Source organism: Phascolarctos cinereus, unplaced genomic scaffold (genome assembly GCF_003287225.1).
Source record: "Phascolarctos cinereus isolate Bilbo 61053 unplaced genomic scaffold, phaCin_HiC Scaffold_1;HRSCAF=81, whole genome shotgun sequence".
Lineage (NCBI taxonomy): Eukaryota > Metazoa > Chordata > Mammalia > Diprotodontia > Phascolarctidae > Phascolarctos > Phascolarctos cinereus.
This window is the reverse complement of record NW_027555514.1, coordinates 54,902,828-55,047,006: the sequence shown is the minus strand read 5'-3', so window position 1 is coordinate 55,047,006 and position 144,179 is coordinate 54,902,828. Positions and strand designations below refer to the sequence as shown.

The 144,179-nt window shown below is 38.9% G+C and overlaps 1 protein-coding gene across 1 annotated transcript; it reads left to right on the top strand.

The window, feature by feature from the left end:
- The first annotated feature begins 24,695 nt into the window (after window positions 1–24,695).
- ST8SIA6 (ST8 alpha-N-acetyl-neuraminide alpha-2,8-sialyltransferase 6) lies at window positions 24,696–142,704 on the top strand. Its single transcript, XM_020966908.2, has 9 exons — window positions 24,696–24,970; window positions 25,367–25,465; window positions 71,804–71,896; window positions 90,701–90,787; window positions 117,854–117,995; window positions 119,997–120,109; window positions 129,494–129,586; window positions 132,527–133,000; window positions 142,197–142,704. Exons 1-8 carry the CDS (start codon window positions 24,741–24,743, stop codon window positions 132,993–132,995), a joined length of 1,326 nt encoding a protein of 441 aa, XP_020822567.1. The 5' UTR covers window positions 24,696–24,740; the 3' UTR covers window positions 132,996–133,000; window positions 142,197–142,704.
- Window positions 142,705–144,179: the final 1,475 nt, after the last annotated feature.

Below are 144,179 nucleotides of genomic sequence, written 5' to 3'. Positions count from 1 at the left end.
AATATACTTGGTGTCTTCTCAGAGCTGGGGGTCTGGCCACAGCTGTATTTCTACCATACTTTTCACCATCCTCCCCTGTGCCCACCTTTGTATTAAAATAAACGGTTGTTAAAGTGGATCTTGATTTGGCTCAGAGGATCTCGTCCATTTTTGGAATTTCTCCACATTTTTGCTCCCCCTGCAGCATGGCTTGGTCTGTAAGATGCTATTATTATGCTTCTTGCTAATAGTCATCATGAACAAGGCAAGATGAGATGACCAAGTGTCCCAGGAGGTGAGGCACACAGCAATACCAAAGGTTTTGCCAATGTCTTTATTTGCCTTTCTGTTGAGAACCTCAGAGCCCTCCTTCTATTTGGCAGCAGCATCATTTTGTATTCCAGTCTCATGTAGCCAAGCCCACTGATGCTGACTAGTTCTTAGTATCATGGGATCACAGACTTGGAGTTGGAAGCAGCATCAGAGACTAGATAACCCAGGCAAGGCACAAAGAGGTTATGGGATTTATCCATGCTCACACAGACAGTAAGTAGGAAGCTGGGATTCAAGCCTAGGTCCGCTAACTGCAAACCTAGCCTTTTACCCATTATTCCATGCCTTCACATGGAAACATTCTCCCCCTCCCATTTTTTTCAGTTCTCTTTTATGCATTGTCTTCCCCCATTAGACTGTAAGCTCCTTGAAGGCAGGAACTTCATGCCTGTATTTGTATTCCCATTAGGTAGCACAGTGTCTGGGACACAGTAAGTGCTTAATCAATGCTTGTTGCCCGCCTTTCTGCTTTCTCCCAATACCTTGTTGATTCACTAGCAACTGGACAAAGGCTTTTCACTTAGAGTACCAACGTTTAAGTTAATGGACACAGACTATTTAAAAACTGTGTGATTCTCAGCACCTCTATTCTCCCTTTCCACTTCTCCACTGCAATTGCTGAGGAAATAGAATGCTTAAAGACCATATTTTGTTTTTCTTTGCTTCATAGCTTATCATGGCCAAAGAATTTACCACCTAGTGGCCAACCTACTGATGAGAACTCTTTCTGTAATTACCTGTTTTGGTCCTCAGACAGCAGACTCAGTCTGTTCTAGATAACTTGAAAGTCTTTTCAACATGATAGAACCTGTGAGAGTTTGTGTTCTACTGCTCTTTGAGAACATAGGTTCACCTCCATGACCTGATGAGACACTGAAGGAGGGCCCTGCAGAAGCACACCAATCTTAAACTGGTAGAAACAGAGCTGGGGGGTGGGGTGGGGGGCAGTGCAGAGAAATGTTAAAAGTGACTAAATTTAATTATGAGTCAAGGAAGCATCTTGGTGAAAATATCTTTCACTGTAATTCAACACTTTTGGCCTTATGTTTTTCCTTTTAAAATATTAAAACAAATAGATTTCATACATTTCTACAACATATTCTCCCTTCTATGGTTGGGGTGAGGTAGAGAGGGGAAAGGAAGCTTGTTTGGCAAGGTTCCAAAAAGACACTTGGAAAAAGCTGATGCAAATTTGGAGGAGTGGATTATAATTCACAAGCAGTAGCCTAGGCTATTCATCCTTTTTGACTTAGGACACAACTGTCAGGCAAAGGAAGTTATAAATTCCCCTTTACATTAACAGCCACTTTTAATTAATACTGATGGGCCACACCAGCCATATGGGTAGCTGATATGGTTCAGATTTGGGTCTTAGAGATGGATCATAAAGGTTACAAATGAAGGACAGCTTCAAGACAGAGTAGCCAACATTTGAGATTGGCTTGGTAGTTGGTGATTTATAGCATCTGCTCAATAGTTTTGGCTTCAGGTTTTTGATACCACTACTACAACTAGTATTTCTTCTTCTTCTTCTTCTTCTTCTTCTTCTTCTTCTTCTTCTTCTTCTTCTTCTTCTTCTTCTTCTTCTTCTTCTTCTTCTTCTTCCTCTTCTTCCTCTTCTTCCTCTTCTTCCTCTTCTTCCTCTTCTTCTTCTTCTCTTCTTCTTCTTCTTCTTCTTCTTCTTCTTCTTCTTCCACCACCACCTAGCTAGCTAGCTAACTCTAAGGTTTTCAAAGCACTTCACATATATCATCTCATTTGATCATTAGAACAACCCTAGAAACTGAGGATAACGGAGGGTAAGTGACTTGTCAAGGCTCACACCACTAATTAGTGTTGGAGATAAGATTTTAACTCAGGTCTTTTTTTTTTTAGTCAATTGGGGTTCAGTGACTTGCTCAGGGTCACACAGCTAGTAAGTGTCAAGTGTTTAGTCTGAGGCCAGATTTGAACTCAGGTCCTCCTGACTTCAGGGCTGATGTTCTGTCCACTGTACCACCTAGCTCAGGTCTTTTCAATTCAAACATTCTGTCCACTGTGCCACTTAGTGGCCTCAAGCTAGGCCTCTCTACACTCCCTCCCCCTCAAAAAAAAAGGTCAACTTCAGAGAGCAGAAGCCTAAATTTAAATAAACTTGCCAAATTTCCCATAAAGAATTTTAGCGCATATATTCCCCTTCCTGACAACCATAAGATTTACCTTTGGCCACTGGGATATGTTTATGTGTAGAGAATGAGATTTTTTAAATGGCCCTGGAGGTCAGTCAAAATACTGGGCAACCCTGTGTCATGCAACATTTTTTAGTCCCCTGTGAATGGTCTCACCAAACAGAATTAATCCAAATGGCAAGAATATTTTAACTAAAAATGACCTTAATTCAGAGCCATAATTATATTGGGACATGCATAGCTGTTGCTCACTTGGGGAAAGCAGGCTCCAACTAAAACTATGATTCCCCCAATCCACTCATATATGTATATATATATATATATATATATATATATATATATATGTATATATATATACATATATATATACATATATATATATATATATATATATATATATATAATATATATATATATATTTGGAAAAAAGTAATGCTTTGTTATGTTACTCCCAGGGGATGCCAAAATATGAGTCCACCATATTTGAGAATATCAGTCTGAATGGAATGTGATTTCTTCTAGGCCTTGTCCCATTGAGTCAGACTGCAGTATGGTGGATATGGTAGTACAACAAGGTCCTACCTGCATTAAATACCTTTCTTCCTACATTTCCTGAACCTCCTACTGTTAGAACCTTTATTCAGAGTTAAACAAAGGTGAAACACCTGGTTGCCGGAACACCAATGCTAAAGCACATCTTACCCAGAAGGATGGACAGCTCTCTTCCTCCAATTTCTGTTGAAGTCCCTACCTTCCTTCTAGGTCCTCCTAAGGTACTTCTACCTCTCCCTCCTCCAATTTCTCATACAATTTGGCCTGGACGACTCCTTTGCTCTCATCTGACTCACTCTCATGTCATCGTCATCTGTGTACATAACTTTCAAAACCCTTGTTGGATTGTAAACTTCATGAAACTCCAGACACAAGCTTCTCATGTTTTCTCTATCTTTGCATTCCCCAATGCCTTGCATCTAACAGACATTTAATAGATGTTTGTTGAATTTAGTTGAACTGAATAGAAAGGTAGGCCTTTTTAAATTAGAACATTATTGTGGGTTATTTTATCAGACTAGTTGTCACTTTGGAAGTCACAGAAAGCCTGTTCTCTGGCAGGAGGAGATATAGGATGGCTCATTTCCAGTGCATGAGACACTGACTAAGAAAGCTAGGATATTGGGGAAGTGGGGAATAGAGAGGGGTGATGGCCAGGTCAGGGGAAGGGGAACCACAAATAGGGAATAGCATAAAAAAGGGAGAAGGCCCAGGACAGAGCATTGAAGGTGAGCTGCTTTCTACAACTCAGAAGTATGGTCTTTATCTTTTTTTTTTTATAAGAAAAACCAAAGGAGCAAAGACATAGAGTTTTCTCTCAATAAAATTGAAGTGCCTAAATTAGAATGCATGGTGGGAAAGTTGAGCTTTGCCTCTTACTGTGGGGTTTCTGCCTCTACAGTTAATTGGCTGCACCTGAAATTGCCCACCGTTTTAATTTGTCTCCAGAAGGGGCCAACTTCTTGAATAGTGAAACAACTGCATGAAGGTGCAATTGAGAGAAGAAAACAGAGGAAGAAAAGATTCAGCAAAATATTTTAAAGCCAGCAATGAACACTGGACAAGAACTGTGCCTGTGATTTCACTAGCAACTGGAACTCCCAGATGAGAACATTCCCCTCACAAACGCACCTTCTTTGAAATTTATTGCCTAGAGCACCAAGAGATTAAACGATTTAAGATTAAGTGACTTGCCCAGGGTCCTACAATCAGTATGGGTCAGAGATAGGCTTTGAACTCAGGTCATCCTGGTTCTAAGGCCAGCTATCTATCTTACATTAAAAGTTGCATATGGCTATTACAAATAGCCATAGCTCTCCTCCACTGACCTTCCTACTCAATAATGGCCTTCCCCCTCAGACTTTATCTACCACTTTATTTTAACTCTCTAATGCATATGTTATGCAATATTGTGCATTATAGTTATTTCTACTTGTGTCCCATTCTCCTAAAAGACTATAAGCTTAATGAAGGCAAGAACTTATCTAAACTTTTAAAAGTAGTTTGTATACTATAGATAAGTAATAAACATTTCTTAACTGATCGGTGTTACACTGCATTTATTTTCCCCCCAGAATCACTTTATAGTTTAATATTCCTGAAAATAGTTACATGCATTTAACTTAAAAGGACCATACTTTAGGCAAAGCAGCTGTGTCCACTTGCTTTCTTTATAAAATTATGTCCCTGGTTATGGATTTGCTACAGGGAATATGTATGAACTCAGAGTGTTTATTGAAAATAAATGAAATAAAAGTGTTTTAATAAAAGTCCTTTTCAGCATGGCTGCAGCAGGAAAAGCCAATTTAACATCTTGGCAGCAAAAGGTACCTTCTAAAGAAGCTTGGAAAGTATTTCCGAGTACGTGGTTTAATCTATTCATTACCTCGAAGCAGATCTGTTGTTGTTTGGCCTTCGTGTTCAAAGAGGACCAATGATATCACAATGTTGTGGTCAAGGTATAGTGGGTTCTCCTGCGGCTGATGACTCCAATAGGAGCTTGGAAGGCTCTGCCATAGGTCGGGCACAAATAGTCCATTTGAACATCTGGAGTGTAGATGTCACTAGATTTGTGCATCTCACACATTCTTTGTGCTACTGACAAGGCAGCGCTGGACACATATTGTTAGCCTGAATTTAGAGACAGGATCTGACTTTCCAGATCAATTAAAGGTGGACACAGTTTGGGGGGGTGGGGGGTGGGGAGCACAGGCTAGGATCTAGATCCAAAGTTTATTTCACTGCTCTAATCACTATATCAGATGTATCAAAAATATAACCAAAATACCACAGACACACACACACACACACACACACACACACACACTCAAACACATGAGACATAGAATAACAAATGTAACCTGCAAAGGGATCCTGCTTGGTCGGTGCTCTAGGAGGCATTATGGTTCATAAGATCATTGAATTTACAGATTGGAGATCACAAAATTGTACCTCTTTCATTTTGTTGTTGTTGTTCAGTCACATCCGACTCTGTGTGACCCCATAGACTTTGTCCATGGGGTTTTTCTTGGCAAAGACACTGGAAGGGCTCCTTCTCCAGTGTGTCCCCATTTTGCAAACAACTAAGAGTTAAGTGATTTGCCTAGCGTCATACAACTAGTAAGTTTCTGAGGTCGGATTTGAACTCAGATCTTTCTGACTCCATTTCATGTTCTATACCAGCAAACCGAGACCCAGAGAGGTGTGGGTACATAAGTGGTAAGGAGGGGTGGCATTTGAGTTCAAGTCTTGCTGCTCTAGAAGCAGCTAGGTAGTACAGTGGGTAAAGTGGTAGATGTGGAGTCAGGAAGACCTGAATTCAAATCCTGCCTCAGATACTAGTTAAGCAATTCACTTAATTTTTTTTAAGCCTCACTTTCCTCATCTGCAAAATAGAGATAATGATAATAGCTCTTACTTCCCAGGTTTCTTGTGAAAAACAAATAAAATAATATACGTAAAGTATCTAGCAAACCTCAAATAAATGCCAGCTATTATTGTTGTTGTTGCTATTGTCATACTTTATTGTATCGCTCTCTATTGCAATTAGAGACCCCTAAAGAAACCTGCTTTGGTATGAGAAGCATTGTGCACCTGCTAAGTTTTATTCACACATACCTAAAAGGCTGCTTAATATCAGGGTAAAAGGCAGATAGTTCCTATTTGGGGAGCTGAATCTCATCTCTGTCACTTTCCACCTGTGGACTCTTGGGCAAGTCAGGTAACCCCTCTGGGCCTCAGTTTCCTTGTGTGTAAAATGAGAGGGGTTGGACTATGTGATCCGGAAAGACCCTTGACTTTCTGATGACTAGGCTCCTGTGACCCTAGTTATATAATTGCATGCTCTCATCTAGCTGTTCCAGATGTTGAGACATCACTCCCAGCATTCTATCCTCAATGTCATTCCTGCCCTATTTCCTTATGCCTGGCTTGAAGTCTGAATGCCAACCTGTACCTGTGACTCTGCTTCTGCCCATATCCTCTTATTCAGGTGGGACCTTCTCTTCATATTCTCTAAATATGCTTCCAAATTTGCCTTCCTACCTAGCTTAGGCATCTCCCAATCATTATCTCCTAGTTAGTATATTCCAATTATTAGAATAGGGCTGTAGTGGATAGAATGTAGCAGACGTGGAAGAGACTCACGTATGAGATGGACCCAGCAGGGCAGGTCTCAGCAACAAGCATTAAAAGGAAGCCTAAGTCCATAGTCAGGTCAAGATCAGAAGAGGACATAGATCACTGTCTCTGTGGGTGGCTACATGTTGCCTCCGGAGAAATGATATGGTACAGGTGGGGCAATGTTAAATAGAATGGCCATGTGGTTATTTCCAATAACCAAAACTTCTTGGATAAAATCCAAGCCGATGACCATTCTTCTAGATTGTATGCTATTCAGTGAGGCTATTGTTTAAATACAACCTTTCTAATTCTGCAGATACCTGACATCTCCCCTAAAAATGAATTCTTACTTTAAAAAAAAAGCAAACGAAAACAGCACAAAAAATTTCTCTTCCTGTAGGCTGCTATCAAGAACTATGCTCCGTTTCATACTGGAGGAGTCCTTGTTAGCTGTGTCTGATAATATTCTTTCCATTTCAGATCTGCTTAATTAGATTTGATGGTTGGCTTGATAAAAAAAAAAAGTTCTTTCTCAAAATGGCAACTCATTTTCTGACTATAACTTTAGACTTCATAATAATGTTAAATTTCAGTCTTCAGAACATCCCTGCTATTAGTCAAATGTCTAAAAAAAATTTCTCTTAAGCAAGACCTATTCCTCTCTCATGGTTCCAATTTTTACTCATTTGGGAAGAGGAAAGAAAGTGCCCCAAATACAGGACCAAAAAACTATTTATCTTTATGGGCCCGGCACCTGGCATGCACTTGATTATTGTTAGTTGAATTGAATTGAAAATGGGAAATTAATTGAAAATGTGAACCTTGGTAGTAGTTATAATATTAATATGCGTATTTGAATGCTTTCATGCAACAAACTCCCTCCCCCCATGCCCTGCTCCAAATTATATAGTAGGAAATACAGCAACTCCTAGGCAGAAGGTAATAATCATTTGGTGACAGCAACAGCATGCAGCTGTTTTTAGGAAGAGAAAGGGGGAAAAAAATAACCTCTTCGGCCAACTCTGTGGAAACCATGGGGAAGTATTTGATGGGTTCCTATGGAGACAGGCAAGATTCCTGGGTCCTCAACTGCTAATAACCTACTTTGGGACCATGGAAAAATCCTTTCACCTCCCACTGGCCAAGACCTCACAGCTAGAGAGTAGAGTATACTTAAGGAGTTGTTTGGATAAGACAGACAGAAAACTCTGGCTCTGCCTGAGTTATTCCAATAATTCCAGTCTAACTTCCATGATTTTTGGCTTGAATTATTGGAGCAATTACAGAATTATAGTAGATTGGAGCTGGGAACTTAAAGAATAACTAGTCTAAGCCTCTCATAAAAGGAAATCAAGCTCCTGAAAAGTAAAATGACTTACCCTAGAGTACACAGCTAGTGAGTGTCAGGAAGAGCTGGATCTCAAACTCAGATCTTCAGACTCCAAGTCCTTATTATACAACGCATTTTTCCCTACCAGGAAAAACAACAACAAACAAAAAACAGCAGAAAGAAAGTCAGTTGAGGAAGTGCTAGACATCGACATTCATGAAATCAGATGGTTTAACTGGTATTTAATCAGAGTCCAAAGCTGAAGGACTCTGCTAGAGCTCGAGGAGCCCAAAATCAGGGAATGCTACCAAGGGAAAAGCTGCTTCCTGGAAGTTTTAGTCTTTTTATTCCAGAGAAATGTGTACCCTCTCTCCATGATGCTCTGCTCCTGGGCCAGAACCTACATCCTAATGACCACCATGCTATGGCTCTTCCAAAGAACAGTCATGTCATGAATCCTTGCTGAAGGTTTCACCAGCTCTGGTCTTAGAAATTATAATTCACTTGCCCTATATTCCTTTCTCTTGTGGTTGGTTTTCATGAAATAAATTCATTAGCCATTTATTACAACTGGTGCTGCCCTTTAGGGGAGGTTCAGCTTCTCCATTTTTGTTCTGGACTGGCCTCTGAAGAGTAACCATGGAGGTCCTAGGTTGCTATTCTCCTTGAGCCTGAGTCTCCCATGCTGCTCTCTGCAGATCCAATTCTTCTGTCTTGTTTAAAAGCCTTGCCTCCTGTTGGGCTTTTTGCTAGGTTTCTGATTCTAGGTCACAGTTGGCAGAATTAAGATCATAATAATAGCTCAGATGTAGATAGAGCACTTTTAGGTTTGCAAAGCACTTTACAGGCATCTCATTTTATCATTACAATCATCCTATGAAGGAGATGCTATTATTTACCTTTGTTTTATAGATGAGGAAACTGAGGCTAAGATGTTAAGTGACTTGCCCAGGGTCACAATGCTAGTGTCTAAGGAAGGATTCAGGTCTCCCTGACTGTAATTCCAGTATTTTCTGTGTTATACCATGATGCCCCAGGGTCCTTTATCTATCATTTCTTGGCTCATCCTGGTGGGAAGAGGTGACCCCTTCTAGAATACAAGTTTGAAACAGAGAAATAATACATGAAGAAAGAATGAAAGAGAGGTCATTCTTCCCTGCCCAAAACGGAATCACAAAGACTTAGAGTGGGAAATAATAGGTGAGGTAACACTCTCATAGAAACCATAAGGATAATGATGGGTAAAACTGAACTTAAAAAATTTAATGACAATTTTCTTCGTGCTAAATACTACTGAATCTCTAAAGCATTTGATTTTTGTTTGGAAGCTACAAACGGATAACATCAAAATTTTTGAGTAAAGTAGATTGAGTAAGGACATGTAAGTAGTGTAGTGCACTACATTACAAACATTACACTCCAAAGTATTAAAACGAAGTAAACAGTATACATTATCTTTTTTAAAATAATTTTTAATTTAACTTTTAAATAAGTTTTAAATAAGTTTAAATAATGCCTTCCATTTCTTACATTGTCAGAGTTACCCTGTGTCCCTCTCCCTCCCAGAGAACTATCTCATAAAACAAATAATATTTAGAAGAGAGGAAAAAAAAGTGCCACTGATCGATACATTGAAAAAGTCCTAAAACATATGCAATTTGTAACACCTGTGAACCTCCCACCCCCAGGAAGGAGTTCCTTGGGGGTGTCTGCTCATATCTTTTCATTTGAATTCTGCTTGATCTTTATAATTATGTTACATTAACTTTTGATTTTTTTTGCAGGTAGTTCTTTCTATTTACATTGTTGCAGTTACTGTGCAGGGGCAGCAAGGTGGCACAGTGGATAGACTGCTGGGTTTGGAGTCAGGAGAACCTGAATCTAAATGTGGCCTCAGACTCTTCCTAGCTGTGTGACCCTGGGCAAGTCACTTCACCCTGTTTGCCTCAGTTTCCTCATCTGTAAAATGAGCCGGAGAAGGAAATAGCCTTTGCCAAGAAAAACCCATATGGGGTTACGAAGAGTGGGACATGACTGAACAACAAGAGTTATTGTGTATATCGATTTCTTGGATCTGCTTTCTTTACTTGGCATCAATTTATGCAGAATATCAGAAGATGTTAAACAGTATACTTGCTCTAAGATAAATTTTCGGTTCAATAGAACCAGTTGCTATTGAATACAGGTGGAATAAGGGCATTATTCAATAGTGCCAATCCTCATTCATCAAACTGTGTATCCTAGAGAAAACTAATTAAGATATGTAAACATGTGGTTATCTCATGGTGTAAAAGAGAAATCACTCTTTGCATATCATGCAGACATGGAGAGAATTATAACTTTCTTGCTACTGGTATAAGCAAATTGGAACATTGCTTTGATCAATGAGTCTGCTAAGATGCCCTGCTAAGTAAGTGAGTAGAGGTAACACTTATAAATGCTCTCTTCAAGAGTATGTAGAATCAGAGCTCAAATCCCAAATAGTCAATCCTCAATAGCTCTCCAGAAAAAGTATTATTTCTATGCCCTTATAATAAGAAATGGGGGAGGAACCCTGCTACTAGATAAGGGGCCTAAAATTAAGTGCCTTATTAGTCACTAAGGTTCTTTCCCCCCTATTATCAGAACCAATACAGACAATAAATGAATTTTCGATGTTCATCTGACAGTTGAATTTATTCTGACACTCTTGATCTGAATGAAAATCTTTAAGTCTCTGGTCTCAAAACTCTGTAAAAGTTTGGAGAGCTGGCAGCCTTCTGTTTTCCTATTAGTCCCCCAGGACATTACAGTGAGTTGAAAAATCTACTTTTTGTATCCTTCTCTTCCATTGGGGTTCAACTTCTTATCCCTGAAGTGGTTACTTTCTCCGCTTCCATCCTGCGTCTTATTTTCCCTTGTTTGGCTTCAGACATAATTGGGATCCTCATGGGGATATTTGGTTATTCTGAAGTGTGTTTTGGTGGGACCTCAGAGCTGCATTCTTGAAGCTTTGTTAAAGATCCAAGAAGCCTATTTCTTTTTTCACCTGTGTCAGGAAACCAGTGAAATAGAGTGGACACTGAATAATTTACGATATCTTTTTAAGGAAAAAACTAAGTAAATATTTCATGCCCTGTAAATAATACATATCTATATTTAGAAGAGTACAATAAATACTTGATAGACTCTTGGGCCATTGGAATATCTATCTATCTATACACACATACACATATATATTACACTTGAATATTTCAAGATCTCTGATTTCATTGGATGGAGGCTCCCTCTGGTGACCCACATCTCAACATGTACCCCATGGCTTGGAATATGAATGGTGTTCACAAGCTTCCATGGCCTCCAAATTTGTCATATCCTTGTGTATGTTTTATTCTAGTTTAAAGCATTTTAAAACAACTGATTGCAACCTAATGCCTTCTACTACATTGTGAGTTCTTCCTTGAGAAAGGGCAGGTGGACCAGTGTCCTGGAACTGATTTGGAGACTGGGTTTGTAAATGAGCCTCTCAGGAATAAGTGTGGAGGATTACATTACTGACTGCCAGTGGGTCATGGAAAATGGGATAAAGAAACTGCCACAGGTAGAGATTAGAGCAGCTTGAACTGGCATCTCGGTATGCCCATAATCGAACATCTCTGAGTGATTTCACTGTTTCCTTTGACTTCTTCACACCCATTAAAAATGAAATTGACATGATCATACGCTAGGATTAAGAATCTGCCTCTCTACTGAAAGTTCTTTCTTCTTGAAGGCTGGAACAGCTATTGCAGGCAAAGTCAGATATAATTATGCCAGTTCAATTTGTAGCAAGTCACATACACATGTTTTGTACATTGTGACCAATGTTTCTACTTACATGATATACATGACACACTATGGACTAGAGTGAATGCTTAGCATACAATCAATCAATCAAGAGAAGCATTTTATGAATCAGAATGCTGCTATTGGGGACATCAAGGCTGTAGATAAAATTGTTCGGGTGCCTTCTCACCGTTTTTTCTAAGACTGTCCTTCTTGTCATAGAATCACAGAAATTCAGAAGTGGAAGGGATTTAAGGGACCAGGCAGACAAACAAGATGTACCTGAGCACAAATCATGTCTATAGCAACTTCAGTTACTGGTCCTCTAGCCTTTGTTTGAAGACAAGGGAAAAAAAAGAGGACACATTGCCTTCAAAAGCATCACGTTTCAATGAACTTTCATCTGTCTCTCTATAATTCTCACCTATTTTCCCCAGTTCTAACTTCTGTGATCAAATTTAATTTCTCTTCCACCTGAAAGCCCTTCAAATGTTGGAAACTAGCTTTCATGTCTAACCTAATTCTTCTCTTCTTCTTCAAGCTGAATGTCCCCAGTTTCTTCAGTCTATTCTTATTTGATATTTGCCCAATGCTCTCACCATCTTAGTTGTCTTTCTCTGGATGTACTCTAGTTTATCACTGTCATTCCTAAAATGTGGTGCTCAGAACTGGACATTTATACCGTAGATGTGGTCTGACTAGGGCACTGTAGAAGGGCACAGTCTTTTCCCTCATTCTGGACACCAGGTCTCTTGGAATGCAAACTATGGCTGCATTAGCATTATGCCCTGCGTACTGCACCACTGATTCATTCTGAATTTGGAGTAAGAAAGAACCCCCTGACCTTTTTCGTGAAAATGATTGTTTAGCCACTCACCTTTATCTCCATCAAATACTTGTGATTTTTTTTTTCATTCAAATTTGGGGCTTCACATTTATTACTATTAAAATTTGTCTTATTAGAATCAATCTATTGTTCTATCCAGTCAAGATCTTTTTAGACCCTGATTCTGTTACTCAGCATGTTTTCTGTCCTCAATTTTCTGTTATCTGCCAATTGTTAAGCATGCCATTTATTCTTCTATTGATAAAAATGTTAAAAAGCACAGGTCCAACTAGAGAACCATGGAGCACTCCACTAGAGGAAACTCAGGAAAACAGAGGGTTAGTTAAATGATTTGCACAGGGTCACACAATTAGTGAGTGTCTGAGGCCAGATTTGAACTCAGAAAGATAAGTCTTCTTGATCCCAGGCTCAGCACTCTATCCACTGTGCCACCTAGCTGCCCCTCCAAGTTAACTAGATGTTAGGAAATCTGATGATCAGAATTATGATGATCTGATTCTGAGGAACTGATGGACTTAACTTTCTCAGGATCATTTGTATTTTTTTTAAAGGGGTTTATTAACAAAACTGAATCTTGATTTTTAAATATATTGGAGGAAGAGAATGGTCTATAGCAACCTTTTCTCAACATCACACCATGTCCCTCACTCTTTAAAAAAAGGACAATGGGTCCAGAAAAACTCTGTAAAGACAATAAGATGCCATTTTTCCCCAAAGAGAGCAACTGCTTTCATGGAACAGGGTTGCCCCAAGCCAAAACATTTCAAAATAGAAAAACTTTGTTTTTTCTACCTTTCACCTCCCTTGCTGAGCCTCTGTTTAGGACCACATGCAAGAATGTTGCTCTGTTGAGCCCTCAGAAGTAGTTACAAGCACCTATAAAAATGTAAATAGTACAGGGAGGGAGAAAGAGTAGTACTTCCAGATGGGTGCCAGATATTTTCCTCTGCCTCAGTGTGGTTATAGTTGTACCCCTCTCTCACTATCACCCCCTTTTATTCTTTGAGCAGAAAGGAATACTTGTTATATCTGTGTTCCTCGGATCCGTATACAAAGCATGAAGGTTTTCATGTGACCAAATATAATCAAGTAGATAAATGGCAAAACCTTTCTGGACCCTTAAATGTCAAAAAGCAAAGCAATTTTTAAGTGACTATAGTTTTTAGATTGATAATAGCTGATCAGAAAGTTTGAATGACAATTTATGCTTTTCTTACAGGTTGTTACTTATATTAACTCTTTCCATTAAAAATAACAGGTGATGAATGAGAGCTCTGAATAGGAAAGTATGGTGATTACTAACAAAAGCCTATTGTCTCCCGGATCTAATACAAGCTTCTTTGTTTAGCTTTTTTTTTTAAGGCCATTCACAGCCTGACCCCCAACCTGTATTTCTGACCTCCATAAACATCCCCCTGCACTTTATGATGAGGCCACGCTGGCCATCTCTGTTCCTCGTATACCATATTCCATCTCCCATCTCCATGCCTGGAATGCACTCTCTCCTTACCTTGTTCGACCAAATCCTTCCATTTTTTCAAGACCCAGCTCAAACACCCTTAATAGGTGGTCTTTCCTGATCCCCAAAGTACTAGTGCCCTCCTTTCAAACTGGCTTACATTTAACTCTCTTTCATTTGTTCACCTTATATTTAGTCTACATATGCTTATACAGGGCAGCTAGGTGGCACAGTGGCTAGAGCATTGGGCTTAGAATCAGAAAGACCTATCTTTATGAGTTCAAATACAGCCTCAGACACTTACTAGTTATGTGATCCTGGGCAAGTCACTTGACTATTGACCTCAGTTTCCTCAGCTTTCAAATGAGCTGGAGAAGGAAATAGTGAACCACTCTAGAATCTTTGCCAAGAAAACCCCGAGTGGGTTCACCAAGAATCAGACAAGACTGACCAACAAATACTTACATAGGTACTCATGTCTCCCATTAGAACTAAAGTGCCTAGAGAATAGGAATTGTTTCATTTTCTGTCTTTATATTCCCAGTGCCTGGCACTGTGTCTGGCATGTAGAAGACACTTAATAACCATATCAAGAGATTATAGATTATAGATCTAAGGAAGGAACCTTAGAAACTATTTTCTTTCCTTTTTTTTTTTTTGGTGAGGCAATTGGGGTTAAGTGACTTGCCCAGGGTCACACAGCTAGTAAGTGTCAAGTGTCTGAGTCTGGATTTGAACTCAGGTCCTAGGGACTCCAAAGCCAGAGCTCTATCCACTGCGCCACCTAGCTGCCCCAAAGCCATTTTATTTTCAAATGAGGAAACTGAAGCAAGAGAGATTAAAAGACTAAATTAAAGTCACATAGGTAATAGATGGCAGAGCCAGGATCCAAACTCCGGTTCTCTGGCTCCAAATCCATTAAACTTTCCACAGTACCATACAACTAGATAAGCCATAAAAATATTGGTTCAACATATGAATATGCAGCGTTTTCTGTTTTCAATTAAATTAAATTAAAATTTAAGAATGTGGAGGGAATGCTATGGACAAGGAGCTCTATATGCATTCAATTTTTTTACTTCTTCCTTTTACTGTGCTTTCTCCTACTGACTTTAGTGATAGAAGTTTCCATTCACATCTAGACTATAATAAGCAGCCTTTATGATGGCCATTGGCTTTTTTCAGATAAAAATAAGTAGTTCTATTATTTACAAGAAAAAATACATGTTTGGCCCTATACTGCAAATAGTATAGAGCAGTTGCCTCAAAATAAAATTTCATGTTTCTTTTAAGTTTATATTTCTAATCAATTTGTGCTAGTAGTTGATTTTTTTTGTCTTTACAAAGACCTACTAATTCTATTCATATTAGTTTAAACAGGTCAAGAAGTTGTGTGATATAACTTAAGGGCAGAGCTGCCAATAGCCCATAGCTGCCTGGCTCCTCTTGTCCTCCACTTCCACCCCTGGGTTAATATGTGTGAGCAGTGGGGAAAATATTATTTGTGAACATAGTTGGCAAAATATCTTTTAAATGATTTTCCTTAACCTTGGAGTATAAGATCATAGTGTAGAGTTACCAGCAGGAGAAATGTACTAAAAAACAATGTAGTGTAATGACTAGTATTTACACAGGAAACTAGGTGGCTTGATGGATAAAGCACTAGACCTAGAGTCAGGACAACCTAAGTTCAAATCTGCCCATAGACACTTACTAGCTGTGTGACCCTGGGCAAGTCACTTAACCCTGGTTGCCTCAGTTTCCTCATCTGGAAATGGCAAACCATTCCAGTATCTCTGCCAAGAAAACCCCAAATGGAGTCACAAAGAGTCAGACATTACTGAACAACAACAAAAGTATTTATATAGTGCTTTAGAATTATCTTATCTAATCCTCATAGTAAAACTCAGAAGTAGTTACCATTATTAGCCCCATTTTACCAATACGGAAACTGAGGCTAAGATATATTATGGAGAGAGCTTCGAATTCTGAATCATAAGACTTTGGTTAGAATCCCAGCTCTGACATTTACAACCTATTCCTCATTTTCCTCATTTGTTAAATCAGGACTTTGGGTTAGGTCATTTCTGAAGTTCCATTCAGCTCTGGCATCCTATGACCATATTAATTCTGAATTGATGGAGAGAAAATATTTTGCCTTGAATACTGTTTTTGTTAAGCCAGTATGGACACAAGCCTGCCACTAATTCTGAAACATACCCATCTTAGTGGACATATGAGTGAGTAGGAAAGAATAGTGTTTTAGCTGAGTTCATTACTTTGAGCTATAGAAATCTGACTCTCCCTGTTTCTTTTCAGCCATAATAGGAATACTAATGTTGAGCTGTAAAAATTCAGGATATGCAGGAGCTCAAGACTGCTAATTATAACCAGTCCATAAACTATAGATGAAAGTTTTAAGTATTTTGATATTTTTCCACTCTGGTTCACCGTTTGGTCATTTTTGGAAATCTATTTTTATATGAAGTTGCAAGAACCACGTAGTTTATTAACAGACCCACACTGCCTAACGAGTCTAGAATTGCAGACCTAGGATCATTCTGCGTGCTATGACTGAGATTTCTATGTGACCTGGGGAATGTCTCACAGGCTTTCACTGCCACGGTTACTACTCTTCTAAACTCAGGGTAGTCATAACCTGTCATTTGATGGTAAAAGAAGATTAAATTGAAATGTTTGTAAAATGCTTTGAGCCCTTTGACCATGGGGTCAGGAGTTTCAGATTTTTATACTAAGGGCACCTAGGTGGTGCAGAAGATAAAGTACCAGACCTGGAGTCAGGAAGATGAATGAGTCTTCCTGCGTTCAAATCTGTCCTCAGATGATTGCTACCTGTGTGACCCCGGGCAAGTCACTTAACCCTGTTTGCCTCAGTTTCCTCATCTGTAAAATGAAATAGAGAAGGATATGGCAAACCACTCTAGTAACTTTGCTAAGAACACCACAAATGGGGTCACAGAGAGTCAGATACAACTGAACAACAGCTACAACAACATAGCAAGAATAGTTTATAACACTGTCCCTAGTTCTGGTGACTTTCGAAACTGTTTTATGATATACTTAGTTATAGATGTATAACTTTAGATTTATATTTCAAATGATTCCTTATATTGATCATAAGGTCTCAAAATGGAGAATCCTCATCGCGGACTTTTATATATGTATATGTGCGTATGTATATAAGTGTACATGTCTACATATGTGCATACACACAAAACACGCATGTACACAACCCATAATACATTGTCCTAGATATCTTAGTACAATTTCAAGCTTTTAATATCAGAAAATTACACTATGATTGTGAGTCACCCTGTATGTGCACATATGTGTATATGAGCTCAAATCTATACACAATTGAGCCAGTTAAAATAATATATCTGGGGGCAGCTAGGTGGCACAGTGAATAGAGGTCTGGCCTTGGAGTCAGGAGGATCTGAGTTCAAATCTGGCCTTAGACACGTGACACTTACTAGCTGTGTAACCCTGGGCAAGTCACTTAACCCCAATCGCCTTACCAAAAAAAAGGAAAGAAAAAAAATAATATTTCTGACAACTTTTCTTTTTTTATAACAAAAGCTAATACATACAAAACTTTAAGATTTAGAAAGCATTTTACATATATAATCTCGTTTGAGCTTCATAATAACCCTGTGAAGTCGGTGCTCATTATATACACATTTAATAGATGAGGAAATTGAGGCTCAGATTGACTTGCCCAGTCATGAAGCTAATAAATATCTTAGGCAAGATTCAAACTCTGCTCTTCTTGACTGTACACTTATCAATTTATTCACTATGCCAATAAAATTCCTTTTAAGAGTACATGTTTCCTCACTATATTATTTTCTCATTCTTTAATTTTCTAGAAAAAAAATTTTCATATGTCACACTGGCAGCTAGGTGACGCAGTGGATAGGGCTCTGGACCAGGAGTCAGGAAAACTCATCTTTCTGAGTTCAAATCTGGCCTCAGACACTTTCTAGCTGTGTGATCCTGGGCAAGTCGCTTAACCCTGTTTGCCTCAGATTCCTCATCTGTCAAATGAGCTGGGGACGGAAATGGCAAACCACTCCTGTATCTTTACCAAGAAAACCCCAGATAGGGTCAAGAAGAGAATGACATGACGAAAATCACTGAACAACAAAAACACCTGCAAAAGTCTATTTTACAGCAAAAAGTTAAAAAAAATTTTTTTTAATATATTTTTTTTAAAGTAGTGAGAAATTTGGAGTTCAGCAGGGGTGGTGGAGGCAGTTCAGTTTCACAGAAAAAATATTTTACCCTCAGCTGCTAGGGCCATCCTCTCAAAGGTTACCATCCACCTATTCTGTATTTATTGTGTATGTTCTGATTTATATCTGTTGCCTCCTCCTTGAGAATGTAAGCTCCTTGAGAGCAGGATCTGTTTTTGCATCTCCAAGACTTAGCACAGTGCTTAGCATATAGTAAGAGCTTAAAAAATGCTTGTTGATTGATGGATTGATTAACTAGGACACAGAAGTACTAGTGTGGGGAGTAGAGGGGCTATCCCATGAAGTATATGTAGGGATAGATTTGTCCTCTGGCCCCTTTCCAAAGGACATGCAACGAGTGTGGACCTGCCACTGTATAACTATGGGCAAATTATTTAACTCCCCCTGAATTTAAATTGCTTAATCCATTAAATAAGATTATCTGATTATAGCAGATGGCCCCTTTCAACTGTCAATCAACAAGCAGCATTTATTAAGCCTTTACTGTGTCAGGTGCCATGTTAAGTGCTAAGGACACAAAGAAAGGCAGTTTCTGCCCTTAATAAGGGTAGACCACTGAAAAATAGCTCAGTACATCCAAGATATAAACAGTATCAATAGAGAAGGCACTGGAGGAAAGGGAGAGATGAAGAGCTCACGAGAAAGACCTCTGCAGAAGGTAGGCTTTGAGATAAGTCTTGGAGGAGAGCAGGGAAGACAGGGCTGGGACAAGCTCTATAAATCTTTCATTCATTTCTTTTTATGCAATATTTGTATCCCTGAATAAGTGCATGTATGTCAAATTTTTATGCAGTAATTTGTTTCTAAAGAGTTCCATGCAGATTAAATCACATTTTGAATATAGCAGGGAACATGCCCATTTAAAGGAAACCTACAAGGAATCATTTTGTAAGGTGAAAAAAAATCTTCTACACAATAATTTGGGGGGAGTCTGGATGTGTTATTTCTTTGGTTTTAGGAGCTCCTAGTGGGAGCACTCTGTCTTTCCATGCAGAACAACAACCATTCTGCTATTTATATAGCCTGCCTGGGTAAGTGAGAGGTTAAGTAACTTGCCTCAGGTCACACAGCCAGAGTCAGGACTTGAACCCAGGTTTTCCTCAATTAGAGGCCAGCTATTTAAGTATTCTACCACAATGTCTTTTAGATTACTACTCTGAACTGATTTATTTTTTAATTTATATTTTAGAAAATTCCCCTGAAGTAAGATATAACTTCAGGAAATAGAGAAAATCCTAAATCTGTTTATTGTCCTATGTATTCTAAATTCTTATTTCAATTCAAGGTAGACACTCAATTCTTCTAAACTGAAATATTTAAGTCAAAATCATGAAAAATATTTTAGAGTTGTTGACTCATTTCAGTCACATCTGACTGACACCACTTGGGGTTTTCATGGCAAAGATACTGGAGTGGTTTGTCATTTCCTTGTCAACAGGGTTAAGTGACTTGCCCAGGGTCACACAGCTAAATGTGTAAGGCCAAATTTGAACTGAGAAAGACCTTTTAATTCAAATCCTTAATTTTGCAAATATTCTTACTCCCAAAGTTACTAACTGTGTGTATCCTATGACTCCAAGATACAGCTACTATTCCTATAGCCTAAAGAGATCAAGAAAGAGAAAAAGACCCCCATGTATAACAATATTTATAGCACCTCTTTTTTGTGGTGCCAAAGCACTAGAAATTAAAGGGGTGCATGTCACCTGGGAAATGGCTGAACAAATTCTGGCATACGCATGTAATGGAATATTATCGTGTAGTAAGAAATGATGAAAAGGACATTTTTAGAGAATCCTGAGTAGACTTGTATAACTGATGCAGAACTAGGAGACCAATTTCTACAGTAATTTCATCATTTTAAAGACTCAACTTTGAAAGACTTAAGAACTCTGATCAATGTAATGATCAACCACAATTCCAGATGACCTGTTATGAAACATGCTATTGACCTCTTGACTGAGACGTGATAGACTCGGGGTGAAAATGTGACATTATTTTTTAGACATGGCCAATCTGGGAATTTGTTTTGCTTGACTGTGTATTTCTCACAAAAGTTTTTCTTCCTTTCTTTTTAATGGGAGAGTTAAGAGGGAGAGAAATTTTTTTAATTGGAAAAAAAATTAAACTAAATTTTAGCACATGTAAGGTTACAGAACTGGAACCAGAACCCAGTCTCCCAGCTTAGCCCTTATTGTATTACACCAGGCTGTTCTCCAAAATGGCATGTTTGATTAACAATGAAGGAAAAGAAAGAAGTCAGCACTGAAACCTGCTTGACACAGACTATGATGACATTTTCCAATACAGCATTGTTGGCTTCCTAAAACTGCAGCATCCCTTATGTTTGAAAGTACAGCTATCTTGGTTGTATTGTCTTCATGAATTCAAAGATCTGCCGTGTTTTTCACTAGATAATAGGATCACAGAGATAGCAAGGACCTCTGAAGCCTACCTAACCCAGCCCATTCATTTCACACACAAGGAAATTGAGGCTTAGGAGGCTGAATGACTTGCCCATGGTTACACAGGTAAATAATTATCAGAGGTGAGCTTTCCCTCTAGATCCTCAGACTTCAAAGATTGCTCTTTTCACTGTGTTATGCTGTCTCCCTAACTCTCCACAACTGAGTAATTTAACATTGTGAATGTGCAATTCTTCTGCTAGCTAAAGATGTCTGATACTGCAGATTCTTATACCAAACCAAATAACTTGGAAATCACCAGAGATCATCTTTTCTTCTTGGGGAGATGAGGATCCTGTCTATATATAGAAAAGGATTGTTTTTCCTATTAACCCAATGGTCATCAGATAGCATATTCCTATATACACCACTTGGCATCTCACTTGGTGACTACGACAGAAGATGAATGACAGCGAGTATTTAAAGAATTGTATTTAGGTGTCAGGGACTTGTGTCCAGTCAGGGCTATGTGAAACAATTCCTAATGTTTCAAGTCATTGGTAATTTTAAAGGCTAAGGCTCAAGGGCAAATTTTAACAGTGAGTTCAGAATTCCCATCGAATGTTTATAATCAACTTTTCAATTACAATGGGCTTTTAAAAGTCTCCTGCTATTAGGCATTGGCTTAATAAAAATGAGACTTCATTTGCAGCAAAGTCTGCTGTTGTCTTGCATCTAGCCAGGCCAACGGTGTAAACTTTGGCAAATCAGCTAAAATTGAAGCCTTCTGTCTTGAACAATAATGCAATGTTTTTCTGGTTGCAACCATCTTTGGCATGAAATGTCTAAGCAATTCTGCTCATAGCAGAAATAAAACTGCCAAAATATGTCCCTATTTCAGCCTGCCTTTCCATGGCATAGATAACAACATTATAAGCGACATAACAGAACATAACCTTTCAAATATGTAAGAGAAATTGGATTGGGTATGCTTGCTTATAAGAATTCCAAAACTATCTGGTGGTATGAGAATACTGAATAAGGACCTGGATTTGACTCAGTAACTGTGTGACCTTGGACAAGTCACGTAACTTCTCTTGGCATTATTTTATTTGTTGGTAAAATGAGAGTATGGCAGCTAGATTGTCTAGATAGAGCCCCAGGCCCAGAAATTAGGAAGACTCAGCTTCCTAAGTTCAAATCTGGCCTCAGAGACTTCCTAGCTGTAGGACCTTGGGCAAGTCACTTAATCATGTTTGCCTCAGTTTCCTCATCTGTCAAATGAGCTGGAGAAGGAAATGGCAAACGACTCTAGTATCTTTGTCAAGAGAACCCCAAATGGAGTCACAAAGACTCCTATGGTGACTGAAGTAACCAGTGAAGTACAAAACGAGGGTATTGGATGAGATGACCTCAAAGGTCCCTTCCAGCTCTGGTTCTATGTTCCCATGAGCACCATCTCCATCTGGATAACTAAATATGTCAACTTTACACAAAAATAGCATCTATTCTTTGACTGATTACTGCATAGCGTGTGTGTATGGTTATATATACCAGCATGTGGCTTTTTAAATATTTAATGATTTCTGCTCTTTGGTTCAGGGGGAGGGGGGTTTCTTTCTTTTAAGTACAGAATTACCTTTGACATGTCTTTCAACCAAACATCCCTAAACGAAATGAATGTAGGATCAAAAGAAAGGGAATAGTTATGTTTGTATGCATTGGTGGGTTTATATGTGGTCTGATAATTCCATTATTACCTATCTATGTTCTTAATTTTAATTAAACCGGGAACAGCTTCCAAGAAAGATAGCGTTTAGTGGTTCCCAGGGCTATCTGTTCCAAAGTACACGAAGTATATTCCCCCATTAAAGTCATTCCTTAAATGAGACAGTGAAGTCCTTGAGCACTGGGACTGGTTTTTGCCTTTCTTTATCTCTCCAGCCCTTAGCCTACTACCTGGCACCTTGCTGTTGTTCAGTCCTGTCCAAGACTCTTCACCTGACCCCATTTGGGGTCTTCTTGGCAAAGATACTGAAGTGGTTTGCCATTTCCCTCTCCAACTCATTTTACAGATGAGGAAACTGAGGCAAACAGGGTGAAGTGACTTGCCCAAGGTCCCGCAGCTAGGAAATGTCTGAGGCTGCATTTGAACCCAAAGAAAGGAGCCTTCCTGACTCCAGGCTCAGCCCTCTATGCACTATGGCACCCCCTAGTTGCCTTCACTTCATTTTTACAAATAAGTTAAAACAGAAGCCTAAGAAGGTCTAGTAACTTACTCAAGGTCCCTCAAGTAGCAAGTGGTAGAGGTGGGTTTTGAAGCCAATCCAGAGGGGATGCCTTTCCACCATACAAGTGATATCCATTGTGATAGTTAGCTGATCTAGATCTGGCCACTGAACCCAGATGGTTTCACAGGAGAAAAGTGAGGCTAGTGACCACGCACAGCCTTGCCTTGCTTAAATCCAATTCATGCGCATGTCATGACATCACCTCCTTGATGTGGTGGTCCTCTTCCAAAATGAAGGACAAACAACAAGTTTGCAGTGGCCATCTCCCCTACAATCATTATGACTTTCTTAGGAGGAGACCCTTGCTTCAATTGCCTCATCCTGTGACAAGTGGTCTACCTCCCAAACTCATCCACTCTGGAAGTGCCTTCCCAGCCAGCCTGCTTCTTAAGCTGGCAGAACCCTCCATGATGGCTCTTCCCAGAGCCTCCATGTTGAGGAAGACGCCTGGCCTCCTTTCTCTACCATGAGCCTGTTCCTGACATCTCTCTCCTCGCCCCCACCTTTTCCACTCTATTTTAAGGGTTGGCGTGTGTAAGTAAGTGTGTAAGGAAGATTTTGTTATTCTTTTTAGATAATAGTTCCAGGATCCTAGGTAATACTGCCCATGAATTATGGTTGAAAACAACTTCTATTATGCATTCACAGTAGAGATATAGGGATAACGTTATGTATGCCTGCACTGTGCAAGGTCATGGCAATATTGATAAAGTTAAGTTGTGAGGGTATTATTGGCAATATTCTTTCTTTGTCTATTGCCCTATAAAGCAAGTGGGCACTGGTCAGTAAGTGGGGAACCCAGTTTACGATTTGGGTAATGCATAGAGAAATGCATGTACCTGCCTTGATCTGCCCCCATCAAGGTTTAGGGGAGATCTGTGTTTACCTCAACCGGCCCCTTGAGGCTTAGGGGACCAGTAAGAAGCCGTAGCTCCTATCATTCTCTCTAGCCCCCGTGAGAAGAGTGGTTAGGAAACGCTGGAGGAGTTGGAGCTCCCATCATCAGCAAACTCCCTTTGAGAAGACTAGACTAGAATAAAGTAAGCTTATTTAACCGGTCCGAAGCTGTCTTTCTGTTCTTCTCTCTGCCCAGTTCAAGAGTGAAGCTGTTAGAGGCAGAGGCCAAAGACTCCACTTCCTCCTCCTGTGCTCTTACCTGTCCTACAGCTTATCCCATTAGAATGTAAACTCCTTGAGGTCAGGGACTATTTTTCTGCTTTCTCCAGCGCTTAGCAGTATATGGCGCAGAGTAAGCGCTTAAAACAGATACTTCTCGGTTTGACTGGAACCTTGGACCTTCTTGAAGACCTAACTCGAGAATAGGGGTAGGGGAGAGCTGCAGGGAGGGGGTGACCACTCAGGAGAAGTTCGCTCGCCCCCAGCCCCTTCTCTTTGGCCACCCCACCGCCCTAGGCTGAGAGGGTGGGCTGGCCACAGGCAGCGAGGACAGAGAGAAGGTTGGGTGGCAGCCCCTGGCCCCTCCCTGCAGCTCGGATTGCCCAGCGCGCTCGGGCCAGGGCTGGGGCCAGGCGCGCCAGCGGGCTCCGCGCCCCGGAGAGCGGGAGGGCGGGCGAGCGCCCCATAGGGGGCGGCTGGGGGGCGGCGGCGCTCGCTCGCTGGCTGGCTCTCCGGGCGCTCGGGAGCCGTCGCCGCCGCCACTGTCGCCGCCCCTCGATGTCGCCGCCGCCTTTAAATGCTCGGGCTTGGCGTCGCCGCTGGTGCGGTGGCGGAGGCAGCGGCAGCGGCGGCGGGCTGGGCAGGGCTTCGGCTCCTCGGCGCTGGCGGCAACGGCGGCGGCTGCTGCTCAGGATGAGGGCTGCCGTCGCTCTGCTCACCATGCTCGCCAGCCTGCTCCTCTTCCTGTACCTCCTGTGGCTCACAGCCGACGGGCCCCTGAGCTCCAGGTAGAGGGGGGCGCCGTGAGTCCCCCTGCCTCGCCGCCCTCCAGGCGCTCCTCTTCGCTGTCCCCGTCCTCGGGACGCGGACCTTCGGAGCCTGGGAGCAGGAGGCGGCGGAATCGAGACAAACCCCGGGGACGGCTAACACCTGGGGAGGGGCGGACGCCAGCGGGTCCAGGGGAACGGAGGGGCGACCACCAGGATGGGGAGGCTCCAGAAGAGCTGCGAGGGCGGGAGGGGACCCTCCATCTCCCCAGCTCTGCACTGTGGCGCTGCCCTCCGCAAACCCTCCGGGCGCCCCAGTCCAGGCTGGCTCTGAGTGCAGCGTCCGCGGATGCTCGGCCGGAGCCGAGCTCCTCCTGACCTCAGTGTTTGACAACTTAGTTTCCTTCCCTTCCCCAGGGACTGGAAAGGCGAAGCCAAGAAAGCCGTCAACTTTAGCCCCGAAATGCCCAGGAAGCTCAGTGTGCCTTTTGCACCGTCCGCCCTCTCCGCAAACAGGTACGGGCAGCAGAGGAGGGGAGGCTGCGGGAGGGCAGGGGCTGTAGGTCGGCTCGTGGCTCCGGGGCAGGGTCTCTCCTCCGGTGCCCAGAGAATGCACCTCGGGGTGTCCCGGCAGAGGTCGGGAGCCGGTACGTGCGTCTGGGGCATCTCGGTTCTAAACTGGGACCGGTCAGGACCACGCTCTCACCCTGGTCAGAGGCTCTTCTCGTTCAGGGACAGAATAAAACAGAGCACATACCACCCTGAATGCCCTGATTCCCTAAAATCAGTGATAGTGTTGGTGGACAGTGAAAAAAACAAACCAGTTTAGTATCTCGTGATGGGTTTTGTTTATTTTTTTCTTTGTCTTCCATAACTAAAGATGTGGCTGCTTTGGGTATAGATGTAATGGTGGAGTAAAAATTAATTTGTATTTAACATTTGTGTTCTGACAAAGTAGAAATTGGGTTTTAAAATGCCCCGTCGTGTGTGTGTGTGTGTGTGTGTGTGTGTGTGTGTGTCTGTGTGTATCCATCCACATGCAATGTGTCTTAGGGATTCTTTTTATTATTGTTATTATTATAAATGTTCACATTGGTGTCATGTAGCTCCAAGCTTCAGAATAACTCAAGGTGAGTGTGGTCTTCTGCTTTTTAAAATGGGTGTCTGGTTAGATGTGAAAATCCAGCTACAGTTGGATGGTGTTGGGGCTACCGTCCCCTTTTCCCTCACCCACCCACACACACACACATACACAGAGAAGAGGATCACCAACCTTTTTTTTTTTTTTAAAGGAATGTAACCTGTATAACTTTTTGAATATTTGCTTTTCTGCTTTCATTATCCATCTAGAACTAATAAGATCACAGAAATCTCAATTTTTCTGTGTTTGGAACACTTTAAAGGCACCTTGAAAGCCTGGTTTCTAGAATCACCTGAAATTACACTTAAATTCTTGTTGTCTGTCTTTCTCTTCTTCCTTCATCTTCTTCCTAAGGCGCCTTAATCTTTCCCCCTTATGTATTTTGCCCACCCCTCTACGCACCCCCCTCCCTCACCCTTAGCCAATTTGCTTTATTGCTTCCCCTGTTCAGGACAGCGTTCTGGGCCCTTTCATTACTGCTTGTCTCAGGTTTGTGGTTTTCATCTTTCTTCCCCCGGCTCTCCTATGATATGTTTGTCTAGCTACTATGATCTGTGGGAAAGCTGCAGGAAAAAAAAATTGACTAGAAGTGTTGGCACAGAGCACTTCAGAGAGTGGGGCTGTGGAGTCAGTTCCAGTCTGCTATCAGCACATTTACAATTGAACAGAGAAGCAGAGGTGAACTGTGTGGGGGGGGGGGGAACAGGGGGAAAAGAACTGTATCTGTGCCCTTGCAATTTTGGGGTGAAGAGGAAAAGGGGAGAAGGAATCTATGAAGAAATCCTGCCCCTATTGTCCATCTGCTGTAACTGAGGTCGAAAAGGGAGCTGTGTTTCCTTAAACACTCATCTAATACCGATAATGATTTCTGAAGTTGGCACAGTGCTTTCCTTTATACAGAGAGGCCACTATCTCTCTCTCTCTCTCTTTTTTATTTGAAATGTATGTTAAGCGGACAATACAGTTCATAAAAGCAGCAGATGTGAATGAAGATGGCTAAATCCTTGAGAATCAAGGTTATTTGGGGGTTGTCTGGGCTTATATCTTGTGTGCTGCTCTCTCCATTAATGGTTTCTCTGAATGAGAAGGGATATGAAGAAAGAAAGGATGATTGCCTGGTGGGTGGGAAGGAGGAAATTGTCTCAGGGTTTATTGGCAGCAGAAAACATTCAAAGATAAGGGACAGTACAAAGAGGAATGATGAGGAAAAGAGGCTAGGACATGGAGCAGACGGGGTATGGAGAGGAGAAAAGGAAGGAGATAAATATATCTCCTGAATTGCCAGATGTAACATTTCTTTTCAGAGTTAGGAGAGTTTAGCTGCTATAATACAAGAGTTCAAAGATTATATAGACATCTCAGTTGAGGGCAAGAAGGAAGGAATTTTAAAGAAGTCACTGATGGTTTATATAAACTTTAGGAAAAATGTCTCAAGTCTCTCACGCCCAACATATGTTTTAAAGTACATTTGTCTCCACATATTTATGTTATTAATCTATCTATTTACTCTACCAGAATCACAGAATTTTAGAGTTTCTTAGAAGGGACCTCAGCAGTCATCTAGTTCAACCTCTCCTGGACAAAGAATGAGTGTCTACTGTAACATACCTAACAGGTGATTAGTCAATCTCTTGAAGATATCCAATGAGGGGGAAAGGCAACCCATTCAACTTCTAGGTAGTTCCAAGGGTGGACTGGTAAATGTTTAACAATCATCTCTCCAAAAAAAACCCAAAAAGTTTAATCTGCATTATTGCTAAGAGTTTCTATTTATTTTCTTATCTAGACAATTAAATAAAAAAAACCCAATAAATCCAGGCTTGCTTTGTAGAATTTGCTGATTTCCAAAGGTTAAGTGCTCACACTGAAAATTTAATGGTCTGCTACAGCTAGTTAGAGCTGGCTCTAGCACACCTCTGGATAATTCTAACCATTAGGTTTTTCCTGGCAGAAAGCCTAAATTTCCAACTTTGCAACTTCTAATCATTGCTCCTCTTTCTGTCTTTTGGGGATAGAATAGAATAAGACCAATAGTTTCTATAGGAAGCCCTTCAGATAACTTAGAAATTGCTTTCAGTTTACTCCCATGCCCCATCCCCTGGCCAAGTCTTTTCCTCTATGAGTTAACAATCCTGAATTCCTTCAAGCAATCCATATATGACATAGGCTCCAAGCCCTTATAATCCTGGTTGCCTTCCTTTGGACAACCTCCAGTTTATCTATATTCTTGCTATATGGTAGTGACCAGAAACTCCTCCAATACTTATCCTTGACACCAGAGCAGAATATGATATGACTATCATATCATTACTCCTGGAAGCTATATCTCTCTTAATGCAGCCAAGATCCCATTAGCTTTTTTGGCTGCCACATGAGTCAATCAATCAATTAATCAAAAAGCATTTATTAAGGTCTTGCCAGATAGTGTTAAGTGCTGGGGACACAAAAAGGAAATGAAACAGTCCCTTTCCTTCCCCTCATATCATTGTTCATATTGACTCTGCCATTCATTAAAAACTTAAGATCTTTTTTTCCTAAACTCTTGCCTAAAAATTTCTCTCTCATCCTGTATTTGTGATTTTTTGAGCCCAGTCATAAGGCTTTACATTTACACCTTTTAAATCTCAACTAAATAGATTCAGCCCAGTGGTCTAGCCTGCAGGATGTTTTTGGATTCTGATTCTATTGACAAATGGGTTACTGCTAGCTTTGTGTCATCTTCAAATCTAATAAATATGCCATCTGTGCCTTTCTCTAAGCCATTGATAAAAATGTCAAACATGGCATTCCTAACCAATGTTAGCAGATCCCTGAGGCACTCCCCTGGAGACCTCCCGCTAAAGTGATCATTAGTGGCTATTCTGAATCTGCCCATTCAACTAGTTTGGGGCTCATCCAGTTTCGCTGTGGTCTAGTTCCCATTTCTTCATCTTATCCACAAAAATACAAGTGATACTTTATCAAACACATTGCTGAAATCTAGGTAAACTGTACCCTAATTTGCCCGCTTAGTAACCCTTCCAAAAGGGTAGGGGATAGGGTTAGTTTGTCATTAATTGTTCTTGATGAAACTATGTTGACTCTTTGTGAGCAAGCTTTGTTGCCTCCTTTTCATCTTTAGTAATTCCTTCTAGAATTTTTGCCAGAAATGAAAGTAAACTAACTTGGCCTAGTGTCTTTGTTCTCTTCTCATTTTTTTGAAAATTGGTACATTTGCCCTTCTCCAGTAAGTAGTACTTAATCCATCCCCCAAGATCTTTTAAATATGGCTGATATTGTGGAGTCATTTCAGTCATGTCCAACTCTTCATGACCATTTGGAGTTTTCTTGGCTGGAGTGGTTTGCCATTTCCTCCTCCAGCTCATTTGACAGATGAAGAAACAGAAGCAAACAGGGTTAAGTGACTTGCCCAGAGTCACACAGCTTAGTAAGTGTCTGAGGCTGGATTTGAACGCATGTCTTCCTAACGCCAGGTATTGTGTTCTATCTGCTGCACCACCTAGCAGACCTCCCAGATATGGCTGATAAGGACCCAGTAATCAGCACTGACAATTCTTTCAGTACCTGAAAATGTAGTGAGCTGGGTGAGTTGAATTCAACAGGGCTATGTAGGTATTTTTTTTTAAAAAAACCTATTTCTTTATTTATATTCAATAATAACCACTACCACCACCCCCTCACTGGCCATTTTGCTTTTTCTAGTCCAAAGGTCATCCATTCTCTTTAGCAGAAAAAAACAGAAGCAGAATAAGTATGAAATAGTCTTCTTTCTCCCGCCAGTTATCAACATCCCATCTGCCCTCCACGGCAGTCCTAGCCCTACTTTGTTCTTCCTCTTTTCCTCAAAAAATCTAAAAAACAACAACCTCTTTTTGTCATCCTTAACATTCTTCAAAGCTTTAGTGGTCCTTCCATTAATGTTTTAAAAAATAACTTTATGAATATTTTTATGTCAACTTTATTTCTGAATATATCTCCTTTCTTCCTCTCTCTACTTTGAAAGAAGAAAGGAGGTGGGGGAGGGGAGGAGAAAACAGTTAAGCAAAACTAATCAAAATATCAACTAAACCTAACTGTGTATACACTTATAGGGTTCTATCCCTCCAATGAAGGGGGGAGGGTTCCTTTTTCTTATTTCTTCTCTAGGACCAAGCACAGTGCTGAAATTGTTGTTACAGGACGATTATATGCTTTTTTTTTTTGGTTCATCTTCTATTCCCTGCCTTCCATATTCTATATATAACTTTAAGAATCTAAGTTGAATGGTAAGTTCCCCATACATCCATATTGGTCTCTTCCTATGACTCCCAATTTTCTGTCCCATTGGAATTGCTTTCTTTTGTGTCTTCAGAATTTCATTCTTGACAGTTTAATATCCCTCCTGGGCTGGCTTCCTCTGTGCAACTTTAGTCCATGAGATCCTACAGATAAATCAACTGATCAATAACCATTGAGTAAGCAGCTGCAAATGGTAAGCACTGGGGATACAAACAAACATTTGTTTGATTTTTTTTTAAAGTCCTTGCCTTCGGTGAGCTTATATTCTGTCAGAGGAAATAACATATGAATATACATTTGGTGTATATAAAATTGATTCAAGTTGATTGTGGGGGGTGGGGAGGGACAGACATTGGCAACTGGGGGATCATGTTAGGCCTAATTATAGGAAATGATACTTAGGTTGAGGTTTAAATATCTAACAGGATTTAGGGGATCCCTTTCGCATGGCCTAGGTGAAATAGAGAGGGCTAAGTGATGGACTATATTAGTTGACAATCAGACCAGAGCACTATCCCACAGACTGCCACTTGACCCCTTACCATATTGATTGTTATATTGAGATCTAAGGAAATCAAAAGGCTACGTTCTTATAGTTACTCATAAATGGAGAGAAATGCAAAATATTCCTCATTAATTAATCAACTAGCTCTAATCCCCCGCCCCAGTTTATGAAATAAATTGGAGAAACACCTTTTTCTACAAGGTTTTGCTATCTCTCAATATCAATTCATTGTCTTATAGGCTTAAGTAAGTATTGACATTATTGGCTTTATATTTATTTAAAATGTTATAAGCAATGTAAGTATATATTTAGATATTTTAAAAATATATCAAAATGAGAGATATCACAGTCATAGTCACCTCTAACGAGGAACTGCAACTCCTGACTTTTTTTTCAACTCTGAAAATACAGTCCCATCTTTCAGTTCTCTCAGAATAGCAGTCAAAGACTCTCATTAATTCTCTTTAAGATATCTCCTCCACATGATAAAAGTTAAATTTAGTTCTTAAAAGAAATACAGTTAACGTACTTGGTCTTTCAGGAAAGAAGTTCTCTTAGTCCTTTATTTTTGTACTCAGTCTCTCTCTAGCCATGACTGTTACCAGTTTTTCTAGAATGACAAACTGTCTCTCCTAAGATTCTCTTCCCAGTTCCTTCCTCTGAATCATTTGAAGTCTGCTACCCCAAAATTTAGACTGCATTTCAGACTATGCCCAGATTTTCGCCTCTCTATCACAGATTTTAGGATGGAGTTGCCACTTCTCTTTTTCTCCACCAAGGGCTGGTAGGACAACCTGTAACTGCTACTCTTTTCTTTTTTTTCCCCCTTTTTTCTTTTTTTTAGCATGGGAACCGGGTCCTCTGACTTTATTTTTTAAATCTTTTTTTTGCTTTAAATAGTATTTTTTTACCCAATTACATATCAAGAAAAATTTTAGCATGCATTTATACAAGATTTTGAGTTCCACATTTTTCTCCCTCCCTCCTTTCCCCCTCCTCTCTGAAAATGGTAGGCAGTTTGATATAATTTATACATGTGCTATCATAGAAAACGTATTTCCATATTCATCACAGTTTTGGAACAAGAAACAGATCAAAAGGGGAAAAAAACACAAGAAAGAATGAAGCAAGTGAAAAACATATGCTTTGATCTGCATTCAGAGTCCATCAGTTCTTTATCTGAATGTGGATAGAATTTTCCTTCACAAGTCCTTTGTATTTGTCTTAGAGCATTGTGTTGCTGAGAAAAGCTGAGTCATTCATAGTTGGGCATCACACAATGTTATTGATAATGTGTATGATATTTTCCTGGTTCTGCTCATTTTACTTTGCATCAGTTTGTACAAGTCTTTTCAGGCTTTTCTGAAATCTGTCTGTTCATCATTTCTTATTGCATAATAGTGTTCCATTACATTCATAAACTACAGCTTGTTCAGCCATTCCCCAATTGTTGGGCCTCCCCTCAATTTCCAATATTTTGCCACCATGAAAAGGGCGGCTATAAATATTTTTGTACATGTAGGTCCTTTTCCCTTTTTTATGATCTCTTTGGGATACAGAATTGTTAGATCAAAGGGTATGCACAGTTTCATTGTCCTTTGCTCTCCAGAATGGTTGGATCAGTTCACAACTCCACCAACAGTGCATTAGTGTCCCAATTTTCCCATATCCTCTCCAACATTTGTCATTTTCCTTTTTTGTAATATTAGCCAATCTGATAGGCATGGGGTGGTACCTCAGAGTTGTTTTAATTTGCATTTCTCTAATCAAAAATTATTTAGAAAACTTCTTCATATGCCTATAGATATCTTTGATTTCTTCATCTGAAAACTGCCTGTTCATATCCTTTCACCATTTATCAATTGGGGAATGGCTTGTATTCTCATAAATTTGACTCAGCTCTCTATTTGAGAAATAAGGCCTTTATCAGAGACACTTGCTGTAAAGATTGTTTCTCAGCTTTCTGGTTCCCTTCTAATCTTGGTTGTATTGGTTTTGTTTGTACAAAAGCTTTTCAATTTAATGTGATCAAAATTATTTATTCTACATTTCGTAATGCTCTCTATCTCTTGTTTGGTCATGACTTCTTCCCCTCCCCAGAGATCTGACAGGTAGACTATTCCTTGCTCTTTTAATTTGATTGCTTCATTGTCTGTGGTACCTTTTTAGCAAAATCTATAGTTTCCTTCCTTATCTCTTTTAATTAGGTCTATTTTTGCTTTTACTTTGTCTAAGATTGGGATTGCTACTCTTGCTTTTTTTTTTTTTTAACTTCAGTTGAAGCATAAAAGATTCTGCTCTAGCCCCTTATCTTTACTCTATGTGTCTCTCTGCTTCAAGTGTGCTTCTTGTAAGCAACATATTGTAGGATTCTGGTTTTTAATACCTTCTACTATCTGCTTCCATTTTATGGGAACATTCATCCCATTCACATTCACAGTTATGATTACTACCTGTGTATTTCCCTCCATCCTATTCTTCCTCCTGTTTGTATTCTTTTTTCACCCTTTCCCATCTCACCAGAGTTTTGCTTCTGTCTACCACTTCCCCGATATACCTCCCCTCTGTTGATCCCCCTCCCCTTTATTTAATCTTCTCCTCCCCTACTTCCCTGTCATGTAACCATTTATCTGATTTCTATAGTTAGCTGATTGTGTATATTATTCCATCTTTGAGCCAATATTGATGAGAGTAAGGTTCAAGCAATGTGCATTGCCCACCCTCCCATCTTCCCCTCTAACTGTAATAGGTCTTTCTCACTTCTTCATGTGAAATAATTTACCCCATTCCACCTCTCCCTTCCTTCTGCACCCATTGTACTCCTCTTTCTCATCCCTTAATTTTTTTGTCATTCCCTCAGATTCACCATATCCCCTTACAATCTGACTATGTATATTCCTTCTATCTATCCTGTTAATAATACTTTAAGAGTCATAATCATCACCTTCCAGTGTGGGAATATAAACAGTTTAGCTCTATTGAATCCTTTATGTTTTCTTTTCCCTTTTTACCTGTTTATGCTTCTCTTGGGTCTTGATATTGGAGGTCAAAGTTTCGGTTTAGTTTTGATCTTCCCCTTAGGAAGTTTTGAAATCCTTTTATTTTGTTGAATGACCATTTTTTTCCTTGACATATTATGCTTGATTTTGCTAGATAAGTGATTCTTAGTTGTTGTCCTAGCTCCTTTAACCTTCAGAACATCATGTTCCATGACCTCCAATTCTTTAAAGTTGCCAAGTCCTGTGTAATCCTGATTGTGGCTCCCTGATCTTTGAATTGTTTCTTTCTGGCCACTTGTAGTATTTTTTTCCCCTTGACCTGATAGTTCTCATATTTGGCTATAATGTTCCTCGGAGTTTTTATTTTGGGAACTCTTTCCTGAGTTGATCTGTGTATTCTTTCAATGCCCGTTTTGCCCTCTGGTTCCAGAACATCAGGGCAGTTTTCCTTGATAATTTCTTGAAAGATGCTGTCCAGCTCCTCCTTTTGATTATGGCTTTCAGATAGTCCAGTGATTCTAATACTGTCTCTCCTGGATCTATTTTCTAGGTCAGTTGTTTTTCCCATGAGATATTTTACATTTTCTTCCATTTTTGTCATTCTTTTGAATTTGATTGATTCATGACGTTACATAGAGTCATTATATTCCACTTGCCCATTTCTAACTTCTAAGGTGTTGTTTTCTTCAATTAGCTTTTGTACTTTCTTTTGGCCAATTGTACTCTTTAAGGAGTTGTTTTTCTTCAGTGGAGTTTTGTATCTCCTTTTCCATTTGGCCAATTCTACTTTTTAAGCATTTTTCCAAGCTGTTGATCTTTTATTCATAATTCTCTTGCACTACTCTCATTTCTTTTTCCAATTTTTCTTCTGCCTCTTTTATATGATTTTTAAGCTCCTTTTTGAGCTCTTCTATGAGTTCTTTCTGGGCTTGAGACTCTTCCCATTTTTCTTTGGGGCTTTGCTCATAGATGCTTTGACAGTATTGTCCTCTTCTGAGTTTGTGTCTTGCCCTCTCTGTCTCCGTAATAACTTTCTATGCTCAAATTATTTTTTTTTATATTTTGCTCTTTTTTTTTTTGGCTTTTTCCTTTCTTTTAAATTTGATCTCTGCTCCCAAGGGTGGAATGGTCTCTAACTCACGCTTCTTGTGCTAGAGGCTGCAGGCCTTGGCTGTTTACCTGGTGCTGTGCTGATGTTGCCCAGAGGCCCACAAGGGACCCTCATGTCTGGTGCTGCACTGAGGGGGTGGAGTGGGGGAGGGGAGGCTGGTGCTGCTGGAGGCAGCTTACCTTGTGCTGAGCTGGGGTCCTAGGGCTAGGGTCTGGTGTGTGCTGAGGCCTGGTGGGGCTGTTTCTATGTTTCCCAGTAGCTATACTGAAGCATGTGGTGGTCTGACCTCTGGAGGCTCTCTGTTTGCCTGGGGCTGGTGCTGCGAGTGGCTGCATGTTTGCTTAGGCACCTATAAGGTTGGCAGCTACCTGTTTCCTGGGGGCTGTACTGCAGCACTTGGAGGTCTGGCTACTGAAGGATGCCTGCCTGCCAGGGGCTGTGCTGAAACACAGCTGGTTCTTGGAGCTGGAATCTGCCTGTTCCCTTGGCTGTGCTAAAGCATGTGGTGGGTCCTGATGTTGGTGTTTGCCTGTTCGACCACACTGGGGCTCAGGATCTCCTGCTGGCTTGCTGAGGTAGGGCTTGCTGCTGATGTTTCCAGTCCTGGCCTGTACTCCCCTTTCGCTGGAGTGAGACTGACCTTTCTTGCCAATCTTCCAAGTTTTTTGGGCTAAAAATCTTTTTGCTTTCTGCTGTTCCAGGATTTGTTTGAAGGCTCTATTTTCTGGTTGTTTGGAGGTGAGTATGGGAAAGTTACAGCGATTTACTGCTTACTCTGCCATCTTGGCTCCCAGAAATTGATATCCATGGGTATCCTTTTCTTTGAAGCCACTCTCTTTGGAACCAGGGTACATCTGGAACCTCCTAATTTTAAAGTATACCCAGAACCCCTACATTTTTCATTTGATGTTACATTTACTTAGCCTACATTTTGTATTTTTAATTTCTATAATTTATTTATTTATTCTTTTGGATATCCACTCTATACCTCTACATTTGTTAACTCTTTGTATACCTTTGTTTCCTACAGTCTCTATTTTAGGGTTCATTTCTTCACTTGGTCTTTGATTATTTCAGAGATGCTTTATACACCTGATCTTTTGTGCTTTGGTGTCCACCTTATACTTTTTACATTATCCACATGTCTCCACATTTTGTGATCTGGAGGTTCACCCAAGCACTTTGGAATTTTATGTTTTACGGCTACCCCTGCTACCCAACCACCTTTATTACTGAGACATATCAAATGACCCCATTTTATGATTTGGGGGCTCAAATTAAACCCTGCCATTTTCTGATTTGGCATTATTGATGCATCCAGGACATTCTTACCCAGAATGTAGTACTTAACTTTAACATCTTGCATCCTTTACAAAGGTTCTATTCATGGTGAGATTTGAGAGTATAATCAGTTAATTATTCTGGTGGATTTTATTCAGTACAGTAAAATCATTTAAAATAATATATGATTCCATAGTTTCAAAATGTATATCCATGTATAATTTAATCAAATACAGCATAGTGTTTGGTTGGGGAAAGATGAATTAAAAATAGAATGTAAAAATCATATCTTAAAACTAAATGTAAAAGAACATGTCCCCAAAGATTTAAGAAAATACCTTCACCTACTTCTTTGCATTGGTTGGAAGCCCATGAGTATGAAACATGACATATATTTTCAGGGGTTTTTTTTCCTACATATTGATTAGCTTTACTGATTTTTTTTCTCTTTATTTTTCTTAAAAAAAAACTTCTTTGTTATATGGAATAGCTCTCTGGGAGGGAGGGAGAGATATAGGCAATATAATTTCAGAAGATATCCATAAAGATTTGTTTAAAAAAACCTATATGTTAAAAATTCAAAGCTGCTGTTACAATGAACTTGATTGATTTTAAATTTTTGTACATGGGGGTGCAGAACTGGCCCTGGAGTCAGGAAGACCTGGGTTTGAATTCAGTCCATATTTGTCTTGTATGTGCCTCATTATTGACATTTGAATGCAAGTGCCTTCTGCCTTTCTTTGTATTTCTAGCACTTAGCACAGTGCCTGTAATGTAGTAATTAAGCATTTAAATGCTTGGTAAGTGTTGACTGCCTCTGACATTCCTGACTCTGTGACCCTGGTCAATCACTTAACTTCTCAGTGGATCTAGCTGACTCCCTAACAGAAAGCCATGTATTAAATTCAAAATGTATATTTTTCCTCATTTTTATTTGGAAAACAGTAACAGACAAGAGAGGTACCAATAGAATTAGAGGTCTAGAATGGTGCAATTGGTAGTCTCATTGTACTCTGTCCTGATCAAACCAAATCTGGAGCTCTTGCATTCGATTCTAACCACCATAGTATAGGAGGGACATTGACAAATCTGAAATCAGACCAGAGAAAGATATGTAGAATCATTGGGGGATTCAGGATCATGCCAAACCGAGATCTCTTTATTTGGAGAACAAAAGTAGAGAAAGTTGCCTTTTAAAGTACTTGAACATCTACATTAGGGAGGAATTATTGTTTTTCTTATCTCAAAAGAGCAGAAGGACCAATGATTAGAAGTGGCAAAGTAGATTCAGACTAGCTATAAGTTTGTGGTTTGTCCTTCATTCTTGAAGAGGACCATGACATCAGGGATATGATGACATGACTTGCAATTGACTTTGATTTGAGTGAGGGAGGGCTGTGCAAAGTCGCCAGCCTCACTTTCTCCTCCAGAGCCATCTGGGTCACATAGCCAGATATCTTTCAGGATGACTGGAGATGGCCCAGGATGCAGTTGGAAACCTTGGCCCTTTTAAGCTAAGGTCTTTTCAGGTTCTCACTTCCAATGAAGCAATATCCATTCAGTGAATAGGCCTCTTTAAGAAGTGAGTCAAGGGACGGTCCCTTTAATAAAAAGAGAAAATCAGCCTGGGAGAGGAGGACCCTCAGAGTTGCTGGCCAAAAGAGAAACAGTTACTATTTACATTCACTCTGAACTAGGAGGGCCCCCAAAAATAGCCATTAAGTGGTACTTTGGCAGAGACCTATTGTTGTCCAATCCATGAGATCCAGAGTGAATAGAGTTAGAAAAACAACAGAACAAATGAGAGCCATTCAAAAGTGGAATGGGGGTGTTGATTCAGCATTAGGACAACCATAAACATAATCAACCATATTCATATTAAAAACAATAAAATCATTCGATCATATCATTAGATGCAGAGAAAGGTTTTGGCAAAATGCAACATCCCCTTTATGTTGAAAAATAAAAAGCATAAGAATTTAATGTCCCATTCCTTAGTATGGTAAAGAGTGGCTACCTAGCAATACAGTGGGATGCTGTGGGAGGCTGTGAGCTTTCCATAACTGCAGGTCTTCAGGTAGAAGCTGGATGACTATTTGTTGGGCACATTATGCGTTGGTCTAGTAGAGCTCCAAGGTAGAGAACTCCCTCAAAACTCTGAGATTGTTTGCTTATGTGCAGCTTTTGAGAGTATTTCAAAGGTGAGTCTTCCAAAAAGTTGGTTCTCTTATGTGATTATGTTGGAGGTTACTTCTTCTTTTTCACTGAAGCAGTGATTCCACTGGTTATAGGCAACTAACTCCTGGTGAGGAAACCCTTTACGAATTTGGGTGGGTGATTCTTCTACAACTCAGATTCACAGAGAATTGTCTAGGACAGGGATGGGAAATCTGTGGCCATAAGGCTACCCTTAGGGCCCCAGGTTCCCCACCCTGGTCTAGGATGCAGAAAAGTTAAGTGACTTGCTTAAGGTCACACAGTCAGTATGCTTCAGCAGTGAGACTTGAACCCAGTTCTTCCAGATTCAGACACTGGCTCTCTATCCATTATACCACACTGCTTTAATTTAAAAAACAACAATAACAACACTATGAAATATGTTAAAACTGTATGTGTGTTAAATTTCAAATAAAAAACCGTTGCATGTATATGTTAGTATGCATTTATTATGAAAAGCTCTAAGTGTGTATATGCATAGGTGAGCATCTTCTGAAAAAGAGGGTACTGATCTGTATATATAAAACTTCATGACTGGAATATACAGTATCTTACACACAGTAGATGCTTAATAAGTGTTTGTTAAATTGAATCAAATTGATTCAGACATTTCTAAAGGGCAACAAAATGTGAAATTTCTCTTAGGGGACTTGTTTAATGATATGGCAACAAGCCGAGATAATGAATTCCCAGTAGAAACAGTTCAGGTTGTTCTGGAAATGCAAGGCCCAAAAACAAATAACAACAACAGCAAAAAACAAAGAAACAAAAACACAAAAACACACACAAGGGAAAATTCTTCAGGAAAATCTAGCTCTCTAAACCTGTTAAATTTTTTCTTTCTGAACAATTATTAAAATACAGCCATGCCACAATCCTAATTCTAAGAGCCTGGTTCGTTTTTGTTTTTCGTATGAGCTGGAAAGGAGCAGTGCTATTCCTTGGAGATGAAGAATAAATTGCTCAAATGATACAGACACAAGTACATAGATATGTGTATAATTTCACTGCCTCATAATAATCCCCACACTCCACTGCCCTCACCATGAGAGCACGCAGTCACTCTCAGAAATAACCCTCTGCAAGCCTGCCATGCACTTACAGAGCCAGCAAGCTTTGTTCTTATCTTGAAATATCACAGCAGAGAACTTAGCAGTCCTCCTCACTGTGAGTAAATCAGAATTCTGAATGTCTTGGGAGAGTCTTCAACTACAGTCTGAGGCTTAAAGATCTTTCTTGTAGCCACTACCTCTGGAAAGAAACCCTCTCACATTAAAAACAAAACTGTCAACTCAAGCCACTGAAAGTATGGTAAAACCTTGGGTTTTGTGTTTTGGGGTTTCTTTTTTGTCAGTCATGTCCAACTCTCCATGACCTCATTTGGGGTTTTCTTGGCAAAGATATTGGAGTAGATTGCTATTTCCTTCTCCAGCTCATTGGACAGATGAGGAAACTGAGGCAAACAGGTTTAAGTGACTTGGTCAGGGTCACACAACTAGCAAATGTCTGAGGCAGATTTGAACACAGGTTTTCCTGACTCCAGGAACACTACTCTATCCACCACACCACCTAGCTGCTCCTAAAACCTTGTTACTGAACTCCAAAAATATTAGAATGAGATCACTCAGTCATTCTCTCAGCAATTCTGTTTCCTGAATCAATGTGGGTGGTGTGGGGTGGTGGGTATCTCCTCAGATGTTCAGCTTTCCTAAGCTGCAATTTTCTCTCTACTCAGTTTAATGATTTATTTCCTTTGCTCCCCATCCCAATTTGTCCATGTTTACAAGGTTTTCCCTATAATTTATAATTAGTCCAATGAGCAAATATATTAACTACATTTGTATCAATTTTCCCAAGAAAAGGAAGTTTTTATCTAAATAATTTTATCCAAATCCATTTATCAAAGTCAATTTTCCTCTTGAAAAGATGTATCAATGCATTGTTGATGGAGTTATGATCTGATTCAACCATTCTGTACAACAATTTAGAGCTATGCCTAAAGGACTATAAAACCATGTATACCTTTTGACCTAGCAATATTACTACTATATCTATTTACCAAAAGATATTAAAAAAAGAAAAAAGAAGAAGACCTATATATAAAACAGTATTTATGGCAGCTCTTTTCTGGGGTTAAAGAATTAGAAGTTGAGGGGATGCCCATCAATTGGGGAATGGTTGAACAAGTTGTAGTATGTGATTATGATGCTATTGTAGTATAAGAAATGATGAGCAGGATGCTCTCAGAAAAACCTGGAAAGACTTGCATGGACTGATACAAACTGAAATGTACTGTGTGCAAAGTAACAGTAATATTGTAAGATGATCAGCTGTGAATGACTTAGCTATTCTCAGCAATACAGCAATCCAAGACAACTCTGAAGGAGTTATGATGAAAAATGCTGTCCATTCCCAGAAAAAGAACTGCTGGTGTCTGAATGCAGACTGAAGCACACTTTTTAAAACTTTATTTTTCTTGAGGTTTTTTTTTCTTGTCTGTTTTCTTTCACAACGTGACTATTATGAATATGTTTTGCATAACTATACTTGTATAATCTATATGGAATTGCTTTCTTTCTCGGGGAGGGGAGATAGGGAGGGAGGAAGGGAGAGAATTTGAAACTCAAAGTTTTAAAAACAAATGTTTAAAATTGTTTTTACATGTAACTGGGGAAAAATAAAATACTAATTAAAAGCTTAAAAAAAGAAAAAATTAAAAATACTCAATTCATATTTTCACTCCATATTCTCAAACTATTTGATGTGTACTGTAATGCTATTATACAAATATTGTGCTAATGATAAAGTCCTCAGAGAAAGATATCATAGAAATTTAAAATAATAATTCTGTAATCTATGGAAAAGCAATAAATGTCATAGCTATATTCACCAAAATATATATCAAAAAAGTAATGACTGGCATGTACAATAAATTTTTATCACTATATGACTGTACTTGGCACAGAGTTGGAGGGGAAGCTGATCTTGAATGTGGGCATTGAGATAGAGGTTTTTGCTACTACCTTCTAAATTTTAGTACCTTGCTGCCAAACTCTGGTTGCCCTTCCTTAGTTGAAGCTTTGCTTGGGGTATTTTATGCTAATGAATTGAATGTGAAATGTAGTTTATAAACGTTCATTGAACTATAAACTATAGTAAAAAAAAAAAGAACCTTGCGAACTTTGACAAGTTTTAATGTGGGGGGAGGAGGGAGAGAGGAGAGCATGAATCATTGAGCTGAGTAGGGTGACATCTGCAGTTTTGGAAGGGTCAGAGCAGAACATTAGGGAACATTCTCACCCATTGACTCAGGAAACAAAGTTGGTGAGAGGACTGTCTGAATGAACTCATTCTGATTTCTTGACATCCAACAATGGAGTTTGGCTGTGCCTTTAAGGCATTGAGTTGTTATGTTTGGCAGTTATGTTTTTAATGTGAGGGCCACCTTCTGGAGGTGGTGGCCACAAGAAAGAGTTTCAGGTTTTCAGGGGGGTGACAGTAGAACAGTTACAAGATAAGGTCTTCAGCTTTCAAATCTAGCCACCCTGAGTTGGGGTGCCTGTGATGGTGAGACATGGACAAAGCTAGCGCCATAGGCACATGGAAAGCTTACAGAGGGTTATTTCAGAGAGGTGCTGTCAGTTCTCATGGTACATGCAGTGGCGTGTGGGGTTAATGTGGAGCTAGTTAAATTATATACATATCTGTGTATTTGTGTCTTTATAATTTGAGCAATTTATTCATTATCTGTAAGGAGCAGCCCTCTGCCTTTCCACATCTTCCTCCTTCCCTCCCTCCCTCCTTCTCTCTCTCTCTCTCAAACAAAACCTGCAGAATAATGATTTTAGAGTTATGATTATGACTCTAATGGGACAATTGCTTATAAAATATGAAAAAAAATTACAGAATCTGAATTGTGGTAAAGAATTTTCTTTGTATTTTTGGCCTATGTGCTTAAGAACCTGAACAGTTTTATTTGGGTTTAATTAGCTCAAGATATTATCATATCATTAAATAACTTCCCTAAGATGACTTACATATTTTCTTATAGGAAATAATGAAGGAAATAAACATTTATTAAGCACCTACTACGTATTAACCAGCTTTACAAATAACGACCCTATGACTATTGTTATCCCCATTTTACAGTTGAGGTGGGGCAGCTAGGTGGCGCAGTGGATAGAGCACTGGCCCTCAGGTCAGGAGGACCTGAGTTCAAATCCAGCCTCAGACCAAACACTTGACACTTACTAGCTGTGTGACCCTGGGCAGGTCATGTAACCCCAACTGCCTAGAAGTAAAAAAACAAAAAAATTTACAGCTGAAGAAACTGAGGCAAACAGGTTAAATGATACACCCAAAGTCACACAGCTAGGAAGTGTGTGAGACTAGATTTGAACTCAGATCTTCCTCCCTCTAGGCTCAATGCTCTAACTCTTGTACCACCTACTTATACTTTAAAAATGACCAGATTCTGTGAATGTACTATACAATTACCCTATTTTTAAACTTGAATGTAATTTTTTTCACTTTTTTTTCATACTCTCCCTCCCCACCAATGTGGCTAATATGGAAATATGTTTTGCATGACTTCATATGCATAATGGGTATTATATTTCTTGCCTTGTCAATGGGTGAGGGCGGGAGGAGAGAAGGAAAGAAGGTGGAATTGAAGATAAAGATTCATTAATTTGAAAACCTGCACATACACATATCCGAATACACTGTACAACTTCATATGTGCACACTCAGTAATTTTTTTTTTCAAAATTCCGTGCACAGGCATTTGTGTCTGCTTCCCATCAACAACTTTCCTATGAGAACTCATACTCTACCTACTAATCACTTCCCTACTTTTATCAATATCATTACTTTCAAAGATAATTTAATTTGATCGGAGGAAAAAAAAGTAATACATATAACAAAGACATCAACCATACTTTTCCTTCATTCCATGAATCCAACCCCTCCAAAAGGCAGAAACCATTTCTAGGCTGGCATTTGTGACATCAGCCCCTGCTACCATCATCTGTGCCAAGGCTTGAATCACAGAATGCTAGGAATCAGTTCATAAGCATCTTGGCTTCTAGCAAAGCTGGATGCATGAGGTTAGCGCACCATTGGTTTAGCACTCTGTAGAAACTTAGGGTCACTCTTCTGGTTGTAGATGCACAGACAACAAGCATAGAGGATTCTACAGGGTATCCTAGAAGAAACAACATCTGTCAAGCTTCTCCAAATGGAAGATGTTATTGTTTCCTATTCAGCTTAATGATTCATTTATAAATATATACTATACACACATATGTAGGGTGTGTGTGTGTGTGTGTGTGTGTGTGTGTGTGTATGTGTGTGATATTTGAGTCCAATATTTCAAAGTCCAATGGGTACAATGGGTGGGGAGCGGAGAGAACTACTACACACTTGGCCACCATTTCCCTAATGTTTTTCTTCCCATTCCAACTCAGTCTTTTTTTTTGATTCAGCAGCCCATCCTACCCTTCTCCATTACTTAAAGGCCTCCTGGAAATTCTCCTGGGCTCTGTTTATCCCCTGAGCTATATAGGGATTTACAGGTGAGGTCTATAGATAGGGTCTTTAATATCTCCATGTTTAATTCATCCTTCCCCCTCCAGCCAGCATTGTATTTTATTCACAAACATGTACAAACACATTTTCTAAATTAGGAAAGTGGACGCTGCTTCATGGTGGGTTTTTGCTTTAACTCTATAGAGTCAAATCTACTTCAACAAGCCTGATTTTTACTTAATTTTTTAAAGTTTTATTGATGTATTTTGTTTTTACTTTACACAAATTTAGAGATTATTATACTTTCTTGAGAAATCTCTTGTAACAGTAAAATAGTTCATTAAAGCTAATAATATTTCACGTTTGTAGTACCTCATCTCTCTTTGTAACAGAAAAAAATGAATAGAAATCTATTTTCACCTTATCCCAGAGCTACGTTATTGAAAAAAGAAAAGGAAAACAAATTTCTCATAACAAATATGCATAGTCAAGCAAAACAAATTGCCTCTATGTCTGTATTTTTAAAAAAAACATGCCTCACACTGCTTTTTAAATCCATCACTCCCTGTAACAGATACCATGTTTTATCATTGATTTTCTGTATTCATGAATGGTCAGTATATATTGATCATCATTCTTACAGACTTTTTACAGTGTTGTTATTATTGTGTAAATTGTTCTCCTGGTTCTACTCATTTCCTTTTTCATCAATTTATAAAAGTCCTCAAAATGGTCCATGTTTGTACTATTGGTGTTATGGTATAAATTATTCTTGTTCTGCTGACTTCACACTGCATCAGTTCATATAAGTCTTTTGATGTCTTTTTGAAATCATCTATTTCTTCATTTCTTACAGTGTGAGAGTATTCCATCACATTAATATACCACAGCTCATTCTTCAGTTGATGGGCATCCCTTTAATTTCGTTAGATCAAAAAACCCAAAAAGATCCTTTATGTATAAAAATATTTAGAGCAGCTCTTTTTGTGGTGGCAAGAAACTGACAACAAACTTGGCTTTTACTGACCACAATTATGTGGGAAGTTTTATTTTGTAGCATTAAATAGTGATTGGCTATCACCTTCACCTCTGTTTATACCTGCTCTTCTTTTGGTCCCTTTAGCTTTGGAGAGACCCACCTGACATACTTTTGGAAATTAATTTTTCTCTCAAAGCCTCAATATAATTGTCTCATGGAGGAAAACAGCTGATTTTCATTAGGTTTAAAAGTGACCCAGAAAGTCTGATTTGATAGACAAAGACTACAGGCTTGGTTAGTCCTTTGCGTTCTATGACTAATTCTCTGGAGCACCCAGAGAGCAAATCAAAGTTTTTCAAACTTTTTCCTCAGTGCTAATAAACATACCCCTAATCTACTATCCATTTCAAGATCTTTTATTTTTCTGTAATTTGGTTCAACAAAGGAGAATACTGTGCAAAAATGTATATATGTTTTATCACCATCTGTGAACCCACAGTTCACAGTCAGTTTTTGATTCATTTTCTTTCTAGGGAATATTTTCTTGTTTCAAGAACACACTGATAGTTTTGCATAAGCATCCTTCAAATATAGGAAACTGTATAAAAAAGGTTCTACTTATGTTTTCTCAGCTTCATTAATTTTTTAAATCACTATTGATTTTTTTTTCTTATTCACAAAAAATGACAGCTGAAGATTATATAATCATCATTTTAGATATAGAAGGGACCTTGGAGGCTCTCCAGCCCAACCCTCTCAGTTTGGAGATGAGTTAAACTGAGGCCCAACAAGGTAGGTTAGGTAACATACCCCAGGTCACAGAGGTAGTAAATGACACCTAGGGTTTGAACACACTTTGCAATAACTCTCTGCCATAACATACTGAATCTGCATTTCTCCATTTTTATCACAAACTGATACAATATACAGATCTCTTTTGTAGAGATACTATATTGTAGGCAAGATATGGGTACCTAAAACATGAATCTCTTCACCTCTCACTCTATCCCAGAACTATTCTGTCACCTACATACGATACCAAAGACTCAGACAAGCAGGGGCTCATCATGTTTGCCAAGAAAGCCTTTCATTCTGTTTGGCCCGGAGTCCTAGGTGAGGCTTTCAATAGGAACCACAGAACCGCAGCAAAATGTTGAGAATATCTTCATGGCACTGTTATTATTGGAGATTGTTTAGATGCAAATTGTACATATTCATCAGCCAGTCATTCCTTGCTGTTCTTCTAGGGGTTCTTGAATTTTTTTTTCTTTTTTAAATTATAGACTCCTTTGACAGTCTGGTGAAGTCTAAGGACTAATAATAATGGTCTTTTTAAAAATTCATAATTGAAGGAAATTCTAAATTTAAGTTAGCAGTTAAAGTAAAAATGTGATTTTTAGAGGTGAAAGTAAAAATGTATTTTTTTTCTCATCCAAGTTCATAGACTCTCTCTAAGACTTTTCTGTGGATCCCCTAAGATCTCTCTATGGACCTCTTGGGAGGTGGTAGGTCCCAGTTAGGGACTCTTGCTCTAGCATATACTTCCTCTGAATAACATGAATAAACATGTGGTCAGAGTGGCCCTTAAATCACCCTGAATATGCTTCAGCTGCATACACAATGCCTATACTTGGCACACTGTTACACACAGTAGGTCCTGAAAAATTATTGCTGCATAAAATAATAAAGCAGTCCCTCCACACATGAATGGTTTCAGAAAATAGACTCTGGAACCCTGGTGAGGGTAAATCCCATGTACAGTCTCTGTGGTCATGCTTGGAAGCAAATAGCTTATTCAATAGCTGGAGAAGAAATTTTTTTCTTAACCCCTGTATCTGTAAACAGTGATTTTGCACAGAGTCATGAAAGTGAATGCCCCATCGCAAACTCAGTTGAAACTGTAATGATGAACTTTTGCTTCTTTCTTTAATAAAGACTAATCTATCAACTAGTAGCTTCTTGAGTTCAAAGAGTCAAAAAAAATACAAATTCAGTTCATGTGTGACTCTCCACCAAATTAACTCAGTGAATTCCCATGATGTCAGGTGATCTGACAGTTTCTAAGGACGACTGGCCACTACTAGTCCTTTCTCCCGTATCCCTCCCAAAACAAAATCAAACAAAATAAAGTAAAAAGCCCTTTCAGATAGATAGCCAGCTGTGTCTTGGACAGTCTCTACTTTGACTCCATTTCTAAACATCATTTTCTTTGTAAGCAACTACTTTTCCAAGAAACTTTCCTTAATCCTTCCTCTTTGCCTTAGGTTCCTGTTCTCCTGTCTTCACTTACATAATCATCCAATCCACCTTCACATACCCAAACTATTTCCTTTAAACCAGTTCCATCTATGATCTTTACCTTACCAGCTAAGGGGCATAGTAGATAGAGTATTAGTATTGGATTTGAAGTAAGGGAAACCTGGGTTCAGATCCTGCCTCATACATTTACTAACTGTATGACCCTGGGCAAATCACTTAGCCTCTCAGCATCTGAAAAATTAAAATAGAAGCTCATTCAAAGGACACTGGAAAGGTGAATTGCAGCTACAACTCATTACCAAGGAATAATAGCTCTAGAGAAGCCATAAAGTATATGATCAGAGAGACTGTTGAACCATGCTATGTAAAATGAGCAGTTGAGTAGCCTTTGTAATAGAATTAACAGGACCCTAATTAATGAAATTGTTTATTTTTCTCTCCTGCTATGGGTATTTTTTAGGTTTTACTCTTCAATATAACATCTCTTCGGTATGATAGCTGTTATGCTGGAGGATTTGAAAACAATATTAATGTTTTCTTTGTGTTTGCTCATATCTACTGTCCTACAGAGTAAATCCCTAAAGGGTAATTTTGACTTAATTTAATTCCATTCTTTAAAGCAATTAATTGATCAATAGCCATTTGTTAAGTGTCTGGTTATTGTGCTAAGTGCTGGGATGCAAAGAGAAAGCCAAAACAGTCCCTGCCTTCAAGGAGCTTACAATATATACGTATTAAGTATCCATAAGGTATTTTAAAAAACAGAAAAATTCCATTCCTAACTAATCAACAAGCATTCATTTAGCACTTCTGTGCCAAACCTTGGGTTGGGCCCTGGGGATGCCAGGACTAAAGTAAAATCATCCAGAAGTTTATCTTCTTACAAAAGTATATAGATCGGGAAATGCAAGAAAATGCAACACTTTGTGGGGGAGGGAAGAGGAGAGACAGAGACAGAAAGAGATTGAGAAGGAGAGAGACAGAGACAGAGAGACAGAGAGAAGAAAAAGGAGGAGAAATGAAGAAAAGAAAGAAAGGGAGAGAGAAAGAAAAAATAGAGAAGGAAGAGGACAGAGAGAGAAAGGTAAGTGGAGGCATCATTGAGGGCTTCATGAAGAAGGTGACAATTGATGAGGGCCACGAAGGAACAAGAACTCTGATTGGTGATTCTGAGAAATGGTGATTCTGAGAAAATTCTGAGAGATAGGATAAGGATTCTGAGATATGGAGAGAAGACAAACTAGGAGGTAGTTTGGGAGAAAGAGGAGAGCTGAGAGATGGGTGCTGAGTTCCAAATTCCGGTTTTGCTAGAACACAGAATGTGAAAAGAGGAGTAACAGTAGATTGTGCTAAAAGGGTAGGTTGTGGACACCAAGGAGCCCCTTTGCAGTCAAAGTTAATATGAATCAGTTTTTTCTGAAATGTTCCCAGTCTAACGCACTATATTTTCCCAAACATCCTTGAATTTGCTGGACCTAGTTACCCATAACTCTAAAAGGTCTGCTCTAAATGGTCAACATAGTTGTCTTTCTTACTGAACCCATGTTGGGCTGAGAAATGGGTCATTGAAAGAAAGGGTTGGGAAACAGCCTAAGAATAATGTAGGAGAGCAGTCCAAGACAGAGTAAGAAGCACACAATATGGTAGGGGAGAACATGGAAGAATCATAACATTTTAGAATTGGAAGAGATCTCAGGGAATAGTTTTGTGCTTATTAAGTTCAGGGAATATGGAGTCAGTTGGTTGAGCCCATGAATGAATAGGATGGAGAATTAGGAGGCAATTCCAGGGCAGGGGAAGAAGCCTGCAAGGAAATTTGGAATTGGTGCTAGATCCCTAGAAGCCATTGAGAGTGGGTTAAGAATGCAAGGTGGGAAGGAAGGGCAGGTAGCTGGTGCAATGGATAGAGCACCTGCCCCAAAGTCAGGAGGACCTAAGTTCAAATCCAGTCTCAGATACTTATTAGCTTCATGACCCTGGGCAAGTCACTTAACCCCATTGCCTCTTATGGGGGGGGGAAGGAATGCAGGGTGGGCAAAGGAGGGAGCAGTACCAGGCCAAAAAAAACCTATACAGTTAAGGAAATTTCACTTCTGGATCTTCCCTGTTCGAAAAGGATCAAATCTTCTCAAGATATAAATGGCTGAGGGCTAAGCAGATAAGGTTTGACTGTTGTGCCAAAGCATAGTTTTTTATAAATAATTTGAGAGTCAGAGACAGAGAGAAAGCACATGCTTGTGTCTATTCTCATAGAGAAAGGAAACCATGAGAGGGGGAGTGAGGAGATTTTGATATAATGAGCTATTTCTTTTTCATTTATCATATGCTCATCCATATTTTGCTGCAAGACAACTTCTCTCCTGCTCATTAAGAAGCCTATATGCTGAATACACAAACACTAGAATAGATAAAATGTGGTAGATAAAGGTCAGAGTATCAAATACATTTTCATTTTTATAGGCATTCCTGTTACTTCAGTTTGGAGTCTTAAAAAACCAGTGATTTCACAGACTTTTTTCCAAATATGAATAAAAAAACCATGTGTGTGGAAAATTTACTTAGCAATAAGTGGAAGAATATAAAGGAATGTGTGCCTAAATGGAGTAAGAAAAGTTCTACTCCAGCCCACTGAAATGCTTGATATCATCTAAAGCTTCCTGTTGTCCATCCCTTTTTTCTATGACTGACCACAGGGGTGAAATCTTAAGATGAACAAACTCTCAGATGATAACAGATTTATTTATAAAGCCCTGGGTACACATGAAGAGAGGCTAGAAATGGGATGAACTTCCATTTTAAATTAGATAGATACATGTTAGGATTGTAACCCCAGGTGGTTTTAGGTGCAACTTGGAGGGTGATATAACTGTGATGCACCTTTCTAAGGAAGCTTTGTAGGGCTTTAAACAGTCCGTCAGTGTGTGTGATCCTTGAAAGCATGTTGGACGACAGATGGCAGAGCTGAAGTGGTTTCCCATGGGTTCCAAGGAGCGTGCCATTCTGAAGGAGGCAAGAAAGTAGGTGGGACTTAGATGGGAGAAGAAGAATTGGGTGAAGCAGTATTTCTGTCTGGACTGGGATGGACTGTGAGAGCCCTGCTGAAAGAGATTAGAGGTAAAGTAGGTTTCTACAAGTCAGATTACAAACAGTCATGTTAGAATCATTGTCATTGAAAAGTGTTTTGTTTACTTGAGGTGTGAATGTTTGTGAATACAAAGCACAAAGCTGTCATATAGAAAGAGGTTCAAATCTGGAAATGAATGAGTAATAACTACTAGAAGGAAACCTGAGGCCTTCCAGGGCCATACTCAATACATAATGCAGAAGTAGTCAAAGCTGAGCTGATCTCACCCAGGACAGATTGATGTTATATAAATTCTGCTATCTCATTCCCCATAGTATAGTATCCATCGCAAATGAAACCTCCTACTTCATTGAGAAGACTGAGGCTACCTAATGCAAACCCTCTCTTCTGTTCCTTAAGACTTATCTGTATTATCCCATTCTCTTTTCCAGTCCCAGAAGAGCCAAATCCACTCCAACAAAGCTAATTCTTGAAGTCTGGATTTCCTCCTTTGTCCTTTATGACTTTATTCTGGCAATCATCTCATCTTCAAATTCTAAAACTGATAACTAGAATTTATATAGCACTTTGAAGTTTTCAAAGCACTTTGTGTATATTGTCGCATTTGATACACAGCAACCCGGCGAAGTAGGTGATATTATTATTCCCATTTTACAGATAACAAAACTGGGATTGAGAGGAAGTTAAGTGAATTGTATTAGAGAGCTACTAAGTGTCGCAGGCAGGTTTTAAACTCAGGTCTTCTTGACTCCAAGTGAGTGATCCAAACACATCCAACTACTATCTCTTCTTTCTTTTCCCCTTAATTGTAAATCTCTTGAAAAAAAATTTCTTCCTGATATCTCTACTTCCTTGCTACCCAGTGTCACCTTGATTTCTTCAAATCTGCCTCCACCGGTCTTTTGAAACTGCCCTTTGAAAGGTCATCAATGACCTTTTCATCACCAAATCCAATAGCTTTTTGTGTGAAGTTCTCATTCTCCGTAACCTCTCTGATACTCTTGACACAACTGATCAGTTCCTCCCACTGGACATTCTCTCTTCCCTTGGTCTCAGACCCACCACGCTTTCTTGGTCCTCCTTTCCACCTCTCTAAAATTCCTTAAAATTGCTTTGTCTCTTTGTCCCCTCCTCAACAAACTCTATGTGGGGGGTGGGGTGAGGGAGAGGTTTGCCCTGGGCTCCATCCTCAGACTTTTCTGTATCTTCTCTTGGGAGATTCCTTCCACAGCACTTAGTAACATGCTCTGTACATAGTAGGCTCTTAAAATGCTTGCTGAATGAATAAATGAATGCCATTTTATTTCCCTGTGCTTTAGTTTCCTTATGTGCAAATGATCTAAGAAGATTCTAAATGTGGTATTAGGAGAAGTCTTTCAGGTCAAGCTGTAAGACATTCTCTAAGATGATCCTTTGACTGATTTAGGACCATTTAGTAATGCTGGTATGTATTTGTGTAAGGGGACTATTGTAATGAAAGGCAGTGCAGAAGGGATAGAATGTTTTCCCTCCCTGTTAATGGCAAGTCAATCTGGGTTCATTGCTGGTTTATCAGAGAAGACTCAGAAAAGGAGAAAAAAGGAAGGCAAGAACAACGCAGGTAGCATCCAGAGAAAAAGGAAGCCGTGGGCTTAGTGTCGAGGAGATTATTAGAAAAGAGCAAACTTGGAAATCCAATAAGCAGATTGATTGAAGGGGAGTAATGTGATCATATTGATAAGAGAAGATATTTGATTTTTTTTCAATGGAAACAAAATAAAATGCTGCAGAGGGTGACCTGGAGGATGAAGGAAATTACAGTAGTCAAGGAAATTACAGTGGTACAAGGTTATGATATATAGACCCCATTTTTATTCTAGAAATGAAAAGAAATGAGTGAACTTGTTCTCCAGAAATGGCAAACTGCTCTTAGCTTCCCAGCTATTTCATTAGCATGATTCCCTTTACATTGATTAGCCTATGTGGGAAGTCTGCTAATTCTGGTGCTCTCTTAATATTTTTTTCCTAATTACTTGCCTCTTTTGCTTCATGACGTACCAGGCATATATTTACAGCACAGCCTCTGAGTGTGTCTAGATGGGGCTGCTAGTGCTGAATGAATGAATAAATATGGTATTCTATTAAGAAACGATGCCAGGCACATTTGTTTTCAGTTGTGTTGAAGGGAATTTTTCAAGCTCTTCCAATCTGCCTTATTCAGAGTGAAATTACTGCTGTCCATCATCCTGTCTCATAGATATTGTTATACTATCTCAGTATTTTCACTTTGTTATAATCGTCTTCTCTGGTCTACGGAATACCAAATATTATCTGGTATTTACTGTTTAAGTTTGAAATTCTCAAATCACATTATTTGAGTTAAATATACTATTGAGCCAATGAAATACGGGGGCTACAAATAATGTCAAAGTGTCATTGAGTGTAAAGACACAGACACTATATTGTCATTAATGCAGGAGATAAATCGTGGCCACTGAGTTTCAATAAAATGGTGGTTGTTATATAGTCCATTTCACCAACTATGAGGAGTGCATATTACCTGATTAATCAAGGTGTCATCAACCATAGCATCCATGTATTTTCACTGTTAAATGCCTCTAACACAGCAGAAGAGATGCAGGATTACTCAGGCTATGTTTATCATGGAGAAATTGATTTATTGTTAGTTGCTAATAAGGAAGCCCTGGTAAGAAGTATATCTGTGTTATGGAAAATGCTGTGGGAAAACAGAGAAGAATGCATCGACTTTGCTCTGATTCATAAAAGTTGCATTTAACAACAAACTCCTTGAGGGCAGGCATTACGTAATTTTTGTTTTGTCCCCAGAACCTAGCACGGTGCTTGATATAGTAAGAGCTTAATCAACATGTGGATGGAATCTATTGGATTGAATCTGACAGAAGAGCAAACATTTAGAGTCAAATTTTGCCCAAGAAACAGATCCCCATGACTTTTAGGGAGTTGCATTAACAAACAAGCTGACCCATGGTGGGTGCTGGCATGTTAAAGACAAAAATCAAGTTTTATAAAATATCTAGCATTTTTTATCTCTTAAATGAGTTTTCTCCCATTGGGTTTTGTGCGTTGTTTAAGATTTCTTCTTGCATATTAGCTCTGGGAATATTCTGTTGTGCTAAAGTTACTTGATCATTTGGGTAAAAGAAATTAAGAAAGTAGTAGCTTAGTTGACAACGTTCCATTTAAATCAATTTGAGATAGAAATGATTTGTACACGCATCCAGGGTCCTTTATGAGATGAAGGGGACAAATTTCATATTCAAGTGCATCGCTTTTGAAAAAAATGTGTACAAGTTGAAATTGACATGAAAATTTTATTTTCCCGTTTGTTCCCATTATAATTTGGGGGATATGCTAGTGTGGAAAAAATTTGTACTGGAGAGTTCAAGTTTAAATAAAATGCACTTCAGTCAAAACATTCTGCCTTTCTTTTCAACTGTAAATTCTTCTCCCTGATCCCTAATACTTCCACACAAATTCTGCTGGAAAAGTTCATTCATTGGAAACTCAATCTGTGTGATTTTTTCACACACAGCAGAAGCAGAATGCATTGACGGTACAGCAGCCCTTTCTATTCCTTTGGCTCGCACTCAGACTTATGAGTTCGTTCCCTAGAGGAATAGCTATTGCCTCACATCATAGGGGAGTAATCCCATAGATAGTGAGTGAATCATACCACAATAGCTCAAGAACCTCTACCCTTGTACTTCTCATCAGCGATCAGCAAGTAGACTTAATTAGCTTTATCAAAAGTATTTACTAGTAAGAGTGGTTGGTACAAAAACTACTGGGTATGCTGTCCCACAAATACACACAACATCCATGTAAGGAATAGGTTCAAGCCAAGAGTAGTGGTGGTGAGTCCCCCATGTGGCAAATGGTAACTCACAACTCCTGCAAGATCTGAAAGACCTTTCTTTCTTCATTGAGATCTTATTCAACTCCCTTTAGGAACAGTGTCTCTGCTGGGCATGCCATTCAGTTGGGCTGCCAAGGTTTGTTCCTTTCTTGGGTCCATAACTACCACTCATTTTGGCTTCAAGGGGTCATGTTCGCAGATGGTGTCTCCTCCCTCAGGTGACTGCCTCTCTGCAGCCATGTCTGTTCCTTGTTGCCACATCACACTATTATCTCACATTTAGCTTACGCAGTCTACTAAACCCTTGGATCTTTTTCCAGAACTGTGTCGCCTATCCATGCCTTTTTCAGTTTATACTTGTGAAGTTGATTGTTTTTTTTGGGTACCCAAGTATAAGATTTTACATTTCTCCCTACTGAATTTCATCTTTTCATATTCAATCTCATTTAGTTTAGCTTGTCACAATCCTTTTGGATCTCGACTCTCATCTAATATCTCTCATAGCTTGATATCATTTTATATTTGATGAAAAGACATCTTTGCCTTTATCCAAGCCATTGATCTAAGTCATCCATGACAGCTAGGTAGCACAGTGGATAGAGTGCTGGGCCTTGTGTCAGGAGGGCCCGAGTTCAAATATGACCCCCTACACTTGACTCTGGACAAGTCACTTAACCTTGTTTGCCTCAGTTTCCTCATTTGTAAAATGACCTGAAGAAGGAAACAGCAAGCCATTCCAGTATCTTTGCCAAGAAAACACCAAATACGGTCACAAAGAGTTGGCCACGACTGAAGGACGAACAAGATACACACAGTGTATGTACTCTCTCCTATATGTGCTATATACACAGCATTTCTCTCATCTCCCAGTTTATTAATCCTGTCAAAAAAGGAAATGACATCAGTTTGTCGTATGGAACTGTGTTGGTTCTTTGTAATCACCTGTTCCTTTTCTGCTTTACCAACCACCTCTTTAATGATTGGTTCTAGATTTTTCCTAAGAATTGAAGTCAAGATCACTGGCCCATAGTTTCCAGACTGTTCTTTTCCCTTTTCTTGAAAATTGGGGCATGTTCTTCACTGATCTTGTGTTGCCTTTCTGATTTCTGCGATCTTTTCGAGTTATTACTGATATCTGATATTGCAGATATTGACTCAGCAGTAACACATAACTTTTAGGACTTGAGAATATCTAAGCCAAGTGTCTTGAAGTCATCAAGCACAGCTAGGTCCTCTGATTATCTCATTAATTTTCTTGAGTATCAACTCTCTGATAATCATTTTTGTTCTGTTATTTTGAGTGGAAAGGGCATTTTCCTTTGGAGAGAGAAAACAAAAAGAATTGAGTAAGTCTTCCTTCTTTCTTCCTATTGTCATTTATCATCATCCTAAACATCCCATCTAAAGTCCCATCTCTTTGCTGATCCTCCATTTTCTCTCAAGATAGCTTCCCAAAAGCAATCCTTTTCATTTGTTTTTGGTTTTTCTTGCCAGCCTCAGCTCATTCTCGGCTGTGTCATATGACAAATCCCATTTTTTCTGCCTCATTGGAACTGTTTCTTCAGAATTTTATTCTTGAGCATCTACCATCTCTCCTGGGCTGACTGTCCCTGAAGCATTTTACTCCATGGAAATCTACCTATCTTTCCTCTGAACCCTTTGAAATCTGCTTTTACAAAACTTAGAATGTAAATCAGGCTTTACTCAGATTTCCCCTGTTTCTTTATCCCAGTTCTAGATTGGAGTCGACCAAGATACCAACCAGATCTAGAGCTTCAATGATATAATAGTAATAATAGTAATAGTAATAATAATCATAGCTGGCATTTATATAGCACCTTAAAGTTTGTAAAGCACTACACACACATACATATATATATCTATATATATATATATCTATCTATATATATATAGAGAGAGATATATATAGATATATATATCTATATATATCTATATATATATATAGATAGATATCTATCTATCTATCTATCTATATATATATATAGATAGATATAGATATAGATATATATATGATTCTCACAACAACCCTTTTTGGGGTAGGTGCTATTATTTTCCTTATTTTACAAGGGGGGAAACTGAGACAAACAGAAGTTAAATGGCTTGACCAGGGTCACTCAGTTAGAAAGTGTCTGAGGCAGGAATTGAATGGGATATTTAAGTGGCAATAATGACAGTAGCACTGCTCTAAAGAAGTTGGTCAGTCAACAAGCATTTATTAAACACTTACTGTATACCTAGCACTATGCTAAGCAGTGGAGAATACAAAGGTGACAAACAGGGTCTCTGCTCTCAAGGGGTTCTCATTCTATTGAGGAAAACAGCTGTGCACATACAAGATACATATAGTTCCAATGCTAGGTAATCTCAGAGGAAAGGTAGTAAGGGGGGTGGGGGGAGGTGCACCTGGAAGGAAAGGCCTCTTGCAGAAACTGATATTTGACCTGAGTCTTCAAGAAAGTCAAAAGGCAGAGGTGAAGAGGCAGAGCATTCCAGTCAACTGGGAAATGGCATGTTGCTTGTGAGGAACTTCAAGAAGGTCAGTTATTTGTTGAAACTCACCCTCGAGGAGGGCAGCACAGTAGATAGAGCACCAGTCCTGGAATCATGAAGACCTGAGTTCAAATTTGGCTGCAGACACTTGACACCTACTAGCTGTGTGACCCTGGGCAAGTTACTTAACCCCATTGCCTAGCCAAAAAAAATTAAAAAAAAAAAGAAAAAGAAATTCACCCTCTAGGAGACCAATATTGATGTGGGTTTTTTTGTTCAAAAGTAAGATAATGTGAGAAATTCCATCATCTTCATTATTATTGTAAAAGTGTATTGTCCCTCTTAGAGAGCCCAGGGAATATTCTCTGGTAGGCTCTGTTATCAATTTTTCTTGATGAACTCTTGGCTATTAGTTAAGAAACTTATATCTGCCTAGAAGAATAGGTGTAAGATCTGATTGCTATCTCTGGAGGGATAATAATTTCTGAGAACATCATAAAACGTGGTGATCCTGATATACAAGAAAAAACAGAGGCATTTAAAGAAATCCCAGGTCACTATGGTAGCATAGTAGGAAAGAACCTTACCTACTGTTCACTTTCCTTCACAAAGGAGTTGGGCAGGTCTGACCAGAATACATCCCTACTGATGGCAGAGACAATCTGTCTTCAGTGACTCCCGCCATACTGAAAGTGAGCAGAGCCTTTTAAAGTCAAATTCAACATCATTCCCTCCATGAAGTCTCCTCTGCCACCATGTCCTTGCTCAATTTGTTTTGCAATTGTCTAATGCACTTTTTATTTACTATTATCTATCGTGACTGTGTGGTGGTCATCTCTGTACTAGAGAAAATTTTGCATCTTTCCCAGTGGCAAGCTCAGTGTTCTGCACACAGGAGGTGCTTAATAAATGGTTTATAGATGTCGTCGAAGTCAATTCAGAAGAAAAGTGAATGCTGCTGCACAATTAACAGCCTAGTCATATTTCTTGCTTTCTGGCAAGCAGGCTGTACTTTAATAGCCCAGTGCTAGTCGGTGTTTGTTTATTTGACTGGGGGTAAAGGGCTGAATTGAAAGGAATGAGTGAAAAAATCAATGGCTTATGGAACCCAGAAGTAGATTCCATTTTATTCACTCACTAAACAACAAACTGCATTCAACTCAACAAACTATTCCTACTATGTGCAAGTCATAGTGCTACATGCTTATGAAAAGATGGCTTTATCACTGACTACCTGTGGGATTCTGGGCAAGACACATCACTCTGTGAGCCTCAGTCTCCATAAATTGAGAAGTTCTGACTATATGAACTGTAAGGTCTGTTTCAGCTACAAATCTGTGATCAAGTGATGGGACTTATACATATGTACAAACATAGTGATTCTTGTTAAAACCATATGTGTAACTGTATACCTTGATGTTTCTTTCCCAGTTGTATTGATAGCTAGGGATATTCCACTTCCCAATGGTCTTTACAGGGGAACCCAACATGTGAACTTACATCACTAATTCTCAATTCCTTTTCCTGAGATTACATATAGGGAAGGAAAGATAGAAAAAAATGACATATTTAAAATCTTTATTAGGAGACTTGGTATTTTTTTCATTCAGTTTCTCAAATAAATTAATTTTTAAACTCAACATTCACTTTTTCTTAGGTCACTAAAATCTTGAATGTGGCAGGCTGTTTATGTGCTGTAATCTGAGGAGTCCTAGCCTAAGCCAGCCTGACCAAAAATATCTTTCTCTTTGTCCTGCCATGATGTTTGAGATTCCTAACATTATGATATTTACTTTGTAGTTTTATGATATAATTAAGAGAGCACTCAATTTGGAGTCGGGGGACCTAGGTTCAAGTCTTGGCTGGCTCTGATACTTACTGGTTCTGAGACGCTGGGAAAATCACTTAACCCATTGGAATGGAAATATGTCACTTAATCCACTGGAGTGGAAATATATTACTTCAGAAGAGTAATATATTAGAAACCTATTGGCATCCATTTTCCAGATTAGCTGGAAATGGGAATGGAGGAGAGTCCAATTTTGACAGCAGAGGGGATGATGGGTAAAGTCCAAGGTATGAAGCAGCACGTTAGTGGTTGGGTGGTGGTTGGGGTGGGGGTGAGAGGAAAGATTGTGTAAGGAAAAGGAATCAAAAGGAATTAGAGAAAGCCCAATTGAAAGAGGAAGCTGCAATAAAGAAATTTCCTATTCTAACGTGCTTAAAACAGTGCTTTACAAGCAGTAGGAACTTAAACATTTGTTCAATTGAATTTTTGAATTCACTGTTTTGTTTAGGACTTACTGCCATTTTATCAACTTCAATGTCAGACACCAAGAGAGAAGGAAACATTTGAATTAATCAATTTCAGATTCTCTCTTTAAAAAATAAATAATACCAGAAGGATAGCTCATCGGATGACAGATTTTGAATAAACATATATAACCTGAATAAGGTTATCATCAAGAATTTGGTTAAGTTAAAGAAGTCTAGCTTTTCAGTCATTTTGTGAGGAAAGTGTTCTCTTGATAAGATGCAGTTAGCAGAACCCAATATCACATCTCACTAGTTTTACTCATTCTTTTCAAGGTGTATTGCTTTCCATCTTTCTTTTGTTGAATTTCATCAGTAATTATCATGCTCAGTTATTTAATTGTTATGTTTTTATGGACTCTTTCATAACCCTTCATTGTTCCAATCAAACTAAATATAGCTTGTGTGCACCCATATATTTTCCTAAGATTTCTTTCAGGATTAGTAAGAGTATTTCAAATATATCAGAGCTCAATTAAAGTAGAATCCTCAGAGAATAAGACCTTCTGGTTAATTAAATTTTATAGTTAACTGAATTGATCTGAAAACTTTTCCCCTCAAACTGTTGTTGTCCCTTCTTCTGTTTAGTAGAGTCCATAATCTAAAAATAATAATCTTATTGTTTAAGATTTTCCAGTGTCATCAATGGGATCATCAGTGACATCATCGGTAATGATTTTTAAGTAAAAGTAGATGTGGAAAATTTAGGAGATTGTACTGAATCTATAAATGTCTCCAGGAAGATGCTATGGAAAGTTATCTTTGAAATAAATCCCCAATATTTTGGTGCTTTAATTACTTTTTTTACTGCTTCCTAAAAATTGATTGAATAAAAAAAATACTTCATGGGTGATTCTGATTAATAAGGGTCCATTGAATTGAGTCTTTCTTGAAGTAGTTTTCCCTTATCTCAGTTGTTTGAATTTCGTCTTTATCCTATGAAAGAACCTTTTGTTTCCTCTCATTCACATTTGTAAATTGAGTTCAATTGGTAAAATGCAATAAAGTCATGATAGAAGAAGAATAGTGAATGAATAGTCAGAACCTTCCAAGGCCTGAAGGTTCTGACTGTACACTCACCATTTTTATGTTATCACTTGCTGCCTTTACTATTTTAGTCCACATTTAAAATGTCCTGAAGTGGTAGGCATAATTTCCAAAATATTTTGTCCATTGCTTCCTATCACGGTAATGAGAATTTTATTACAAAACATAAATCCAAAGCACATTTTTGTAAGTTAAACTGAGATATACCTGATCTGAACCAAACAGACTAAAAATATTCTTAGCCTAAGGCTTAGTTTTACTTCAGTAAGAATATACCAATATGAAAGGCTTCTAAGAGCTTATGGTCCATACTTCTAGATGTTCGTCTAAGTAGTAAGCACTCTGAGGCACTGAAAGGACAACACACAGGGGCAGAACACTAAGTTGGAAGTCAGAAGACCTGGGTTCAAGTTCTCCTCTCTCTCACTTGTTACTTTTGTGACATTAGGCAAGTCACAACCTCCCTGGTCATCAGTTTCCTGGGCTGGCAAATGACAAGGTTTGAGTAGATGGTCTCTGAGAAACTTCCAGCTCTAGAGCTTGGATCTAGAACTCACTGATGCTTTGGTGGCTATGAGACTTGGTTGGTATAGATCCTGACTTCACTCACATAGATCCCAATCCCTCTGTAACATCTCAGTTCACATAGTTCCTGCTTGTGTTTTCCTGTAAATCATTCATGAAAGATCTACCCAACATGTTCATGACCTTCCTCTTGCTCTTAGTTGTACCAGCACAAGACTTGGATTGTTCATCCATTCTTTCATTCTTCCTACGTGTCTCCCTCCCCATTTTTAAAGCTATATTTGAACTAAATAAATTCAAGTTTAACATTTACTTAACACCTACCAGGTAAATGGTAATATGCAAAAGAAAAGAGATGCAGAGACAAAATAAGAGTCCCTGATATCAAAGAGTTTTACATTCTGCTAGTATTCTAGTGCAGGTCTTGATTATCTCTCACCTAGTCTATTGAGATAGCCTTCTGGGTGGCCTCCCTTCTCACTTTAGTCTGTCTCCCCTCAGCTGCTAAAGTGATCTTCCTAAAGTGCAGGTCTGGCTATATCATTCAGTAAACTCCCATGGTTCCCCATTAGCTCTAGGACCAAATATAAAATTCTGTTTGGCTTTTAAAGGCCTTAATAACAATGGCTCCTTCTACCTTCCATTCTTCCTATAACTTATTCCCTTCCAAGAACTCTTCAGTAATTAATCCAGTCATCCTGGACTCTTTGCTGTTTCTCAAGTGTGATACTCCATCTCCTCAATTTTGGGGTATTTTCACTAGCTGTCCCCATGAATGGAATTCTTTCCCTCTTTTACTCTGTGTTCTGGCTTCCCTGACTTCTTCACATTCCAGGCAAAATCCCACCTTCTCCACAATGTTCTGATGTTGAACTAAACTGTACTAGTCAAGAGTCTGAGAGCTTTGTGGTTTCATAGATCCATATAGACATGCTTAAAATGGATAGAACATTAGCAATTCCACTTGTCAGTTGACCTTTTCTGAAAGAATAATCATGTTTATCATTTATTAGATTTATCAGAAGAGGTCACAGCACTTTGAATTTCTTTAATGCTTCAAGGATCTGTACCTCTTAGTGTATACAATCTCTCCACTGATACAGATTGAAACTCTCTTTGACAGTTGCTGCAGACAAAAAATTCATCATTTTTCAAAACTTAGCTAGACTATTCCTCAGACAAAAGGCATACACATTCCATCATGAGGGTTGGGCTTGTATCTAAGCATTTCAGAGAGCAATCAATTCACACACCACCTACCTGAGACACTTCCATAGGCACAGAGGAGTTCAATGGGAGATTCTGAGGAAGACATCATGGATGACAGTTACTATCCCATTCCACAAAATATTCCATGATGCTACTCCCCAACTACTGGGCTCTAGTCAGGAAGACCTGAGTTAAAATCCAGCTGCAGACACTTACTGGCTGTATAACCTTGGGCAACCTCTGTTTGCCTTAATTCACTGGGGAAGGAAATGGCAAACCACTCTAATATCTTTGCCGACAAAACCCCTTGGACAATATTGGCATACTATGGTCCATAGAGTCATGAAGAGTTAGACACAACTGTCCAACCAAAACTACCCAACACCAAATTCTGAAAATGCAATTCATCATTTATTAGGCACAGTACAAGGCACAGGAAATAGAACTACAAAAACAAAACAGGCCCTGACCTCAAGGAACTCACATTCAGTGGAGTGGTAGAATACAATATTTATGTAAGCAAGAAAAGAGTGGATGCTAACAGCCAAGATGAACAGGGAGTTAATCTGCCTGTCCCCCACCAATGATGTTATTATGTTCTAATATATTTACAGAGGGGCAGACTCATGTCATTTACCTAAATGAGCTTTTTCATCCTAAAAGTTCTTTTTGAAGCATTTGCTAGAAATTCTACTGATTTCATTGGTGGGCTGAAGGAGTTCTCAGGTGAATGCCATCTGGCCTGGATGCTGCTGTCTTTCCTCTTCTGATTAATTTTGCAAATCACTTCCTTGCTTTTTCCAGTGATGTTTTGGTCTCCAAGACTGCCATAACCTTAATGCCTTTGAAGCATAACTCCAAGCTGACAACATGAAATAACTGTCATAGCTGGATAAGGCAGAAATACTTGATCCATGAGACTTCATGGTCTTCGGATAATGTTTAACAGACAAACCATTTATTATTTATTGGCCAGGAGCTTGAACATTTTCATTCAATTTAGAAAACTCTCCAGGAATCTAGCTGGTGACAATCTGTCCCTGGAGGGAGTTTCTATGGATAATGACAATTAGGGATGACATTATGGGATATAATAGTGAAAAGAGAGGCATTTAATATCTGTGGCTAATAATATTTATGTAGAGCTTTAAGGTTAACATACCACTTTATTGGCAATGTTTGAGGTAGATAGTTTAGGTGTTATTCATATAGATAGCATAAGCATTCTCTGGCCTGTCTCTCCTGAAGGAGGGTCAGCTACATCTTATCTTCAAGCCCCTTGGGGTACCTTTGAGGAAATTGGCATTAAAGTCCACACTGAGTGTGTGCCCCACATTGTCAGCCAACAGTGATTTGTGCTCCAGCTCCATTCAAACATTTCTCATCAGTCAGCTTTTACAAAGAGATCTTAACATTGAAAGTATATCAATAACAAACAGATAAAAATTTCCCCTCAACACCTGAAGGCCATGCTCTCTCCTACCCTAACTCAGTCATCCTGCCAGATGAAGCCTCCATTAGCCACAGCTGGGCAAGTTCTGAAGGTGGTTTCTATATTCTTGGGTCAGTGATGGCTGGCTGCAAAACCTAGTGTGGATTTCACTCTTAGAATTCACTCTGTGGACATTCAGACTCTCCTGACCTTTCAAAACTCCCAAGGTCACTGCCTTCACTTCTTCCATCTAAAATGAAAAAACAAACAAACAAACTCACACCAAGGAAAAGGGTAGAGGTTGTCCACTTTGATGCTGCTGCAGGCTGGCCCCAGAGGGAGAGCGCTCAAGATCTCTTCCCTCATAGCCTTGTATCACACCAGACACCATCAACAAAGGAGTCAAGCCAAAAGCAGGCAGGGCTGAGGCCTTTTAAAGGTGTCCCCAGTCCAGGCTCTACACCAGCAACTGATAAAAGAGGCTGCTGTCTACCATGTGGTTAGCAGATCAGAATCACTTAACAGTGTCTACAGATCTTCCAAAGGTTTTCCAGGGCACCTGCGTTAAGCATTAGCATGACTCTCCAAGAAGCAGGCTCCTCACCCTCTTCCACACGGGAAATGAAACAGCCATGTTGCATTTTGCACATCCAACCAGTTTTCTATTACACTGATATCAATTTACAGATGAGGAAACTGAGGCTCAGAGACGCTGTCAGTTTGCGTAACATTTGTTGTTGTTTTGTCATCTCAGTCTAGTCTGACTCTTCATGACCCCATTTGGGGTTTTCTTAGCAAAGGTACTGGTTTGCCATTTCCTTTTCCAGCTCATTTTTACAGATGAGGAAACTGAAGCAAACAGGGTAAAGTGATCTGACCACGATCACACAACTAGTAAGTGTCTGAAGCCAGATTTGAACTCAGGTCCTCCTGACTCCAGGCCTGGCACACTGCACCACCTAGCTACCCTTGTAGCTAATATTATATTAGCCCATATGATATGGGACAGGGTAGCAAAGACCTAAGAAGCCAGAATAAAACAGAGATTTATATATAAGGTGTAAATAGATCTTTAATCCCCTTTCCCCATGTTTCAAGGAGACTAGAGTTCTACCTTAATGAGAATAGTAGGATATCCATGGTTGGGCAATCACTCTCTTCTTTTTAAGTGGGATATTGGACTTGGAATTATAGACATCACATATCAGGTTTTTGGTCAGTCTCTCTCCACAGCCAATAACACAATAGAAATCTGACTTCCTGTTACTAATAGGAGATGTTTTCTAACCCTGCCGGTGACTATGCCTTAGTTATTAAATTTTAATGATTTTATTCTCAACTATTTTTAATCTGTTGTGCTAACTGAAGCCAGATTTTCGAACCTGATACAAAATGGGCTTTTCAATGTTACAGTAACAAATGAAAATAATATTTTTTAAAAGAGATCATCCATAAAGATTATTAGTTAGATTGTATCAAGCATTGAACTCAACTCTGGGATCCCTTGCTACCCCAAGGCAAGGCAAGGCAAGGCAATAAACTTTATTAAGTGTATACCATGTGACAAGCTGCCCATGGGGTGCTAGATGATGCAGTGGATAGAGTGAGAAGACAATGGCAAAACACTCCAATGTCTTTGCCAAGAAAACCCCCAATGGGGTCACCGAGAGTTGGACATGACTGAAAAATGACTGAATAGCAGCAACAGATATGACAAGTGTTGTGCTGAGGATACAAATATAAACAAAAAGGACAGTTGCTGCCCTCGAGGAACTTACATTCTAATGGGGGAAGAAAACACCCCACAAGGGAGAAGAGGAGGGGGGAAGATACCTGCATGGGGGCATGACAGACTAATTCTAGAAAACCAGAATCTCAAAAAGGAGAGGGAAAAATGGTTTACTAGCCTAGACTTGTCCCCAAAAATGGAGGTCCTGAGAGGAACTTACCAATCAGAGAAGGGAGCCAGAATGCCTGAGAATGTTCCAGGGGGACAAGGCTACAAGGGATGATGGATGTTCCAGGGGGAGCACACTCTAGGTGATGAGGGAAGTTCCAGGGTAAGATGTCAAAAGTCTGGAAGGTCAGAGGCAGAGTTGAGAGGGGAAAGATAGCAACAGAATGGGTCAGAAGAGTATGTCAAATAAGGGGAAATGAAATAATAGATTCATTCTCCACTGCTTACACAAAGGAATACAGTCTTTTGCAGACTGCTATGCTGGTGGAAAATAGAACATTCTCTGGACAAGTCATACTTTGTTTTGAGTCATGGTTGGAAGGAGCCTTATAGCTGTATCTCCCAGTAACACAAATTATACCCAGCTGCTCCTCTGCTCTGCCTCTACAACCCTCATTTCTCTGCTTCCAAAACTGCTCTTTGTTGCTTTTCCACTAAGCAAGTGACATCTGCTGGAACTGTCACCTGGTGGGGAAACAGGGTATCCCAAAAGAAACGTTACCATTCATAATTGCACAGGCCAACATGCCTGGGGATCAGTTAGTCAGGTCCCCAGTCACATCTGATTGGCCCACCAAAAGACTCCTCATCCCAAAGAAGCACCCTCCCCCCCCCCAGGACTCCCTTCATACACATGTATTAGAGCAAGTTAATTTCTGTGAACTCATATCATGCCTCTGAGACCATTCACCTTATTTTGAAGATTCCATAGACCTCAAGGAGGAACTCAACAGGTGATGGGATGGAGATGGCAACCTTTGCCTTGCATTTCTGCTATAGAATAGATTTTCCTGACACTTTTCTCCTCCTCAAAAAAAATTTAAGAGTGTTTTTTTAGTTTAGTTAAAAGATTTATAACTCATCCAAGTTTTGTGAGGAAAGTACTTTTTATACCTTAAAAAAGTTGTATGCAAATATGAGTGGCTATTTTAACTGCATTGGCTGCCTTGGGTCTCTAAGTTGGTTGAATCACACAAAGAAAGGCTACAATTACAAAAACCACAACTATACAAAAACTGGTCAGCCGTTATGGCACTTGCATACAATCTTGAAAGGTAAATTTCTAATATTTCTTAATGTTTAGAAACCTGAGGACACAGAAGAAAGAGAAAGTTTCCCATTAATCCTTCATTCGTTTTCGTTTTTGTTTTTGTTTTTAAATCTTCCCTAAAACTTAATCTCAGAACAACTATTGGCCATGGAATCAGACCTAGACTTGAATCCCATTTCTGACACTTAACAACTTGTGTGTTTTGGGGCAAATGGTTCCTTGGGCCCCAGTTTCCTTATCTGAAAAAAATGAAATGATTGGTCTGGATGATCTTCCAGCTCTAAAACTATGCCTCTGAAATCATTATTGTCCAATTTTCTCTGGGTATTCAGTAGTCTGGGGGCAGTGGTTAGAGTGCCAGACCTGGAGTCAGGAAGACTCATCTCCCTGAGTTCAAATCTAGCCTCAGATACTTACTAGCTGTGTGACCCTGGGCAAGTTACTTAACCCTGTTTGCCTTGGTTTCTTATCTGTAAAATGAGTTGGAAAAGGAAATGGTAAACCACTCCAGTACCTTTGCCAAGAAAACCCCAAATGGGATCACAAAGAGTCACATACAACTGAAAAGACTCAAGAACAACGACATTCAGCAGTGTCAGCCCTCAAGTCGCTTGCTTTCAAGGTCATAAACAGATGTGACTTGTCATGGGTACACATTTGAGAGAATCTCCTAGACACTTGCCCTGGCTGGGCAGCGCTGGGAGCAGAAAGAGACAGGGAAAGGAGCCCGAGGGATCTTGCTGCGTCAGAAAGCCCTTTCCATTCTTGCTCCTGCTTGGTTTTTTTACCCTGCGTTTGCAGAATGATGGGAGCAGTTTCAGAAACACTAGTAATTCCTGACTGCTCTGCCTTCCTGTAAATAAGCCCGTTAATTATACCCCCATAGGCCTGAAAGCCAGGTGAACTTCCTTGCTTTCTCTGATATTGGTAACACAGTTACTTAACAAATGCCATGAATAAGGAGATTAAAGTAGATTAAAGTCTTGTACAATGGGAAGTTAATAGCAGGCAGTAATCTATCTCCAGATGTTTGCATATTCACTTAGCCTCTTTCCAGCAGGGCATAGGGAAAATGATGGAGTTTGAGGCCTAGCTCTTGCTCGTTGGGTAAACCCACAATTCCTCACCAATAAAATGGGAATGATGATGCTTGCATTACCTCTTTTGAGGTCTTTTTGTTTGTCTGTTGCAAGGATCAGTAGTGCTTCCTATCTATACACTACTTGGTTTTGTTGGTTTTCATGGCCAAAGGCAGGTGGCCATCCTACCCGTGATTCTACTCTGTACTTAGGCTGGTCCTCAGAAAACAGAACCTCTTGATGACACTACAGTCCAAAGCCTTTCCGACATGGTAGAGTTACCTCCAAACCATAGTGAGGCACCAGGTAGGACTTTCAATGGAAAGAAATCACCACCTAGTGTCCTATGGATTTAATGGTTTTAAATGTCTTGGTTTTGGAGTTTTTTATTATTAGGTCTTCACATAGTTTTAAATTGTGTAATTCTCTAGTCGTATCGAGGGAAGTGGCCTAGAGGGATCCATTAGAGTGTGGGGGAAGGGAATGGGAGAGGGAAGTTAGGACAGGGAAACCGGGCATTCAAAAGGAATAGGAAGTAAAAGAGATTGCCTTTCCTACTGCTATTCATTACTACCACAACTCACAGTTCTGGAGCAGAGGAAGGAGCTGCCCCCTGCCACTGCTAAGCTTTAGTATTGGGGGAAGTGTTTCTACCTTTCTCCCAAAGACCTTGGATCTGAGAGAAGGGAAGAACTTTGAAGAGTGGGATACAGGGGGAGGAAACTTTCCTATCAGCATCCAGTGAAAAGCCTACTTTCCTTTTTAGGGGACTTTGGTTTAGACAAGTTTCCATAGATTATTAATAATTTCTCAGGTTATTCTCTGACTTTAGAGCAGGGTTAGATGATGGTAGGTACTGTTGGTGTCTGTATGTAAGTTTCACAATACGAAAAAAGAACTCAGTTTTCTTGCTGGTTGGTTGCTAAAACATTGATTTTTTTTTGGTGCTGTTTGAAATACATGTTATGTTAGAAAGATCAAATCCCGAAAAACTTTATGATAAAGTAATTACAGGACTCAGTGGTGTGTGGGTGAGGATGGATGTATGATAGGCAGTTAGATCAGTGAAGGGGGCATAGGGAAGGAGAAGAGAAAAAAAGATTGGGAGGAAAAGCCACAGCCTACAAATGCAGGTCACAAGTTTTATTCATGAACATAGAGCACCTAGGGAATTCAGATGGAGAAATTCCCTCCAACCTGAGCACACTTTTATTGGTTTTTGTCTTGGTTAAGCTTGCAAATGGAGGAGGGTGACCAGTTTCACTCTGTGGTTGACCTTTCAAGAGAAATTGGGCAAAGTGTTGGCATTGCGAGAACAGAATGCCCTATGCTGGTTTCCTCTGGTGTCAAAGAAAAAAGTATTAATACTGTCCCCAATGTTTTAAGCACAAGTCTGCCAGAAACAATTCTGTTTGATTTAACAGTCCTGTAAATCTGAGCATTTCCACCTTAGGGGGGAAAATATTCAATTGGCATACTCCCCTATATGTCATTGGACATCTTTCTGGCATGAGATAATTGAGGTAACATTTAAATGAATCTTGAAAAAGAAAAGGGTCAAAATATGTTTAAAAAATACAGTTTGGGGTTAACATTGCAGAAGAATAGTCAATCTATAACTAAAACCACTCACTTCCTTCCTGGAGTCAGCCCCTTAGAGATTTAAAGGATTTCTCTCTTTTGATCACCATTATTGGCCTTCCTCGGTAGAGAAGGGGGAGATCATTGCAGCCCATCACTGCAGGGGACAGAGAAAGCAATATTCCTGAAAGACAAAGAGATGTTTATTCTTCTACCTTACCTCTTATGCATTTCCTTAAAGGAAAAAGCAAGGAATGTGTTTTAAGTAGGAGAAAATAATATTTCTTAATATTTTTAGTTGGTAAAACATAAGTCCATCCATCATATTAATGGGGGCAGGTAGGTGGTGCGGTAGATAGAGTACTTGAGCTGGAGTCAGGAGGACTCATCTTCCTGGGTTCAGGTCAGGCCTCAGACACTTACTAGCTGTGTGACCCTGGGCAAGTCATTTGGCCCTGTTCGCCTCAGTTTCCCCGTCTCTGAGGTGGACTGGAGAAGGAGGTGACAAACCACTCCAGTGTCCTTGCCAAGAGTATCCCGTATGGGGTCACAAAGAGTTAGACATGACTGAATGACAAAAATCATATCAATATTATGACCATAATTTTACACATTATAAATATTGACAATGCAATATATTTTTCAAATATATGTACATTATTTTTATTAAAACATTTTTAGGGCAACTAGGTAATGCAGTGGATAAAGCACTGGACCTGAAGTCAGAAGGACCTGAGTTCAAATCCAGCCTCAGACCAAATACTTGACACTTACTAGCTGTGTGACCCTGGTCAAGTCACTTAACCCCAATTGCCTAAAAAAAAATCCAAAACATGTTTAGTTGAATAAAAAAGTTTTTAAATATGCTTCCATACTGGTATGGGATGGAGTAGGCTCAAATTTGAAGAAATGGATATATGACTGCTAATTTTTTGTCTGACTTGGAGGATAACCCTAAGATAGAGTTATTCACCAGGGAAACACCAGGCCCTTCTCTCTGAGAGAAAGAATGAGTTGAGAGGATCTTAGGAGGCAATATGAAATGCATTGCATTACTGGGAATCATCAGTTCTTTTTAGTCACATCTGATTCTTCAAGACCGTATTTGGGGTTTTCTTAGCACAGATACTGGAGTAGTTTACCATTTCCTTCTCCAGATCATTTTATAGATGAGGAACTGAGGCAAACAGAGTTTAGTGACTTGCCCAGGGTCACACAGCTAGTAAATGTCTGAGGCTAGATTTGAACTCGGGGAGATGAGTCTTCCTGACTCCAGCCCCACACTCTAACCATGGTGCCACTCAGCTGTTCATTACAGGAATCATGAAACATTAAATTATAAATCAGGGTTAGAGTGTCGGCTCCCATTTCTATTTTTTTTATTTTTATTTTTTGGCGTTGATATCTTGGAAATCATTGTTGTGTTATTGAAATACAATGGTAGGAATGAAGATTTGTTCATTTTGTGTAGAAGGGGCAATGCGGTATAGAACAGAGGGCATTTGATTTCTCTCCATTACCCTGAGCAAGCTGGGTTACTCCTGTGGGCTTCAGTTTCTTCCTCAATCAAATATGACTCACAATATTTTCTACTATTTACCTCCCAGGAAGGAGGTAAGAAAAGTACTTGAAAAACTTTGAAGCACTATATAAACATGAATCATATATATTTATTTATAAATGAGTGTGTGCATATAAATGTGAGCTACAATTACCAACCATAGAATTTAGGAGATCATGTTGCAAGTAAGAAACAAACCCTTCAGATTATAACTAGGCAAAGGACAGAATTTATTTATGCTAAATTTAAAGAGGATAGCAAGATATTATGATTAGAGGGCCAGCTTCACAGTTAGGGAGACCTGGATTCAGATCCTTTCTCTGATACACATTGACGGGGTGACCCTAAGCAGGTCTTAGGGCCCCAGATGCCTGGAAGTTGCAGAGCAAAAATCCATCTTCATTGATAAAGGGAATTTCCTCATAGGGAGTTCCCCATACCAATGAAATAATAAATTTAGTTTTTAAAGAAAAGAGGTATAGAAAATACTGTCAGCCTCATCAGCCTCACCTGCATAGGTATACCTAGCTTATAGTCCATAGCACCATCTTTCAAAGAACAAAAATACCTTAAGCAGGGCTCATGAATTCTTCACCCATGCTGATAACAACTCAAATGGACCATTTTTATGAGTTGCTGTGGCTGAAAAAAACATCCATCACCTAGTGGTCAACCCTTTGGTGATGAAACCTATCATGGGCAACACCATTGCCCTTTAGATGATCCATGGTGTTAACTCTTTAGAGACATTGAAGTTCATGACTCAAAGCTGTCCTGAATCATAGGAAGAATTTGGTGGTTAAAGACTTTTCTTTCAGGGAGAAGTTTGGGATCATTAAAAAGCACTGTACAATTTCCCAAAGGCAATCTATTTTGCCCTCCTCCTCCTTTTCTTCTGGGCCCAGCTCATTGGCCATGCACAAAGGAACAATATAATATATAATGTGTTAAATTACTTTTTTTTACTTGCTAATAAAAAAATATTTGCTACTTATCAAAATATGTAAATATATTTTAGCAAATCCAATATTTCAAAGCCTCTTTTATAAATTGCTTTTCTAATTTACATGTCTGTATAATTTAGTTCATAATGTGAACTGAATTTATCTAGAAGTCAGAATGCTACAGGTGGCTATATCACTATCCTTTTTTTTTTAATGGAGAACCCAATCATGGAAGTGAAAAAAGGCTTCATTTGGTCATGCTTTCAAAAATTAAATCCTGTTTCATTAACAAAGAACATAGCACTAAGAAAAGAGCTTTCTAATTTTTAATCCTGTTGTTTTCCATCCCTTTTTCCTTCCCACTTATTTCTTTTATGAAACAGGACTAATCTGGGTATAAAAAAGCCACTCCACCTGACACCAGAATGCAAAAACCTACAAGACACCCTATGGTCTTCATTTATGAAAAAGAAAAGGTAAGCTTCCACTTTCCATCTTTTTATTATTATGTATTGAAATGTATACAGGCATATAATGTGCAGAAAAGTACAAGCATATGAATGTGTATATGTCTACATGAAATATGTGGTATAGTTCATATATGTGTTAAAGTCCACCTCCTTCCCTTTATTTTGGACCTCCCTTGGGTTATATGCATAGTAGTGGTATTAGTGAATCAAAGGTATGTACAACTGTGGATCAAAGGTAGGTACAACTTAGTGATATTCTGTATTATACCAAACTTTTCTAGAATAATTCACAACTCCACCAGCAATGAATGAGTGTACCTTTAAATGTAAATGATTTATTTATTATTTCATATCTTGACTTTCTAAGTACTCACAAATTAGCTTTTCAAATCATCTAATCTAGAATTTTTTTCTTTTTTTACTTTTTGGTTAGGCAGTAGGGTTAAGTGACTTGCCCAGGGCCATACAGCTAGTAGGTGTCAAGTGTCTGCAGCCGGATTTGAACTCATGTACTCCTGACTCCAGGGATGGTACTCTATCCGCTGCACCACCTAGCTGCCCCTCTAATCTAGAATTTTGCCAGGAATCCACATCAAAATTTTAAAATCCTTTTAAAACCCTTATTAAAACATTTAAAAAATATTTAAATCCTTTTAAAAACATTTCTCTGAAATATGACTGGACAGTGGGATGTAAGGATGCAGTTAGATGGTGTTGTGGTTGGAGTACTAGACTTGGAGTTAGGAAAGCAAGATTTCTTATCCTGAATCAGATGCTACTTAACCCTGTGACACTGGACAAGACAAGTTGACCTCTCTTTAACCTCAGTTTCCTCATCTATAAAATGGGGATATTAGCACTTATTTCATAGGGTTGAGAGGAGCTAGGTGATGCAGTGGAATAGAGTGCTGGGCTTGGAGTCAGGAAAACTTGAGTTCCATTCTGGCCTCAGATACTTACTAGCTGTGTGACCCTGGGCAAGTCACTTCACCCTGTTTGCCTCAGTTTCCTCATCTGTAAATTGAGCTGGAGAAGGAAATGGCAAACCACTCCTGTATCTTTGCCAAGAAAACCCCAAATGGGGTCACAAAGACTCAGGCACAACTGAAATTACAACAATAACATAAGGCTGATCTCATATTAGCAAATAAGATTGTATATAAATATAATATGTATGTATGCATGTATATATACACACATATGTTGTATGATATATATGGTGTGGATATAAATATTAGTGCATATTGTTGTCACCCCCCCTTCATTCGTATTTCCATTATATCACATCCCAAAGATGACCTGTGTCCCCAGGATCAGAACAATTAACTTTTGTATGACTCAAATGGCTTTGAGCCAGACCTGAATATGTGCAGAAGAAAAGCTAACACTAGGGAAAAAAAATATTAAAGGCAGGGATTTTACAAACTTTTAAAATCCCATCTTGAACAAAAATGCTTAACTACAATGAGATGATTAGAGTGTATGTGCACAGTTTCTCATGTTCTCTCTTCACTTTCCCTCGCTAGTTTTTTTTTTTCTATTGTGATATGTTTGATGAGGAAACCTTTCCCCAGCTATTCTTTGGGGGGATGCCTTTCCATTACAGTCCTGATTTTCAACTAGCTTGTATAATTAGCCTTTGCTGGTCGTCTGCTTAGCAAAGGTCTATGCAGAGCTCACATGAATTGCTGATTGCTATGAAAGTGTTATTTGGCACACAAGAGACTAATTTTTCAGTTTCATTTTCTGTTGTCAGAAATTATGCATGCTGTGACCAAGGCTACCAAGAGGTTGTAGAGCCCAGCAGCACAAAGTCCTTCATTGTATACTGATAAGGAATAATTTTATTTTCTTAAAAATAATAATTTATCCATTTTTGTCATGCTCTTTTCAAGTTTCTGCATTTTCTCTTTCTCATATCAACATGTCCCTTTCTATGAGGCAACACGCTTTTTTCTACATTTACCAAAATGAAAACTATTTTCTCTTTGCCCTTAGAAAGTTATAATGGCAAGCTTGATCACTAGAAATATGGACAGTGGGCATCGTGGGGCTCTCTTTTCAATGGAGACCTGGAAGGGACCTTCAGTTCCGCCTTATATATTTCCCTCTGTTTATAGATATAGAATATATGTGGTTGGGCCATACAATATAAGATACAGATGCACCACATGTAGTACGGCTAGATATCTTCAGGCTCCGGCCCATCCTGGCTCCAAGGGAAACTATAATTTCTACATGCCAAGTTCACTAGCAACTTAGTGAGGGAGATACAAGCAGGATCCCAGACCAATGAGACTGGATGATTGTCCTACAAAGATTTCTGAATAAAAGACACTTTCCCTGCTTGCCCTCAGAGGGCCAGTAACACTCTGCTCATTGTTGCTTACTTAGCCTCCTTTCACCAAACTCTGTTTACACAAAAGACCATTACTATCAGATGGTAAACTTCATCAAAGCAAGCAGGGAAAAGAAATCAGGGAAATTATAGGATTAGAACAATCCAAAGGATACACAGGAATAAATGAACTCTTCTTCTGGCTGCAAGATAAGCTCTCCCATGAAGCAAGGAGGATGGCGTGATCTCACTGAGGGGAATTCATCATGTAGGGGAATTCCAGGCACTGAGAATCAAAGTACATAGTGGGAACGAGATTTCCCACAATGAGGTCTATGGCTCAAGGAAGATCCCATCCACCATTCATTGCTCTCTTGACTGCTTCTCTCAGCCTCCTCCTCTAAAGTGTGTCTCTTACTTTACATAGTGCCCCAGCTCAGGGACTCCTTTCAATCAATCACGAGTCTTGTCTTCCTCCATATACACAATGCGTAACATCACACACAGGGTTTTCCCCCAGTAAAGCCTTCCCAGGTGTAGGTGGAAATGAGGTTACACAAATGAGGAACTGAGGCTCACAGAGGTCAAATGATTTGCCCAGGATCATGAAGGCAGTAAACTTCAGAACTAGGTCTTCTGATTTCAAATTCATTTTTATTATTATTTGTTCAGTCATTTCAGTTGTATCCAACTCTTTGTTACCCCATTTGTGGTTTTCTTGTCAGAGAAGGTGGAGTGGTTTGCCATTTCCTTCTCCAGCTCATTTTACAGATGAGGAAACTGAGGAAAGCAGGGTTAAGTGACTTGCCCAGGGTCACACAATTGGTAAGTGTCTGAAGCCCAGATTCAAACTCAGTTGAGTCTTCCTGACTCCAGGCCTGGCACTCTATCCACTGTGCCACCTTGATACCCCCCCACCAAAACCCCAGTAATCTATATCCTCTTTTTGGGTAGGTGTTTCTCAGGTATTGAAGGTGCTTTTCATCTTACCTCTAAAGTCCAGAATAGTAGTGGTATTTTTTTTAACGTCACCAATGAATACTCAAGGATCTCCTCTTGTTTCATTCTGTGCTGGAATTCTAGAACCAGCATTGGCAGACAAGGGTTCATATCCTGGTTCCATGGCATATTAACGGGGTGATCACTGGCAGTTGGCAATGTCTGTGAGCCTCAGTTTCCTTATCTGTAAAATTGAGGCCAATACTGTTTTGTATTATCTAACTCACAGGATTGCTATAAGGAAAGCATTTCATAAACCTCATTATCATAAACTTTATAAACCTATTGTAATTGTTCTACTGTTAACTTTTCTTTCTCTTCTTAGACTTCTGTAGTTTCTCAATATTTTTCCAAATATTCCCCCACCCCAGTGTTATTCTTGCGCTACTAGGTGGTACCAGGACTAGAGTCAAAAAGATTCATCTTCCAGAGTTCAAATCTGGCCTCAGACATTTACTAGCTGTGTGACCCTGGGCAAGTCACTTTACCCTGTTTGCCTCAGTTTCCTCATCTGTAAAATGAGCTGGAGAAGGAAATGGCAAGCCACTCCAGTAATGTTGCCAAGAAAACTCCAATGAACAGTCAGATGTGATTGAAAAATGACTGAATAACAACCGTGTTATTCTGTATCCCAATCCTTTCTACTTAGTAAATGAAATCTTCTCTATGTTATTTTTATCCCTTTTCCAGCTTTCAAAGATGTAATGCTTTGTCTCTTCTTTTAAAGTGACACTGGGTACTTCAGCTGTCCCCCTTGCCTCTCATTGTTCTAGACAAATGAATTAACTTCTCTCAAGGCAGATGGCACGAAAGGGCTGACCCTCTAGTGAGAAGTTCTTTTTCTTCCACTTGGCAGCTTTTCTCTCACGTCTCTCTTTTTCTACCTTGACCTATTGTCTCTTTTCTCTTTTTGAATTTACTCAGCAGAACTTGGGTCTGAGGCAGATGTATTTTTTGCATCTCCCTGGCTCCCGCTGTTGGCGTGTATCATCATACTGACCCTCTTGGCCATGCCAGTGACTGAAGCTCTTTTGGGTGACGGTTTTGTAGCAAGCTTTTGGTAACCGGTTCCATTGAGTGTAATTGAAAATGATCAGAACATAAAATCTTCCCTGTCATTTCCTGGCAGGCATATATCCAGGTGGTTACCTTCTACCTATTTTGCAGAGATTCCATGTGTTCCTGTGTCTGTATATAGGATCATAGATCCAGAGCTGGAAGAGCTCTCAGAGGAGTCATACTCTAACCCCTTCATTTTACAGGTGAGGAAGCTGAAGCACTTGCTTCAGTTAAGTGATTTGCCCAAGGTCAAACAGGGCATTAAATATCAGAGACAGGATTTGAACCCAGATCTTCTTACTCCATAGTTACTGCTTTTTCTGTGGTACCGTTCTCTCTCATTAGAATGTTTCTTAAAAGTGGGAACTGTTTTTTTTTCCACTTTTCCTTTGTCTCTCCAGTGCTTAGCCCAGTTCCTAGTACATACGAAGAGCTTAAGAAAGCCTTGCTGCTAGCTGATATCTTCTTAAGGATGCAGCTGTAAAGCTTCTGGTTATTCTCATTAATAAGACTGAGTATCTCTTCCACCTCATGAACCTCTCTTCCTTCAAGGCCCAGCTGAGGTGTCACTTCCTCCCTGAAGAGTTCCCTGATCCCTCCAGCTGAAAATGATCACACTCTCCTCAAATTCTCCTGGAATGTTTTCTCTGGATCTCTTCTTTGCCCTCATTACTTTCTACCTGTATATCATGCACAGATATTGTATCACCCCATTAGATTGTGACAGGGACTAGATCACGCTTCATCTTCTTATCCCCAGAAATAAGCATACTGCTATGCACCCAGTGTATCTTTAATAAAGGTCTATTGAATTAAATTGAATTGCATCGAAAAAGAAGCATCATGCCCAGTTGACTACAGAGTACATTGAAGACAGGCCTTTAAATGTTCTTCACAATTTTTCAGAGCCCAGAAGCATGCAACGTGGCCTGAAATACTATTTGAAAAGGAAGGCATAAATTATAGTTGCTGAAACTTAAAAAAAAAAACAAACTAGAAAGCTTGTATATCACTTGACAGCCTGCAGACAAAGCAAGAATTCCTCAATTTTCATTGTCCGTCAACAAGGAACACTTTTGATCCTCTGTAGGATTTCTCTGGCACACAGTAATATATAGCTTTGACTTCTCTCCCTTGTGTACCTCTGTGGTGCCCTAATGGCTCCTCAATATAGCACATGTGCCTTTTTTTCTTTAATCTCTTCTTCAATAAGAGCTGCTAGCCGCCCTCTGGGGCCAGCTTTTAAGGATGAAGTGTTTCTCAATGAAACAGAGTGCTACTATATCATAACACCAGTTTCATGATTTCTCGTGGCATCCTTAGCATGGCTTCATTTGACAAATTCCCATAATTTGGTTCATTGTGCAGTTCTTCATTTCACTGATAAGGTCTAATAAATAAGTCAGAAAAACTGAAATTAACAAGTTATCACTATTGGTAGCAACCATATAATACTCTTAAGACCATGCACGGTAAGCTTCTCTAGGCAGCCAAACTAGTCTGATGTCTGCTCTGAAAAGCTCAGGATGGATCAGAGAAGCTGATCTAGAGATTGTGATACAAATTCTTGAATTTTTTCCTTTATTTTTTTTTTTGGTGAGGTGATCAGAGTTAAGTGACTTGCCCAGGGTCACACAGCTAGTAAGTGTTAAGTGTCTGAAGCTGGATTTGAATCCTTTATTTTATATAGAACAAAGGTAACCCAAACTCTGCTGAGCAATGATTTAACCATCTTGATCCATGCTGGGTCAAGAACAGAAAATATTTCCAAACTAGAAGGAACTTGGTCCAGCACTGAGTACATCTCTTCATTTTACAGATCAAAGAACTGAGGTTCTGTTTGGTGAATTATATAAATAAGTATATTCTCCTGGCCATTCATAGGACTAGAGCGCTCATTACTCTAGCAATCATGATGGAAGTGATGAAGGAGCACAATGTCTTCATCAGCAACTATAACTTTTTTGTGGCTAATAAGATTTGAGGACTCATGTCTGTCTTCTTTTTTAAAATTCAAATGGTTATCCTAGAAAAATGAAGGACACATTAGATCTGCTCTCCAGGGAGAAGGAGGTGAGCTACAATCTGGAAACCGCCCATAGTGTCATAATGGTCTGGTCAGTTCTCGAAAGACAAAAACAATATTTGCTTTTTATTAACTCATCATCCATAGTCTAAGGACATTTCCAATTCCTATTGAACTGAATGGATTAAATGAGAAAACACTTATTAAACCCTTACTGTATGGCATTCAAAACCTTTCATAATCTCACACCTTTCTAGTCTTCTTACACCTTATACCCCTACATATATTCTTTGACCTAGGGACATTAGCCTACTGGCTGGTCCATGAGCCATCTCTTGGTTCTCATACTCTGTCTGGCTATCCTCCATGTCTGGAATGATCTCCCTCCTCTGTTCTCTCTACTGACCTCCCCAGCTTCCTTTAAGTCCCCCCTAAAATCCCACCTTCTACAGGAAGCCTTCCCAACTCTTCTTAATTCTAGTGTCTTTGTTCTGTAAATTATTTCCTATTTAGCCTATATATAGCTTCCTTTGTATATATTTGTTTGCATTGTTGTCTCCCCCATTAGATTTCAAGCTCCTTGAGGGTAGAGACTATCTTTTGCCTCTTTTTGTATACCCAGTGCTTAGCACAGTGCCTGGCCCATAGTGAGTACTTAATAAATTACTGATTGACTGATCGATAGGCTAGGCAGTGATGTTAGGTGCTAGAGAATCAAATAGAAAAAATGAGAGAGTCCCTGTCTTCCAAGATCTGACATTCTAATAGTAGTAGACAACATAGATAGAGTGGTGGCCAAGGAAAGCAGTTTTGGACTTTGGAGTCTCTGGGATGGTGAGTGGAATCTTTTAGCAATTGACTGCCATAGCCTTTCTCCGTTGTTCACAATGGCAGGCCACTTTAACCCCTTTCTGTCTCAGTTTCCTCATCTGTAAAATGTAAAATCCCTGCCAAAATTATTGTAAGGGCGAAATAATATTTGTAAAGTGCTTTGCAAACCTTAAAGCACTACAGACATGCTAGCTGTTATATTGATTTGATTACTGTTCCTCAAACAAGATTTGGAAAACACAGAGGGGGGTGGAGGAAGGCTATGTGGAAAGAGTGAGGCAGAGAGGATGGCAAAATGTCTGGGGAAAATGGCTAAATGGCAAATGAAGCATGGTCTGGGCATAGTTCCAGTTTCTTACCTATTAGGACAATAGGGCATATCCTCCTACCCCCCACCCCTGAAGAGGGAGCTTCAGCAGCAGGGCAGATGGCAGCATTTCAGGGGTGAAGTTGGAGTTCTTCTGTTCACCGTGACTGCAGTGCTGAAGACTAAAATGGAACATTACTTAAATAGAGTTGTCTGTTAGTAGAAATAGAATTTGGTGTTGGCTAATACTTATTCCCTGTATTCAATCTTAAGGCTTCTTCATGTTAGAATAATTACTCTGATTATCTTCCTATCAAATCATTATTTGTAGTTATTCCTTAGCAGACAACAACAGTAAGAAAAAGAAAAGCTTTGTTGGTTAAATAGGAATCTGCTCTGGTGGATCAATGATGTCAGCAGTGTAGACTGTGCCTCCACTGGTATAGATTAAAATGTCCAGATATTCCTCCTCTTGTGGGCTTCTGATCCATGTCCTTTTGCATCTTCCCCATAGAAGAGCCACCCAGTGTAGTAGAAGCCTTTCAACATTATTAAGAAGTACTTTTCCTGTCTCAAGGGTATCAGTGCAGCACAAGGACTGTCTAGCTTTCATTTTAAAATAGATATATTTTTATTCTGAACTTAACAAATCCCAAATAAAATGAGCATTTCTAGATGAAAATGAACAAAAAAGAATATACATAGAATCATGGATATCTGCTGTATCTAACTTATTTATCCTTTTACATATATAATAAATTCAACTTGTAGCTAACTTTTTTATAATTATTGTTGTTCAATCATTTTTCAGTCATGTCTAACTCTTCTTGATCCTATTTGGGGTTTTCTTGGCAAAGGTACTAAAGTAATTTGCCATTTCCTTGTCCAGATCAATTTTACAGATGAAGAAACTGAGGCAAATGGGGTTAAGTGACTTGCCCAGGGTTACCCAGCTAGTAAGTGTCTGAAGACGAATTTGAAGTCAAGAAAAGGAGTCTTCCTAACTCTAGGCCCAGCACTCTAACCATTGTGCCACCTAGCTGCCCCTTTTATAATTATATTTTATTTTAACTTTCTTTTTAAAAAAATTTTGCATTCCAAATTTTCTCCCTCCATACAGCCCCTCCCCCACCCACTGAGAAGGCAAGCAATATGATCGATTATATACAGCATGTAACTTTCAAAGCTGTCTGGCTTATCTGTATTTCCTTGTGGCCTTCCCTCTCTTCTGTGCATTTAAAAATGCTTTCCTGTGCCTCTTTTCTTTCTTTTGTTTTTCTTTTGATAATACTATTGCTAAGAGTAGCTTTTGATCACTAAAAGCACTAGACAGTTTTCAAATTGGATCCAGTTTTATCTCTTTCTCCTAGTCAACTTTCAACCCAAGCCACTGTCTCTTTGCAATGTCTGTCCAAGGTCTATATGTTTATTGGACCAATCTACGTATAGATCATTTTCACTCTCTATATATGTATACATATGCAAGTTCATAGGTAAAATAAAGATAGATGATGGATGATAAAGATTGAGAAATAGAGAGTAGAGATAGATGATAGAATGAGAGAGAGAGAGAGAGAGAGAGAGAGAGAGAGAGAGAGAGAGAGAGAGAAAGAGAGAGAGAGAGAGATTCAGTAGGATGTTTGATACTATATTTGCAGGTTATACTGTGGATATCAGTATCTTTCATTCACTTTCTTCTTGCATTGTGGATGGTTAAATTGATCTCTTTTGAATTATAGATTTTACTGAAGGGATTTTTAAATATTCTAAGATGATGCAATTAGTGCTATGTATTTAATAATATATAGAATATTTGAAGAACTTTACCATCAATGAAAATGCTTCCTATGAAGAAAATCCTCCATGAGCTTGGCAAATATCCTGGGTAAAAATATGTTTCGCTGTTTTATACATCACTCAATGATAAAAAAAAAAATTTTCAGATCATCGAACAATATCATGTCCACAGTTGCATATCACAAATCTTACATTAGTCTAGCATATGTGTGGATACACCATGCTTCAGGAGGGCTTTTAAAAGAGCATTTTATTCTCTGGAGCCATTTTTTAAATAATCAGCAAACAATATCTGTCACAAAATTTTATATCATCTATAATTCTCAATCAGTTGTGTGATATCTATAAAAAGTCATTGGTAAAAGCCTACTAACTCTTCACATAGATTCATGGATAGATACTCTAAATATAGTCCATTCCCACAAAGATTTTGTAGAGAATAGAAAACAGGTTTATGGCTCATTCATTGTTAATGTCTATGCAGTTTCCTTTTTTTGTTTTGGCAAAAAGGATATTCTCTTTGAATTATCTTGAAAATTGATTCCTGAGTGCCAGTGGCCAAGATTGTAATGTCTGCAGCATCAGTTTCTTCTACGTGAATACAGTCAGGTCATCTTCCCAAATTCAGCTTCTTAAGTACCAACCTCATTTCCTCAACACTGAAATGGACAAGTTCAAATATGACAGTTTCACTCTCATTGCCAATGAGAATATTATCAGTCTAGAAATTCCAGCCGATCTGTTCTCTTTTATGTCTACTTGTCCTTTCCTTTCAATTTGACCTATATTATCTGTTACCTTATATATTTTGTGGAGGTTAATAATGATGAAAGCATGAGGAGCCTGAAAATTAATGAGGGTCTATCAAATCCAGGGAATGGAGTCAAATAGTACGTGGCATAACTTCAGACTCGTGCGCCCTCATGGTGCTTTTGAGTGTAAAAAACAAATTCATGTTCTTTGTATAACATAGTTCTTCATGTCTCACCCAGTACTGAATTCTTACACTTTAAACCCTAATCGTTCCCTCTTGCTGGTCCTTGTTAATTTTTGGGTTTGTTTGTGCTTCTTTCTTTAACACCAATTCATGAGTCTGGCTCTTTCCAAATTTTTGACTTATCCATATGGTTTCTCTTTTTTTAAATTTTGCATTGTACTTTTAGCCTCCATCTGTTTTGAAACTCCCCAGATACCTTTCAACCCCAATTCCCCAAGCTTAGGTATAGGGCAAGAAGGTATTCAATCAGCGTCACGTACCTGCTCAGGCATGGTCCCTATTAGATTAGGCAGCTAGGTAGTACAGTGGATAGAGCACCAACCCTAGAGTCAAGAGACCTGAGTTCAAATCCAGCCTCAAATAGTTATTAGCCCTGTGACCCTGGGCAAATCACTTAACCCTGTTTACCCCAGTTTCCTCATCTATTAAAAAAATGAGCTAAAGAAGGAAATGGCAAATTACTCCAGTATCTTTGCCAAGAAAACCCCAGATGGGGAAATGGGGTCACAAAGAGTCAGACACGACTAAAACAACTGAACAATAAGGTCCAAACCCCAACCAGGGCCTAATCTTTCTAGGTCAGGATATGAAAGTACTATTGGGATGATTTTTGGCGTAGCTGAATATTGTACAAGTTCATTTTCTCCTCAAGGTTTTGTAAGATAGCCCTGTTCATGGTCTTTCTTCCTCCTCAGAAACATTTTGTCAATTAGAAGGCCCTCCAGATCAGTTTTGCCTTTGTATCTATATCTATAAACAAGTCAAGTTTGGAGCTACGGCAATTAGGCCCAGGGCTGTCTTTAGTTTTAATTCCTTTAGCTTTATAAATTGAGATCTACTTTGACCTCTTCCTCTATTCAGTCGGTGACCTGATTGTATACAGACAGCTCATTAAAAATGATGATCACATTTATAATTAGTCATTTCCTTTCTGTTATGTCATAATCGATTACATTTTCTATGATATCATTTAGCGCCTGTGACATTCACTATCTTTTGAGTGTCCTCTTGAAGAAATTATTCTTGATGTGTTGAGTTGTTTTGAAGAGTCTCTCAGCTTTTGGCTTCCTTCATTTGAAACCACCTTTCTGTAAAATATTTTTTCCCTCTTACTCTTTACAAAAATTTAGAAATCATCTCCATGTCAGAAATAGCTGAGGTAGAAAACACTTTCTCCCTTTTCTTTGTGTTAAGCTTAAACTGTACTGTGCCACCTTAATAAAGTTAGAGTTTATTTACTACTCATTTGCTGTCCCCTTAGCTTTCATGAGAACATGATTCATAAGCCACAAAACTAATAAAAAAGAATGACATGATTTTGAAGACATGAAACTTTGCAAAAGCCTCCCAGTCTTAAAATACAATCCACTTTTCCTATTTCTTTATACATTTTAATTAGGCTGTTTTAAAAAGTGTTTGCTGAGACAGCAGTATGTTGTACAACAGTTCCCAAAAGAACAGCTGGGTGATAAACAGTAGAAATTAATTAAGGAATCTCCATATTCCTTTTGTAGGAGCATGACATTATTGTCATAGGTGGCTTTTATATCCTCCTTTCCATAAATAGTTTTGATATTAAAAGCCTCTGAAATATTCGGGGTACATGAATTGAAGTCAAAAGATCTTGATATGAGGCCTAGTGCTGCCATGTACTCTGTGTAGAATGTCTACTTTGTGATGACTTCTCTGAGACTCAGTTGTTCTATCTGTTAAATAGAATGATAATACCTCCTCATAGGGCTATTATGAGAATAGCATTTGAAAACATATAAATATGTGTGAATTCATATTACTGACAGTGGTAATTATTATTCCTGTTGGTAAGTTAAGGAGGAACCTATTCACAGAGATATCCAGACAATCATTCACCTGATTCTCAACAGACACCTTGTCAACTCCTGGATCTTTACCACCATAGGTGGCTTTCAACAGACCTGCTTCCTCTTTGGAAGAAGACATAATGTCTCTATTTTTTGTTAGACTCTTTGCAACCAAGAGTCTTATAGCTGAGCAATGGATGGCATAAGATCAATGAACTGCTATCTTCCTCCTGGCAGAATACAGTTCTCATTATTGAAAAAAACAAATAAACATAACCCCATTTACACATTCAGAAATGTGCCCAAAAGGAGGCATCAACAATTCTAGACTCATGTCAAGGCTAACAGGCACCTCCTGGTATTATTAGAGCTTTCCCATCCCAGCGACGTATCATTTTTTATTGGTTTGGAGGACAAAATATTGGGGATTGATTTCTAAATTTTAATAGGGAGATGAAATTTGAAGTCAGTGTCCTTCTCATCAAACCTACTTCATGTTAGTGATAGTGACAGTGATATCAGTTCAGTTAGCTCAGTTTCAGCTTGATAGATTTCATCATGCTGGGCCATAAATTGGGTAAGGCTCTATTATCAAAGGTAGGCAGCATACAACAGAGAGAGCACCATGGTGAGGGGCAGCCATGATACAGCAGATAGAAAACTTACCTGTAAGTCAAGAAGACCTGGCTCTAAGCCATGCCTCAATCACATAGTGACTGTATGACCTTGATCCCAGACACTCTGTTAGGATCTAAGTTGCAGAGCGTATCAATCAATCAATAAACATTTATTAAGCACCTGCCATGTGCCACGCACTATGCTAACAGGTGGGGATACAAGAAGAGGTAAAAGACACTCCCTACCCTCATGTAGCTTACAATCTAAATGCAGATCTGCTTTGGTAGAAAGGATTTCTTCCCTGGGAGCTTCCTTAGATGATGAAATCACATGGTCAGACCAAAAAAAAAAAAAAAAAAAAACCAACCAAGCCAAAAAGCCAAAACCCCAACCAAAAAGAACTTTCAGTTCTTCCAAAGCTAGAAATAGCACAGATTTTTACAAAGTTAACAGTGATAATTAATAGAAAGATACTTGGTCATCTTCTAATGAAATCTCTAGCCCCAAGCCATCATCCTCCCACAGTCTCCAATAACAAACCTTCTTTTATGTCTCTCTCCCTACCCCAACTCCATTGCTTAAGGGATCATTTTATGTCAATGGACATTTTTTTTCCAAAGTGTACATTGTTGCATTTGCTTAGGTACTTCATCCAATGGTGAATTTTCAGGCAATAAAAGGGTTAATGTTCTAGTGCTACACATAAATGTGTAGCTTTCTCAGATAATGCAATATTAAACTTTGCTGGCTCTAATTGGAGCTGTGGAATAGAATCTGTATCACTATCTTGATGAGTGAATCCCTGGAGCTGTTTCAATATGCTGTACTCAGATAACTTGGGTATACATAGTATATGGAAAGCAGTTGGCTTTGCCCATTTGGAACTTTCTCTAAGCAGGAATGTTTGCATATTAATAAATTATCTCTGACAGACTTTGGCTTAAAAAATAGAGTTGTTGGGCGGCGTATATAAAATAGAGGTCTCAGATCCCCATCTCTAATGCTACCTGGGAGATACATTGTTCATTGTCCTTCTTTTATCAGCCAAGAAAAGAGATGATGTTAAGTATCTGATTACATTGCCCATACTTAACCTAATTCTACTCCCTGTCTCAACCTCACACTTATCTTTGGTTAGCTCTCATCAGATTATAGATTTAGAGCAGCAAGGGACATCTAGTTCAGCGTCCCTCACTTTACAGATGATAAAACTGAGGCCTGGAGAGGTCGTGTGGCTTGCCACACAGGTAATAAGTGGGATATGAGCCCAGGTCCCCTGCCTTCAGAGCCAATTCCCCTCATCAATGCATTCTTTACACATGTATCAATTGCATTGAACGACTAAAAACTTGGAATCATAGAACTGCAGAACTGGAACTCTAACCCAACCCCCATTCCAAGAATGTATTCTGTCTCCTGACAAGTAGGTTTTGAGCTCACTGAATGGTAAAATCTAGATTCATTGTCTTCATTTCTAGAATTTAGCTTCATGGAGAGCAGTTCTGGGCAGCTGGGTGGCATCCTGTATAGAGCACCAGGCCTGGATTCAGGAAGACCTGAGTTCAATTCTGGCCTCAGACACTTACTAGCTATGTGACCCTGGATAAGTCATTTAACCTCTCTCTGCCTCAGTTTCCTCAACTGTAAAGTGAGGATAGTAATAACACTGGGCAGCTAGGTGGTGCAGTCAGGAAGACCTGAGTTCAATTCTGGCCTCAGACACTTACTAGCTATGTGACCCTGAGCAAGTCATTTAACCTCTGTCTGCCTCAGTTTCCTTAATTGTAAAATGAGCTGGAGAAAGAAATGGCAAATCCCTCCAGCATCTTTGGCGAGAAAACCTCAAATGGTGTCACAAAGAGTTGGACACTGAAACAACTGACCAACAAAAACTGTTCTGTGTCACACTAGAATATAGCTTCAAAACTTACATTCAGAACCCAGCAGACTCAGTATGGCTGGTACTTCTACTGACATGGAAATTCTCTTCCTTCTCCTCTTTTTTCTCCCTCTACTTCTCCTTCTCCTTCTAGCTAACATTTTATGCAGCACCTACCATGTGCCAGGCCCTGTGCTAAGCACTTTACAATTATTATCTCATTTGATCCTCACAACAACCCTGGAAGGCATTATTCTCCCCATTTTACAGGCAAGGAAACTGAGGCAAAACAGAGGTTGACTTGCCCAAGGTCACACAGCTAGTAAGTGTCTGAAACCAGGTTTGAGTTCAAGTCTTCTTGACTCTAGGCCAAGTCCCAGTACTGCATCTATCTACTCTATCTAGCTATCCTAGCTATCCCAAATAAATAAATTATAGTGTCTGACATTCTACTCTTCAGATAAATAAGCTGGTTCTTCTCACTTAAGGGAGCAAAGAATATTATATAGAGCCTAAGTATTAGAAGAGACCTTAGAATGAATGGGGGAAAAAAACAATTATTAAGTTTTTACTGTGTTTGCTAAACCCAGGGTTCTCTAGTAAAACTCATATACTCCAAAATTGTCATTTTATACAGGAGGAAACTAAGGGGTAGAGAACTTAAATGATATGCCTAGTGGCTTTCAAGAGTGCTAATGACACTCCAAAATCTTTTCTGAAGTTAGGAAATTAACATATATTTGATAATTATTACACAAAAGAATCATGGTCATATACGACTATTTTTAAAAAGGTAGTCTAATTCTAACCTAATCTTAGTTTCATTGATACCTTTTATTTTTTATATCATACCAACTTTCAAACACATCCTCTTTTCTGTTCCATGATACCCTGTGAGCCATCCTTTGTAAGAAAGATTTTAAAAGCTAGAAGAGAGAAGCAGTTAACAAATGAGTTAACAAAACTAACCAACCCAGTGACCCTGTCTGACAGTATATGCAACATTCCATGTGTATAATCCCCACCATAATGAAAAGAGAGAGGTTCATTTTTTTCAAATCTTTTCCTTGACCATTATAATTATGGAATGTTATGGGGGCTTTTTGTTGCCAACATTACTTATTGGAAATTTGTTATCATTGGACATCTACATGGTATCTTCCAGGCCTTATTATTAACCTTCTCTCTCATCCCAAGATTTTTGGCCCTTGGAAGGTTTGGGGACAAATGTCCAAAACATAGTGGCCTTAGCCTGGGTTTAGCCCTTCAGTAGGAACATAACTATAAAATTAGTTTCTAAGATGGTTTATAGTATATAAATAACTTTACACATTTTATCTCATTTAAAAATTAAATGTCTTGATCAAATAAGTTGTATTTCCCCAGAGACATAGAAAACCTTTTCAAAACTTTCAACCTTTTTTTTTTAACAAATGTTAATAGTCAAGACAGTATTTATATGCTATGGTTTATTTTGAAGATTTTTATTAGCATTTCTGTTAAATATATGATTTTTAAAAAAAGTTTGCTACATTCTTACATATAATTTGTATCTTGTCCCATGCCTAAAAATGGTTATTTTGGAAAATATGTCTAACTTTATTATAAAACCCTAGTACTGACAACTTGAAGAGACAAAAATGGATGGAACAGATATGGTAGAGTTTACAGAAATTCACTTTATGGTCAACCACTCATACACACACACACACACACACACACACAGACTTATATTTTCAGGGTAAACAATTCTCTCTCCCCATGTGTTACTTTGCTTTGAAGGTATAACAGTATGATTATGGTCTTAATTTCCCAAATACAGCTATTTGCTGGTTTGTTTTCAACAGAAAATGGCAAAAACAGAGAAAATAATTCTTTCTTACACCCTATTCTTTAATCTCCTTCATTGTAGCTGTCTCCAATGTGAAAGGACAAAAGTTCTTTTCCAGGGTAGCTAAATGGTGCTTTGATCACACCAACCACGGAGTAGTACTCATTTCAGAAGGATTGGGCAGGAGGGCTTCTACATTCGTGCTGGGGTGGGGTACCTCATTGTGTGGTGACTAGATTGCTTCCTTTTCTCTATGACAATATATTCAAAAGCTGTTTTATGTGAATTGCAAATGAGTCCAATTACACAGCCTCAAAATGATTGGCTTCCAGCCTTAAACGTTCCTGTTAAACTGGAGACAGCTAGCTACACTGGGTTTCCAGTTGGTGATGTATGGTAATTTGTAGGCTACTTATGAAACTCGCTATGAGACAAGCAGGGTTTTAAAGGGAAAATGGTCCTATTCTTCTGTAAGTATACCAAAGAAAAGTTATACTACTATAGGTATGAAAGCATTTATACAAAAGCTAACTAATTAACTGATGTCATTGTCTCTAACTTCCAAGGTAATTTTTAGTGCTGCCTCTAGTTTATCAGAATGGAGCTGGGAGCCCAAAGCCCAAATTCTAATCTCGGCCCCATCATCTAATAGCTCTGTGACTTTGGACAAGTTATTTAACCTGACTGTGCTTCAGTTTCCTCAGCTAGTGATTTTTGCACTACCTACTTGTGCACTCTGTACTAGAGGCAGCTAGCTAGTGGAGAGAATACTGGACCTGGAGTTTGGAAGAACATTTCAAATCCAGCCTCAGCCACTGACTAGCTGTGTCACTTTGAACAAGTCACTCTACTTCTTTTAGCCTTGATTTCCTCTACTGTAATATAAGGGTAATGCTATTTACCTCTCACTGTTGTTGTGAGGATCAAATGAGGTAATCTTTGTAACAAGTGAGTAAACTTTAAAGTGCTACTGTATAAATGTTAGTTAGCTATTATTAGAAGTCTACAAAGTAGAAATATCAGGTAGAATTAAAATAAGAATAGCTAATGTTTATATACTGCTTACTATGTGCCAGGCACACATTGAGAGAGCATTTTAGATTTAAACATAAGACTAAAGAAATGTAATGAAAGTTTATCAGATGCATTCATAAGTTTATTTAAAGGCATTAGCACATGTAGTCTTGAAAGAGGTGGTTGACCACAGCTGTGGAATGAGGCATATACCGTCAGGCTTGGTCAGTGTTTCCAACTGTTTTGCTTAACTGTCCTGATGGGTTCATAGGTAGGGATGGAAAGGACCTTAGAGATCATCTAATCCAACTGCTCATTTTACATATGGGGAAACCAAAGCCCAGCATTGTCAGGTGATTTGCCCAATGTCACACAAGTGGTAATTGGGAAAGTGGTAATTCAAAATCAGCTCCTGTGATGCCAAGGTCAGCACTCTTAACATTCCTTGGTTACAGAGGAGAATTAGAGATTGCCTGATTTGTTTTTCAAGGATTGACAGTTTTGGGGAAGAGACAGCAGTTGTGTGCGTGTGTTTAAATTGTCCCTAAGACATTTCAAAATTTTGAAAATATCCTTGATTTTTATCTTGTGGGCCAAAATTAAACAATTTGGTATTATGAGTCTGAAAAATTCTATGTGTCCAAAAATAATGACTGTGCAAATGCTAACTCTGAAAGGAGACAATATTAACCAGTCTATTATTGGCAAATGTCTATTAAGTATTTGTATTTATTTCTCACTGAATTAAAATGAAAGGTGAATTATTAAATAACCTTGAGATATGCATATACTTGTGTGTGTTGACATATTTTTAGTTATTTAAAATCTTATTAGATGTTTGTCTTACAAAGTGCTCAGATCAGAAAAAACATGTCATGAGTTCTCAGTCACATCATAATTGTTTGTTAAGGCGTATCCAATTCTTTGTGACCCCATTTTGGGGTTTTCTTGGCAAAGGTACTAGAGTGGTTTGTCACTTCCTTCTCCAGTCCATTTTACAGATGAAGAAACTGAGGCAAACAGGGTTAAGTGACTTACCCAGGGTCACACAGCTAGTAAGTGTCTGAGGATGTATTTGAATTCATAAGATGAGTCTTCCTGATACCAAGCCCACTGCGCTATCCACTATACCATCTAGCTGTCCAAGTACATCATAATTACTTTAAAGGATGCTTTGCTTTCTATCTGAAAGTTTGGAATTTGATGTAATGGTCCTTAAGTACTTGTGTGCTTGAACACTTTAAATTTTGTAACATTTTCATACTCAACTCCCTTGGACATTTCTCACTTTTAGGTATTCAGAAGATTATTACCTCGAAATTATCACAAATGTACAGAACTGCAGATGGCAACGGCAACCTGAAGAGTTTAAGAAATTTAGGTAAAAATTTTATCATGAGCGAACTCAAATTCGTTTATCTTTGCTTGGCAGTAGGATGATAACTTTCCAGACCAATTAGGCGCTTTTTTTTCTTTAAAAAAAGTACATTATTCTGAAATATACATGTAGATTCTCATTTTGAAGTTTTCTTTCTTCACTTTTTCTTATAGATTTCCTTTTTCATCTGTCCAGGTAACCATTTTCTAAATCAGCCTTTATGCCACTATTTCCACACCTTGACTCATGAAGCAAAATGTGATTGACTGTTCCCAAAACAGAGCATGACTTTGTACCAATGGAAACTCGTACATTAGCCTCCCTGTTGGAGTTGTTCTGTGTGTATGTTTGTATGCTTGGAAAAGTGGTCCTAATTTAAAATTATATGTCAAATAAAAAAAAATCTACATCTATAATCATTCAGTTATCACATCATGAAAAACTTTTCACTTAAAAAATGAAAAAGAAAATTTTAAAAGTGAGAATTTTTCAGTATACAATTTCCATGTACATCATGACCCCATAAGCAAGAAAGGAAAAAAAAAACTGATTAAAGGAACTGTGAAAAGCTATTATTGTGACAAGTTACACAACATACGACAAGACGTGACCATAGGGGTGAGGAAGCAATTTAATGTTGATCATCATCAGGTAAGTGTTTTCAGCATTAACTTCAAAAATAATTGGTTTTTGTCCCTAATCTAATGTAACCATTCTCCTGTGAAGAAACTGTTATCATTTCATGGCACTATATTAAAAAGTGGATAAATACTGATTTTATCTGAACCTTATTATTGAAAATTCCAGAATTTTATTCTTGGGGTCCATTTAAAAATTTTGAAAGGCCTGTTGATGTTTTTAAAAGTATTAAAGTGTTTACAAGTATTTAAAAGTTCATTTGTTCTGAAATTAATAATCTGTACACTAACAAAATTTGCAAATCTTGAATTCATTCTACCAGTTTTATTAAGTACCTACTTACTATGTGTACAGTACTGTGGTAAACAGCATTGAGCATTTACAGAGGATATGTAAGACAAGGCCCCTACCTTCCAGAACCTTATAATCTAGTTGAAGAAACATTAAATAGTTATGTAGATGATTGTGACGACATAATAATATTAATAGTCAGGATTTATAGAACATCTTCTGTGTGCCAGCCACTGTGCTAAGTGCCTTACAAATATAATCTCATTTGATCCTCACAACAAACCTCCAAGGTAGGTGCTATTATTATTCCCATTTTACAGATGAGTAAACTGAAGCAAACAGGTTAAGTGACATGCCCAAGGTCACACAGTTAGTAAATGTTTGAAGTCAGATTTTAACTCATCTTCCTGACTCCAGGTCCAGTGTTCTATCTGTTGTGCCACCTCCCTGCCCAGATGACAGTTACCCAAGTAAACGGCAGAACAACATGACCTGGAGTGGCCACAAGGACACCTGACCTCATGGAGGATCTCAGTCTACAGCTTTTAAGGTGGAGGAAGAATTAACCAGAGCAAAGACCTAGGAGTCAATACAGGGTGTTTAGAGGAAACAAAATCAATTTGGCCTCACCAGGTGTAAGAAGCTTAAGATAAAGTTAGATTGATCATTCCAGAAAAGGAAGTTTGACGTTGACCACATAAGGTAGTAGGGAATCGTTACAGCTTTTTGAGCAGAGAAATGATTTGACTAAATTAGAATTTTACAAAGAATATGCTGGCTCCATCAGTGTAAGTGAAGCAAAAACAATTTGCAGTTCATATTGATTTAGGGTTTACAATGCGTATGTTTATATTATCTTATTTGATTTTGTGAAGAAAGAGCTATTATTAACCTCATCTTACAGATTGACCTAACAACTGTGTGAAGCAGGTTTTACTCTGTTCCTCATCTGACATCTGAAGGCCCAGAGAGAGACTTTCCCTTGGTCATGTAGTTAGCGAGTGTCTGACTTGGGAGTTGAACATAGATTTTCCGCACTTCAAGTCCAATACTCAATCCACTCCCCTTGATGAGAGGACTGACAAGAAGCAAGGAGTTTGGCTCTTTCAAGAAGCCAATGGTGAGATAATGAGACTGTGAACTAGTGCTGAATCAATGACAGCAATTATCATTATAGCTGGAGTGATAGAGGTAGGAGAGGAAAGAGGCCAACCATCGGGACCTCTCGAAGAAAGAATCAATGGGACTGGTGATTCTGGGATGTACGGAACAAAGGAGAAGGAAAAGTCAAAGACATCCTGGGGTTTCCAGCTGTGAGTAACGGATCCCCCTGGCAGATATGGGGAAGCTTGGGAAGGAAGTTTGTTTGAGGAGGAAGATAATGGGTTCCATTTTGGAACCAAGCTGAGTTTGAACTGAGAATGGGACATCCAAATAGAAAGGTCCTGAAGGTGGATGATTCCACTGTTGATGAGAAATTCTCACCATTGAAGGCATTTCCCTGATGTAGAAGATAAAGCAAGGCAGGGTCATTGTCTGGAGAAAGCTACTGTTAAGTGAACCTGATACCCAGGGTTGAAAGGAGACCTTCTGGCCTTCTAACACACCTGCATGGGTTGGCTTATCAGACTTTCTAGTCGATACTTTAGAGGCACAGCTTGATTCTTGGGGAAGCAGACCACTGAAGGAAAGCAAATTAGTATCAGGTCGTGGGTGAGCTAAGTTCAGTGTGGGGTGCACAATGAAGCTTAAGGCACCGAGAACAGGGAGAATGAGGGTGCTGGGTCCAAAAGAATGCCCCATAGCAAGAGGCTAGTTAATGTGCTGGATGACAGAATAGAGGTGGAAAAGTGGCTTCATAGGCTGGATGAATAGTCCAGTCCCATGAAGTTAAATTTAATTGGGATTGGTGTAAGCAGCTACATTTAGGTTTGAAAAGTCAGTTCCTGTGGGGAAAAAAAAGACCTAGGTTTCAGTTGGTTCATGAGTACTCCATGAGCCTACACTGTGACAACACTGCTTTAAAATAGTGGCTAGTGGGTCACTGTGCCCTGCCCTCATCAGACCACATCTGCGGTCTTGCGTTTAATTCTGCAACCCAGATTTTAAGAGAGACACAGTGCATTAAAAGAAGAGCAGTCAGGATTGTGAGGGTCTGGAGACAATGAGAAGGAGTGGGGATGCTTAGTCTGAAGAAGAGAACATGTAGGCTCGATGTGATAGCTGTCTTCAAATATCTGAGCAGTTATCGTGTGGAAAAGGAATGAGCCTCAATCAGTGATGATTCAAAGCTGGGGTCACTAAGTGGAAGTGACAGGGAGACAAAGTCTAACTTAACCTAGGGGAGAACTTTCTAACAGTAAACACTGTTGAGCGGTAGAATAAGTCGTGGTACATGAGCAAGCATTCAATCACTGCAAGTGTCATGTAGAGGTCAGCTGACCATCTTTCGGAGATGATGGAAAGGGGATTTCTGTACTGGGTGGGAGATCAGACTAACCTTTAAGATCTCTTTTTTTTTAAATAGTTTTTTTATCGATATCTTTTGCTTTTACAACCCATAGATTTCTCCCTTCTGTCCTGCCCATCCCATTCCAGAAAGCCAATCATTATAATGAAGGATTTTCTTTTTAAAGAATAAAGAAAAAGAAAAAGAAAGATGAAGGAAAGGAAAACATCAACAAAACTTATTAGATCGCTTCTAATTCTAATATTCCACCATTATAAGGGTCTGTGATGTGAGGTCATTCATTCAATAAGCATTTATTAAGCTCCTATGCGCTAGTCACAATTCTAGGCACTGGGTCAGGCAAACTAGGATCATAGGATTATAGCTCTTCAAAGATCTGGAACAGCCCTCAGAGGTCAACTGGTACAACCCCCTCATTTTACAGATGGGCAAACTGAGGTCCAGAGAGATTAAACTATTTGCCTGCAATCACAAAGACAAGTAGGAGAGCTGAGATTTGAACTCAAATCTTCTGACTCTGGGCAGCTACGTGGCACAGTGGATGGAGTGCAGGACCTAGAGTCAGGAAGACCTGAGTTCAAAATTGACCTCAGACACTTACCAGCTGTGTGACCCCGGACAAATCACTCATCTGTAAAATGAGCTGAAGAAGAAAATGGCAAACCATTCCAATATGTTTGCCAAGAAAACCCCAAATGGGGCCACCAAGAATTGGACACTACTGAAATGAATCAACAAGAGCAATTTATGACTCTTAAATGTAGGCTCAATTCCACTAGAATACTTATACTCCCTGGCCAGGAGTGTAAGAAGAGGCAGTTATTTAGGACAGACAGGCTAGAGGTAATAGAGCATGAGGCAAGGCAAGAGGCTGGGCCCTAGAAGCTAGAATCACTAATGTTCTGAGACTGCAGAACCAACTGGGGGCACCCAGGGATAGAGTTCCCTGCTTGACTCTCTAGATTTCTGAAAGGAAGAGTGGGAGCAGAGAGCTGTTGGAACCAGCTCAAATAGCCTCAAGCCTGATTATTAAATTTGCAGTGTGAAACATCTTGGAAATCAGGATTTGATTTATTGTGCTATTGATTATATAAACTTAGTAAAGTGATGGAGGAAATGTTAATGCAGATTAAACTTAAGAGTGGGTCTTTCTGTAGCATTGTTCTTTCCTAGCGATCTGGTTTTTAAACAATTATTAATGCATCGCTGGGTGGGAGTCTGGATTAAATAACCTCTAAGGTCTTCTTCCAGGAAGTGTAGCCCTTCACAAGTTTAGACATGTTACCTGGGACTGGGTTTTTTATGTTTCCTTTTGAGACAATGACCTATTTATGAAACTCTTCTATGGAATTGGCCTCTTGAAAAATTGAAACATTTGTACTACCAGAGTCACATCTAGCTAGAGAGTGACTGACGTCAGAAAATTCAAGTTTTTCATAGTTTTCATATGTTTAAGCATCAGCCTTCCAGGATCTTCTGTCATTTTGCAGTTTCCTCAGTAAAGACAAATGCTATTGTAACAGCTTATTCCAAATTTACCTGGGGTGAATTCAGGGGGGGAAACCACAGCTCTTCAAATTTCCTATCTTTCATTTTCAGAATCTGAATGATACTTATTTCCTTGAGCATGACCCAGAGATGGTTCAATTTAAATTCAGATGCTTGAAATACCTGCTTTTTCTCTCCTTCACACTTGAAAGCTCCTTTCTGAAGCTCTGAAAATCTTGGGGTGGGTAGGCTGTTATGCCAAGCAGGACACCTATGAGCTTCAGTAATTAGTCTAACCAGATTCCCTTGGTTACTTGCATACTAATTATTACATTAGCATTCTTGAGTAGTTCTCCAGTTTAAAAGAGGTATAGTTATTTGGGCAACAAATTACAGGAACCAATCACTTCTAGGACCAAGACCAATAGTATTCCTCACTCTTGGCTGGTAGATTTCTTTTCAGAAATATATTGCTTTGAAATGCCCTTTGGGCATTCTAATATTGTCACGTATCTTTTTGAAATCTCACTGTTTTATGGATATGTGTTACAATGGGTGGTTCCTACACTTTATCAATCATAGATTTAGTGGATGAGCAGCACCAATAATGTTTGGCACCATGACACAATGTCATCATAGATAAATACAGGACCTTTCTACGCAAAGGAGGTGACTAGATGTCTTTCAAACTACCTTGGCCTAGCATCTGTTTTTCTGTGTCTGGGTTATCTGTTCCAATGACTGGTGTATAGGAGCAATTGAAGTTTATTACCAAATTAGGCAATATTGTAATCCCTTGGGATTTCATAAGTTAAATTTCCTTAAAAGTTATCCTCTTGTCTTCTTTCCTACACCAAAGCATTGAAAAAGATTCAAGGGGGCAGCTAGGTAGCACAGTGGATAGAGCACTGGCCCTGGAGTCAGGAGGACCTGAATTCGAATCTGGTCTCACACCAGACATTTGATACTTACTAGCTGTGTGACCCTGGGCAAGTCACTTAACCCCAATTGCCTCGCAAAAAAAAAAAGAAAAAGATTCAAATGTTTCACTGGCAAATTCACTGTTTCTTCTAATAATAAACTAGGTTTTGCTTTCTTTACTTTTATATGTCCTGGACTCTTGGAGGGGAAACCAAACAAACAGATTTGCTTACCTTATCACTTATGCAAATTTTTGTAGCTTAATAACATTAATACAAAGCCACTGAATAATTAATAATTTAAGATACTTCCAAGAGATCGTAGAACTGCCCACCCAAATGTAGTTAGCTGCCAGAGTTTCTTGTATGTTCTGATGTGTATCTTAAAAGAAAAAACAGTTAGAATTTCAGATCCAGTATTTGTTGTTTTCCTAATGTTATTCACTACCCTCTTACTCTCTCTATAGCCACATAGATCTTGGAGAGAAACAACAGCTCTTCCTTGAAGGAGGATTGTTGTTATTGCTTCTTTTCTTAACTGCTTTATCTCCCTTCATTCACTCTCTATGCCTTCATGTTTGGGATTCCTAGAGGGTGACTCTGAGACTGGCTCAGGTTATAAATGTTTCATTTTTATTTTAATTTAAGAAGATAGGTATACTTTATGATATATACACTGGGGGCAGTGGTCAGGTTGAAAAAGCTTCCTGTCCAAGGACCATTTTTCATCATTAATATCCTGCGTTCCATCTCCTGTTTGTCTTGCCACGTAGTGAGCCCATGCATTTTGAAAAGACGCAGCCAGTACCATGTCATTACTTCTGCCACATTTAGTAATAGAAACTGGCCTTTCTTCTTTTAGGCATTGTTTCCTCCCCCTGGTTTCCAGACTATAGATTGTGCTCACTGAATATAATGCTCTCTGTCTCCCTTGTGATTCACCAGTGTCCTGGGCTTTATTCCCAAACTTATCTCCCAAGTTGTTGTGTTCAAATATTAATTACATTGCTTTGGGCTTCCATGTCAGATAAGCCTTCTTATAGGATACTTTTCCATTAAGATTGTTATTTGCTCATTCTATTGCTCACAGTTCCTATATAGATGTATTATGTTACTTAAGCTTCCTTTCCCCCGTAATATCCCAATACCTACATCTTTCAACCAGCATTCCAACATTGGTCATTCACATCTGTATTTCTCATTTAGGTAGACTTCCTGTTCTCTGCTTTGATCCTCACCCAATGTCCCCCTCCACAGCCCCTTATGCTACAGTGCTTAAAATCTACTTGGATTATGTATGAGCTGATCTTTCCAGTGACTTTTGAAATACAGAAATGTGTGAGTCTTACAGCTGGGACAAAATCTGTTTATGCTACAGGCAGTATTCTATTCCTCTGCCCTTAGTCATTCTGGGACTTTCCATTTACCCTGCAGCAGAACTTTCTTTTTTTAAAATGTGTTATCTCCCTCTATTTAGTGTGAACTTCTCAAGAGAAGAGACTGTCTCACTCTTTTTGTTTGTATCTTCAGGGCTTGGCACAGTAAGCTTAGTTAAGCACTTAACAAATGCTCATTCATTCACTCATTCATTCTGAATCCTCACCCCTCCGAGTGAAAATTTTATTTGCCCAATTTGGGCAACAGGGTCAGGAAAACTCCTTAAACATTTTACTATTTCAGGTTATAAGCAGTTTTTTGCTCCTTTTACCCTCCTATTTGTCTCTTTTCTTCCTGTAGGGACGGGGTTCCCTGACGCAACATCCTACTCAAATCTTTCATTGGAAAAATCAATACCTAATACTACAAAATCATCCCTCCTTTTTCTCTCCATCAAAACTCTCTTTCCTCCTTGACCTCCGCCAATTGTTCTATAGGAAAATGACCTAATAAACTGATTCCTTCCAAGGGTAGCATGATTGCTGAGGTCTGACGGGGCATCTCCATTTTAAAAAGATGATTGGAGTGGTCACTGCTTGAATCTAAATTAAAAAATCTGATGGTAGAATTTCAGACAGTATGTCATGAGGAATTGGGGAAAAAAATTGAGAGAGTATATGGGTCTTACTGACACTGACCCAATGACCACTTTTTAATCTGCCTGTGACAACAACTGAATCTGCTTTGGCCTAATGCCTTCCCCTCAAGGCTTAGGGAACTAAACAGCAAGAGTTTTGGTGCTACCCATCTTCTCTCCACTTTGTCAGATTCTTTCTTTCTCTTCCCACAGTGTTCCTTTTTTCCACCTGTGCTTGCCCTCCATACCCCTGTCTTCACTATCCTCTTAGTCTATTACCATAATACACAAAACTATGTTAATATGTTTAATAGGCATTCTGAATTGCTATTTTATAATTAAGAGCAATGGACGTATATATGCTGTGAACCCCGATTTATTTATTCTAAGAAAGAGACAAACAGAATTGGGATGTGTATGTCAATTTACTGTTCAATTTCTCTTGAGCTGGCTTGACATGCATTGCATGGGAGTTCAGTCCAAAACTGGGCTCCCCTCAGGGGTCTAGTTCAGAACTGACTTGGTTTGGGATTTTGGGGTACAGCATTATATACCCTTTCAACAGGGGCTCATATGAACCCATCATTCTACCAGACCACTCTCAGCCTCTGTCTGTTTGGGCAATAGTATCTGTCTCCAACCAAGCCTGAGTAGGATAAAATTAATTCAGGTTTGGGTCAGGTATGACTAGGATAAGAAGATTCAATACAATCTCATTATCAGTCATGTCCTTCCGAAGAACTTTGAAGCAAAAGGCTGGGGGGTGGAGCTCTGAATCTCCAAGACTCAGATTACCAAGAGAAATCATTTTTCACAATACATACATACATCTGTCTATATATATCTATATCTTTATATACATATAGATATATATTACAATTTTACCACCAGAAATAATCCCCCTTTTCTTTTTCTGGGGAAGATTCTTTGTATGTATCTAGTATAACATCATATCCCCAGGGAAGGAGTATTATAAGACTGTGAGGTTTAGAGGCAGCAATGTGCTGGTACTGGCTCTCTGGGGAAAAAAAACACACACACACATTCAGGACACACTTTTAAGTTTCATCTGCATTATTAACATGACACTGAAACCAAATTTCATTTCCCTATTAAAATTTAAACATCAATCCCCCATTTTCCCCACCATTTCCTTAAGGCTAGGCAATCAACAAAACAATAAATTAAGCCCCAATTTGTAGGGTTTACTGATTTTAAAGATATAAATGTTCACACTGGAAATTTAACAATAGCTCTGGATTAAGCTGATTCCAGCACACCTCTGGTTAAAGGGTTATTGAAGGGAAAACTTATGAGAAAGAAAACAAGAGCCAGCAGAAATCTGGAATCTGGTAACGAACTCCCATCTAAGTGGAAAGAATATTGGACCAAAAATTCTAGTCTAAGCCTGCCAATTAAGAGTGGGGTGAACTTATTTGAGTTAAGCTTTGTGTGTTTTCCTGAGGACAGACGGTGTTTTGCTTTTGCATCCCCAGCCCAGTGCTTTGCCCATACAATAATCGGCCCTTGATAAGTGTCTGTTGGACTGAGCTGTTATTGATTGAAGAGCCCCCATAAACGATGAACAATTATTAATAAATCACCAGATAGTTATATAGTTCCCACTATGTGCAAGGCCCTGTTGGGTACCACAGGAAATATAGAAAATTACAAGACATGGCTTCTACTTTAAAAGAGCTTGTAACCTAAATGACAATATAGACAAATTTATATTTAAAAAGTCAAGTGACATTGGAAGGTTGTGAACCAAATGTGCTCTAGGTACTAATGTGGACATTAATAATAATCAGTGAATTGAGTTGAATAAGTGCCCCCCAGAAATGTCAGCCTAGATGCCCTCACTTCTATCCAGTTTTCCTAGATAACCTCTTTGCTAGTATTCTCTCCTTTTCAAATTACTTTGTATTATGTGAACATGTCTGGGAACATCATATATTTCTTGACTTAAGGACAAAGGCTCTTCCTTTTTAAGTCTTTGTATTCCTGGTGCCTACTATATGCTTTGCACATTCTGGTTAGGCCTTCAATAAACATCTGCTAACTGAATTGAAGGGCTCTAGTAATTTAAAGGAGGGATTGGTCACTGTGGGCTGATACTCACCATGGTAGAGATGAAACTGGAGCCAATAAGCCTTGAGGGATGCGTTGAATTCACATAGGTGGAAAAATGGCATAGAATTTAGAGAACAATCTGGTTAGAGCAGAGAGATTTTGCAGAAGTAGGATATGGTCAAATTGTGGAGGACCTTGAATGAAGAGCAAGTAGTTTGGACTTTATCCTGTCTAGAAGTATCCAACACACAGCTGAGTACAGCCTGAACCAGATTAAAAAGTAACTGAGAAATGTTTAACAAAATAAATAGAAATGTAATACAATGTAGATAATGTTAATTTATGATTTTCTAAGTCAACACGAGGCCATGGAATCCATTTCTATTTGAGTTTGACGTGACTACTGTAGTCAATAAGAAGCCATTAGCAATTTAAGGGTGACATGATAAACATAAAAATAAACATACTATTGGTGAAGTACAAGATGGACTAGACGGGGAAGAGACTGGAGTCAGGGAAAAGTGAAGAGTCAATTGCAATAGTCCAAGTACGATGTGAACTAAGAAATCCCAGGTCCCAATTGACACTCGGGCCATAAGTATGAGAGAGCTCAGTTGACCTTCAAGAGAACTAGAATTGGAGTCAGGAAATCTGGATCCCAAGCCTAGTTCTACTATTTCTTATGTGCATAAGTTTGGGTAGTTCATTTCAACCCTGACAGGCCTCAGTTTTCTTATCTATAGAATAAGGGGGTTGGACAAGAAGACAACCTCTGAGCTCCTTTCAGCTTGAAATTCTATTATCCCATGATCTCTAGGGAAATGAGCAGTGTTGATGATGGTGAAATGGAACCACAGAGGGGTTTTTGGAGCTGCCATTCTCCAAGATGTGACTTTTAGTATTATTCTATAAAGTGCCAGTCTAACCAAGTAGACAAGGTCCCTCACCTGTCTGTCCCAACCTACTTGTTGTCCTCAACCTTAACTATAGAGGGAGCTGCTCATCTTTTTCTGGTGAAATATTTTTTATTGTCATGTCCTGTGTGGTCTCATATATACACAGAGAGCACTTCCTGGTTCCACATTCAAATACAGACCATTCAGTTGTGCTGGCAGTGATTCACAGGAAAAGGACAAAAAGCCGCAGTAAAGGACACATTCACATGTTTGGAATGCCTGCAGAGAGCCAGAAAATTTGAAGTCACTCTCCTGATGAAGATTAAAGGATCAGGAATTAACATAAAGCAGGCATAACTGAAAGACATTGCCTTAGCCTCCAATTGAATATAATTCCACACTGGTTAGTATCTTCAGGGTCAAAACAATTTCTTTCAATGTTCTAACAATGTAAACCTTTATTAAGTACCTATTTGTGTGCAATTTACTATGTTAGGTGGCATAACTACAAACACAGAAATGAAATAGCCCCTCAAGGAACCTACATTCTACTAGGCTTGACCAATCTTACGTATTTTATTCAATCCTGGAAGAATTCCTTTTAAAAGAACTGGTGACTAAAGAGTCTAAATTTTCTGATACAGTGAATATTTTGATGCCAGTGGGATCCCTGTATGCCTCTGGTAATCCTGGATCATTGCTCTCTTAATAGCAGAGATTGCCTTTGAGCCAACTTTTATCTCACATCTTACCTAGCCCTTACTCATTGAATGAGTGTTGCCTCAAACAAACTGAAACCTGGGAAAGACCTTAATTTAGAAAGACCAAGGTCATCCACTGCATCCTGGGCCATCAATAGTTGTCTTGACTTTTGTTTTACCATTGGACTTGGATGACTCTGGAGGAGAGCTTGTGGGTAAAGACTTCAAGCAGCTCTGCTTCACTTAAATCCAATTCATGCACAAGTCACCACCCTCATGATGTCTTTGGTCCTCTTCAAGAATGAAGGACGAACAACAACAAAGTAATTTATAATGTATTAGGCTATGAAATAAAATAGCGGTATATCCAAGTACCACTTTGATCTTATTCGTCATTTCTCTTCTATAACAAACTTAATACGTGCAATGTAAAGAAATGATTGCACTAGAATCCATTACTGATATGCCACTTAGCATTGTAGAATTTTAACTTTGCAGTTCTATAACAATAGTTATAAAGATTTACCTTCCACTGAAATTGTGTTGAAATTACAATGGAAAATAGGGAAACCAAAGTGACAATAAGAACAAATTAATCTTAATGTACAATAATGATAGTCACATCACAAGCTCACCTTTATGTAACACACTCTGGTTGATAAAGCAGTATCCTCACAACCAGTCTGGGATAAGAAATCCAAGCATTACTATCCTTATTTTAGAGATGAAAAAACTGACAATGTTAGTTAGGTTAACTTGCTTATAGCTTAGGCTGCTTACTTAGAGATAGGCGAATAGCTTGGTGGTGCTATAGTGAATAATGTGCTGGGCCTGGGACCAGGAAGACTCATCTTCATGAGTTCAAATCTGCCCTCAGACACTTAATAGCTGTTGTGACCCTGGGCACAGGATATTGTATTTAAAAATAAAAGTTCATAGACCCTAGGTTAAGAATCCGTATTATAAAGAGACAGATGGATACATATGAAAGGAAAAACTTCATAATAATTTCAGTTATCCAAAAATAGAGCGGGCTTCCTTGAGTGGCCATGAGTTACCTCATCCTGGAGTTCTTAAATAGAGGTAGGGTGCCTACTTGTTTGGGATATGAGAGGAAAAGACTCTCAGCCCAGATGGATTGGTCTCGGTGGCCTCCACAGCCCCTCCCTGCCCTGAGACCCTGTAATTCTGTAACATTTCCCTGTTAATAGCTGGCTATTATCACAGATAAAGTACAGCAATGAGGGAATGATGAGAGGGTCGTTTTTAGATTCCAGTCCAATGTCATGAGAGAGTTTATAATCATTCATAATCCCTGCTCTTGGCCTTGCGCTTCTCTTTAGATGTAGAGTAACATGGAATTTATGAAGGGACCATCTGTCCTTTTTCGTGTGCTACTCCATTTGCACTCTCTTTGATCTTTTCATGATTGAAAATAGAATGCTTGGGCCAAAAAGTCATATACTGTTCATCTTTCTAGGTTACTGTTCTCAAGTGTACTTTATTCAGTAGGAAAGCTTGTCTCTCTTCTTGAGCAGAGTTTGTGACTTGTCTCTCCTCTCTTTTAGTTGGCTTTGCTGTTCAAAGAAAGATGGGGGAAAGAGCAGAGTTACTGAGCTCCCCACAAAGGAGCCTGGCTCCTGTAGCAGATACTGGAAGCCAGAGATAGATTTTCCAGTCTGGCACAGCTAAGTAGCACAGTGGATGGAGCACTGGGCCTGGAATTGGGAAGACCTGAGTTCAAATCAACCTCAGATACTAAAGTGTGTGACCTTGGGCAAGTCATTTAATCTCTGTTTGCCTCAGTTTCCTCTTCTGTAAAATGGGAGTTATAATAGCACTTACCTCCCAGGATTGTTTTGAAGATCAAATGAGATAATAATGTGAAGTGCTTAGCACAGTGCTTGACATAAAGTAAATATTATATACATGTTAGCTGTTATTAGGTCTGTCCCTTCACCTCTAGGAAACATCCAGCAATACTGGCCCCCCTTAACTATGATTACACACAGACTCCCTGTTCATTATTTTTAAATGAAGTCTACAATTAGTGTTTGGTATTGCCAGTGAAGGTTTAAGAAATAATGAGACCTCTTGCAAAAGAAAGTATGGCATAAACAGAAATTGTACCAGCAACATTTATCCTAGGGAGCACTTCCTTTGGTAATAAGCTGCTGTAATTATAGATAAGATGGATTCAGCGCTTTAATTGTAAAAATCCCTTTTCAAAAGCTTCAGAGAGTTAATTCAGGCTTCAAAACATTCTGCCAGTTTCTACAAAGAAAGGCTTTTGGGTCCTGCTTGCCTCTTCCCCCTCCTACCTTCACCACTCTTCCACTGAATATTTAACTAAATAAAAGTACGAACAACTCAGTCACAAAAGAGAGGGGACAAATGCCTTCCACAGTCTGTTCATACATCGAACAACAATAAGGCCAGTGACCTGGAATTTTTTTTGTCTAAAGTCTAATCTATATTCAGAATTCTCAAAAAATTCATTTTAATGGTTGAATTTCATATTTTTAGAGCTTGTTTTTTCACACTTAAGTAATTCAGAATTGACTTCAACTTAGCAATTTAGAAACTACAGAGGACTATCATAGAGCTGGAAGGGACCTTGAGAGGTCATCTAAATCATCCTTATGCATTCGTGCAAGACTGTATCCAAAGCTTCTTTGACAATTGGGTCTATCTCCTCTATTTAAATAACTCTAGGAAAAGGGATTCTATGGCCTCTTTTGATACTGCTCTATGTTTAACAGCTCTACTTAGCAGGAATTATGTCTGGCTTGCACCTGTCTAAGTAATCCCATTTCTTTTTGTTTGGGACACAGAATGGTTTTGTAGCCCTAACCCTGCCTGGCATATAGTAAGTGCTTAATAAATGCTTGTTACCTAACTGACTTATTCTTCACCCTCTCCATGGGTAAGTTTTCTGTTCTTTCAAGCATATCTGGATAGCCTGTTGGAGAGGTAGTGGGATGTATTGGGTGGAGAGTTGGTCTTGGAATCAGGAAGACCTTGAGTTCAAGTCTTGCCTGTGACATACACTAGCTGTGAGAGCCCCGGGCAAGTTTACTTAAGCCTCTCACTGTCTTCGGAAACTTAAGGCTGCAAGCTGCAGAACAAATTGCTGGTCTGCATGGATTGAGAGAGTTCTCTACTCCACTGCAATTTCTCAGGTCTAGACCAAAATGTGGCCTATTTGTTTATTAAGATATGTTTTACATGACTAATGTGAAGATATGTTTAATTGGAATGTGTATGGAGAGCCAATATCAGATTGCATGCCAGCTTGGGGAGGGAGGCAGGGAGAAAATTTAAAACTCAAAAGTTTGTGGGAATGAATGTTGAAAACTAAAAGTAAATTAATTAATTTTTAAAAATGTTTTACTGATAGCTTTTATCTTTATATCACGTATGTTTCAAACACTCCTTCCTCCAGATTGAATCTTCATCATGACAAAGAAAACCAACTAAGCAAAAAGTAGTTTATGCAATGACCGAGTCAGACCACGTGGATGTCTTTTGTCTTACTAGTCTCACTCTTTTATGCAGCAAAGAGGTCATGTATGTTTCATTATGTGCATGTCTCATTATTTGTTCTGTGAGATTTTCATTTTTTTTTAGTCACTCAAAATTTCATTTGTTTCATTCCCATTGTTGCAGTTGTGTGCACTATCCTAGGTTCCGCTGATTTCATTTTGCATCAGTTGGTGCACATCCTCCTATGTTTCTCTGAATATCTCCTATTCAAGAACTCAATCTGCCATCATTATATAGAAAACATTGTAACTAGTTACTCAAGAGCCTTAGCTTCCTTCAGGGCTCAGTTCAGGGAACACTTCCTCAGAGAAGTCTTTCCTCTCTTCTTCTTCTTCTTCTTCTAGTTCTTCTTCTTCTTCTTCTTCTTCTTCTTCTAGTTCTTCTTCTTCTTTCTTCTTCTACTTCTTCTTCTTCTAGTTCTTCTTCTTCTACTTCTTCTTCTTCTTCCTCCTCCTCCTCCTCCTCCTCCTCTTCTTCTTCTTCTTCTTCTTCTTCTTCTTCTTCTTCAACTTATCTCATATCAGTATTTACTTATCTGTTCACATGTTGTATCCCCCATAGCCTCCTTAAGGACAAGAACTGTTTTTAGTATGTCTTTGTAGCTTTGTAGCTGTGAAGCAAATGCCAAAAAGTCTCTAATATGGAATGTAGAGAATTCACAGACTAGATATCTGTGGCCTTTGAAGCCTAGGACAGTTACCTCACCTCAGGCCTCAACCACTGTATCATGCAGCCTTCTTGTGTGATGGCTGAATGAAAGAATTTAGGATCAGATATAACTTACTGGCATTCAGTTTAACAAGTAGTAGCCAGGAGCCGGTAGTTCACACCTCATAGGACTCAGTGAAAACAAAGTACAGCTTGTCACAATAATTATTCAGAACTATGTGGATGGTTTTCTTGTCGTGTGACCAATTGTGTTGTGGTGAATGCCATTAACCTAAGATGCAGGGACATATATTTGATAAAAAGGACTGGGGCAGCTAGGTGGCACAGTGGATAGAGCACCGGCTGTGAAACCAGGAGGACCTGAGTTCAAATCTGGCCTCAGACCAAACACTCAACACTTACTAGCTGAGTGACCCTAGGCAAGTCACTTAACCCCAATTGCCTAAAATAAATAGATAGATAGATAGATAAATGAATAAATAAATGAATGAATGAATGAATAAATAGAAAGGACTCATCATTAAGTGCTATTATTCTTATTAGCTGACATTTATGTAGTGCTTTAAGGTTTGGCAACTCGTTGCCTAAAACTTCCCTAAAACTTTTAGGACACCTTGCATTATCTCATTTGTCCCCAACGACTCCCTCTGTGCGGTAGACACTGCATATTTTATTATCCTTCTTTTACAGATGAGGACACTGAGTCTGGGAAAATCAAATGCCTTGTCACTCAGCCCATGAGTGACAGAAGCAAGATTAGAACCCAGGTCTAGCAGTAGCCACAGAATTAATATTGAGAAAACAATAGTATTAAGCATCATAAAACATTGCGTCCTATGCAGGGCATTGAACAAAGCAAGTTAAGGTATACTCTGCAAAAATCTTTAATATAAAACTACTTTTTCCTTGAAATTTTGTGAAAACACTTGTGGTATGAAGTAGAAATAAGATGACCATCTAGTATATCTATGGAGAGCTCCTTAACTGCACTAAACCGTATTCAGAAATCCTAGAGAGCTTGATGATATGTAAGAGATACCCAGGAACTGAGGGATGAAACATTTAAGTTGTTAGTATTCTAAGCATCCTTCCCTTACTTGTAGAATGCAAACCTGAAGCAGTCATTAACATTTCATGGAAACCTAGGAAGCGTTCCATTAAGACCAATGAAGAATTTTGACTTGCGTCTTATAATGAGTAGCTGTAACAAAAGGAAATACCAAGCAGCTATAATTTAAAGATATAGTTTGGTTTTCTTTTTGAAATTGTCTCGGATGTAACAAAATATATTTATTTCTCAAAGGAGAGCTAATTAAGTGTTTGTGGTGGTGTAATATTATTCTCCACATCTCTTTGTATCAATCAAAGCAAAATATATTGAACTATATTTTCCTACTACATAATCACTTCCTGCAAGTTAAACATTTATGCATTCATTCATTCATTAAACATTTATTTAAAAACCTACTGTGTCCACCTAAATTCCTAAAACATTGTGCTAGAGTTAGGAGGAATATCACTACTACTACTACTACTACTACCACCACCAGCAGCAGCAGCAGCACTACTACTTCTACTGATGATGACAGCTAACCTTTATTTAATGCTTTAAGGTTGACATAGTACTCTGCATATATTATCTCATTTGATCCTCATAACTATTCTATGAAAGAGGTGTTATTATCATCCTCATTTTACACATGAGGAAACTGAGGCTGAGAAAGCAAAGTGACTTGCCCAGGGTCACACAGGTATGTCTTAGGTAGATTTCAACTCAGGTCTATCTTGACTCCAAATCCAGCACATTAGGCCACCTAGTTTCTTTAAAATTTATAAGACAGGGACCCTAAGGATGATGAAGCCAAGCCCTTTGAAAGGTACATTAAAGCTTTTAGAACCCTGGAATTCATCAGTCAATAAACAAGTATTTATTAAGCATAAACTATGTGCCTAAGTTCTAAGGATCCAAAGAAAAGCAATAATTCTTTGCCCTCAAGAAACTTACATTCTAATGAGGAAGATAATTTGTAAATAAATAGAAATATAGGAGAAACATCCAGAGCAGATGGAAATTAACCCTACAGGGGACAATTGTAGCTGTGGGGACCCAAGAAAAGGCTCCCAAAGAAGGTGGCAAGGAAGCTAAAGTCTGAGGTGGAGTCCTTAGGGATTCTAATAGTCATTCATCTCAGTAAGCATTTATTAATCACCTGCTATATGCAGGACACTCTGCTACATGCTGGTAATGCAAAAATAGAAATGAAAAATACAATGAAGTGCACTGGAAGCTAGACAACCTTTTGGAAGAGGAAATCTACTCCTTATTTTTATTATGTGGAAAGAATGGAGGAAGAGGAGGGAGGCAGTTTCATTTTCCCACGGGGGAGAAGGTGACATAGGGTGAAAAAACAAAAGCTAATCTTTACGTAGCACTTTATTATCCCCTTTAGCTTGATCTACACAACAACCCTGTGACCTAGCTGCTATTATTATCTCTATTTTAAATATGAGGAAACACTAAGGCTGAAAAAGTTAAGGTGACTTGTTAATATTTGAGGCAGGATTCAAACTCAGGTTTTTCTGATTTCAAATCCAGCACGAGGTATCAACTTTGATACCTAGCTACCTCTGTGATATAGGAAGGGATTCAGTGTAAGCACTACGTTATTGACCTTACTGGGGATATGTGTGGTTGGTGTGGGCAAGATGGGGAGAGGAGAGGAGGGAGATGGCTTAGTCAGAAGCTGATTTTAGAGACTCCCATCATATTATCCTCCCAACCAGACATATCACAAAGAAGAGGCAATGGTCAAGCTTTCATTACCAATGATTGACTAGATCACTTTATTTGTTTGTTTGTTTTGATTTTTCAGTTCTAAATTCTCTACCTCTCCCTCCCCCACCCTTTAAGAAAGCAAGAGATATGATACCCATTATACATACAAAGTCATGCAAAACATTTCCACATTAAAATGTTGCAAAAGAAAAAAAAACAAGAAAAATAATGAAAGTGAAAGAAAATATGCTTCAATCCTCACTCAGAATTCATCAGTTCTCTCTCTGGAGGTGGATGGCATTTTTCATCACAAGTCCTTTGGAATTGTCATGAACCATTATACTAATCAGAGTAGTTAAGTCTTTTAACAGTTGACTATCATCACAATATGACTGTTACTGTGCATAATGTTCTGCTTCTATGACTAGATCACTTTAGAAGATAGTCTGGTTAATTTTGACTAAACAGATTGGGAGCTGTTAACCCCCAAAACAGAATTTATTCTAAGAAAGAGACAAATGATTAGGTTGTGTGTCCATGTTTTAATTTCTCTTAAACTGGTTTGACATGCATTGTGTATGAGTCCAGAACTGGCTTGATTTGAGATTTGGGGTACAGGGTTATATGCCTTTTGAAGAGTAGGTGTTCCCAAGGGGTGCCAATCAACTCTGATTGGTCAACACACTGGGAGGTAGGCTATATTCAAATGGGGTCTTGAGTACATGACTTATGTCATTTAATCCTGGTACAAACCATTTCAACTGGGGCTGATATCATCCCACCATCATTCTACCTATGGACAGAGGAAATACCTGTTCTATCAGACCACCCCCCCAACCAGACCACTCTCAGCCTTGGGCTATCTAGGCAAAAGAATCTGTCTCCGCCCAAGCCAGAGCAGATTAAATCAATTCAGGCCCAGTTGGAGTTTGACCTGGATGAAGACTCAATGCAATCTTACTATCAGTAAGGTCCTTGTGAAGAACTTTAGAGAAGGAAGCTGGCAAGATGGGGGGATGGGGGGAGAAGGGAGCTCTGAAAATCCTCTTTCACAGGGCCCCGTGATAGACCAATCCTTACAACTCTGAAAGTGCCCCAGTATGATGCTTTCCAGTTGGTAGTGTGAACTGGTGGCTTATTTGTTTCCTTCAGTTCGTTCTGTTGGTCATGTAAAGAAAGGAAAGGAATGGAGTTGCTGAGTACCAACCTAAATGGCTCTAGGGGGACAGTGTCCAAGTACACTGGATTTTTCAGGACAAGCTCAATTTCATTTATGCCATTTCTTTGTTCCCATAAGCCATCAAATTGTCCCAGAAATCCTAGTATTTCATGAGATGGTGAACGAATGTATCAAATCAATAAGGATTATAATAAGAAATGTTCAGATAACATAAGATCGAAGGTTCCAAAAGATAAGTGGAAGCTCTTGAGCTTGAAGAATCTATCAGCTCCAGAAATCACATGTGAACATTTTGCACTTGGATCAAAACTTAGAAGGAACAATTCTGAGTTTTTACCTGTCAAATAAGAGAATTGTGGAAGAAATGGTATGCTCTGGGAGTTGAACCTCATTCAATAGGCAAAAATTAACTCTGTTCATTATCTGAATTACCTGAGCTTTTAGAAAGCAAATTTGATAACCTCAATAAATTTTCCTGAATTCAGATTAAAAAAAAAAAGCTCTAAGTTGGATGACCTCTAAAAGACCGGAAATCTTCTTGAAAGTGTTCTTTCCACTTTGTTGGTATGATGAACTTTCTAATGAACTCCATAACCTTATTAAATCATATCTTAATGGGAACTTGCTAGCCAAATGGGAACAAGGAGAATGTATCTACAGGTCTAATACTGTTAAATGTACTAAAAGATTTTTGTCAGAACATTAATAACCTGAATATAAAAATGTATTTTTATGTTCCAAATATAAAGAAATTCATCCTGTTTACTGCCAAGTATAAATTTAGAGGCCATTTCTGCATATCTTGTCACCCTGTCGCACTATGGTTCTCTCTTCCTCCCTCCATTACTCAAGTTCTGTAAGCAGTTGCAATCTTCCCCATTTGTGTATTTATGTGATTCTCCACCTCCTGACCCTGTTACCTTTTTCTGGACTTTTGCTGCCATGCCCTACAAGCATCCGCCCTCAAAGCACACTTCACCATTGGACTTTACGCACTGGGAATAGCTTCTGCCTCTGATGGGCTGATTCCTCCCAGAACCTCCATTTTAAGGAGGACTCCTAGGCCAGCAGCCATGTCTTCATTCCTCTCCAGGAATTCCTCTTCAGACTCTCTGTACTTTTTCTACCACCTTCATCTCTTTCTCCCCACCCTGCTCCCACTGGCCCCCACCTCCTGGTTTTCATCTTCTTTTGATATATAGTCTTCCCTGCCTCCCATCAGAATGTAAGCTCTTTGAAGTCAGGGACTGTCTTTCTGCTTGTATTTGTATTCTCAACACTTAACACAGTAACCTGGCCACATAATAAGCTTAAGAAATGCTTGTTGATTGATCATTACCACTCCACTACTGAAGCTACCATCTCCAAGTTAACATTAACTTCTGATTTGACCTTTTTCCAATGACCTTTTCTCAGTTGTCATCCTACTGGACCTTTCCATATCACTTGATACTTGACCACTCCCACCTTCTGGATTCCCTTGCTCTTCTTTAGCTTGCCTTTCTCTAATTCTCCTCCAACCAATCTGTCCAGTCCTTCTCCATCTCCTTCTCTTCTTTGCATTCCTCCATCTACTTGGCTGTCTCAAGATTCTATTCTTGACAAGTCTTCTCTTCTCTCTCTACATGTTCTGCTGTGAAGACCTCACATATTCCCAGAACTTTAATTAACACCTCAACACAGATGATTCCCAATCAAATCTACACACCTAACCCCCCATCTCTTTACTGAGTTCCTTCCTTTCCAGCTGCTTGATGGGCATCTCCATTGAGATGGCCCTTTGCCACCTCAAACTCCACACATCTAAAACTGAGCTCATCAGATTAACACCATAATGGAGAAGAGTACACATCCACTTTTAGGAGCAACTAGAAGTAGAGAGGGAGAAGTTGAATCATATTTCTGTTTATTTTTAAGTAATCTTATTAGATATCTTTTGTTTTTATGTTACCTGCATTTCCTAATGTAAATTCATGGGTCTGCCCCAGAATGCAGAAGTCCCATGAGTCTGAGAATTAATTTTAGATTTTAGAAATTACTTTTGTTGTAATTCTCTTTGAATAGCACCTGGTAAAGTACTATATGCAGTTAGGTGCTTTTAAAAGTCTTTTTTTGTATGGTAATCTTTTAAAGGAACAAGGAATTGTGTTTTCTCCCACATGGATTTCTCTGGTGGTATATATATATATATATATATATATGTGTGTGTGTGTGTGTGTGTGTGTGTGTGTGTGTGCATACACAATACACATGTATATGAACACATATGTGTATATACACATGTGGTGACATTTACACATTGTACATACATGTATGATGGCAATGCATATACAATACATATGTGTATAAGCATATGTGTGTGCCTATATATAAATTGATGATATTTACATATTGTATACACATGTATGATGGTATTTCCCAAAGGAAGACAGAGGTTTAGGATAACTCTATTTTTTCCCATAATCTCTATTTTTAAATTGCTTTTCATTATTTTCTATATACTTTCAAGTCAAGTAAACAAGCATCTATTAAGCACCCATTATGTGTCAAGTGCTATGCTTAATGCTAGGCATACAAAGGTAAAAGATAGTCTCTGCTCTCAAGGAACTCATAATCTAATGTGTGAGACAACATGCAAACAACTATTTACAAAGCATAATACATATAGGATAAATTAGAGATGGTCAACCAAGAGAATGCATTATCACTACAGGAGTTCAGGAAAGGCTTCTAGATTTTAGCTGAGAATTGAAGGGAGCCAGTGAAGCCAGGAGGCTGAGAGGAGGAGGAGGAGAATTCCAGGTATGTGGAAAAGTCAGTGAAAATGCATAGAAATGAGAGATATCTATCACAGGATTTTATATTTGATACTGGAAGTGATAGGGAACCACTAGAGTTTATGGAATTATGGGAAGGGGAGTGGAATAATAAAGTCAGACCTACATTTTAGGAAGATCACTTTGACAGCTTGCTGGAGGATGGACTGGAATGAGTAGAGAGTTCAGGCAAGGGCACTAGTCAATAGGCTATTGTAGTAGCCTAGATCTGAGGTGATGATGGCTCCTATCAGAACGGTAGGAGAGATTTTACAAAGATAAAATTGACGAAACTTGGCAATAGATTCGAAATGGGGAACGAGAGTGAGGAGTTGAGGATAATACCTAGGCCTATTATATGAGCCTGAAGGACTGTAAGGATGGAGCTGCCCTCCATCATAATAACAACATTTGAAACAGGGGACGGCTTGAGGGAAAAGAGAATGAGATCCATGTAGTGTGAGCTGGGTTTAAGACATTCAGTTCGAGATATCTAATAGATATTTGGAGATGAGAATCTGGAGGTTAGAAAAGAGGTTAGGGCTAGATGAGTAGGTGGTAACTGGATCCTGGGAGCTAATGTGATCACCAAGCCATCTTTTTCTTTTCTATATCTACATATGCATATATATAAATATACATATATGTGTATATATAAATACATGTGTGTATATATATAGTTTCTCCTCAGTGGAATGAAAGGTCTATCAAGGCAGAGACTTTCATTTTTTGTCTGTGTCCCCAGTCCCTGGAGTATAGTAGGTGCTTAATAAATATTTGTTGAATTGAATTTATTCAAAAATACAATACACACAAAACATTTAAAGTTATAGTCAATCAATAAACATCTATTCAGCATTTATTGCATGCCAGGCACTGTACTAAGGATATAAAAAATGGCAAAAGACAGTTCCTGCCCTCAAGGAGCTCAAATCTAATGGGAGATAACAAACAAATATTTAGAAAACAAGCTGTGTACATGATAAATCAGAAATAATTAACAGAGGGAATGCATTGGAATTAAGAGGGATTCCTGCAGAACATGGGATTTTAGTTGAGATTTAAAGGAAGCCAGGGAAGTCAGTAGGTGGAGATAAAAAGGGAGTTCATTGCAGGTGTGGGGGACACCAGAGAGAATGCCCAGAACTGAGAGATGGAGTTTCTGGGTAATGGGAACCACCAGGAGGCCATTGTCACTGTATCAAAGAGTACATGTTGGGTTGTAAAGTACAAGAGGACTGGAAAGGTAGGAAGGGGCTAGGTTATGAAGAGCTTTGAATGCCAAATAGAACAATTTGTATTTGCTCCCGGAGACAATAGGAAGCCACTGGAGTTTATTTCATAGGTGAGAGATGGGGTGTTACATGATTGGACCTATGTTTTAGGAAAATCACTTTTGCAGCTGAATGGAAAAGGAATCTGAGTGGGGAGACACTTGAAGAAGGCAGACCCATCAGCAGGCTATTGAAAAAATCAAAGTGTGAGGTGATGAGGGCCTGCACTAGAGTATGGGCACTGTCAGAGGAGAAGAGGGGGCATATTTGAGAGATGTTGTGATGAATCCAGGATGACTCCTAGGTTATGAGTCTGAGGAATTGGGAGGGTAGTGTTGCTTTCTGCAATAATAGGAAAGGGAGGGGGACAGAGGGCTTAGGGGGAAAGATAATGAATTCTGTTTTAGACACAGGGAGTTTGGGGACATAAAGTCTGAGATGCCTGAAAGACAGTTGGAGATAGGAAATTGGAGGTCAAGAGAGAGATTTGGAGCAGGAAGGTGGATTTGAGAATCATTAGCATAATTAAATCTGTGGGAGCTGATGATATCACCAAGAGAAATAGTATAGAGGGAGAAGAGAAGAGGGTCCAGGACTGAACCCTGAGGGCCACCTACAGTTAGAGGGCATGATCTGGAGAAAGATCTAGTAAAGGAGGCATAGAAGGAGTAGTCAGAGAGGTAAGAGGAGAACCAGGAAAGAAAAGTGTCCCAAAAACCTAAAGTAGAAAGAGTATCAAGGAGGAGAGAGTGATCGACAGGGTCAAATGTTTTTAACAACTCTATTCTAATTAAATTTGAATAACAGTTATAATTTTTAAGCCCCATTAGGGTAACTGTTTTTGACCACGTAATATGCCAATTGGAGTCTATATTGCTTTATTCTCCATAAATCATTTCTTAGAAACTTTAGGTTCAGAAATTTGAAAGGATGTTAGGAAGCAGGTTATGATATTTTGATATTTGATATTTGAATGAGCAAAAAATAATTTTCCTCAATTAATAATTCACTGGATGACATTGACATTATCATGGCATATCCAAAGTTCAAAACACTGACCACTGCATTCAAATAATACACCTTTCCTAAGCTCCATAGTATAGCCCATTAATTCTATAAGAATTACTGATACTTTATGAGAGGAATAAAGCTCCAAATGCCCTAGAAAATTAGAAATGGCCCCTTAAAATGAGATGAAACTAAGTAAGAAAGAGTCCAAGAGTTATCCACTTGAGGGACAACCCTCTCTCCAACAAATAAGAGGATTTCCTCAGCTCTAAAATGAGGTGAATTCAGTTTCTAATGTTCCTTACAGTCATACTAATCTGCAATTCCATATGGATACAGAAGGATTGGCTAGGCAGGTATATGTAAAAATCCACCTGAGGGTCATTGGCCTCAAGCTTATTGTGAGTCAGCAATGCATAATTTCTTTTTTTTTCTTAAAGTCAGCATTATAGCAGAGTACATTAAAAGGCACATTTGAACAAAAGGGCCAGGAAATCATCTTGTATTTCATTCCCTCTTTCATACTCTGATCAGCATGAGATTATTAGATCCCATTTTACTTAGGGCAACAAAGTTGATTGGCGGGATGAATAATTGTTTGAAAACTAAAGAGTGACTTGATCACTGGCTTTGAGTATAGAAGGGTTTTCTATAAAGGGGAATGCCGATCAGTTCTCTATTTTATACAAAATAGAACCAGATAAAACTGCCAACGTGAAGTAAGAGACTTTTCAGGGCCAGGTAAGGAAAAACTTCTCACCTGCCAGGATAATAAAAACTGGTGTGGATTAGCAAGGAAAGTTATGAAGTCTCTGGCCCTACTGATCTTTAACAGCAGATATCTCTCTTGGATGGTTTAGACATTCATCTGTCAGAGATAAGGGGGCAGGACCCATTGATCTCAGTATAATACTGAATTGACTGCATTTTCCCAAATACCAATAGTTTTATTGAAATTCTGTTTTTAGCCAAGTTATACAAGATAGCTCATTTTAAAATGCCGCCTTTCAAACCATACTGCATTAAATAATGACCTGTTTTCAGGGGACCATTCAATAATTAAATATCATTTTGGATATTTTTTAACTATACTCATTTGATTTCAAATGTCCTTTCTGCATTATAAGGGAAATGCCCCATTTTCTCTCTTCCCTTAAAGTTAAAATAATATTATAAAACGTAGTTTGCACAAAGTAAATGTCAATGATTGGGAAGCGACAGAATAAATTGTGGTCCATTAATGTAATGGAATATAATGGCACTGTAAGAAATGGTTCTGTTGAACTGGGATTTTTTTCCTCTTTCTCTTCAAATATTCATTACTAAGGAAGGCTCACTGGGTAATTTAGGTGGTGGGGGAGGGATATATTAAGAATCACAAAATCAAAGAATTTGAGAATTGGAAGGGACCTCAGCAGCCATCTAGCTGGGCAAACTTTAGTTGGGCAGGTAGGTGGCACAGTGGAGATAGAGTGTTGGACTTGGAGTCAGAAAGATTTGAATTCAAATCCTGCTCAGGCATTCTCTAACTGCGTGAACTGGACAAGTCACTTCACCTCTCTCAGACTCAGTTTCTTCAACTGTAAAATGGGGATAATAGCACCTACCTGTTGTGGGACTCAAATGAGATAACATATATAAAGTGTTTTGCAAACCCTAAAGTGTTACATAAATGGTAGCCATTATTATTTTTAGCTAACTAACTATCTGTACATGCAAAGAATCCCTACTGTAATCTACCTGACGAGTGGCCTCTCCACTTTGGCTCAAAGGAGGGAGAACTTTTTCTCCCTGACATTGAATCTAAATTTGCAGCTATAACCTCTTGCTCCTGGTTCTGTCCTCTGAGGTCAAACAGAAGTCTATTTGCCTTCCACATGACAGTCCTTCACAGATACTTGAAGACAGCTATGTCTCCCCAGAGTCCTCTCTGCTCCAGGCTGAAACATCCCCAGGTTCTTCAACAGATAAAATGAAGGTGATGTAAAAACAGAAGCTATCAATGAAAATAAGATTAAAAAACAGCTTCCTCATACAGCTGGCACTTAACTGGGAATGGCTTCAGTATGTCAGTGAACAAGTGAACCTGTGTGACCCCCTTTATCTTGTTACTACCTTTGGTCCATTTTGCTCACAGTTCCTCCCTCAAGGGTTCGTTAGGAACAATGAAGACAAAAGGGAATGGGGGAGAAGGCTATATGGCCCTCCGGAAAGTCACTGTGATGATTATCCCTTTTTTGGACTGACCATTATTTCCTGTTGTTTTCCTGATTCTTTGCCTTGGTTTGCTTTTGCTCGTCCTCTGCAGGTCAAAACTTGCTTCTTGCTGTGATGCCACACACAACCTTGTCATTTCTCAAAATAACACTCCACTTGGGAGTAACATGAGTTATGAAGCAGAGAGGGCCAGCTTCCCTATTGAAAAGGGCATTTTTCGGATGCTGCCAGTGGTAAGTGAAGTCGGTTAGTGGGTTGTTTGGGACATAATAAAAAGATGAAATGTTTTAAAACATGAAGTCAGAGCTTAAACTAAATGAGTAATAATGTATGAGTAATAGTATTACCTGCTAGATTTAAGGTGGATGATTTTTTAAAGGCATTTTTTTTAGTGCTCTGTGAATATGTTGGAAACACTTTTATGTAGCTTAAATAATTCTAAGTTTCCCCTATCCTCTAGTCTTACTGCTTCATCACTCTTGAATAAGATGGGCCAGTTGGGACTTCCCTTGAAGCTCATGGATCTTTGGGTCACTATCTTGTGCTGTGGAAGTGGCCTTTTTAAATCTGAAATGGACTTCTCCCTATTTCCTATGTTGGAAGCAAAATCACACCTTGCCCAGAGAACTGTAAATTTATATTCTTTGTCTTGCTTTTATTCTGGAAATTGAAGATGGAAAACTTGGCAGCTCCCAGTGGATGACTGTCAGATCACCACCTTCCTAATACACTGCCCTTCCAGGTAGTAGGTTGTAAGAGACTGTAAATTAACGTTTAGATCCAGACTTGGCTTTTCAATAGGGAGGAAGTTTGTCTTAGAAAACATCCTCTTCTGCTGCCAACACCTATACACACACGTGCACACGTAAGCAAGCGAGCAAGCTAGCAGCTGCTATGTGCTAGTGAGTCTAGGCCTTATGCTAGGTACCAAAAAAAATGTTTCTGCCCTCAAAGTATTTATATTCTATTGGAAGAGATAGTATGAACATACACATGCATAAACATGCATGCACACACACAAACACACATGCTGGTGTGTGCAACACATTCCTCAACTCTAAAGACTGATCTAACTTCTGCCAAGCACCAGAGACTACAAATCTTTGGCAAGCCAAGTTTGAGGCTACTCTATGCCAGCCCAAGGAAGTTAGAGTCAGTTTACCAAGCTCAAAGCCACCTCAAGCCAAGTGCTAGCTTCCTCAAAACCTGCTGCTCCTTAGAAAAAAAGAACACTGCAAATATCCGAACCAGAGATAGCCTAGGGTCAGGGAAATGCCAGAGTGAATCCCAAACCCTAGCAGGTGACATGTGGGCAAATGGAGAGAAGGGAGTAATAAAAGAAACAGAGAGCTTTGGATTGTTCGACAGAGTCATAACTTTCTGCCTATAACTGGTTCTGTTGACTTCATTCTAGGATAGTTAGGACAAGGTATTTTATCTCTGAGTTCGTCCTGAATCCAGAGCAAATTGTGGCTACCTCAATGCACAAATAAATAAAAATATCCATTTTCAGATAGTGTTAATTGTTAACAGAGGACTTACGGTATTCCTTACTGCCAGAGAAGGATACAGTACTCTAAGGAAACTGACCCATTGAAGAACTACTCCTTTCCAAGGGAATTGTTTGCTAAGTCTGGTAGGGCTCAGGAGGAGAGGAGGAACAAGTCTGGGGTGAATTGATGGGGTAGCCAAGAAGGAAGAAAAGAGAAAGTTCTTTATACAAAACCAAAATTAGGCCTTGAAAAATTAATTTGAAATAGTCCAGCACACAGTAGTTTTCATCCTTCAAACTTTTTTTACAAGATGGGCATTTATATATCTGATGGCATAATTGAGCCTGAAGACTCATTCACGAATCATACCTACCTTTCACTAGATAAAAATCAATTTTATGTCTAGAAGTAGAAGAGTGTTTAGCATGTTTTATTTATCACCCTATCTTAGCATTTTTTGGAGCTTAAGAAAAAAGGTTTTCTCCCTTCCTGTTCTATTTACATAGTAATAAATAATGCCAAATCTTATTTCTTTCAGGAAAAATCCATCCATCCAAAGCTGTGGTTCTTCTTAAGTCTCTAAGTTAACGGTTGTTGGTATTTTCTCACAACCATTAGCTCACTCTGCACACCATATTCTATTAACCTCCTACAGAGTTAAGCTACAAGCACTGAACTGATGACATTTGTGAGTCTCTAACTGAAAAAAAAATGTTCTCCTTTGTAACTTCCTTTTAACAGTCACAACCATTTGTGGGGCGTCCCTTTAATCAATGTGCAGTGGTTGGAAATGGGGGAATCCTGAGGAACTCTATATGTGGAGCTGAAATAGATAAATCTGACTTTGTTTTTAGGTAAGAATGTCTGTATCTTGATCTTTGAATCCAAAACTGTGTTTAAATGTTGAGTATTTTCCAGAGGGCAGCATCAAGGCGATACAGTCTGAAATTTGTTCAGTTTGTGTACCATGGTTTAATTTTCAGTTCTAAAAAGATCCAGACATTTTGCAGTCACATGGCATTATCCTTCACTTGGTTCAATCTTGATAAATGCACATGAGGATTCTGTAACCATAGGACTTGAAATTTTCCTGCAAAAACCAAAATGAACCAGTAGATGTGTTCATCATTTTGATAGGATATGCTACAAAATACTTCACTTCCCTATATATGTTGAGGTGGTGGCTCATCCATCTGGGGAGACCTAATTTTGACTAAATTATCGACCTTTTTCAAAATAAGGAGAAAGGCGTATTTTTTATATCAGTCATGTCATTTTTAAATGAATACTTTTTAGATATTATAAGAGTTATTGTAAGCTTATCAATTTGATCTACCTCTTTCAAGCAAATGAAAACTAGATGCTTTCCCATAAGCATGTCCCCTGTGATTTTAAATCTTATTTATAAATCTTAGACCAAAGGTGTTGTCAATATACCTGACAGCCCTACAATTACTGAATGAGTTTTTTAATGATTAATGGTCACTATATTAATGATGTAGTTATAACTTCTAAATGCCCAATGGAGGAGGGAGTGGAGCAACAAAGGCGAACCCTACCTGCTTATATCTACACCTACTCCATATGAGGGAGAATGAGTATGCAAGAGTAGTAATGAAGGACAGTACCGATGTATCTGTCAAACTAGCTAGAATTATGGATATAAAGAGTTTAGAAGCAAAAGCCAACAGAGGTGCACCAGGAGAGTACAACTGCCTAGGTGTAGTGATTTGGGCCTCCTGGGATCTTTCTTCTCCTGTCTTTGTTGTATGTGTATCTGAAGCAATTAAAAGGGTGTATGGTATGTAAGGTGAGTGTTCCCTGGATGCTTCTATGGGTTTACAGCCATGTCCTTGATCTTTTCAAGAGCCCAGACACATTACAAGTCAAAAAGGGGAGCTTAGCAGATTTGGTCTAAGAGTGGCTTATCTGACTTCTTCAGGTTGAACTCACTCCTCAGTTCTTAGTAAAGGGTATTCATCCTATGATCATTGGGATAGGAATACCTTATACCACAACATTTGTGAAACATTTACAGAATATGGAGAGATCATAGGCTGCAAGCAAAGAACTGCTGAAGGCTTCTGCTTCCATAGAAGCATATAATTACTGCATACTGGCCACTGCTAACCGCACATCCTGTTCCACTGCATTATTCTCTCTGTTATTTGAAATTCAGCTTATTTTCTTTGGTAGCAATTCCTAGATCCCCCTTTTCAGTAACTTTCAGCAGCCCTGCTTCACTGGACAGATCCTCATGGGAATACAAGTCATAGAATGTTAGTGTTGGAAGGGACCTCAAAGGTGATCTAGTCCATCCTGTCTGTACCTGAGAAGTCCTTTTTATAAGACACTTAACAAATGCTCATTCAGCCTCTGTTTAAAGACTTCCAATGAGAAGGAAACTAGTAGTTATAATAAGTGGTAATTGACATTTATATAGCACTTTTGAGGTTTGAGAAGCTCTGTGCATTCTATAAATCATTTGATCACTGCTTCTTCCTAAGGCAGCTCATTAGATGATGAATAGATAGATCGATAGATTGATTGATAGGTAATGGATTATAGATGCATAGATGATAGATAGGTGGATAGATAGCACATTTATTAAATGCTTATTATGTGCCAGCAGGCACTGTTCAGTGTTCTGGGAATATAAGTACTAAACAAACAAGATGGTCTGTGTCCTCAAAGAACTTATTATATTCCATTGGGGGAAGACAACAATAAAGGGGAGCTCAAAAGTGGTGACACTAAGCTAAAGAAGAGAGAAAGGAAGGGCAAGGAGAAGTTCAGAGGGAAGGTCCAGACGTGAGATATGTGAAGGATGGCTGGAATCCTTCTTAAAATGGTGGACCTGAGGAGGGAATCACCAATCGGTAGAGAGGGCCTCAGGCACTTTTGTATAGTTCTAATTGTTAAAAAATTTTCCCTTACATCACTCTGTCTCCTTGCAATTTGTGCCCTTGCTCTTCTTTTGTTTTTAGGCAATTGGGGTTAAGTGACTTGCCCAGGGTCACACCGCTAGTGTCAAATGTTTGATCTGAGGTCAGATTGGAACTCAGGTCCTCCTGACTTCAGGGCTGGTGCTCTATCCCCTGTACCACCTAGCTGCCCCGCCCCCTTACCCTTGTTTCTGTCCCTTTGGGTTAAGAAAAAAAAGTATTTTCCACTTGACAACTCTCAAAATTCTTTTTTTTCTTTCAGTCAAAAACAAGGTTTATTAAAGATCTGCCATATTAGCCAGACTCTTAAGGAATCTGAGCATCTGTGAGCTATTGGCTAGATTGTAAAAATCTGAGCAGTGTCTAGATTAAAAAAATCAGAGCCAACTCTTAAAATTCTTGAAGCCCACTCTCACATCCCCTCTAAGTCTTCTGCAGGCTTAAACATCCCTATTTTTTGCAACCAATACCAATGGGTCATAGTCTCCTTTCCTGTCATCATACTGTCCACCTTCTTGACACAGTCTACTTTGTCAATTTCCTTTATAAAATACTCTGGGCAGAATGGAACACAGTACTCTAGATGTGGTCTGACTATGGCACGATCCTAGTGGATAGATGGTGTCCAGGCCCTGGTGCCACAGCATCTCATTGAAATTTACAGAAATACAAGTGATGGCAGGCAGTTACCAGGCACAAGGACAACCTGCAGGCAGCAGTTATTCAAGTGATTAATTCCCATTGAGTGGCCATTGCCAGCTCCACATCTCACTGCCATATGTTGTTAACCTCTCAATTCCTTGAACTCCAACTAGTATTTTCTGGTGACAGTTTCTGCATCTCCCTGAATCAGTAACCTTATTCTCATTTCCCTGCTTTCTTAGGTCACTCCATGAAAAACTGTCTTTGAACTTCATTCTGTGTTGCATGAACTTTCAGTTGAGGTCAATATATTATTGTTTTTTTTTTTAACTGTCAGGTCACTCCATGAAAAACTGCCTTTGAACTTGACCCTGTGTTGCATAAACTTTCAATAGAGGTGACTATGTTATTAGTTGTTGTTGTTTTTTTTTTAACTATTTTGCTTTGTTCCAAGAGACCTCTCACTAAGCAGGAGTAATCTGTAAGTGTATGCAATGTGAAAACAGAACACATCAATGAAACTGAAAGTCTAAAAAAAACTTAATGCTGCTCCAACATGAACCAAGGACTCTACCTCAGACTTCCAACTGGAGCAGTAATAGCTTTGCCCCGCGGGCTAACCCAAAATATTTCACATGAAAGAAAGCTATAATAAAGAAAAATAGTTACTCTTACAGAAGACTTTTTGACAATTCCCATTGCATAGTTGAGGAAAATTTCTTTTTAAATTTTCATTTCGTTTCACAGTAAACCTTGAAAATAAAGACATTTTAGTATAAAGTTAATGATTATTTCTCAATTTTTAAAAACAAATCAAAGGTAAAGGAGTCTGTTTCTCTAATCCACTTGGGCTGCCTCTGCAATCAATCTGAGCATACACACGGCTCCCTTTGAAGTTAGCAATGGCTCTGAGCCCTGGACAGCTCTGTGGAGTGATAATGAGAGCTAGAATAAGGGCTGCTGGAATTCTGTTAGGTTTTTTTTTCCTTTTGAAAGGTCTCTTAGGATCATCAGCACAGAGCTTTGGAAATATAAGGTCTACTTTGGCCCAGGATAAATTTATAGAGCAGTCTGGAAATTATTGTACCTCTTTTATTTCAAAATGTAGGTGGTTAGGAAACAAATAATTCATTTAGGGCCAGGGATCTTTGGCAAATCATTTAGCCTCTCCAGGTCTCAGTTTCCTCATTTATAACATAAGTAGGTTGGGCTAATTAGATGGATGCTAAGGTTATGGTGAACTTTGCCCTTTAGTTGCCCATCAGAATCACTAAATAGTATTCTATTGCCTATCAACCTACTTGCTGTTACCTCAGGGATACTGTTAAGTAATTCAGTAGATCTGTGATCTCATTATTGTGTAAATCATGCCCCATCCATACTTGCTAATCCTGTTTGACTTTTGTCAGTCTTTCTGAATATCCTTCATAAAAGGATTACCCAATACTGAAAGCCACTCTGTGATTCTTTAGATATTTGGGAATACCATTGAAATCCTTGGCCTCTCAACATGACCAAACTACCTCCTTTTCCAGCAAGGCATACAAGTTTCCTTCTGACTTTTTTTTGTTCATACTTATGGAAACTCCTTCTACTGAGGCTGATCAGCAACTTGTCTCTAACTTGGAGTCCCAGACAGTTGCCTGTGGCACTGAAAGATGAAGGAATATGTCCATGGCCATACAGTTAGTGTGTATCATGGGCAGGACTTGAACTCAGGTCTTTCTGATGCCAAGACTGGTCTTCTTTCCACTATTACGTGAGTGCAAGTTATCGTTTGTAATATGCAGCAGTCTAATTATACACACCAAATATCCACTGCCCTTTCAATCTTCCTAGATAATGGTATTCAGTTGTGTAGAGCCTTATCACCTGACTGGGAGAAAATTGGTGTTTAAAAGTTGGACTTTTTTCATTGGCAAGCAAATTTCAGTCATTGAAAGTCCTACATCATTTCCCAAATGTGATCCAGTCCAGTCTAATCCCTCCATTCAATTAAATGCCTGCACTATTGTCCATCTCTAGTACCTGTCCAAAATGAGCTATCTCTTCACATTTTGTGATAATCAGTGTTATATACATTGTTCTTCCACTTTGTGTTTCTAGTGTGAATTACTAAACTGATCTCTTTTTAGGGCCCAGAAATCTCAGTGAGTATTTTCTACAGTGTTCTAGGGTACAATTAACTTGAATTAAACAGGCATTTATTAAATGCCTACTATATGTAAAGCACTATGCACACTGCCTCACCTATAAATATTAGCATTTGGAAAACTTATCAATAAGGAATTCTTCATATTTGGACTTTGTGCAAGATTGAAGAGAAGCTTGGTGAGCATGTGACTCCTTATTTTATTTGTCACTCATTCCTAATACTCAGCAGATTGTTGGCCGAAGTAATTTACATGGTTGAATCTGTCATGGGGCTTTGTATGTTGTCATATGCGTGGATGAACCCTTGTGTGAGAAGAATGCTTTGTGTTTTACTTTGCTTTACTGAGTCAACTATTCCTGAATTCTTGTCTTTGTTATTTCTTAGCCAATCATATTAAGATGAAGATATAACCTATAAAGTCATCTGCAAAAGACTGTTTATTCCCTTCTACTATTTTCATCAAGGATACTCTTAATTCATTTATAGACCATTCTTGCAAATATTTTAGAGAGCTGAGAAAGTAGATAGCCGTTTCAATAGTTACTGATGTCTTTATAATTGACTTTTGTTAAAAGTACGTTCTACAATCCTTTTTTATTCTTTTGGAATATCCCTTTCATTGATATCTTAAAAACTGTTTCTCACATTTCTTCAGAACTAATCCCTGCAGTATAGATTTCTCTTCTATGCATTTGGTATAGTCCAGACTGTCTTCCTGACTTCATCTTAAGTGCCATAGATACTTCCTCACTAAATATATTGGCACTGAGATGATAGTATCCAAGTCAAGTCACCCAACATTTATTAAGTGCCTACGGTATCCCAGGCACTGTGTAATGGTTCCACTATCATCACTGATAAAGATAGATTGTCATGGAAATGTCAGCAAATCTATTCCAATTCCTCTCTTTCTGCGGCCTCTTTAGAGATTAATCTACCAATATTCTAAAGGTAATTTGGCCTGGCTGGGGCTCAGACCAAGAACTCTGCAGGCTCATTTTTTCCTCAACTAAGTCTCACCATTTTCTGAATCAACATCACTCATAATTTTCCATGTTTCACTGATATGCTTGTATTCTGAACCAGTATGGGCCCTGACTGCCGGGCCTCTCTGTTTCTCAGAGATCAGGTATTGACTAGCTAGATATTTTCTGGGCTCATTTGGCCTCATTGTTATGTTGTAATATTTTGCACCACTTAAACTTCTTTAAAGAATAATGATGGAATCAATGCCTTTTGTCCATCTATCACTTTTCAGAGTTAACAGTTCTTTTAAACAGGTTGGGTTGGAATTACTGCAATTGCACGTAGTGTCTTCTCCTCTTTAATTTTCTAATTTGATGTTGGTTTGGACATTTGTTCTAACTAATGAATGATTTGACCGTATTTTTATATTTCTTGCTTACTGTGTCCACTACCTTATTCATTTCTTTTTAAAGACGATATTGGTGTTTTATAGGAATGAAGCTTCTGAGTAGTTTGAAAGCCTTGGTTCTCTTGATCTCGTGCTATCAGTATATTTTCTTGTCATCTTCCCTTGTGCCCACCTTTGCCTTGAAGTCATCAAGTATCAGAGTATGGGTTGCCTCCATTTAGATAATCTTGTCATAGTCTTTAATAGATTTCCTTTCTTTCTTCCTCTACAGCAGCTTTTGGAGCACAAGCTACCATCCTGAGATTGTCTGTGGTAGCTAAATTGCTTATGTACATCATTTGTGTATAAGGCAAGATGACTAAATCTCCAGTGACATGCTTTTTTTTTTGGTTGTCTTTGGGTCCAAGGTGAAACTAATTCCATGAATTCATCATTTCTTTGCCCCTCCTAAGAGAACCCATGAGCTTTCCTTTCATCTAGCTGAAATGGATTTATATCTCCTAGTTTCATTTATTGCAAGAATGCCAAAATGAATACCATCCAGTTCCTCCAAGTGGATATCAACTTGTTTATCCTTGTACAAATTTGCACATTAAGGCTGCCAGTAGTTAAATTAATACATGTAGATAGTAGAAGAACTTAGTGATTCTTAGTAGCCTCTGCTGCCTTTTCACTGCTGTAACAAAAGGAAAAGGGGTCTACACAGAACTGGGTGTTTTGTGCTTTTATCAATTTCATTTATTTATTTGTTTGTTTGTTTATTTGTTTATTTAATTATTTAATTATCAATTTCCTATGTAATTTTGACCAAACAATAACCAAGTGGCTAAGTCTCCTGGAAACCAGCTTCTCTGTACTCATCTAGGCTGATATTTGAACAATACATGCCTCCTTTTGCTGAGCCCATCCTTAAAACTGCCCTGGCTTTGTAAGGCCACCCAGAGCTTGCACTCTGAATGAATGGCCTTTTGAGAATCCAAGGTCACCTGTATGCTGTGATGAATCATTAGAGTAAGGATTTTCTGGAATATTTTGGCATAGTACCATGTTGTAAATAGGTCTTGTCTTCATCATTCCACGAGAAGTTGGACTGGCAGAGAACAGTAGATTTTCCTCGAGAGGTATGCTCGCCAGATCCATTACTGTCTCTGCTATCCATTACTAAAACTTCCCTTTCCCTAAGGTGTCCCATTTTATTGCCATGGCATTTTGACAGTTGCCAGAAGTACCGCTGTCAGGCAGACCTGCCAAGTGCTGGCCAGCTGCTGAAATCACAAACAGAGAGCAATGAGTCACAGATGTGGTTAGTTAATGTTGCCAATAGCCCACCCCCCCTGCACCAGTTGCTGTGCACAGCAAAGTCTTAAAGGCTTGTGTTTTTTTATAATCCATACCTCTTACAATTGAGTTCATCGGACATTTATTAAGTACCTACTATGTACCCAGCATTATGCTAAGGAGCAGAAATGAAATAGTCCCAGCTATCAAAGAGTTTACATTCTTCTGTGGAAAGAGCTACTATCTACCTATCTACTCAGATATGTAAATATACAAAGTAATTTGGGAAGTGGAGAGCAATAAAAAACCAGGGGAAACAGAAAAGGCTTTGGGTGGGAGGTGATACCAAAGCCAAGCCTTGAAGATTGGTACTATTATTATTTCTATTTGTAGAGATGAGAAAACAGGCTCAGAAATATTGAATGATTTGCTTAGGGCCACACAGCTAGGCTCTGACCCAGATATTCCCGACTCCAAGTCTAGTACGCCTGTTGGAGGCAGCATATTTTGCTATAAGAAAAATGCAAGTTAGTGCTGGTGCCCATTTGTACCAGATTTTCACAAATATGGAGGGTGGTGACATGGTAGCCTCAAACATAGTATGGTTAAAGATGTGAAATTCAAACAACATTTTCCAAGGCTACCAAGTTGCTCTCTATATTCATTAAATAAAGGTTTCAAGATTTGTTATACTTGAAAGTCAATAAATAGCACTAGATGTACTTTACTCAACTTAAAATATGAGATAGACAGTGGGAAAGATAAAATTAACGGCAAGTTTAAAATTTTAATTTTTTCCTTTGAATTCTAGTGGGTATATGGTGTCTAAAATGTCAATGTTCTCTCCATTGATGGAGGCCACAATTCATCCATCCCTCGTGCAAATCTCACCCTTGTTTTCCCATATGGTTTCCATTGAGGATCTATCCAATGCATTTCTGGTTCAATTAGTACCTTAGGGGTACCAACAGAACATCCTGACTTTCTATCTGTCCTTTCACATTCTCAGCCCACAACCAGTCCCATTTCCTTTTCTGCCACTTCTTGAACAATTCATTATAAGTAACATGATGGCTAGGCCTGTCTATGCTCACCACTGAAATATGAAATGAGAGCATCAGTATGTCTGTTCATGGTGACTTAGAATTGATTTTTGGAGGGGGGAAAAAAGCCTCATCTGGGGAGGGGTATCCACAAGCCTGATGAAAACAAATGAGATGGCTGATTAAAGTATTGAGAGCCACAGGGTATGTTGGTACACACCTATAGACCCTGTTACTGGAGAAGCTGAGGCTGGTGGATTGCTTGAATTCAGGAGTTCTAAGTAGGACTAAAGCCAATTTCATTGTCTTCATTAAGTCTGGCATCAATATGGCGAGGCCCTAGAAATGGGTCGGGGCCATCAGGCTGCTTAAGGAGAGGCAAACCAGTCCAGGTCAGAAGTGGAGCAGATCAAAGCCTCTGACCCCACAGGGGGTCAAACTGTGAGTGGCCACAGTCCTTGCAGGGAGATCCATTCTCCCCAAAAAAGTGTTTGCAATCTTTCACTCTTTCAATAGTCAACATGTGATTGTTATTCCCATTCTTCTCCCTTTACCTTTATCTCTTTCAATTTTGCTTATTCCTTACATGTCACACTTTGATTTAAATAAAAGTTACTATAATCCAAAGCATTTGTAAGTCACTCTGTAGTCTAATGAAAAATTGCTCTTAAAAGAGTTTCTAATTTAAGTAAAGTGAAGTTTGGGTGGGCCCCCATATGTACTCTTTTGTGGGACAGAAAGATATCAATAGATCTCCTATTTTATAATGTTTTAAAAATAATTTTTCCCCTAAATTTCAGATGTAATCTTCCCCCAATCACAGGAAATATTAGCAGAGACGTTGGCAATAAAACCAATCTAGTCACTGTTAATCCCAGCATCATTGGACGGAAGTAAGTACCATTACACTTGATTTTTTTCCCTTTTTTAATTTAAATATTTACTATTTTTATAAGATTTCTTTTCTCTTCCTCTCACCACCCCCTCAAATGGACAATAATTGAAAAAGGAAAACCAAAACCCTCATAACAGTTATATAATTTTTCAAAAAAATTTTTTTTTGTAAGAACATTTTTTCATGGCCTGTTACATCAAAGTTTACTTGGGGCTGAGTAATAATGGTAGGAATGCCCCAGTGGCCTTTTCTCAATATGGACAAAAATAAGTAAGACTTTTTTGATGTGATTCATTGGTTGCTTTTCATAAAGGTTTTAGATGCATTTTTATTCTGACTTTATAGGCTGGAGGTGGCACATGGTAAAGGAGAGAAAACTGATTTGGGAGTCAATGGACCTGAGTTCAAAACCTGTCTCTCCCACAAGCTATTTATGTGATATTTGGCAGACTTTTTCTGGGCCTCAGTTTCCTCATCTGTAAAATTATGGAGTTGGACTAAGCAACCTCTGAGGTCTCTTCCAGCTCTCAAATATGCCATTGTATGGTTAAATGCAGCTCATACAAATGAGAATGAGTTCATTCTTTTTGATAGTGATGGTATAATGTTGTTGTCTTCAACTTTCACATATACTTTTAGCACAACTTTTCATCTTGTAAACATTTTCTCTAGAGGCAGCATGGTACAGTTCTGCGTTTGGTGTCAGAAAAACATGGATTCAAATCCTACCTCTGACATTCGTGAATAGTATGATCCTGGACAAGTCACTTAACCTTATTTCTCTCAGGTCTTGTTTCAACCCCATAACAAATCAACTAAGACATCAGTGGGAGTTCTGCAGGCTGAAAAAAATGACAAATCCTTTTAATGTTCCTCCAATTCACAAAATTCTTTATTTAAAAGCCTCATTTTGTTCTGAGACACAATATTTAGAAGTCATACCATCAAAGCCAAAGATTTTTTTGTTCACGTTTTAAAGCTTTTCTTCTCCTTTCTTTCCCCTCTGCCATTCATCCAAAGTTACACAAACATCTCGCTCGGGCTAATTCTTCCAGTGCCTAGGCAATTCTGTTCATTGATCATCTGTTAGCTGTCTTTAGAGATGGCATTAACTCTGATTTTAGACCATAGGGAGACTGGGGTGCACCCTGATGCTGTCACAGCTAAACCTAGTAACTTTCCAGCCCGAGAGTGTGCCTTGGAAGAATCAGGCGAAACAAATCCCAGTTTCCTCTTTGGTTTGTTTGTACCTCAAAACAATTTGCATGCTTTCCCTATAGAGTTTAACTACTAGAAAATGTTGTTGATTGATTGACTAAAATTCAAAGTAGAGAGTAAGCTCTATAGAATCAACCTTTATTCTCTCATTTATCCTCACTGTTTAATACTCAGTTGGATCTATAATTGGATAACCAATGTGGGCATTATTTCCAAAGATGTGGCTCCACATCGTGCATGTATAATTTTTGTCTTCCCACAAGTTGGCCACAGGACACCCATCCAGTATGATGAGGGCCTTCCTCATGAGCTTTTCTTGACATCACAAGGATACCAGTGAAGCCCACAACTTTTCCATTGGTTATCTCTCACTACTGTTAGTTGACCATTCCATCTTTATAGCCAATAAGCTTCTTAGATGACAGCCTGTACATCATTTTGCTTTCAGAATTCATGGTTTGTAATATGTTACAGCCCCATAGTGCCCATTGTGCACATCACCATTGCCCTTTGGGAGACCCTTCACATCATCTAATCTTGTTTGTTAATTAAGTTTGAACAAGAACATAAAAAAACCAATGAGGTTCTGCTATTTGTTCTGTGACAGCTTGAGTTCTGAAACAGACAAGAATCCATATAGGCAAAGCTTGTCTATAGCAAGATATATTCAAGCTTTTAGAGAAATAGTATAACCCTAGAGGAAATAGGATAAAGGTATTTGTGATTACATTTCTAAGTTAAGAGTGTGTTCAAGTGATGTTTTCACCTATCTGTAGCTTGTTGGAGGTGAGGCAAATGATTTATTGAATGGTATATTGAGGAAAGGTTCATGAGGGAAGTGAAATTTAGAAATTATTTAACTATGGTCATCTCATAGGGAGAAGTTGGATGGCACGATGGATAAAGAGTCTGCCTCAAAGCCAGCCTCCCACCTAAGGGCAGTCCTGCCTCTGCCCTGTACTGACTGTGTGTACATCCTTGGGGCAAGTCACCTAATCTCTCTACATTCTAAGCAACCCTATAAATTGTAGAAATATATTATAGACTATAAATGACAGAAAAGGGATTGCTTACTATGTGCTAAGTACTTTACAAGTATTATCTCTCCTGGTCTCACAACAACTCTGTGAAGTAGGTGCTGTTATTATCTGCATTTTACAGCTGAGGAAACTGAGGCAGACAGAAGTTAAAGTGACTTGCCTAGGGTTGCACAGTTAAGGAGTGTTTGAAATTAGATTTGAACTCAGATCTTTCTGATTCTAGACCCAGTACTCTGTATGTCACAGCTAAACATAGTAACTTTCCAGCCAGAGAGTGAGCCTTGGAGCTATCATGGTCAGTACCTGTGTGTGACTGACCTAAACGCCTCCTACCATGAAATTACAGGTCCAGTCCATGTCCTTAGCCTATCATCTTATGGGGTCGTTCAGCTTGGGAGGAGGGAAGAGGGAGAAAGTGCTTTTCCCCAGGATGTCTAAGAAGTCAGGTGAGGAAATAGAATGAAAAGCCTAAGAATTCTGACATGGATAGATGAACGTCCTTGCTTTTGACAGTGAGCAGGCAATCGACTAATTAATTTTCTTTAAGTCTATTTTTATGCCTCATTTGTTATTCATTAATATAAATGCTCAGTGTCTTAGTCAATGAAAAAAAAAAGTCTAAAATGTTACTAAAATGACCAGTTTTAGTGGTCATGTTTTGTTTCATTTTGTTTGGTCAGGTATGGTGAATTAAATGTAAATAAATCAGCGTTTCTGAACAGCATTGCAACCTATGGAGAGGCATTCCTTATCCTGCCAGCATTTTCCTTTAGAAGAAATACTGATGTCTCTTTTGAAGTATACCACACACTCCATGGCTTCAAAGCCAAACAGAAGGCTATATTTTTTCATCCCAAGTACCTGAAAAGCCTTGCCCAGTTCTGGAGAACTAAAGGTGTGAACGCATTTCGCTTATCCTCTGGCTTAATGATCACAAGTGCTGCCATTGAACTGTGTGAGAATGTGAAGTTGTATGGATTTTGGCCTTTCTCCAAGACCACAAATGACACCCCCATCAGCCATCACTACTATGACAATGAATTACCGAAACCTGGTTTCCATGCAATGCCCATAGAATATAGAGAAATTCTCCAGCTTCATGGGAAAGGTGTCCTCAAGTTACAATTTAGTAAATGTGAAGCAGCTTAAGCAAGGTAGGTCAGAGTGTCTTAATTTAAGATTTGGTTGGTGGAGTTTTGTTTGTTTGTTTGTTTTTTTTGTTGGGTTTTTTGTTGGGGTTTTTTTTGAGGCAATCAGGATGAAGTGACTTGCCCAGAGTCACAAGGCTCCTAAGTGTCTGAGGCTGGATTTCAATTCTGGCCTTCTGCCCCCTTAATTTAAGATAGAAAGAGCTTGAATTTGAGTCAATATTTAAATCAGAGCATTCTTTATATTCATGAGATCCATTTTTCCCTCAGTAAGCAAATAGCATGCATCCGCAGAAGTGGGAAGTATATAACTAGAGAAAAAGGGCATTTATCTTTGAAATTCCAAGCTGTATTCACACACCTTACTTCTTGTCCCAGCCAGAGAACAATTGAGCAGCCTGTGTTCTGGGGCTCATTTTGCTATTAAATTGTGAGTATATTCTCTCCATCTGTCTGTGTCTCACAAAAGGGAGAGCATTTTAGTAAGACCCAATGACGTATACGTGAAATGTGCCGCCTGGTGGAGGGGTCAGGTCTTGTGCTTACTTAAGTTAATCTTGTTAACTTGTGGTTGCCCCCATTGTCAAGTGGCCCCAAGGGTTTAGACCAGGGATGGGGAACCTGTGGCCTTCTAGGTCCTTGGGTGTGGCCTTTTGACTGAGTCCAAGTTTACAGAACAAACCTTTTTATTAAGGAGATTTGTTCTGTGAAGTTTGGATTCGGTCAAAGGGCCGCACTGGAGGACACTGAGGACCACTTGTGGCCTTGAGGGCACAGGTTCCACACCCCTGGCTTAGGCTTTCTCCTTGCTCCTTCTAGCCTTCTATCTAATTATGCTTCTCCCATTTTCTTCTTCTCTTCCCCTTGGGGGATTTTAGCCAAGGGCAACTGTAAAACTTAAATCACAGAATTAGAGAGTTGGAAGGGACCTCTACAACCATTTCATACAATCCATACCCAAAAGGAAGGCTCACTAGAACATACCAACAAGGCAGTTCATTGTCCTTTTGGATATGTCATTGTTAGGAAATTTTTTGCTAAATCCTGAACATTTTGTATTTGAGCTTATCTTCTAGGAAATTCTTGATAAATGTTGTTTACAGACTGACCTCGCTATCCCCTATTTCTTCATCTGTGAAATAGGGTTATAATAATGCTTGTCCTACCTTCCTCATAGGAGGATCACTCAAATACTCAAATGGATCTCTGAACTTATCAGTGTGGACAGACCTTCCATGCCTGCTCTTCCTAGATGTCTCATGTCGTGAAACAACCCATAAGAACAAAATGATCTCTATGATCAAAAAGTGGATTTTAAAAGCTATACAAATAGTTTATTAATACTTGTAAAGATCCTTGATTTCATTAGTGTGAGTACTCTTCCCTCTCATAGAGATAAAAGTCTTTCAACACCTTGGTGGATAGTTTCCTGAATTGTTATGGCCCCCAAAACCTCGTCACCTTGTGGACAACTTTCTCTTAATGAGACTCTCCTTGGATGACATACACGCAATCCATTGCCAAGCCCATATTAAAAATATTGCCCACTTCAGAAAGCTTAGACTCCATTTACATAACCCTTGAGAATGCAGGGTCACTTCTATATCACCATAAGGCATCAGAATAGGTCTTCATTAGAATTTATTACTTTTGTTCTTTAATCATTACTCAGAAATCCATTGACTAAGATGTTGGACCACATTTTTTTTATAAGTGAAACAACTATATTTTTCATAAAAATCATCAATCAATCCATGAGCATTTATTAAGTTCCTACCATGTACCAGGCACTGTTAGGTGCTTGAGATACAGAGACAAAAAAGAGATAGTTGCTGTTCTGAATTAATTTATGTTCTATTTGGGAAGCCAGCATACACATATATAAGCTTATAGAGGATAGAGGCTGAATCTGTGGCTTCATTAGAATTCATGGAGGAGGAAACTCCCCTCTCCTAATGCAGGTTGGTGTTTTCTCCATAACTTATAGTTTTAGGGAGTTGCCTAGAACACTGAAAGGCTAAGTCACTTACCCTGGATCATGTAACCAGTATGTGCCAGAGACAGGGCATTAGCCCAGGTCTTCCCAACCCTTAAATTATCACTCACTCTACTATGCCATCCTGCCTCTCATATAAGTACAGAAATATGTTTATATACATAATTATTTATAAAAGAGACACAAGGTAGTTGGGGGGGGGGCGCTGGCGTTTGGAAGGACCTGAAAAGCCTTCCTGTAGAATGAGAGTCATGCTTGATCTGATTCTTGAATGAAGTAAGGGGATCTATGTGATGGAGGGGAGGAGGAAGAACACCAGTCTCATATAGTGTGTTCACTAGATAAATGGGAATTTTAACAGATTATAACCACAGAAAAAATTCTCCCACCAAACCCTGAATACGGGTGTTAGTTCTTGTTAGCACAATATTCTGAGGCCATCATTGGTCCTTTAGCTGAAAATTACACTCTTGGAAAATTTGGAGGCAGACTATGGGACTAAATTTGACAAATTACTAATGTAGCCCAAGAGCTAAGCCAGAAAAGAAGAGATTGACCTTTGTAAAAGAGAGAAGACCAAAGTGTTTTGATAAGTGATTTCTCTGATTTTTTTTCATGTTATGAGCCAGTGATTTATTCTACCCATGTGACATTTTCCGGGAAAGTATTTGGAACAGATATAATTGAACCAGGACCAGTGTCCAATGTTTATAATCTCTTTGAGCATCTTCCATCATTTGGGCCAAGTACTATCAGTACCCTAGGGGGTCAGGGGATTAAGTATGTGTAAGTATATCATGCCAAAAAAATGAGCATGAAAATAATTTGTTCTGGTGTAGCAATTTTGTGGCATACTAATTCTCTCAGATTTTAATAAGCCAAAGAGATTGGGTAATAAAAAAATTGTTTTCATTTTCTGATAAAAATTAATTCTCACACATACTCACAGATGCTCACCATTGTCATCACAAGTAGAATGAAATGTTCTTGTTGTCAAATAATAGTTAGATGAATAGTCTTAACTAAAGTTTGAAAAACTTTCTGGGATTTGGATTATCAATGCTGAAGCACCGACTTCAGACCCCGATTTTGCAGCCATTCTGGCTACCTCTGATGTCAATGTCAGCACAGGATGGCTCTCTATTAAATAATTGAGCTGTGTGGCTCCTGGGGCCAGTAGGTAAATCTAGCTATTAGGCAGCCTTTGTTTTTCTTGGGAAATAGAAACAAGGAGAGCCTCAGGGACATACTCTCAGATGCAGTCTTAATTACCCTAGCCTGACAACGCAGCTTACCCTTGGCTGCCCGTTTAAGCAATCTGACCAATTCATGCCAAGCTCCTCGTTCTGATACGTTGCCCACAGTGAAACAGAGACTAACATAGTGCTCCAGCAGCACTGGTCTAGGGCATTGGTCCCCAAAGTGTGAGCCATGGAAGGGATGTGGGAACAGTTAATCAGAGGATGGAAAGATGAGTCTCATCCCATGCTCCCCCTTATATCCAATCATAGATTTAAAGCTAGAAGGGACCTTAATAGTCAATAAGTGTAACTCTCTCATTTTACTGATGAGGAAATGGCTGAAGAAGTGAAGTGACTTACCTAGGGTCACATAGTTATTAAGTGCCTCAGATGGGACTTGAACCCTGACTCCCAAGTCCAATACTCTATCCACTACATTACAGTGCCTTCTATCATGAGGCTTACCTCCAACACAACCATAGCTACCCATACCTCCTCAACTGTGCCCTACCTCTGCTATGCAAGCCCCCCAAATTCCCCTCTCACCTTCTGAGCCAGGAGTTGGCCCCTCAGAAGAGTTTTAACTGAACTACTATGAGTTCACCCATAGCAGCAGCAGTACAGGCGTCAATGGAAAAATTCCCAGCTATTCTCCAGCATATCTACCCACTTCTAGGTGTATACATACTTTTCCTCCAATAGAATATAATCTCTTTGAGATCAAAGACTGTTTTGTCTTGGTCTTTGAATCAAGTGTTTGGCATATAGTAAGCTCTCAAATTTATACCACAAGTTAGAATATAATAAGGGCCTAGCAGAGGTAAAAGAGAGGGAGGAGAGATTCCAAGAGGAAGGAGCCCTGTTAGCTAGAAGAATCAGAAGAGGCTTCATGGAGCAGAGAGAATCTCATCTGACCCTTGAAAGAAGGAAAGGAGCTTCACAGGGGCAGATGTAGTGAGGCATAGGGAATGATGTGGGTAAATATGTGGAGAGAGGAGAAGTCAGGATGTGATCAGGAAATGTTAGTACAACTCAAATGTCATGTACTTGAAAGAAGGAAGTACAGGATAAGGTTAAGAAAAATAAGGAACCAGAAGATGGAGAGCCTTAATTAAATGCCATTTTAAGCGGTTCATTGTTTAGCCTCTAGCCCTGTAGGGGAGTCAGTGAAGATTTTTTGAGTGGGAGAGTAAAGTAATCCACGTGGTTCATTAGGAAGATTTATTGGACCATAGAGGAGAGAGGTTAGAAACAAGAAGATCAATGAGGAAGGTATGATAGTATCTTAAGGGAGAAGTGATGAATGCCCAAATTAAGGTGGTTGCCACGTGAAGAACATTGCCAAGGTAGAATGGTCAGGATTGGAGGGTTAGAGAAGAGGGAATGAGCCAAAGATGACCATGGCAAGCATTGGTCTTCTTGACCGGGCTATCAATCTGGAAAAAAATCATTTAACCTCTAATGATCAAACTCTTTTGACAATACTTTGCTGAATAAGAGCAGATGATAGTAGATATGCACATGTTCTCTCTGGATAGGCCTGGGTTTGAGTCATCTGACTGTGTGACCCTCGGTAATGGTGTCTACCTTCACCCAACTATCACCTGTGGCTCCAAGTAGCTATAGGATGTACAGCAGCCACACCCCAGTAAAACCATCTACGCATCTCAGCAGATGGGCTAAACTAGACTGAGGGTAACCAATGGGCCCAAATCCATTGGTGCGTTAGGGGGATGTTCTACTCCAAGCAGGCAAATGAAAACAATTTGTTCCAATGGCCACGAAGGCAACGGAAGCAGGTGCTGTGGAGCACTTAAAGTTTGGTCAGACATTAAAGACACCAGAGTCATCCACTGCATCCTAGACCATTGCCAGTTGTCCTGACTTTTGTCTTGCCACCAGAACTGACTCTGGAAGAGAGAGTGAGGCTGAGGACTTTGTGCAACTCTGCCTCACTCAAATGAAATTCATGTGCCAGTCATAACCCTGTGATGTCATTGGCCCTCTGCAAAAACAAAGGATGAGCAACAGCTGTGACTGGAAGAATAGTGATGTCATCAAATAAATTACCCAGGCTTTTTCTTGGTTGCCTCATCTACAAGTAGTGGAAGATTAGATGGAAGGGTAGATTTTGGAAAACATGAGAATTTTACTTTGGGACACAAATCTGAACAAAATTTGGATATTTCAGTTCACTCAGATGGCAATATCCAACTGAATGACTGGAAATGATATGATGGCCAAGATCTGGCCCAAGATCAGGCTCAGATCACCTGCTTAATCTATTATCTTGGTGCTATTGACATTTATATCCTGAATTGATTGCCTTTAATGGAGAAGAGCATCAGCAGAGGGGATATGGCTCCAAGGACATTTCCTGATGTTTATTTGGATATTCTTCTTTTGAAGTGGGCATGGCTCTCACAGCCTTTCTGGGAAGTGAGAGGAACTGGCTTTTTAAAATAGCATTTCAAGAGCAGGCTATAACAATCTGGAGAAAGGACCTTCTAGAGTGCCCCCAGTGGAGGACTGAGAAGAGGTGGGCCACCTGTTCCTTCCACATCCCCCTGGTCAAACTGAACCTCTTGGATCAGCGTTTCTTCAGACCTGCCTGTTATCTCCTCAGGGATGGCAGGCTTGATTCTCTGAGTCATGATGTGTGTGTCTGGTCCCAGCCATTAGCGCAGTGCCTGACACTTCATGAATACCTGCCAACTATTTACCCACCCTACCTCAATATCTATATATACTCAGATGACTTTGTCCTAAATTTTCCTAGTTATAAGTCTGCTTAACACTTAGTATAATGTTTTACATGTAGTAGAAGCATAGTAACAGCTGGATCCATAGCCAAAAGTAGTTGCTGGGAACAAATGCTTTTTTCAAGTTCCAGCCATCATTATATTCTGAGTAGTAGTATATCTACTCCTTTTTCTTTCACTTATTTACACATAAATATTGTGAACTATAGAAGATAGAGTACTTTAATTTTAATATACATGATTTCTTATGATAACACTAAATCACACACAGACACACACAGACACACACACACACACCCTCACCATCTCTTTTGTAGCCCAATATGTTTACTAATAGAATTGTGGTGCAGTAGAACAATAGGTGAAGTGAAAGTTTTTGATGAGGGACCCCAAATGAAGGATTTGAGTTGATATTGGGCAATTTATTTTTAAATTTTTAAATACATTTATTTAAAGTTTTGAGTTCCAAATTCTATCCCTTCCTCCCTCCCCCCACCCACCGCCTTTTCTGAGATGGTGAGCAATCAGATATAGGTTATACGTTTGTAATCAGGTAAAACATTTCCATATTAGTCATTTTGTATAAGAAGATTTGAATTTAAAAAAAAAAGAAAGAAAGAAAGTCAAAAATAGCATGCTTTAGTCTGTATTCAAACAATATCAATTCCTTCACTGGAGGTGGATAATATGCTTCATCATTAGTCCTTTGGGACTGTCTTGGATCATTTGTATTGCTGAGAATAGCTCAGTCATTCACAATTCTTCATTGTACAATATTGCTGTTACTGTGTACTGCCTTCTCCTGGTTCTGTTCACTTCAGTATGCACCATTACATGAAAGTATTTCCAGATTTTTCTGAAATTATCCTGTTTGTCATTTCATATAGCACAATAATATTGCATTACAACTATATACTACAGCTTGTTTAGCCATTCCCTAATTGATGGATATCCCCTTGATTTCCAATTCTTAGCCACCACTAAAACAACCACTATAAATATTTTTGTACCAATAGGTCCTTTTCACTTTTTTTTTTTGGATGACTTTGGGATATAGACCTAGCAGTAGTATTTCTAGATCAATTTTATTGCTGGACCAGTTTTATAGCCCTTTGGACATAGTTCCAAATTGCTCTCCACAAACGTTGGATCAGTTCACAATGCCACCGACAGTGCATTAGTGTCCCATTGGGCAATTTTAAAAACTATTTTTTCTTTTATTATAAACTAAAGAAGATTTTTAAGAAATGCAAATAAATAATCTAATAAAAGAAATATAAATACACCTAGAATAAATTTCTATAGCATAACTTATCCTTTATGTACTTAAAAGGTTTGTTTTTGCTATTTTTAAAACACAGTTGTTGGGGCAGCTAGTTGGCGCAGTGGATAGAGCTCTGGCCTTGAAGTCAGGGACATGAGCTCAAATCCAGTCTCAGATACGTGACACTTACTAGCTGTGTGACCCTGGGCAAGTCACTTAACCCCAATTGCCTCACCAAAAAAACAGGGAAAAAAAACCACGATTGTAATTAATTTGTATATTCTTTTTGTGCTTCATTTTGCATTACTTTGTATGAAGCTTTATACATCTCTTCATATTCTTCAAATATTTTTATAGCAAATAGCATTCTAGTAGATGAACATTCTTTAATTATTTTCCTCTATTCCCCAATTATTGGGCATATAGGTTGTTCCCAGTTACTTTTCTATTTAAAATCAAGGAGTTTTGAATATTTTTTTTATGTGGACAAGTCCTTTTTTCTTTCAACAATATTCTTAGGATATAATCTCAGAGATGTGATACCTAAGTCTAAAGGTATGATTAGTTTTGTAACGCTGTATACTTCCAGATTGCTTTGCAAAAAGCTTATAGTAATTTAAGGTCTCACCAACCGTGTGTATGGAGACCTTTTTCTTCCCAGTCTCACCATCATTGAATTTATTTTTATGTATTATGTTATATTGTATTATTTTGTTTTATTTTTAGCTATTTTTGCTCATCTGTTTGGTGTAGGATACTACCTCATAGTAATTTTGATTTGCATTTCTCCAATTATCTGAAAAATTGGAAAAGATTTTCATGTGCTTATTAACAATTCTATTTCCTGCTTTGATAATTGTTCATTCTTATCCCTTGACCATTTCTCTGTTGAAGATTATCATTCATCTAAAATCTAAATTTTAAATAAATCTACATCACATTTTTGTCACAATCTCTTTTCTTTTTATTTTGGAGATAGTGCTTTTTGTTATGCAAACCTTTTATCTTTTAATTAATTTTAATTATTAATTAAATGTGTCAATTTTGTATTCAGTTTTATTTTAAAAGAAACAAAGTTTTAGCCTCTAAAGTTGAATTTACTTGGTTTCTAAAGGGATGATGAAAAGATTTTAAGACATTCTCAATACAGTAATAGTAACAATTATTTTTAGGCATTTTCACAGGTTAGTATCTTTAAAATAGTAAATGGATGGCAATGTTCTAGTGTTGTAGGGAAATATATCCTTTCACTCCCACTCTAATTTACATAAGACCAGTCCTCTAAAAGTTTCACGTCTTCTCAGCACTGGAGTTTCTGTGTGTCATGGACCTCAGATAATGCATGCTGGTCATAGACTCCACCAAAGAAAACTTATTTATTCATGAGAAATGTTTCCTATAAAGATTCATCAGACCTGTAATAACAGACATTGGATGGAGCCTTGTGTTCTATTCTGAGAACCACAACTGAAGGACATTAATAAGCTGGACAGTGTCTAGAGGAGGGGAACTGAGATGGTGAAAGGTTTTAAGTCCATAGCGTTTGAAGACTGGTTGAAGAAAGTGGAAATGTTTAGCCTGGAGAAAGAGGGGCATGCTATCTGTCTTTCTACATTCATGGAGGAGAGATGAGATTTATTCTCTTTAGTCCCAAAGGGCAGAACCAGGAGAAATTGGTGGGAGTTACAAAAAGGACGATTTTAGGCTTGAGGTCAGCTCTCCAGTTCTGTGATTCTCATTTTGCAACGTGGTCCTATGCTGTGGCTAGCTAGGAGGCTCCAGGATGACGTATCCTCACTGTATGTCACAAAGAGATGTCAGAGAGATTTCATTTTCTACAAGTGTGCAAACAAAAAATAGACATTGTGGAGAGAACATCTGAGCAAAATCTGCTTTTTTAAATTCAAGAGTATATGTAACTTTTTTTTTCCTATTTCAGGCGGTGACGTCCATGGGAAGACTTTCTGTATGTTTCAACACTAGTGCTTTGCCTTGATGTTGTTTTTGCGAATTCTAAGCTGTCCTGCACCAAGATATGTTCTGCATTTAATTAGCTACACAAATGAGTTTGGACATTCTTCAAAATACACAAAGTAGCACCTTCCCTGAGGAGTTAACTGTGTTATCTCAGGGGCAAAGCATTATTATCATCAGATGTTTGTTCAGACCATACTATGTAGTGTCCAACACTCTGCTGGACCATAGGGACACTAAGAAGTCCAAGGTGGTCTGTGCCTTCAGTAGTTTATTGTGTATGTGAAGTGGCATAAAGTTGAATTTTTCATGTTTGAATGTTTAATTAAAATGAAATCATCTCTTTTGAATAGTAAAAGTTCAAGTCTTTGAAGAAAAGATGGATGGTTCTATCAGCTATTAGGCCAACTTGGAAGCCACAGAGAGAAAAGGCCTGTGTTTGTATTGGGACATTAAATGTCTTTTGGTTTGAATGCTGGCCTCATGTTCTGCTTTCTAATTATACCTATTTATGTAAATTGTAAGCCTACCCCAAAAAAAAAAACTAGGCAAACAAACCTACCTCCCCACACTCCACCTTTTTTTTCTCCTTGTCATAATGTTATCACAAAAAAGAGTGGAAGTAGTTGAGGAAAGAAAAGAGTGGGTCAGCATTCTGAACTTATCCATCTCACCTTTAAATTCCAGGCTCAAGCCAGTCTGTTATGGCTTACTAAAAGTTCCTTTTTCCAAAGGCTCTGATGTGCTTATCTTGATTAAGCACAATCTCAGCTTGGTCATATTCACATGCTTCGTAGCCTGTGTGGTTCTTTTTTGATTATTTTCATTTTAATGTATTTTTGACACATAAATGGGTTTTCGTTTATAGCACAAAAGAGAAGCCTCCATTAGCCCTGTGAGGTGATCCAATAAATTCACTTAAGTAATGAGCTTTTACAAAAAAAAAGGGAAAATGACTTCATATTGCATCAAACTCATTTTCTTTAATTGCCTCTTTGAGGTGCCTGAGACTGTTCGTTTATAAGAGCCCAGCCTTGTTTCATTTTGCTTTTGGATGGTTTTGTTGATGCTTTTTGAAGTCAGCAGCTAGTACGTGGATGGGGTGGACCTCTTTGCTGACAGAAGATTAAGTAGATCTAGGTATTTAGACTGCCTTTTCCCGAGATAGTGTATTTAGTTAAGCAGTTTCCGAAAGATGTTTCCTAACCAAGTAGAACGTCAATTTTCCTTCACGAGGATGCTAAACAATTGTGATAATTGCAGAATGAAAGCAAGAAAACATGCTAGAGTAAATCATTCTCTAAGGAACATGGAGAATGTCATAGGTAAGTTTATTTCAAAATGCCACCACATTGCAATATTTTAAAGCTGGCTGCAATTTTTCCCATTTGATTGCTGTGATAATTTTAACTTATGAAAATTCTTTTTAGAATTTTAGAGAGGAAGTGGTTAGGACTCAGTTCCACAATGGATTTGCACTGGCTCTCTCACCGGTTTCAGACTTTCCACCGTTACTGAGTGATAGAATGATGGTGGCTGGGGATTCACATGCCACAAGTTGGCATATAAACCAGAACTGAAGAGGGCTGGGGTGGAGAAACAACATTAGGAAAAACAGAGTATATTCCACGTCAGCACACCCGAAGCTTGTCCCTTATTTAGTATCTGCAGCTGCTATCCAAAGAACTTGCTTGTAAACTCTTCATTTTAGGCTCGGCTCAAAGGCTTCACTCAAAGAGGTAAATTTCCATTCTTCTAATCTCCATGCCAAGCTGGGCCGTCTGCTATTACGACTTCTTAGCGGTCTGCAGCTGTCAGTTGTTCCAAGCTGATTTCCAATGAGCTCTTTGAGTGATTTTTTTTTTAATGTCCTCTCTGCTTGTGATGAACACATTTCCATGCACTATATGATAGCAGCTTCTATATCCTGCTGCGTCTCATTTCTTAC

What these genes read in the sequence shown, in the direction of transcription:
- ST8SIA6 (XM_020966908.2), top strand. Translation starts at nt 24,741, where the DNA reads ATGTCGCCGCCGCCTTTAAATGCTCGGGCTTGGCGTCGCCGCTGGTGC. An exon ending in GACGGGCCCCTGAGCTCCAG is followed by an intron (nt 24,971 to 25,366) that starts GTAGAGGGGGGC and finishes TCCCTTCCCCAG; the next exon opens with GGACTGGAAAGGCGAAGCCA. An exon ending in AAATCTGACTTTGTTTTTAG is followed by an intron (nt 120,110 to 129,493) that starts GTAAGAATGTCT and finishes CCTAAATTTCAG; the next exon opens with ATGTAATCTTCCCCCAATCA.